General features: G+C 41.4%; 3 protein-coding genes across 21 annotated transcripts in view; 1 reads left to right on the forward strand and 2 right to left on the reverse strand.

Moving 5' to 3' along the window:
• The window catches only part of nktr (natural killer cell triggering receptor), an 18,268-nt gene extending 8,090 nt beyond the window's left edge, over window positions 1–10,178 (reverse strand). For 8 of the 17 annotated variants that reach the window (XR_007196128.1, XR_007196126.1, XR_007196125.1 and 5 more), the window contains exons 1-8: window positions 9,564–9,857; window positions 7,264–7,348; window positions 6,295–6,369; window positions 4,167–4,274; window positions 3,657–3,701; window positions 2,333–2,420; window positions 477–506; window positions 15–160 (exon numbers count right to left, since the gene is read on the reverse strand). Coding sequence is in view for 11 of the 17 variants with exons in the window: in XM_048266304.1 (XP_048122261.1) it covers window positions 15–160; window positions 477–506; window positions 2,333–2,420; window positions 3,657–3,701; window positions 4,167–4,274; window positions 6,295–6,369; window positions 7,264–7,321 (550 nt within the window). In the remaining 6 variants the exon portion in view is untranslated. Of the gene's footprint in view, window positions 1–14; window positions 161–476; window positions 507–1,171; window positions 2,070–2,332; window positions 3,190–3,280; window positions 3,307–3,656; window positions 3,702–4,166; window positions 4,275–6,294; window positions 6,370–7,263; window positions 7,349–8,877; window positions 8,956–9,390; window positions 9,531–9,563; window positions 9,859–10,159 lie in introns of those variants that run through there. The other 9 variants (XM_048266306.1, XM_048266302.1, XM_048266299.1 and 6 more) reach the window with 8 other exon arrangements.
• Window positions 10,179–10,208: 30 nt separating this feature from the next.
• sec22c (SEC22 homolog C, vesicle trafficking protein) lies at window positions 10,209–18,492 on the forward strand. The gene is made up of 7 exons (XM_048266310.1): window positions 10,209–10,472; window positions 11,829–12,040; window positions 12,914–13,077; window positions 14,069–14,248; window positions 14,589–14,707; window positions 14,839–14,904; window positions 15,052–18,492. The coding sequence occupies exons 2-7, from the start codon at window positions 11,859–11,861 to the stop codon at window positions 15,250–15,252; spliced, it is 912 nt and encodes a 303-aa protein (XP_048122267.1). The 5' UTR covers window positions 10,209–10,472; window positions 11,829–11,858; the 3' UTR covers window positions 15,253–18,492.
• Window positions 18,493–39,124: 20,632 nt separating this feature from the next.
• Window positions 39,125–96,883, reverse strand: vipr1b (vasoactive intestinal peptide receptor 1b). 3 transcript variants are annotated; one of them, XM_048266655.1, is made up of 13 exons: window positions 96,639–96,883; window positions 84,740–84,830; window positions 81,827–81,937; window positions 71,089–71,189; window positions 68,397–68,494; window positions 63,561–63,696; window positions 51,996–52,149; window positions 51,642–51,702; window positions 51,419–51,491; window positions 49,806–49,897; window positions 46,295–46,424; window positions 42,839–42,880; window positions 39,125–40,725 (listed from the first exon to the last, which is right to left on the reverse strand). In XM_048266655.1, the coding sequence occupies exons 1-13, from the start codon at window positions 96,693–96,695 to the stop codon at window positions 40,537–40,539; spliced, it is 1,335 nt and encodes a 444-aa protein (XP_048122612.1). In that variant the 5' UTR covers window positions 96,696–96,883; the 3' UTR covers window positions 39,125–40,536. The 3 variants fall into 3 exon arrangements, with proteins under 3 accessions (XP_048122612.1, XP_048122615.1, XP_048122614.1); XM_048266657.1 differs by lacking the exon at window positions 39,125–40,725 and adding an exon at window positions 41,025–42,393; XM_048266658.1 differs by lacking the exon at window positions 84,740–84,830 and having other exon boundaries at window positions 96,639–96,713.
• Window positions 96,884–144,179: the final 47,296 nt, after the last annotated feature.

Consider the following 144,179-nt stretch of genomic DNA (forward strand, 5'->3'; position numbering starts at 1 on the left):
ACCCCCCTTCTCACCGTCGTTTGCGGATTTGGTGATCAGCTGTCCACAGTCAATCACTCTGACGTCAGCATAAGGTCTGCTGGCAGAGTCCGTTTTCAGGCCCTCGATTTTCTTGATCACCTCAAAGCCGGAGATCACCAGCCCGAAGACAACATGGACCCTGAGGGAGAAAGCACAAGCACTGGTCAACATCCCCTGGCACCTGCAGACTCTGAAGCCAATTTTGGAGGAAGAAGACTATATTCACTCGTTTAAACACTTGACCTAAACTTTCTTAATATTCTTTCTCAGGCCTGTGAGTCACATTCTGAGATCTTTCCATTCTTTTAAGTAGTAGCTTCAGCCACTGCACTTCGGTTATAACTAATACATCCAGGACTTCTTTTAGTTCTCTGAATAGTCCGTTAGCATCTGTGCTAACCATGATTCTTCTGATCTGAACACAGCAGGAAACGATGATTAGAGTGTGAACGTACCCATCCAGGTGTGCCGCCATCTTTGTAGTGCTGTAATGACAATGGAGGAGAGCAACCCAGACACGTAGACCGGTAGTCGGGCCAGTTCAGCACACATAGAAGAGAGAGAGAAGATGGAGGAACAATGAGGGTCTGCACTGACTCCTCTAACATAAGTGCAGTAAAATCAACAAGAACATCTGACATTTGCCCGTAAATAAACAACCCGTGCCATATAGTCTTGGGAGACATGAGGAATTGAAAAATGGATCCGCCAAAGATCCACGATCTTTTCCTACATACAAATTAAAGGAGAATAATCGACGTAATGATAAACAATAGTGCATTTCTGGAAAACCGCAAAAGAGATTTAACATAAAAAAAATAAATAAACAATTGTGAATAAAAGGTCTGAGGAAACTTTTATTTATATAAGAAAAAATGAAATCAGACAACGGCTTGATTAACAATCTGTTCTACAACCACATAAATAAATACCGTACTTGTATTCCAATTGCTTTACCATTTTGAAATTTGCATTTACAAATTCAACATGTTTTAATCTCTATAGATTGAAGACTGAATAAACATGAACCATCCCGAGTGCAACATTAAAAAAAAGAAATAAAGAAAGCCTGTGGGTGTAGTGAACACAAACTAATCAATCATAAATACACAAGTCAGGAGAGAAGCACAGCCTTGGAGTAACACATTACCTTGGAGGAGCTGGATGCTAGAGTTTCTGCAATTTTACACAAAAACGGCAAGAGAAAAAATGTAACATTGGTAGGCAAAAAAAGAGTCCAAGTCTTTTGTCATTTTGTATATTTTTCTAAATGCATAGTTTAAGAGGAGGTCAAAGGGGGGGAATGAGTATGTTGAGATTGTCTGTACCACACATACATAAATTAGATTATGTAGTGCTTCCCAGAAACAACAACAACAACAACAACAACAAGACACACAAATGGGGATTGCTACTCTGGTCAAGGAGAGGACAAAGTAGAGTAATCTAGCGGCCAGCAGAACTACAGGGACAAGAAAAAAACAAACATGCCAGACAGAGAAAACAAATAAAAACCAATCAACGGAAGAAACTAGACAAAACTAAAGCACAGTCCCTAGCTGATAGAAGCCTTGTGCAAGGCTTGTTTCTTTTCCAAAATGGTAAGTTCGCAACAAAGTTAATGTGAGCATACATAGTCCACAAATCTACATTAAGATTAAATACATTACATTTAACCTACATATTTTCCCAAACAAAATGACTGCACTCAGTCCTACAATAAGCAAAGACTATTAACACCACATAAATATCAGCACATTACACACTTAATGAGCACCAAAATGCTTGTCTAAACAGTAAAAGGAAGCTCTAAAAGAAGCTGATACACTTCTTTCTAATAAAGCCTCAATGAGGCTCTAGAACAAACTAACAGTCTATGGAGAGGCATTTAAAGGGACAACAACTGCAAAACTGCAGGAAAGCAAGTCTCACATTGTTTTACATATCTTGAGTGAACTATTACTGAAAGTAAAAAGTAAAGTAAAATACATATCTTATATAGGTAAATAGTCAAGTAAAATACATATCTTGTATGGCTAAACTATCAACATTATTATCAACTAATTATCAACATTATTATCAAAAGGGAAACACTGCTTTAGATGGCTGCGTCTTGAAATGTAAATATTTGAGATGGCGGAGACTTCCTTTCTCTGCAATAAAGTGGCAGCGGAATCACTGACTTTTAGCCAATGGAGTCCCTTTAAATGGACTGGGGGGTAAAGTGGGTGCGGTTTGGGGGAATGGCGTGATGACATCTGTGTGCACAGTGCGTCCCAGACCCCCTGGTGACAGAGTGAAGTGTACTCACATGAAGAACTGGGAGCCGTTGGTGTCCTTGCCCCTGTTGGCCATGGACAAGAGGAAGGCTCTGTCGTGTTTGAGAATAAAGTTCTCATCTGTTTGGGGTGGGGGATGGAGAGAGAAAGAGAATTTGAAGAGAGTGAGAGGTGGGCTCTGGAACTATGAAACAGTGTAAGGCCTTTCCTCAAAGAGGTCCTGAGAGAGATATCTGTTCATTTTTATTCAAATTTGGCGGCACTAATTAACACCGTACAATTTTTACCTCCGACAAGGAAGTTAGGTTTTCTGGTACAGTTTGTCCATAAGCAGAATTGTAAAAACAAAAAAAAGCTGTCAGATTTTCACAAAACTTTATGGAAAAGTGTAGCATCTGAAAGAACCCAGTATATTTTTGAGTAGATCCGAATCATGGTTAGGCTAATGTTGCAAGATTTGTCATTTGACTTTGATGGAGGTCTGCACTCTCCACGTGCCTTTCTACTTTTTTACTGATTCAAGGCCTACAGTTTGTGAAATACACAGAAAAATAACAAGAACCTCTGTAAATGCAACAACCATGTGACAGATGTAGCAAAATAAAGTTCTATTCAACTTGCAATAATCTCATCTGAACTATATCTTCTAAATTCTACTTTTTTTGTATGGGGGCAGTGAAACAAAATCAAAATCTCACCAAAACAAAAAAAAAGTGCTCCAAACTTAAAAATAGACATCTGGCAAAAAACATCTTAACCCTAATAAAAGCCTCCGGCCTAAACACATTCAAGTAATTTCAGGAGCTTCTTTACGACACCACAAAAGGAGCCCCGAATCTCAGACATCCATCCATCCATCCTTCAAACCCAAAAGCACTGCAAATAAACGCTGTGAGCCTTCAGTTCACACAGGGAAGATGGACAAGGAGGGGGGAGAATAGATGTTTAGATTGTGTAACTGCACTGTGCACATCTCTTACCTTTTCATTGCAAAAGACCACACTCTCTATAAATAAAAGAATATGTTGAACATTTTAGGCAGGAAGATTGGATCTTTTAATAAAGAGAAAAAATGCCTAGCCCTCATGCTGTCACAGAGAAAGCCACTTTACAAAAAAAGAAAAGAAACAATTCAAGAAGTCACAATCTACAAGTAACGTTTTGCATTAGATGTGTATGCTTCTCTGGAATCCCATGCACAAGTCTAGCTGTCCATGCTACTTTTAACACATGCAAAGGCAGTTAGGACAGAGGAATAGAGAGGAGTAGCTGGTTATTTCGGATATGAGTTGAGTGACATTAGCAATCGAGGTTGTTTCACATCTTGTTTGGCAAGTAGTTAAGGCAGCCTCTTACCTTCAAAATAGCCACCATATATAGACTCTCCTCCTCTTCCATTGCCTACAAATGAAAATGAAAATCATGAGATGTGCACATCTTCCCCCCTTCCAAATTGAATCAGAAGTGACATTTAACAGAAAGCATCATTGTTTAATCTTTTGTTCTTGAGCAGCCGTGGCCCACTGGTTAGCACTCTGGACTTGTAACCGGAGGGTTGCCGGTTTGAGCCCCGACCAGTGGGGCCGCGGCTGAAGTGCCCTTGAGCAAGGCACCTATCCCGAGCGCCGCCGTTGAAGCAGGCAGCTCACTGCGTCGGCATTAGTGTGTGCTTCACCTCACTGTGTGTTCACTGTGTGCTGTTTGTGTTTCACTAATTCACCGATTGGGTTAAATGCAGAGACCAAATTTCCCTCACGGGATCAAAAAAATATATATACTTAATTCATCTCAGTGAGATCCTGACCATAGTCAACCTGCTATTTGTGTACAGCAAGTTTTCAGAACCAAGACTGATGGTCTACCTACCCTCAGTGAAGTCTCCACCCTGGATCATGAAGTTCTTTACTATACGGTGGAAAGTGGAACCTTTATAGCATAGCTTTTTCCCTGTCGTTTTACTGGTTCCTTTTTCACCTGTAAAATAACATAGATAAACACATTAGAGTTTCCACATCTTAGCAAGCATTTACCCAAAGGGCAGACTCTAATGTCCTCAGATATCAATACATTTAACATTCTAATTACCCTAGTAATACTAATATAAAAACACAATGACACAAGATAGACACAAGAATAACAACATAGTATGAGTGTCAAGCATTTCCTGTTGCCAGAGATAGCAAGCATTGCATATTTAATGGTCTCTTCCTTCCGACACTCCTATCTGAACTCCCTGGACAACTCAGACGTCAAACACATGCTTTCCAATCGATTGAAGGTTCTCATACCCGCACACCTGACTGGGACAATGAAGAGTTTTATGACCACATAATAGGTTCAAACAGGTGGGTCAAAGGAAGGACAGACATGAAAAATGCAAAGCAGCAGCAGTTATAATCCACATGACGGATAAACTCTGATTTACTGCTATGTCTCTTAGCGCTGTGAGGAGCAAGCTTCAGCCAACTGTCAGTCTTGCATATTCACCGGGTGATGATTGTGAAACTCTTGTGGGGGATTATTGTGGAGTGGCTGACGAAAACAGCCAGCAATGTGGCCAGGCTGCTCTCGGGTTGCTAACGTGTGGACATGTTGCTGAAGTAACTTGAGATTTTTTTTTTTTTTTTGGCTTCCCGTTCTCAGGAGGAATCAATGAGAATAGCCAGATATGGGGCCAAGGAGAGAAAGAGACACAGAAGTCAACACAGACACACCATATGTCTGTCCTTGCTGAACTCTTGTTACCTAACCTAGCAGGCATGGAGAAAAATGATCAGTCATACTGCAGTTGCCTAGTGCTTTGTAATTTGCTACCATACACCATCAGTTCTTCTCTTGGCCATCTACCTTAGAAGGCCTAGAGAAGAACTGGTGGTGTTTGGAGAACAGACTGTACCTGCTGAGCAGATTGGAAAAAAGAGAGAAAGAGAAAGAGAAAGACAGCAAGAGAGAGAGAGAGAGAGAGAGAGAGAGAGAGAGAGAGAGAGAGAGAGAGAGAGGCTTCACTCAATCCATTTTCCTTTAAAGCTGCCTTCAGATGACCGCGCTCATCTATACAAAAATGTGATATGGGAGCTATTTTGTTACATTCCTCAGAAAGAGCCTGTTAGAGGGATAAGCGTTTCACATTTTAAAAGTGTTGAACCAGCACAATATAGCGTTATATTGCTACATCAATGCAATTTTTTTTTGTTCATGGTAATGGTGAAAAGGTATAGACCCTTTCAACTACATAAACAAACATGCTTTCCCATGGCATTTCTGGTGGTACAGAAAACAACATTGAGCTAATGGTAACTTGGGGATAAATAAAAATAAAATAAAAAAACTCTTAAAGTTGACCTTTTATAGAACACTGCATTAAAGTCTGATACATTTTCATAACTAAATGTATCAGACTTAGGGCCTATAGTAGAAAGGGCCTATAGTTGATGCAACAGTACCTGAGTTTCATTTTAAGCACATTGATGAAAATGTAGCTAAATGTGAGGTCAAATGCCACAGATTGGCCAGCCGGGCGGCACAGAGTACTGGTTACTGGTTAGCGGACTTGTAACCGAGGGTTGCCGGTTCAAACCCCGACCAGTAGGCACGGCTGAAGTGCCCTTGAGCAAGGCACCTAACCCCTCACTGCACCCCGAGCGCCGCTGTTGTTGCAGGCAGCTCACTGCGCCGGGATTAGTGTGTGTGCTTCACCTCACTGTGTGTTCACTGTGTGCTGAGTGTGTAATTCACGGATTGGGATAAATGCTGAGACCAAATTTCCCTCACGGGATCAAAAGAGTATATATACTTATACTTGCTGTGCTGTGCTAATTAAAAAGAACACTCTCCTTATCAAGGTGGGATCCAAATGTAAGGTTGTCAGGGCAACTTTAACAAAGCATCAAGTGACAAGACTATGAAACTTTTGCAGAGAGCAATGAAGATGGGTCATTATATTTGTATTCTAAATCAGTCATTTATCCCAGAGAAATTAAAAACAAATTCTCACCAGTGCACAAACAGAGAAAGTTTTTGCTTGTCTTCGGACAGATATCGGAGAAAAGTTGAAAGACAATACGTCCGACTATAAAACAAAACAGAGGGGAAAAAATGAGACATGACAGGTCACTGTTTAAAATACGCACATTCAAGACATAACACAGCTGCAAGGTTCTCGCGATGCCTCTGGCCCCTCCTTCAACAGTGATGGGATTGTCCATGAATGCAGTTCAAGCACAAATTGTTTTCCCTCATAGAATTTCCTCATACTTTCCCAGCCACATTCTCTCACAGAACGTGTTGCATTTCATGAAGATGCAATAACACAATTAATAGCAGCTCCATGCACACTAAAACATAGTGGTCAGTACGCCAGTCCCTGTTTACCTTGGCCCTACTGGTCTTAACAGCATGTGTTGTAACATGCTAATAACAAGCAAGTAGTGCAAGAAGCACAGCTCAACCCAGTCTGTGGCTGATTAAAATAACACTGCAGGGCATAGGGCCTCAGCAACTCTTCACCCAGAAGTTTACGGCATGGTATTTTAACAGCTTTCCTCCTAAAAACGCCTTAGCACCAGACTGAATTATGTGGAGCTGGAAAAGGTATGCACACCCGAATTGCTACAGAAAACCCTGAAGCCATATTATCTTCACCGCATTTCAGCATTACAATTACCTTTGAAATGTTAACTCTCTAAAACAACTTGTATGATTCAGCATAAAGTAAGGACAATTGGGCCTACAGTCATTTTAAATATAGGCTAATAAATATGGCCTCTCTATACTGTACATGCAAACGTACATTTTGTTTTGTCTTTTTTTGTTGTTCTGAAAAAGATGTCCAAGACCTACAATTGTTCTGTGTACACATTTACTCGTATAGACAGCACACCCCTACAGAGCAAAGGCACTGTGTGAAATATGGCCAATTATAAAACAATATATTTTTTGAATGAACTGAAAAGCCTCTTCTTACCTGGCTCCCGATTGATCTCCACATCAAAGTAGCACTGGGGCCGTTCTTTAACCCCCATGGTGCTACTGAGAACAGTCTAGGCTCCCTGAAACACCAAACATACAAACACATGTAACCACCTTAAAACCTAATTCTCCTCTAGAACAATGTATTGAAGTCACAAGTCTTTCTAACAATAGATTCTTTCTGGGTTTTTGGCAGGTGAATATGTGTACACCGTGCTGAGCTGAGAAGGAAGTGGAATATTTCTTACAGGGTAGAAAGAGAGGGAGAGGGAGAAAGAGAAAGAGAGAGAGAGAAATGGGATAGCCTAACATTCCCCAAGAGGGGAGGAGTGCCTAGCCAGACATGCCAATCCACACTCGTGCCCCTCCAACCAAAGCCCTTTCTCTTATCTTTTACCCACCCCCAACTCAGCCACTCCAACTGTTGCTAAGCCAGAGAGTAGGCATGAGCATCGAGTATCCGCCAAGGCTATTACTTGGCCCTCTAACAGTGTTGTGAATGAGCTGGAGCTGTGGACCAGGGGGATTGGATGGGTTTACTGCTCGCTAGTGTCAGAATTACAGGGCTAAACTGGGAGATAAACTGACAGTGAAGGATGCAGAAGAATATACAGTGGCAGGCTTCCCTCAGCACGCAATGGATACAGTAATGGCTACTGCTTACTCAAGTAGGTTAGAGCCTTAGGTTCTGTAAAATTCCTTGAGAATCTTATAGACCAAAAAAAATAGCTAATTGAATTTCAACTGAACTGGAAAATAAAAGCTCAGAACCAAACATTCTCTGAATGCACAATGGGTGATCACTTTCACTCATGTGACTGCAATTTGTTCGCACATCAAAGCCACAAGAGAAACCACTAGATTTATTTTATTATTTAAAAAAAAAAAAAAACAAAAAACATGTTTAGTTTCACCGCTGAAACACTAAAGAGCTCAAGATAACCTCATTAAGTCTGCTCATTTCCTGTCTTTGGACACACATACCATAGAGAAACACGCATATATATTCTAAAAAGACTTCACACAGAGCCCTACTCCCCAAAGCTGCTCAACCTTCATGTCAAAAATCCACACAGAAACAGATCAGAGAACGTTCTCATTTACACAACTCCATCTTGTTTGACAACTTTACATACATTCCTCTACTTGTTTAGCCACAGTTTTAGCAATAACTAACAGATCAAATGCCTGAAATGTTTAAGCTACACCTTGGGGGTGGGGTTGCCAGCTATAAATAGTACTGTTTTCTCAAGTGCACATTCTTCGGGCTACATGACCTAAATGCTAGCAAATAGCTAAAAGCAGGTAGGCGAAGGTTGTCAGCCTGTCAAGCATTATTAAAATACATTGATGATGATTTCCCCCCCCCATCACTGGTCTGTGAGTAAATAGTACTCGCTAACGTTAGTATGGATACGGGACATTAAAGAAATGACTGATATTAACCAAAACTAGTGCTATAACCTTCCATGTTTAAGGGATTATCAATGAATTTGTTAAATGAGACCTAAACAAAGTAGTTTATCATGTAAAGACGAGATCCCTGACTCCCCATTCGGTGCGACAGACAGCACTTTACTCTAGCAGCTAACGTTAACGTTAACGTTACCTGCTTCATCACATGCAAAAACACATGCAGTGGTCAGCCAACCTGACTAGCACACAAGCAATGGCTCCGTTGTATTTCCTGCAATAGCAACACGTCCATAAAGCATGAGCTGGATATATACTGATACTGTAAATGACAAGATCTTGCCCGTAAAAACACAAAATCAACTATCTGCAACAGCTAACCTTAAGTGTTGAAGGCTTTATGATACCTAACGTTTTTACATAATTCAAAAAGGCTAACGTTACCGTTCTAAAAGAAACCCTTCTGTCTCAGGAAAAGGCAGCCTTTATTTTGTCACTAAGCTAACCGTTGCTCTATAAGTTGCTACAAAATATTGTATTACAGAAATGCAGTTGAATATAACATGCATTGTCAGTAACATCAAGACACCTGAATGTATTACTTTCCAATCTATATAACCTTTCAGCCAATCTTAGCATATAGAAGGCTGCCTAATTTGATAGCATAGTTTGCGACTAGCGAGCTAGCTAGCATCGATTGTGGACTCACAAGAAGATGTCTCGTCGTCGGTGTGGTTATCTTATCTTTTCACCGACAAACAGAAAGGGTCAATCGTGATAATCGTGTTCTGACTAGAACTTTGCTTTGACAGACATTACAACATATGCGGATACGAGGCCTGAGATTACCAAACGAGTTCACTTTGACCGAATCTACCTTACCTGTTCTGTCCTAGCGAAGCTTTGTATTAGACTACGCCGAATGAATTCCCCACCACCAGGCTCAAATGTCCCCAGCTCGGTAGACTAGGAACTTGGAAGGGTCATTTCAGGCAACATGGTCGGCTCGGTGCATATAAAATGAAGAGTCCCCGTTTTTGTCAATTTTGTTAGTATTTTGAGGAATAATTAACTTTCCTTAAAATTGTAAAAAAAAAAAAATCTATCAATGTTATCAAGTTTTAAATATTTGTTGTCGTTGACATTAGAGGGGCGCGCTCAGACCAACAGTCAACAAAAGTGAAACTGCACAAGCCACCGATAATGCGTAGGCGTGTGTGATGATAGGTGATAAGGTTCATCTTGAACAAATGCATGTGGCAGGGAAGTTGACTTGGACCCAGTAGGCTAGTATGAAAATTGTAAATATGAGACATTCTCAATATTGCCCGGTAACCAAAAACTCAACCGAGACAACTGAACTGCTGCTGTTGTCTCTTACATTGGGTTGCTGTGGTGTGGTCAAGAATGCCTACAAATTGAGATGCTTTAGTAGCTCGTCATTCAGGAATGATAAGCATATTACCAGAACCCTTTACCGTAAAATGTATTGCAAAATGCCGTAGAACCAGGTCGACCAAGCTCTCCGCCTGTATCTGTTTCTTTAAGAAGCTTTGACGGAAAGCGGAAGACAGCTTTGTCGTTCCCATGATTCAACGCAAAAACTACAAGATTGGGTCAACACACAGCACAGCACAACAGTGAACTGTCAAAGTCTTACAATAATCAAGGCGTGTAAAGATATCGAGAATATCCAACTGTCTTTACAATGCCCGCGCCAGTTCAAATCAATATATCTTGCATGGTATTTGACGCTTGAAAATTCTGTGATAAAATGAATCTAAAGAAGAGGTAAGGAAAACAATGCGACCCATGTGAAGCGTGGATCAGTTCAAGTTTTTAGAATGCTAGCTAGCAAGCTAATGTTCATTTTTCAGAAATGAAATAAAAGGTCAACCATGTGTCCCACCCAAGACTACGGTTATCTCAGTGTGTGTGAACAATAGATACTTCCAGGTCAAACGCGTGAAATAAGACAATGAAATGTGTTTAATCGTGCGTAGACGTAATTTACCTATCATGCGGCTTTAAGCTAACTGGCTTGTACAAGGTGTTGTGTTTTATCTATGGAAAACCATCTGGCTATTTAGATGCAGCGACACTGATTGTACACCTGTGCACAGTTACTAATATAATGCATTGTGGGAATCTGTGAAAATATAACCATGTTGATTAATTGCTCATGTTTGCATCTTGTCTGTGGGTAGCTTGGAGTCTAACAATGCCATTTCCCCAGTTAACATTAGGATTGATTGCACAGTGAAGCGATTTGACATTTAGTTCTTGAGTCTGGTTCAGCCAGTATTGCAGTGCGAAATGTTTTTTGACAAGTTCTGAAAATAGGCAGCCAGTTCCCAGGGATTCACTATATTTTATCATTTTGTATTATACCATCAGCAACTCCCTCCAAAGGCTAGTCAGTATTTGGAATGAGTTTGACATTTACTGAAAAATGCAAAGCTGGTAAGCCCTTCTATTATGCAACCAGCATGTGCTACAGGTTTCACAGGCCAAGCATAAACATTGTGGAGATCACATTTTTGCATGACAAGTTTATGCTGAGGAACTTACAGTTAAACTGTGTGGAACCATGACGCTACATCTTTATTTCAGAGTTAGTCGAGTGATCAACAACCTAAGCTCATTTGGACACTGACTGTAATCTTGATATCTAGGGATGTGAAGAAATATCCTACTCACTCAGAGATGAAAGAGCCCAGGGCTAGAATCCAAATTGAAGAAGGAGGACATACACATTGTTTAGTGTTGATTTTGGTTATACATGTTTTTCAGAAAGCAATCATAGACAAGCACACAGATAATTGTGGTTAAAACTGTTCCAGAAACAGTAAAACCAGAATATAACCAGAATAACTGATCCTAGGTCTGTAGCATTCTGTTGTTATTCAACCTTGTGGATTGAAAGAGTGTCAATGTAAGAGAATGTCAGAGAACCCCTCAAAATCATAATTTCTGTGTGCTGGCTGATCATTTCAGAGCAGTGCTTTCTTAGGAGGGTAAAATACGCTCTTCGGTGCCTTTCCCCTCAGACCTCCCATGCCTAAGACCCGGATTAACCATAACTATGCAAATAAACTTTAATTACTTACTTACCCACCGACTTAAATGTGCTCTCCGATGCCTCAGACTGTCCATGCCTAAGGGCCAGCCAGGAGCATGCCACTGATCTTTTTCGCCTTCGTGGCGCGGGTCGGAGATGGGCTCCCACTCTCGGCCTCAACAGACTTCCAGCACAACCGGGAGCTGCAGGAGCGCAAGCAGCAGCTGAAGGTCATCTCCAAGTCACTGGCACTCTTCCCAGAGCGAGGGACAGTCAAGGGTCATGACCTCCACATCTAGTGAGTTAACCTTTAATCTCTGCTGCCGACAGACAGACACACAGACATGTGAAAGGTCAAGTTCAACACATAACATTATAGCATTTTTTTGTACTGAGATGGTTGTGGCACAGATTATGTTTATTTTCCAATATGTTAATGGAAGGGTCAACAACCTATGACAATATAAAAAATAAAGGTTCTTTTTTAATTGCCCAGGTGCATTGCACTGCAGTGTACTTGTACCATCAGTGTGGATGGGATTGTTGACATTGAACCCTGAGACATATTGAACACAAATTAATAGCTTTTCATTTGTTTAGCTTCCATTTACTGACTTACCAGAGCTATTGGACCATGAGCCACTCTGTGAGGGGGACTGTGAAGTTGGCAACCATGGGATTGTCTGTGGGTGGGCACATGGTTCATTGGTTAGAGTAATGGTCTGACAACTACTGATAAGTCTCAGGGTCAAGCATGTAGTGAGGTTCTTGGCTTAAGGTATCAAACCATAAATTATGGTGCATATGTGGTGCTTCTAAGAATTAAAACTATGATTCATTTCATCAGGAGCAGTTTGTCCAAATTATGAAGGAAAGATTTATGGTGAAGGAGGAGTTAAATCTCTTGATTTATGCCATTTGGTTTCTTTTCAGTTAGAGATATTTCTATAAACATAATTTGCACATATATTGGAGATAGGTGAGGTTGTTTTCAATTTAAAATCCACTAAAAGCTCCATTAGTGGCATCTGATGGGGAAAAAAAAGATCCATTGTGTCGCACTGCTACTGATAACACTGAAACAGAAGCTCTCTCTTGAGCCAAGTCTTATTTGTCCCCAAGAGGTCAGCTGTTTACTAAATGCCTTCGCCATGTGATTTCCTGGCCACAGCTTCCTGTCAACTGAGGGTGTGTCCTACATGGCGGTGTGCTCCTGCCGGCTCCCTGCCGCCATGGCCTTCTGCTTCCTTGAGGACGTCCGCTGGGAATTCTCAGCCCGCTTCGATGGCTCGGCGGTCGCCCTGGCAAGCAGGCCCTATCCGTTCCTGGAATTCGGTGAGTGCGGTGAAAAACTGACACTTTAGTGAGCAGCATTTGGGATGGTAGAATAATGTCTACACAGTCTACAGACTATACAGTAGACTACATTATGGAGCCATCGGTCAGCCTTCTCTCTTGCATTTGTGGAAGAAATCTGTGCTTTGCTTGCCATGTACCAGTAACACGGTTTTCCACAAGGTGGGGTGCATTTCATGTGGCTGTTGATGTTCTATAGATTACTTTAGTCATCTGGATATTTCAAGGCTCTCCCAATTCTACCACTTTGCCCTACCTGCTCGTTTGCGCATTCGCGTGTGGTGGTATGGTGACACCTTTTTGTTTGGTGATGGAGGGGTAGTGTGATCTAGCCCTGCAAAATAGCTCTCCAAATGGAACGCTGTGAGATGCAGGGTAGATTCTGAGGTATATGTTAAAAAATATAATCCCGTGGCAAATTTGCTGCACCCCCACGCTCATCTGCATCAGTACAGGGGAGGAATTTTAACACTGACTCTGAACACTGATATAGCTAATGTGTAAAATGTTGGAAAGAGAGACACTTTTTTGTAACCTGTTACTAGCCTGTGTATTCATTATTGTGTGTTATGTACGCTAATTGAATTATGAACTTGAGATTAATGGACTGTGTGTGTGTGTGTGTGTGTGTGTGTGTGTGTGTGTGTGTGTGTGTGTGTGTGTGTGTGTGTGTGCGTGCTGCAAACACTAAACAGTAGCCCCTACAGAACCCCTACCCCTTGGGACTCCATCCTGAGTGGGCACTACCCAGTGGAGGGCACTCTAAATGTAGTGGTAGGGCAAATGGAAGATAAATGTGAACATAGCCCAAGAAAAGGCAAATTTTAGCCCATGAACTCCAGGAAGTGCTATAGAGTCCCTCCAATGTGCCATCACTTAACTCTACAAAGTGACTGATTCACAGACATTGTCGTGAACTGTTTTTAATAGGCATCTTGTGTATCTCTCCCTTTGTGTGGATCCCTAACAGACAACATCATTCAGAAGCTGAAGCAGCATTATAACCAGAGTGGTGGGCCCTCGTTAGGGGTGACCCTAGCGGAGGTGCAGGACGAACTGAGGGTCAGCCCTCCCCAAATCGTCAACCTGGAGGACGTACAGCTCGGCAACGGAGCCGCCAATGGCCATGCTGAACAAGTGCCTGGAACTGGTGAGACATCTGCTTTTAATGGAGATATATCTGAGCAATTCTTTTTTGTTTTGTATTTTATTTTGACACTGAGGTATTGCTGTGCATCTGCAAAATATGAGTAGTTACCTGATTTTGCAAACATGTTTTGGTGTGACCTACTAAGGTGAATTCATTTTATGTTGATAGATGGTCTTCCTCACAATTAATGAGAGTTATGTATATGACACAAAATCACATTGCTTATATATGATTCTTGAAGCAAAAACATATTTTAACAAAACATGCATTTGATATTTATGCACTGCACCACCCACCACCGATTGCTAAAAGTAGACTTTGTGCTGTGTGATTCATGCAGGGCCTAACCAGAGACTGGAGCCAGTGTCGGCCCCAGGGATCCTTTCTCTAGTGCTCAACATCATGTGTGCCGCCCTTAACCTTATCAGGGGCGTCCACCTTATTGAGTATACTTTCCAGGCAAGGCATCACACAACAACACCTGGACATTTTTCTGTCAACATCATTTGCTAGTATTGTGCAAATATGATGTGATATTGTATTATTTTGCTGTGCCTTTAGCCTAATATTAAACATTTGTCTGTCCACAGGATGACTATGATGGCATATGGAATGTAGTTGCCTTTCTTTTGGCTTTTCTTTGCTGTGTTTGCCAGGTAATGAACTCTTATCTTAGGTCTGCTATCTAAAAATGGTTATCTTTCCATTCAGCAGTTGCATGAGAAATTCGATATTGCAGTAGGAAGCAGTTGCAAAGTCAGTAATATCCTGCTTGAGGTTTCCTCTTCCAAATTGTCTTTCAGTGTCAGCTTTACCTATTCCACTCCTCTCTGAAGAGGCTCAAGGCCTTCACCCTCCTGACCCTCATCATCTTGTGCAACGGCTTCTTGTTCGGGCTGAGGAACGTTTGGCAACTGACCTTCCATGTGTCTGTGGCCTGCCTCTCCACAGCCCTCACCCTCACCAGGAAACTGCAGGACAGGATGAGTGACTGTGGCGTCTGAGAGCCGTAATGGCCGCCAGCTAACCCAGAGTGCAGGTGGGGAGAAGCACCCATATCAGACATTGGATTTATTGCAATATAAAGGAATGGATGTGTTTTTGCTTTTTTGTTGGAAGAGTTGGTTTTGGTTGTGTGTTGACAGTGCACTGAAATCAACGGTGTTGTCATCAACTGGTGTGCGTGTGTGCGTGCGCGCGTGCATGTGTGTGATGTTTGACCTGAGATGGCACACGTTGCCAAAATGACATGGTTTGGACTTTGTAGTCATGAAAGTTGCCGTTGCCAGTACCAAGGGCTAAGTACCAACACAACTTAGGGCTAGGAGGTGATAAAGGGATTTTGAATGGTATCTTGACAAGTCTAGGCATAGGTGAGCGGTGCCGTTGATGAAGGTTGAACAGTATTCCATCCAAATAATTTCAGTTTTACTGAAACACCAGGCAAGGAGCCTGCTTTTAATTGGTTTACAGGGTTATGAAGCAACGTAGATTGGTAGTATAAGATTTGCACTAGGATTGTGGGTTTTTGTTTTGTTAATTTATTCCATTTCAACTCATCCAATGCAATTTTGTTATTAAAATCTTTATTTGTCTTATAATGATGTGTAAGTAAGTAGCTACATACTTATGTAATTAGTAATTTTGTAATTTTGATAATGTTTCATGTATAACTGTTTGTAGATGAATTTGCAAGAGGTCTTAATACTCCTTTAATGGTATAACTCAGTATGCCTAAGCTGGTGTGTTTGTGGCTGACATAAGCTCGACTAGTTTAGAATAGCTTTTGCACTTAGTCATTGTTTACAATATATCAGTCTCTGATAGCGAGGTTTATAATTTGTTATTGTGATTGAAAGTTTATTTGATAGCCCTGGCCTATACGTCCCCTACTTTACCATGTTTCTGTGGTCAGTACACAATCATGAAAAAAACCTGTGTGATGACCCATAGTACAGTTCTCTGAGGGAAGGCCAGAGAAGCTAGATTACAATGATATGTGGTAAATATTACTGTTGCAGGCAACTGTACATGTATGACCCTGTGTTGTGACAATGGTATTAAGTGGAAACACGGTTAATAATATACAATGTCTGTGCAGTTAACAATGTGTATGGCTTGGCAACAATATTGAGCAGTGAACCGTTTTAATGTCATGTCTTCTCTTTGCTACAAAGATAGATTTTGTTTGCTGAAGATCAGTGCAGCTCAGAACATTGATATCCAGAGGTGGACTAAGTACACAATTCCCTTACTTAAGTGAAAGTATAGATACACCTTGTCAAATATTACTCCAATACAAGTGAAAGTTGCTAAGTCAGATTTTTACTTAAGTTGAAGTACAGAAGTATTTGCTTTTAAAAATACTTAAGTATTCAGAAGTACAAGTTGTCCTTTTTTATGTATTGTAATGTAATGTTTATTTGGTCAGTAATAGGGTATACATCCTTTGGTCAGTCATAGGACTTGAACAGACCTTTAGTTCCTTACATCCAACAAAAACATTTGGCCTATTTTCATAACTTTGCAACTGTTTAAATGGATGCAACAATATAATTTAAATAAAGGTTGAATTCACAAATCTAAAACATTTTCACCACTAAACACAAAACCAGATAACTCAATTATGAGTAGTAGATTATTTATCGTTTAATGATGTACACTAAACATCTAGCTATGTGGTGAATGTCAGGTGATTTCATTCCAATTTCACAATTATCTTGGAGGATAGCCTGGTTAACACCACCACTTATCAAATCTCATTTGCTAACAGGTTTGTCTGGGTTCTCCCAGACTATATGGACAATGTTCTGATGAAGAATCTGTTGTCAACATCATTACCATAGGCAATTCAGCTAAGTTCAAATTGGACTATTGAAAAAAATGAACTTCAAGATTGTTTTTCGCATTATTGCATTCAAAGAATCAAATGTGGTTAAAAGTAACAAGTAGGCTACTCATGCTAATATTTCAAAAATAGTGGAGTCAAAAGTACAGTATTTGCCTTTCAAATGTAGTGGAGTAAAAGTCACAAGTTTCCAAAAAGATTAATACTCAAGTAAAGTACAGATACTCAAACATCATACTTAAGTAATCATGTAAATATTCTTAGTTACTGTCCACCCCTGTTGATATCATTGTGATGTTGAAGGACAGATAGGAGTAAGATAAGAACAAGATAAAAGATTAATCAGGTATAACTGCTAGAATGTACCTTCTGAGAGTTCATCTGAAATGATAGCTGGCCAATCTCTTGCCAGAGAGAGTGAGAGTGACTTATTAGTTGTGGGCAAGGTTAAAAGGACCAAACTTACTTTTCCAATTGACACAAGTTCAATTGATAGAATGAATTCAATTTATACAAAAAAAATGCTGCGCTCAAAGATCATACTTGACTTAATCAGAAGATATCACTTTTCTTTAAGATCTGTGGTTGACAGTTCAATTGACATTGTAATGTTCAATTAACATTATATATTTTCTTCTGTAAATGATGTGAAGTCTGTGGTTCACCAGACCATTTGGACAATTTAACTTTTCAACATTTTATTACCACTGCAAAAGGAGACAATGAGAAAGACTAAAACAAGGTTTAAACTCTCCAATTATAGCACATATTTGCTTACTCTTCAAGCATGGCAAATTGAGTACTACTGTTTGTTTTTACACTGTTATCATGTAATGGCTTATCACACCAATGTTAAATCAGTATACTGAGGGGCTGTTAATATTACAATAATCTGCACCGTCATTTCAGAACAGTTCCTCATGGTATTCTTGCCCAGAGCATGGTTGTATAACAAAAGATAGTAGCAATGCTCGCCATTAAGCTCAAGGTATAGACATGAAAGACACTGGGTTGTGTGACTGGGGGCTTTTTTTATGGGTGCTTAATAGTGAAAGGCTGCATATTTGTTAAACTTTCATTAATAATTTAGCAAAAGACCTCAAGCCAAGCTTAGCCTAGCGATTTCATGATGTGTTTCTAATCAATGAAGGAAATGGTTTTGAAGGAGATGATGGGTCTTTTTTTATATTGCATTAGAAGTATAGTTTCAGCATAGACAAAACTGTAAATTATGATGTCTTAAAGCTACACTCTTCAAATTATTGCATTTCCCAAGATCCCATTCTCAGTAAATCTAATGCTAAATTATACTTGTTATAATAAGTTATATTCTTGCACTGCTCTTTTAAACTGTTTTACACTGCAAAAAATGAATTCTAACCAAGTGTTATTGTTCTTATATTAAGATTAAAAAATCTATTTGGTATTGTTTTTAGTATGAAAAGACTTACCTAGCGCCCTCTCAAAAGATAATTTTGACTTAATTTAAGAAGACTTTAACTTATTTTAAGGAGTCTTATGAAGACAAATTTGCTCAACGCACTGGCAGACAAATTTGCTTGTTTAGGACAAATTTGCTTAACGCACTGGCAGACAAATTTGCTTTTTAATTTTTTTAATTAAGTCAAATGATTTCACAAGAAAGCGCTGGTAAGTCTCTTTATACTGAAAACAATACCAACTAGTTTTTTTTATCTTGATATAAGATTAATAACACTTGGTTAGATTTTGTTAGATAAGCAGTTTTTGCAGTGTAAACTACAAGGACAGGCAATGACGAATTTTAGTGATGCCAAGAACAGCAACAATTTTACTTTCATAAAGATGGGAAGTTGTTTTTACATTGGTCTTTGATCTTTTTTACGTATTATTTTAATAACAGGGTCTTAAAGTGGGGCATTTTGACCAAATGAATGATTGAACATTATGGATACCTGAATTGAAAATGAAGAAACATGAATAGGCATTTTTGAAAGTAAAAACATCAGACAGCGAAAGCTTGAATTGTCAGTTGTGTTAAGTATTTATACAATTTTCTAAAAGGAAAAAGTCAGTAAACCAATGCATATATTTTACAGTATTGTACTGTGTGTGGAAATACTGTAATACTTTTGAATGCAAGAGTTATTTGATTCCCCAACCTTGACATCTCTTTCATTGACAAATCACCAAATGGCATCTTCTAGCATCTCTCCCTCAGTGTATCTGAGGTGTATGATGCAAGTTAATCGATTTGAATTAGGGGTTTCACATGTTTTACTGTGCAATCCCTAAACCAGAATGACAGTAGAGTTGGTCAGGGTTGGTTTTATCTGTTTTGAGAAGCAGGCTCATCCCCTATTTAGAAACATGAACAGTCTAACGGTGTGTCTTTTGATCCTGCAGTAAGCGGAATATCACATTTTATAACTTTATCCAAATGTTATGTCTTGCGCTTTGTTTGGGGAGTGAGACTCTTACTCAGTTCAAAAAACTTGCCAAAACACAGGCTGCTATTCACTGGAGTGTATAGTAATTCATGTGTTGTTTAAACTGACGTCATTAAATGCAGCGCTTTTTGTACATTTTTCTGTGTGTGTTTTCTTTATGATGCTGATGCTATAGGTAAATATGAGTGAACATATATTTTTGGATCATTTGACAATATAAAATTGATGTATTCATTTATTCAGTAATGTATCTTACATTCAGCCCCAATGTCAGCGATATACCTGATCATCTGAGGATTCTTTTAAACAACTACAGTACCTTCAAGGAGACACTAGGGGGCTCTAATACACCACTCAGTTGCATGGCCTCAACTTTAACATACAGTAGTCAAAAGAATAGGATATCCATTATATCCCAGTAGTTGTACTAACTGTATAATTGAGTGGCATAGCAGCCTGATCATTTGTTCTGAGGAAGTTTATTTCCTGACTCCACTGCATTATACAGACTCAAAACCCTCACAGGCATTGTGTGGTCATTAAGTAGGCCTACACTGAAACAAGACTTGCCAGGCCAAATAGCACGGGAAGGAGGATTAAAGTCATTACCACTCATTTTGGAAGAAAGTCTGCTGCTCAAATAAGGGGAATTAACTTTTAACCAAAGCAAAACTTGTCATGAAAGAGAAGTACATTCAGATAGATGCCTCTCCCTGGTCCTAAAGGATTTGTATAACCTCATTTGAATGTGTTGGCAAGAGGTTAAAAACAAGAATATTCCTATTTTGAATATTTTAAGAATCCCAGCAGTTGAAATAGATGTGTCTGACTTTTTGAAAAGGAACACAGTCTTATCGTTGGATGCGCTCAATGTCTAGTTACAGCCGCGCTTGGCCATGAGGTTTTGAAATTTTGAACAAAGGCCCTCTTGCAGTCTTAAACATCCTGAATAACCTGGGAAAGCTATGACGTTAACAGCCACACAAAGCCACACACAAGCGAGGAGGAGAGACAAAAGAAGGCCTTTGCTTAGGAAGTGGTCTAGTGAGGCTTTGCAGCATCACTGTGTGGGTTTTTACCGCCTTGGTCTGAAAACCATCAGTGGTCATTGACATCAACATCAAAACTATATATACATTGACATCAAATATGACAGGGAAAAAAAATGCTTTCAAAAAAGCCCCCTGCTAGCTGAGTATGATTGCCATGTGACACTGAGCTTGACAAGTCAGAACTATCTTGACAAAAATAACCTTAACAGCCTCAGAACATCACTGAGATTGCTTGAAATTGATTTTGACCAAAACATCCTGAATGACTTCAGCCATAACTATTGCCTAGAAGTCTCCTGTCTTTTACTGTGTGATTTAAATGATAAGAGGAAATGTGGTGTTCTCCATCAGCCATTTTTTTGCCACTGTTGCCTGATTATGCAGACATGATTGAATTTGACAAGATAACTCCTCGTTCCGTGATGGCGTCCCTCGTGAGTCACCGGAGCTGCAGTGACACTCTGCGTTTATATGGGTCTGGCTCATCTGATTGGGCGCTATTTGGGCTGTACTTAACACCTTTAGAGTGATGATCCCCTGGGACATTACCACGGTACCCCCTCCACTTACAGCTTGAGATTGGGGCTGTGAAGACTGGGGGTAGAGGTGATAGTTGTGGAAGCAATCGCTTGACGCTAATGCTGCTTACAGACCTACCATCTCTTAGCCATCATGGTCTCCCCTCTCCTCATCTCGGCTCTGCTTTGCTTGTTAAAAAAAAACCCTAAAGGGAAGATTATATTGACTTGAGCTGTAAGCAGCAGAACTTGGTGGTGGTGGTGGTGGTGGGGGGGGAGACGCTCGCTGTGGTACAGACCTCCACAGTCCACTTTATCTCCCCAAACAGAGGCGCAGATGGGCGCTGATCCTCTGCTGGCATAGTGGGATTATGGTCTGCAGGATTGGAGAAGTTTGATCACCTCCCACCTCGCCCATCAAAGACGACTGGCAGATGTCCCCAGGTGTACATTGTGCTTAAACCTCCACCCTAGCGGTTCATCTGGTGAATCCACTTGAACACTTCAAATAATACCTTCATAGACACACACACATTCACATACCACTAATGCAAACACAAACGCGCACACACACACACACATCACTCATGCACACACATGCATATGCTCACACACACAAAGATGCATACACACATTCACACACAAATATGCCTCCATTCAACCACCACTATCACTACAAAAAAGAAAAGAAGACAGAAAATGTTTTTAATGAAATTCACACTGAGGGAAAATCTCCCAGGGCATCTTCAAAGGAGTGAGCTAACTCAATTTGATTTGGCAAGCAATCATGGCCATTAATATTATTAGAGCTGACAGGCTTTTGTCTCCATTCAGATAAACTAAGCCTGTGGGTTATTAGAGGCAAAGGTGAGTGTTGAGAGAGAGAGATTGCACAGCTCTCCCCAGACTACACACTCGGGTCAGACAGTCTTCTCTTCTCATCGCTGTGCTATGTCATTGCATACAATTCCAGCAAGCATTTTCATCCAGAGCGATACAGACCAAGAGCAGTCATTTCATTCATTCGTTTATCTAAAGTCTTTGCGATTTGCCAGTTTTTTGGGACCTGGATGAGGGTCAACCTGCCCCAAGCAGAGCGATGACAACCAAAGGATCGGAGTTCCGTTAACATGGATAAGGGGAGACGGGTCGGGTCACTTGATTGCAGGCAGATTAAGGCAGTCATGGGGAGGTCTTGTGACAATCTGCTAACCTTTGGAGCTTCAACATACAAACAGTAGTTCATGCATGAGTTCAGTGTGAGGTTATTATTATGGTTACAGTTTATGCTTCCCAAATAATAGCATAACTAACTAATAACTGAAAGCTGATAACTTTTTATCTCCTTAATGCCATTTCCCATTCTTATTATCATATTATTTCCATGTTGATGTAGGTACTGTGTGTCAGAGCATAAAAGATTTTGGGCAAGAGAGAGGCAGATGCTGGAACAGCTGAGAGTTGATCTAGAACAGGTCATAGCTTAATCTAACTCAGCAGGTGAATACAGACAGATGCAATCTGCTAGAGTTTGACTAAGCCAGAGGAAGTGTATGTACTTTGGAATACATCTCAAATTCCTCATTTAAACAATTAAAAACTCCTATCATAAGCATATGTTTTAAATCTAGATAGATACCTTTTGCTATAGGCAGAATAGTAAACAGAAGGTGAACCAATGATATCAAATCTATAGTCAAATGTCCTTGATATTAATTGCTGCATCATTTATACACTCAGAAACATTGTCAAATCAACAGGTCTAATTAGCAACTGATCAAGTCTCTCTCTCTCTAACCATTCAACTTCACTGGTGGCTGTTTAAAGGTTAATCAAGATAACAAATAATTAGGAAATAACATCACTTAAATGTCTATTTTAAATAATGATAAAGCTTTAGTAGAACATTGTATCCTCTTGTGCCTTAATTAATTGAGATCCTCCACCGGCACCTGTGAACTTCAGAAATATCTTCTCCTGAAGAGTGGAATAGAGCATTGAGGTCTCTCATTAGCATAAATATGATGGGCTCTGCTCCGAAGCAGCCTGGCATGATGCCTCATTGTTTTTGTTTATTTGTTTGTCTGTTTTTTTTTGTCCTGTTGTTTTGACTGCTGCAAAGGATAATGCCCAGACAGGTCAGTCAAGTAGCTCATGCTGGTTATTCTGTGGAAATCAGACCATTTCAGCTCTCCATCCTATTGTGTGGCTACATTCCAATGGTATATATGTGTATGATATCTTAATATATTATGTCATTTCCCTCAGGATGATTGAAATTTCTCTCTCTCTCTCTCTCTCTCTCTCTCTCTGGTGTGGCCCTTACTTATCTGGCCTGTGGATCAGTTCCAGATCAGCTGGCTCTGATCTGGGAATATTGTGGGAATATTCACTCATGCATGGGGAATTTCATTACCATCATAACACCAGTAAATACACTGATGCAATTGTGATTGTTTATGTACATACATTCCACGTTTAATAAATTAAATGTCAAAAAGTCTCAGTAGTATTTATTTGTTTATTATATAAATGCAGAACACATATTACCAATTCAATGTGATAAATTAACATAGGAATGTTTCAGAAGATCCCGTTCTGCATGAACACACAGCGACTTGTGAAGGAAGGAACGGGCCCAATTTAGCTGCATTATCTTTCAAGCTGTTCCTCTGACTGTATATTGGTGTCAGCTGGAAATAAACACTATTCACAAGAGAAATATAGCGTTCAGCAATTCTTTCTTTCCATCTCTTTCAAAGACAGCTTCCTCTTAAACGTTCCAAACGTCCCCCAAAACAATAATATAATTCCTTCTTGATTAAAACAGATTCGTTTTTTTTTTTCAGTGCCTGATTCGTGCTTTTTGGGTACATTATTTACCAAGATGTGCCCTGTGTTGTTATTTGTGAAACCGTTCCTCGCAACCCATGTGAATACAGCTGTTTTAACTTATTTATATCTAACCTCATTTTACAGTTTCTCCTCCGGCATCAGGTGGTAGTAGTAGGCTAGGCACTCAAACACAAATATTCACAAAGAATTGGAAGATGCCAGGAGCAATGAACACATTCACAGACAAGGACGTAGTTTTATTAATATTGTAAAACAGCTGTAAGATCGTGCGGGTAAAGATGAAAAGGGGGAAACGTTCCGAAAGTCCCCACTGAGGTGTTCCAAGCAGCCTCGCTGCCGGGCTTTGCCGAACGAGCGAGGTGCCATTCTGGCCGCGGCATTGCGTTGTGACTGGATGTGTCCTACTAGTGTTCTCAAGAGCAGCAGTTCCCAAAGGGGCCTCATGCGACGGCATGCGGGCTTTGGCTGATTTAATCAAGGTGACTCACCACACTCCACGCGCGTACTTCAGTTAATCTGTTGCGGTGGTTCGCGGGGCCGAGCGAGCGAGGCAAGCACCAAGCTAGGGCTGGGGTTTGGAGCGGAATTTCAAACACACCATTAATCTTGGTGGGAGCACTCAGGCTGCATACAATGCGCACTCTGATGAGGGAGAAGACTGATGTTGCCAGCCTACACTGCCAGTAATGTAAATGAGAGTGCATGAAGCTCAATCGCTCAGCCTCTGTTAAAGTATGTTATAAATTAGAACAATAAAGGGCCTCTTATTCCAGGCTAACTAGCTTAAGCAGCATATATAAACACTGATCTATTTTTATACACATCGGCATTAGCCTACTGTATGGACAGAATAAGGTTCTTTGAGGTCTTGCAGGTTCATTGGGGGCATGTCCATAGCGTGGGCCAAGGGCACCAAAGGCAACCATGAAATTTGAACGACTCTCTCTCTGCTGAGACTCCCATTCCTTCCTGGAATAGGAAGTGTTTCTGCCCCTCAGCCCCTTCTCCACACTTATTAAAGTCTTAGAAAAACTGGGCACTGGCACTGGCATGTTATTGTACCTGTCCACTACTGAGTCTCTTAGTTTAAAAGTATCTCTTAAATAAATGAATAAAAACACATGCTTGAGGATGGGGATGGAGCAGCAGACCAGGTGTCCCTTTTTAATTTCCCCTTTAATTTAATTTAGTTTAATTAATCTAATCTAATTGAATTTAGTAATTTAGTCCCTTTAAATACATTCAGTTTAATTTAGCCTAATTTAATTTAATTTATTAAAATCATGAAAAATGATATGACGTGACATTTATACGTCCAAAAATCACCAGAATAATTCGTCTGTGCACATCAAAACAGCATATGTCACTATATTCTCAACCAATTAATGGGTAGTAAAAGGTCTTTGGTAAGCTGGATTTGAACCTTCCTTTAAGCATGCCTGCATGGTCAAGAGCAGATAAGCTTCACCGGTGTTTGATGTGAGGGGTCCACCAAATCCCTGAGTAAAATCCACACCTCAGGAGAAATCAAACACATAAACCTTTTTTTCTCCCAAAAACCCCCATCCTTTTCTACTTTTGTTATGGTGGCATGGTTCGCCACTAACTGCACAGTTTGCGGCGTTCTATTCCCCATTGAGCCAATCGAGTGGGTAGAAAGAAGTGGGCCCAGCCATCCTTAAAATGGTGAGGCCATAACGAATCATCCATTATTTAACAGTAACTCTTTCCCCTGATCCCAGTGCACATCTCTTGATGACTTATCCATTTAAATTCCATCTTAAATTAAATCATTGGGGGGGGGGGAGGTTGTTCAAAGCCAGACTGTGTGCGCTGGGTAGTTAGAAGACAATTAAAAGAATTGAAGCCCCCGGCTCATTTTGATAAAAGTTCTTGATAGAGCGTGTTAAACTCATTCCTTTATCTTTGTTATTTTAGCACCCGAGAGGTGAGCTGGATTGCCATCCAGAGAGTTTTGTGTTGGGGGTTAACAGAGTGGTGGGAGTTGTTCCTGTTGGTTGTTTGTCTGTCTATCTGCATCCTTGTCTCTATACTACTTCAAGATCAAACTTAGTTGTGAAGGGCTGATTCTGTGGATTTCATTAGAGGGGACATGTTTTACCAATTTTTCCACAATTTTAAATAATTTCTTGAGGTCTTAAGAAAACATCTATGTCATACTTTGGTCAAAATATCAAAAGGATGTGGTACCACAACACCCTATTCAACCATGTCTGAAGATCATTGTTCAGAATGGCCGTTTGTGTGCCTGTTACAAACAAGACCATTTTAACAAGGGAAAAAAGCTAACTTTTGCAGTTTTGTTCTTCAGTCATGAGTGTAGACTTGATCCAGGTAGGTCTGGATTGGAGTGGTCTAATTCAACAAGCTGGCAGAAATTATGTCACTAGCCAACTAATCTGATTGGTGAAAACATAGATCCAAAGGAGAAATCCTCGGCCATAACATTGACTGCTTATTGTAGGCCTATATGATATGTCTTATGTTATATGTCTCATGAAAGCATAGCAGTGTGATCAGGTTGGCCAATTGGTGGGTAACTTCCTCTCGGGCAAAAACAAAGCGGTGCTCTCCCATATTGCTTGGTAGCCTATACAAGTTGCCCGTCGCTGGTCGAGCATAGGACTGCAGCCTTATCCACCCCAGATTATAATTGTTACAGTACGGTAAGAATTTAATCAGTGCAAGGGTAAATATGGTAGGCTAGCTGTACTGTCATGCCACTCTCATATATCTGTATCAGAACTTAAGTATCGTAACACCTCCATTTATCACCCATTTCGTCCGAAAATTCTTCTTCAAAATAACATCTGATAAATGAACCTTATATTTTCAGTAGCCATAGGTGTGTAGATTTGAACAAAATCTTGTTTGGTTCTTACCGGGGCTTTTACTGCCTGAAATATCCGATTTTGTTTACCGCGCTCGGAGGTTAGTGCTGGCCTGGTGGGTCGTCTACTTCCACCCTTTCATTGGCACATGAACGGCTAGACTGAGAATTCTCGTCGCTACCTCAAAATTCCACTGGAGCTCAGCCTTACAAGACTGTTTATAGCTCTTCGAGTTATGGTAAAATGTAATTTTTTGTAGCTAATTTAGATACACATATGGTGTGGGTGCTTGCGTTTCTTTAGGAATCCGCCGTCTTGGTAAGTATAGAAATTAATAGTAATTGACACATACACTAAAGAGGACGGAAACACGGGCTGGTGCAAAAGGGGGCGATCCGATACAAAGTAAACAGCACCACGTCTCTGTGTGCTGTTATTCATGCACACATGCTACCCAGATGGTCTAGAGCAAAGATTCTAGAGCAGAGCTCTGTACTAGAATCTTTGGGCTAGAGTCAGCTGCTAGGTCACATAAAGTCCAATAGGCAGCTGTAAGGTCACTTGATATTTCAGCACGGTTTACATGGACAGCACCCTCAAAGTACTACTAAAGAGCAGTTAATGCTATATGCGCTTGTTTGGACGCAGCGTTTGTAGGAGTCAACGATCATGCATAGAGATGATTTATGACCGATTTATGAAAAGTTCGGTCTACAACCTAGGATCTGTTTTTAGATGTAAAATAATTGCAGTCACCTTACTATTATTCTGGTCGCCACCTTCTTGTGAGAAGAGAGTCCGTACAAGGTGATTACTGAGCATCTTGTTTCTTGGTGTTTTAAGCTCCCAACGTTGTCTTCAAGGCAGCGCTGCCTGGTAGGCGCTAGGGTTAGACATGGGTTAGGGTTAGGTTAGGGGAACATGATATTTGGTGGAGTGGGTGACTGTGAGTGCACTGGCCGATTGGATCCAACCACACCAACAAGGAGGGGAATAAGGGTAGGAAAAGGTCAACTGTCTATAAATAAAATAATATATATATAAAAAATATTTAATTAAGAAATATGTATATTAGAAAAGGGAAAGAAAGAAAGAAGAAAAATAAATAAATACTTAATGAAGGGTTAAGATAAAGGGTTGGGTTTAGGCCAAGGGGCTGGTTAGGATAAGGGGTGGGGGACTGGAGTCGGCCTTGGGGGTTGAGGTTAGCCTGAGGGTGGGGGCAATGGTTAGCCTTAGGTGGGGTTGCGGTTAGGCTAAGGGGCCGGGGTTGGAATTTAGCCAAGTGGCTGGAGGTTAGGTTAAGGGGTAGGGGTTAGGTAAAGGGGTGGAGGTTGGGGTTAGGCTAAGGGGTTGGGGTTAGGCTAAGGGGTGGGGGCTGGGGTTGGAATTTAGCCAAGTGGCTAGAGGTTAGGTTAAGGGATAGGGGTTGGGGTTAGGCCAAGCAGCTGGGTGGGGTTAGGGTTAGAGTTAGGGTTAGGATAAGTTGCCTTTAAGTCAATGGTGGCAGCGCTGCCTGGAAGACAACGTTGGGGGCTTAAATCACCATCAAGCAAAAATCTCCTCCTTGTGTATCCATTGACCATAACTTATTCTGCATTTGGTAATCAACTTGTAAGGACTTCTGTTAGCAAGATGGTGGCAACTGGAAGAAAAAATCATCTAATGCACTGACTGCACAAACAGTCCTATGGTAAACCCTGTCTGTACACTTACAAAGATTAAAATACTTTGGTTTGTCTGCAGGGACCCTCTTCACAGTATCATAGAAAAGTAATGATACAGTATATTGAGCCTGATCAGTGGCTTAAAGTTCAATGCTATTGGGAAATTGGGCACAGATCTGGTCTAGAGCTCTAGACCTTGTCTGGGGTCAGCTGCTATTGAGATAAGGTTATATAAGATAAGATTTCATTGCCACGCAACAATGTTAGTGGTAATTCTTTGGTACACCAAGATGATGGCTTGAGAAAGAAAAGGTCTAAACCAGTTCAGTCAGTCAACAATGAATCTACTATGTTAAACAGTGCAGTAATAAGTCAGTGATTTCAGCATAGAGATAAAATGTACATCTTCTCTGATCCCAAAGTTGATGTGTATGTTTAATATGGGGCAGACCTTGAACAGCCTCCAAGTAAATTTTTGCAAACTTTTGGAATTGCGTTCTGGCGATCCTTTGATGAGTTTGCTCCCATGTGGTGGTTGCATGGCACAGAGTTTAGTCCTTTCATCATGAGGCCACCCTCCGCTTAAATCCCCAAAATATGCAGATGGTGTGAAACAGGCCTGTCATCTGAGTCCACTGTAGCGTAGAAAGGCATCTTAGTGCGCTTTTCCACACCAAGAGAGATTTTTATGGGGGGACATATCTAAGGGGACCACAGGAGAAACTATTTTCCAAACTCAGTCACACCCATGTGAAGCACACCATACCTGCTACACTGTCGTTCTGAGAGTTTTTACATATTTATGTGTTTATACAAGACACTTTATGTAAGAACATACATACTGATAAAGAATTAGAATAGCTCAAATGTAGTATTTTTTTAACAGTATAAAGACAGTCGCGTCACAGTTCTCCACATGCATTCGGTTGCTTCCCTGAATAGATTATAATGTTTATTGCACCTGCATGATTTGTCTTACCCAGAGCAACACAATGAAGCCTAGTAATAATGGAAAATCTAGTGATGTTTTTGTTTAGTCTGAGTCTGAGTGTGCTGTCTGTATTTGTGATATACAGAGTTTAATCTGTGGCTTGTTTGGCTGTAATCCAATTTGTGGTGCGTCGGCTCCAAATAATTGGACATATACGAACCCAGAGGCTTTCTCTCTGAACGGTGCAAATAATCAGATAAGTTGAGGAACACATTAGAGACATCTGTTGTCTAACAAACTTCAAATGCATAAGTATTATTTAAAATTTAGTGGCGTCTGTAGTTACAGTTTATTCCAGCATAGTTACCTAAACCTAATCCATGTACCAACACCTAGAAAACCAATAAAACACCTTCACAAGAAGTGAGAAAATTCGCATTGCAGATAGTCTGAAAAGCGTGTGTGCGTGAACAGCCTTGCACAGCTTCTGACCCAGCCTGATGTATGTGCTGGAAGGGATGCACAGATGGCCTCTCACACGAGAGATATGCTCTGCATCCAGGGCCATCATCAGGAAAATCACTCCCTGTACTACAGGCCGCCCCTTCATCCTTAAAGCCAAGCACTTTCCGTAGTAAAGGCTGGCAGACTCTAAATGCAAGATGAATTCTGATTTTCCTCGATGGAGATAAACAACAGGAAAGGAGTCTCTTAACTCTCGCTGAATTATGTATTTGCTCAAGAGAGGGGAGACACTTATTATAATTGTTTAAATTTTTCATATCGGAGGCAGGTGGTCAGCAGGGTAACCTTGCTCTTTGTGATCTACATGCTGTTAGGAGAGGTGGAAAAAACTCCAGCGAAGTCCCAGCGGATTGTTGAGAAATAGCTGACTGAATGAGAAGGCAAAACACCTCACCATTTTGCCCTAATGAAATATATTCATGAGCAGATCCTCTGCCTGCCTGCCTTGTGGTGTCATGATTACGGGCCATATCACGTATTTACCTGATCTGGGGAGACCTCGAAGGCCACATTAAATTCAGTATGGCAGATGCTCAAATGACCAGCCTGTTTTCCCCACCAGAAACAAATTTCCTATCAATAATCTTGTGTGAATTGACTTAAATATATATATATGTAAGCCTGAAAAATGAACTATCGTGCATTATGGTGCGAAAATACATTCAGATGTTTTTAACTGAGCAATGTTTCAATCCAGTGGTCCCATCAAGATTAGACAGGTTATGATATAAGTCACGAAGAACACCCAAAACACATTAAGAGTTTGTTAAGAGGTTTTAAAGTCACTTTGAGAGAAGTAAAATAAGAAAGAGAAGAAGAAAAGACACTCCGGCAAAAATAGTTTTTGAGTGCAACTTCACGAGCTCCAACATTTAAAGAAACACTTTCTTTCTCACTGTGCACTTACAGCCACATCAATGTTTGAGGGCTCTTATAAATACTGTAAGCCACTCCAAGGCAAGACATCTGGCATCTTTAGTTGGACAACAACCATTTTTCCTCCCAGCTCATTAAAATGCAGTACCCTGTGTATTTTCTAATTAAGGAACATGATAACTGTATGTAGATGACTTATGCATAGGGACTGATGGGAGCTAAGCGAGGAAATCTAGGAGGGGAACAGGACATTCAAGAACCCTTGTTTCCTACGTACTTCTGGTGTTCTTACAATGAGAGCAGTGTGCATTAATGCAAAACAGATTTGTTATAACAGATTAAAAAAGGAAACCAAATAATTGGGAAAGAAATAACCCAATATTGTTTCATCATAAAGAGAGAAAAAAATGTTGGACTGGCAATTCATTAAAAACAAACCTGAATTTAATTTGCAATAACTGTGAAGAAGGAAATATTATGTATAAAACAGGGCTTGTATTCAGACAGGTGTTAACCAGAAGTCATTTTCATGCATGTGACTTCTATCAGCAGACAAAGACCAAACAGCGGAGAGGTTAGATTACTGAATTAAGACTTTTTCCTAGGGGCATAGGACTTTTTAAATAAGTTCTTTCAAAACGTGTCACACGTTATGCACTGTGTGACACTATCAAGGAACATTCTTGATTGTGCTTTCTCTATGAACATTTGTTCTGGAACTTTAATAAGTAAGAAGCAGAGCAGAGTGGCGACAGCACAAAAGCTTTTTACATCATGAAATATCATCGGCCAGTAGTGATAATCAACTCCCTTTTATACCTTCGGTTGCACACTCACCCTCCTCAAGAGTATATATTATTATGAGCCTTTAACTGAAGGAGAACAAATAAAGTGACGGCATAATGGACTTGTGTGGGTCTGACCTGACATGATTATGCTGGCTGTACATGGTGAGACCCGTCTGAGGGGTGGTCCTGATGCGGCCTGTGGGAAGCGTTCTTATTTAGAGGCCTTGTGTGGGTGTGTGGAGTGGGTGTTGTTGCTAGCTACGAATGGGAGCAACTAAAGGCGTGCTAAACCACTGAATAAGAGAGGTTTGATGGCTCTAAGGCCACCACAGGAGGATAAGCGGGTGGGTGTGTTTTACTCAGGCTAAGCTTGAGCACATAATGAATGGCTTTTGTCAGCGTTCCTTCATGAGGACCCTCTGGCAAATTGCTTTGAGTCTAAGATCATAGTCCACAGTGATACGGGAATATTTGAAATGCGCAACTTCACTTCAAGTGTCCGCTGATTGTAATTAGGCCAGTAAGACTAGCAAGGTGGGATTGAAGGATGAGGAGATTCATTGAAGCAGCCAGGGCACTTCTAACTTTGGTAGTCTTAACCATGTGGAGTTTAATGAAGCAAATCTTGCTCCACTTTGCAGTATAAATGACACCATTAAATGGTGACTGATGGACCCTACATTTTGGAGACAGCAGGTTGGTCAGATGTGTGTGTGTGTGTGTGTGTGTGTGTGTGTGTGTGTGTGTGTGTGTGTGTGTGTGTGTGTGTGTGAGAAGTGTGGGTGTGTGTGGAGTGTGTGGAGTGGCAAAGGTACTGGAAAGCCATTGATGAAACCACCAAGCTGTACAACCTGGTTATAGCCAGGTTTTGGTCCTCAAAATGTGAGAAATGGTACATGACAATTGTTGTAACATTGAAATGACATTAAATGGGTGCATCAAAAATGATGAAAAGGGTCACTTCTCCACCACAGTGAGGTAAGGTAAAAAGCCTGCATTAATATAGTTAAGTTTTCACAGAAATAATCTCGGGTAATGATCCTATATCATATTCCTAAAATATTTACTTAAACGTTTCCTCATTCAATTATATATAAATCCATGTTGAAAACTAAAAAAAAATGACATAAAACATAGTTTAGAAGCAGAGCAGCAACTTGCTTATACTTATAAAAACAAACTTGCTTCAACTTTTGTTATCACTGAATAGCAAAGTACTAAGATATTTTTAGCAATCCAAAGCATACATTTTTACTCTACATAAAACTTCCTTATAGATTATGGAACGTCTCCTCCATTATGGGTGCACCTCTCTACATCCACCTCAATTTGAACCCTGAAAATAAGCCCCATGCTTTCCTTCTCCCAAGTAAATACAGTGTGAAAACAGACCAGGAAAGAAGCAAAAGAACAAAGTACAAAAACAACATTTCTTTGGTTTCTTATCGAGAGCCCCTGGAGGTGACAAAATCTTTAGTAAACGTGTGAATAATCTTAGAGTTTATCTTTAGCATCCCTAGCTGATTAAATAACAGTGCCTGCTCAAGCAGAAGAGCACATGAAATGACAACTACCTAGTAGATGAAAATAATCCTTGAAAGGCAAAGTGTACGAAGATTAAATATAGGCTGTCCTTCTATAATCCATTTGAAAGGCAAGCATTATGATACCATACATGTAATGTTCTAAAGCATGTGTTACTTGATAGTAAATAGATGAACTTTGTCCAATCTACTGAATAAAATTCAATTCTATTTAGTTCTCTTTATACAGTGTCATAACATAAATATGTCTGAGGGCACTCTGCAAAGCCCATCTTGAAATTGATTCCCCTAAAGCGAACAGGTTAACAGGGGCAAAGACAAACTCCCTTAGGAATAAAACCTTGATCAGAACCACAGCTCATAGGAGGGGTGGGGGGACTGGACTGGTGTGCCAATCTGGCACAGATTCATTCCTTACCCACCATGACTCTGGTCCTGATCTCACGTGGAGCTAACAAGTTTAGGTAGAGCTAGGTTTGGGTCTGACCCACTTATTTGATCTCTTTTCTGATTATGGAGAGGCCACTCAGACATATTGAGGGATTTCAATTAAACATAATAGGTTTTTAATTTCAACACGTCTCTTCAAACTCCATTATGCTGTGATATTCAGTTGGTCAGTGTGTGTGTGTGTGTGTGTATGTGTGAGAGAGGGGGGGAGAAAACCTCTGATAAACTGCTGATAAAGAGTCTATTTCTATCCACAATAAAGCATTATTTGGCAGCAGTAACACAAATTTCATTGATATTTAGCAAATGCGTGCTCTTGCAGTCACAATTATATACCGTATATACAACCCCAAAACAGAAAAAGTTGGCACGTTGTGTAAAATGTGAATAAAAAACAGAATGTAATAATCTGCAAATCTCTTAAACTCATATCAAATGTTGAAAATTACAAATTTGACTATTTCATGGAAAATATATTGTAATTTTGAATTTGATACCAGCAACATGTTTCAAAAAAAGTTGGGACAGGGATAACAAAATGCTGGAAAAGGTGTGTAATGATAAAGAAAACAAAAGGAGGAATGTTTCACAACTAATTAGGGTAACTGGCAACATGATTGGGTATGAAAAAGAGCATCCCAGCAGGGTCTCTTAGAAGTAAAGATGTAGTGGTATTCATCACTCTGTGTACACAAATGATGAAACAATAACATTTTAATGCTTCTTAAGATGAAATTGTGAAGTATTTGGGGGGTTCATCATCTACAGGACATAATATTATTAAAACATTCAGAGAATCCAGAGAACAAGGGAAGGAGCGGAAAAACCCATTGGATGGCCTTGGTCTTCTGGACCTCAGATGGCACTGCATCAACACCAGACCTGTTTCCACGCCTGTCATTGTATGGGCTCAGGACAACCTCTGATAACCATTGTCTATGTGCACAGTTTGATACTCAATTCAAAAACTGCAGCCAAAATTTTAACAACCAAAATTGTATTGAGACACGATACAGAAAATACCACCGTCTTACCTGGGCCTGAGCTTGTTTAAAATGGACTGAGGTAACATGGAAAAAGGTCCTGTGGGTAGACCAATCAACATTTGCCATTATTTTTGGAAAACATGGAATCATCTGGGCTAAAGAGGAGAGGGCCTATCCATGTATCCAACCTATCCAACTTGTTTTAGTGCTCAGTTCGAAACCCAACATCTATGACGGTGTGGAGGAGCATTACTGCCTACAGCATGGGCATCTTGCACATTTGGCAAAGCACAATCAATTCTGAAAGATGTATAAAGGTTTTGAGCAACATATACTGCCATCCAGGCAATATCTATTCCAGGGAAGACCTTGAATATTTCAGGAAAACAATGGCCAAATGAATTCTGCATATATTTAAATAGTATTTATCCATAGAGGAAGAGTCCATGTGCTAAAATGGCCTGTCTGCAGACCAGATTTGTCAAATTAGGTGCATAATTGAATGAAAAACATGACTAAGAATACCCCATACTGTTGAGCAACTGAAATCGTGTATTGGGCAGTAATGGGACAACATTTCATTCTCAAAACTCTAGCAAATAGTCTCCTAAGTTCCTAAACATTACAGAATTTTGTTAAATGAAGAGGTGAAGCAGTACAGTGGTAAACATGCTCCCGTCCCAACTTTTTTTGAAACATGTTGCTGGCATCAAATTCAAAATGAACATATATTTTCCATGAAATAGTCATTTCATTTTCAACATTAGATATGTTGTCTTTGTCCTTTTTGCTGCTAAATATGGGTTTACGAGACTTGTATATTATCACATTTAGTTTTTATTTGCATTTTGCACAATGTCCCAACTTTTTCTTTTTTGGGGTTGTATATATATATATATATTATATATATACACACACACACTTATTAACACAAATGTGTTTAACATGTGATAATAATATTTTCCCATTCTGTTTCTTTGATCAACCTCACCATTTCACCAATGAGCATATAGCTTTGAAAATCCAACCCAAAGAAAAATCTCCCAAAGTGAATCCATCTGTAAAGCTGAACAACAGTAAATAGTATTACCATTTATTTCATCCTGCAAGACGAAAGTATGTCAGGAAAAAACAAATACTTCTTAAGGTCATTCTTAGATCTTTTTATGTCTCTAACCAGCTGAAGTAAATATTACATGATTCGATTTGGCTGCTGTTTGTTATTCAGTAAGAAGAATCCCCAAAAACTGGTCAAGAACATCATCTAAATCGACATAGTCAGTCACACATGTGAAGACCCCATCATACATCATGCATTATGCATTTGACAACAGACTTGGAGAGCTTCCTATTCTTAAAAAGAATTTACATGCAAATTTGCATGGCACATTCACTACTCCTATTGATAAATGTTTCATGTGGATTGGGTTTTGAATGATCAGTGAATGGGGGGATTAACAATATATTACCAGCATGCATTCCCTCATTTGATGGCTTGCCTGGTATTTAAATAATACAAAGGAACAAGAAAATCCTCTTAAAAGTGTTTTTTTTTTTTAAATTTAACAATAATTTTAATGTCGATAAGGTGGTACAGTATATATAAACATTGTGTTATTACTAGGCCAATGCCTTTCCACTGTGCAGGTCATGAAAACAAATCCCACAAAAATTGACACGTCTACTGTACATATCTACAGGTCTGCCTCTATGATGTACAAAGTCACTGTTGCCTTGCCAGATCTTCATAAATATTAATTCAAGGGGTGGTTATAATGCTGAGCGTCATGTTAGTAGTGCGTGGGGAATTGGGAAATGGGTCGTTTGTGATATAAGTCCCATTTCTCTTTTGAGCAAGTGCCCATACCTCGCTAGCCCACTTATACGCAGTCCCAGTCCTACATTAGGATTTGGGAAAAGCCTTGAAGCAGAGTTCACAAAAGGAAAGCGTGTGTAGACCATTGCCAGGAGAGTTCATTAGGAAGTAAATCACACTAACAACTAGAACACCGGGTAGCCTGAGACTCGCGGAGCAGAACGAAGCCCAGTTTTTTTCAAGAATCATTGCACCAAGTTCTCTGCTGACAGAAACGTTGTTGAATGCATTTCAAAGTGAGAGGCAGGGAGAGATACAACTGAAGGAAGAGAAGGGAAAATACAGGACAGACAGAGAAAGGAAAGTAACTAATCAACTTTGTTGTTTGCCGAGAGTCATAGCTTGCCTAAGGATGGATATCATTTAAACCGGTAAAATTCTATAAATGAAAGAATTACATCACCTCTCTGCCAAATAAAAAGATTGTGTTTAGGGACTGTTTTTTTATTTATTGAAGGGGCCACCGGAGGAATTTTGAGAGCTTCAGTCAAAAGTTGCATGACCCTCCCTTGCCTTTGCCTCTGCCAAATAAAAAGATTGTGTTAGCTGCAGGGCTAATGAAGTTGCACATCATATCACTAAGCTGATGCTAGGCCCTCCAAAGAGTTGGATTAAACACTGGCATTAAACACATAATACCCTTTATAATGCATTAAACCAGTCTTTAAAAATGTATCAAGGAAATAAAGGCAATTATAAAAAGCATTTAAAAAGACTATAGAGGAGGCAACCAGCACCACTGCAGTGGGACCCTCAGAAGATAAGGATGTGTTGTATTGAATTGGATCAGACGTCAATTCAATTGCTTTTTATTCATGAATGGAAAGTACTACGTCCCTGCTAGGTCTATCCAACAAACGATTGAGAACAACTTTTATGAACAGTTTGGGATGAATTGCCACAAGGCATAAATTCAGCTCTAGACCTCCCCTTCAAAAAAAGGAAAACTCAGGTCTTCCAAGATTAATTAGACTCTACCCTGCTGGCGAAGACAGAACTTTTGTATTCATCTGAGGTTTTGCAGAGACTAACATGTAGACGTCCTCATCCTCTCCTCCCTTCCCCATTTTCACCATTTTTATGTGGCTAAAAGTGGAATGCCTTTTTTATATGACCAGGACTGATAAGCCAGAGTTTAGGGGGACATAAAATCATATCATACCTTAGGCTGGAACTACTTTCAAGTACTTTAATTGCAATGATGTCAATGGTGAACACTTTCAAATGTGAATGGAAAAATGCAGCTAACTGCCAATATTACAAAATATATTTACAAATACATGTCAATAATAAAAAGAGCTTTTGCAGACAGCATACAAAAATAATCCTGATTTTCTGTGTGTATGTAATTGGAGGACAAACATGTATACACGATGAGAGGGTCTTATTGAGAGAGTATATGTCATCATAGATACAACTTCTACTACATACAGTGCAATACAATACTGGGGCCAACAAGTGCAGCATGCAAAAACACTGAACAATACAGCAGCTATCTGGAACACAAAGAGGTACTGCACACAGTCTAACTGCAGGTCCAGTTCAGAAGCTACATGTTGACAAGTGTAACTGTAAACTGTAACTGTCACTAATGAAGGGAATTTCCCCACAGGTCGTGAGGTACAGCTTTGCATGAGAGAAATAGTGGCGACTACATTTCAAAGAACCAGTCACAGAAAAAAAAAAAAAAAAGCAAAACACCAAAAACGTTTGTGCTTTAGAAACAAAATACCCACAGCTGAAGAAAGAAATTGCCAAGTGTGCCTTTGTTGTCATTGTCTGTCTGTCATAACATCCATTTAACAATGAGATAAATATGTGATGGCTGACGCCTGGTCTTGACTTGATTGCCGTTGACATATAACATTATCACATTAACATTTCTCAGAGCATCGCCATGCCAGCAATCCACATGGTAACCAGCTGTCATCATGCCAAACATCATGTTTCCTATGGCATGTCCAATCACCATGTCTGATTTTATCATCAAACATAATCTGTCATGAAACATAATTGTTCCATTTAAAATGGCATTTTATGGCGTGGTTGTGATATCTGACCATGCATGGTCAAAATACAGACCATTTTACAAGCAGTTTTAAATACAAGAATAAAAAGCACTAGTAAGAATACCTTCAGTTGTTTAAGCTTTTTAAGCAATCTCAGAAGCACATCCAAAGTTGATTACACCAATGAACATAACTGAACTGTAAAAAGGAACATCTTCACTATATAATAATTTACATTAATTTACAGAACCATATCTCTGCTTAGAGTGAGATGATTTTCCTCTGAATACCAAGCAGACTATAAATATAATTCAGTATTTCTAAACAATATAAGTGGTGACCATGTGTTCTTCTTGACACTTACAAAAACACAACACAACGTGCCTCTTCAATACACAATGCTCACACACCCGGCATGTTATACATCAATGTCTTTACACAACAAAAGATGGACCACATAGTGAACAGTGAGGTACAATGTGTAGGCCATGATAGAAAGAGAAGAGAGAGAGAGAAGAGAGTGAGGGGGGGTACAGGATAAGGAAGGTGGTACAGCCTGGTGTCTACCTGTGTGACATTTTCAGGATTCAGACATGACATAAAGTAATTTACTAGAACTCTCACGACTGAGCAATAAAAACCACACACTCGATAAACATCAAAAAACAATTAAGAGTGTGACAAAATTAGATTTTTATCATGAGGTTTGTCATCAAGGTGAAGTAATTTCCTACAGAGTTTTAATTAATTTGTCACTTTCTCTGCTCAGTCAGAATTTGGGCATCGGTATTTATCTGACTCAGGCTGGGTACGGTTGAGCATAAATTTCACAGATACATTGCAATACGGTAACCAGAAAGTAGTGACAGAAAAAACACTCACACATGGAACAATTGGATGTGATGGGAGGAGAGTGAGGGAACTAATGGGAAGGATAGTGCAGAAAAGGGCATTGGATTCCCATATCATGGCATCATTTTACTCTTAACACTCACAGCGCCTTTGGATAATGAGCTAAAAATATTCACCATGAGCGAGGTGTTTGGGACAGAGGGTAGGGGAGCTGGCGTTTTATCTCTACAGTATATCTCCAGGTAGATATGGATCTCTTGGATCCTATTTTGGTAGTTTTTTGTTCTTTCTTTTTTTTTTTACAATTGAAGTTACAAAAGCGCAGATGAAAATGAAGTCTGATTGATACGAATATGAACATTCACATGATTTTTTTATCCAACATCCATTTCCTCCTTAGTTTGATGTCTTTTTTCTACATTCCATTTTCAAAAGGTACAGGTGTTCATCGATTGTATTGTCTAGAGAAAGGGACAAATATACACATACAAGTCATACTATTCCACAAATCACTCTCTATGTACCTCTGTAATAAATGGGATGTTGTCCAATATGTGAACTCTATTTGTACATTCAGAGGTATAAAATTTGTCATTTTCAGTTTGATTATGGCACATTTAACGGACATTTCTTTACACTGGCAACCTGGCATGTAGCAGTTTCTCCAATAGTAATAGAATATGACGGAATGTTCCTTTGATATTGTGGTCAGGGCAGCATGGAAAGAATGATGTCAAAATTGTCGAAAAAGGTTTTTCACCAAAGGAAATGGCTCCTTTTGAACAGGACGATGCTGTATGTTTCACATAATAGTTTATGGTGGGGTGGGTGGAGGGAGAGTAATTTGGCTTGTCTGCCAGACAATGGCAACAGAGACAGTTCAAAGCAACACATACATTAATCAGATGGACAATGGAGAGAGCGGACACCTGGATGGATGATGAAAACCGAACTGGCCAAAAACACCAGCCTTCAGTATCTTTGCAACATGAAAATGCAGCACGGAACTCCAGTCAATCGATGGCACGAACAGCACGATGAATGTTTGAATGGAAAACAATCTACCCTTGGGTCCGCGATTCCCTTTTTGGATCCTTCTGTGAGATCTTCCTGAGCTGAGACCTGGCCTTTGGAGGGCCCAAGAGCACATGGAATGAGGCATCAGTGACCGAAGGTTTACAGAAGATGCTGCCTGGGGCTCAGAGGTCACCGGGGTGAGAGGTCGAAGGTCAGATGACGGAGCTGTCCTGGCAGGAGGAGGCGCGCCGCGTTTTGGGGCTGCAGCGGGTCAGCATGGAGATCTGGGTGCTGAAGTTGTTGCCGTTGCTGCCCATGGACGGCTGCTGGTACTTGGTGTCGGAGCCCAGGAAGCGCTCCAGATGCCATCGCCTCCACTTCCTCTTGATCTCCCCCTGCACCTGAACATTCACAGGCCAGATGGAGAGAGAGAGAGAGAGAGAGAGAGAGAGAGAGAGAGAGATGGGGAGAAACAGAGAGAGGGAGAGAAAGGAGTGACAGAGGGAGAGATGGGGAGAAACAGAGAGAGGGAGAGAAAGGAGTGACAGAGGGAGAGATCGGGAGAGGAGTGTGTATGATGGAGAAAGAGAGAGATAGATGGGGAAAGAGATAAAGAGATTAGCGAGAGGTGTGTGTATGAGAGGGGGAGAGAGAGACAGAGACAGATGGGGGGAGACAGAGAGAGGTGAGAAAGCGAGGAGAGTTTTTTTCCCTCACACTAAAAAGTTTAGTGTTTCAGCAGGCACTCCTCTCCTCGTGGCGTTGTGAAGAGTGAAAGATGTTCATTCTCTCAACACACAATTCGGGCTGCACCTGTTGCAGCCCATCTAGAGACAAAGATGAAAGGAAGGATCGAAATAGGCCTGTGGTGGCTGGGGAATAAGAACTGAAGTGTAATACCACACCAGCGATAAACAAATGCAGTCTGGCTGTAAACTTCGCCCAAACAGCCCAAAACTATGTATACATCAATGACCCGCATAATGAAATGTTGAGAATAGACATTTTTTCTCTTGTGAAAGTGAAATAAGTAATTTCACAGCAGCGTTTATCTGAAAGGACTTAGAGCCTTAATTCACTGAAGGTCATGCTTATGTGAAAAAAACAAAAAATGGAAGTAGCTTTTAACAGGGTGGTGAGGATTGCGTTGTACACAGAACATCATGCCTTGCATATTTCTTGGTATATTAAATTTTGTAATGGATATGAATTCTGCATCTAAGATGGTAAGGCATGGGAGGAGGGGAAGAGTATCGACATTGTGTCCTCTGCAGAGGAATTATCTTCAAAAACAATTCCCAGAACTCTAAACATCAATGAAGGGTGTGAATTAATTTGAAACTCACACTGACACACTCACACCAGCTGAGGTCCAGGGAAGACATATTCTACATATGTTACATCCTTAGCTACGCAATAGAAAAATAATGCTTGGTATGCCGGATCCAAACTACACCAGTTGCCTCAGAAGCATGACACATATTGAGTGCTGTCTGACTGGCTCCAGGTCTTACATCTCAAATGTCACTAATCATTAAGTCTCATAGAAAATGTAGAACTTTATGTTTGGCTGCTCCCGTGAATGCTGATGCGGAACTCCAAACTCCAATTGGTCCCAGGGAGTCTCATTGGCGGCCGGAACGATTACAGAGAGCAGTCTGCTGTATGTTAACACAACTCTGACCTAATTAATGTGCTCCAGGGGTCGTGAACGCCGCCACCACAGCCCCGGATGAAACCGAGAACTTATTTAAAGTGGAATACGACTTTGTTCCTCCCTAAATGCTATGGGAGAGGAATTGGCGTCAGTGATTTTTCACATAATCCTCTCAGCTTTTGCATGCACTCCCTTGCTGCACTTGAACGCTGGAGTCCTACCACCACTCCCACTTCCCACCTTGACTCAGTATGCTATTAAAATGGGACTGCAGCCCAGGCAGCTAAAATATATCAGGAGAACCGCAATTCTTTACAATTGAATTGGCACAGACACAGCACACACAAATGCACACACACACACACACATGCAGGGAGGGGGAGAGAGAAAAGTAGACTTTTTGGAGAGGGATCTGAACAACAGGAGATACATCAATGTGAGAGACGGAGGATGTCAACAGACACACTATTTATGGGCCTTTCTACACATTGGGAGTAGGACAGACATGCTAATAAGATGGCGATGGCACTGGTGGTGGTGGTGGTGGTGGTGTGTGTGTGTGTGTGTGTGTGGTGGGTTGGTCTCTGACTCATCCACTGATATGAGTTTGGAGGTAGGGTGCCAGGGATCCCTGGTTTATTGCCACTCCAAGGTCAAGCATACTGATTCAGGCTTGATTCGCTGCCACTGCGGGTGAGGATCGACAGCGTGTGTGCGTGTGTGTGTGTGTGTGTGTGTGTGTGTGTGCGTGTGTGCGTGTGTGTTGCAGCATGCAGTGGGAGTGTTTGCAAAGAAAAGGTGTTGTTTAGACACAGCGTTTACATGTGACTGAAAGGAGGATGAGCCAAGGGTATTACCTCTCCGTTTAGGAAGCAGTAGAGGACGGCAACCACAAAACCCTGGCAGAGAAAGAGGGAGGGTAAAGGGACAAAGAGAGAACAGAAACACTTGTGAGAATGTTGTGGCATACAAGTAACAGAACAAATATACTTTCACCTGAGTCTTCTAAAGATTTTAGTTACGCTACCTCATACAGCACGATAACAGAGTTGTGCCAATATTTTTTTTTTTTTGCTTGAATTTACACATTTCAAGGAAGAATGAAGTGGGTTATGCCAGTTAGCCTAAAGCTCCTTTTTAGCTATAGGCTAGCTATAGGTTACATTACATTACATTACATTACATTTGGCTGACGCTTTTTTAACCAAAGCGACTAACAACATGGTAAACAGTAAGTTTTCAACAATTCTCACAATTTTAGGACAGTTTAAAAAAACATTAGAGTACAGTAAGAATAAGTTTGAGTGCTGTTTTTAACAGTTACTTGTCAGTTTAAAACGGCTGGTGAGTGCTAGGATCAGTAAGACTTGTTGTAAGTGTTGCTATGAGAGTAGATGTTCTCTAAAGAGCTGGGTCTTCAGGAGTTTTTTTTGAAAGTGGAAAAGGATGTCCCTGCCCTTGTAGGAAGTGGCAGTGTGTTCCACCAGCGAGGAACAACAGATGAGAAAAGTTTGATTGGCTTGAGCGTGCACCGGTGGTAGAGCTAGACGTCAGTTCGCCAGAGGAGCGCAGCGGTCTGGAGGTAGTGTAAGTCTGTATGAGGGCATTCAAGTAGGTGGGAGCAGAACCGAGACTACTTTGTAGGCAAGCCGCTAGAGACTTGAATTTGATGCGGGCCGCCATAGGTAGCCAGTGTAGCTGGATGAGCAGCGGGGTAACATGTGCCCTTTTTAGGTTGGTTGTAGACCAGGCGCGCCCGCTGCTCTGGATCATCTGAAGTGGTTTCACTGCGCAGGCTGGGAGACCTGTCAGGAGGGCATTGCAGTAGTCGAGTCGTGAGATGACTATTGCCTGAACCAGAAGTTGGGTAGCATCTTGAGTCAAGTAAGTCCTGATTTTCCGTATGTTGTAGAGTGCTTAAACGGCATGACCGGGCGACTGAGGCAACATGATCTGAGAAGTTTAGTTGGTTGTCGAGAACAACTCCTAGATTTCTTGCAGTTCTGGTTGGTGAAACAGACAGGGAGTCAAATTTGATGTTGATGTCGTGGTGTATGGTAGGTTTAGCTGGGATGACCAGCAGTTCAGTCTTTGAGAGGTTCAGCTGGAGGTGGTGTGCCTTCATCCATGTAGCTATGTCTGAAAGGCCATCCGAGATCCGTGCTGAAACCAGGGGGTCGCCAGGTGGAAAGGACAGATAGAGCTGTGTGTCGCCTGCATAGCAGTGGTATGAGAAGCCGCTTGAACGGATAATCTGTCCCAAGGAGGTGGTGTAGATAGCAAAGAGGAGGGGGGGCCCAGCACTGAGCCCTGGGGGGACCCCTGTGGTGAGATGGTGAGGTGCAGATAGCTGACCAAGCCATGATACGCTAAACGAAAGCGTCCTGTGAGGTAGGATTCAAACCAGGAGAGAGCAGAACCGAGATTCCCATGTCAGCGAAGTATAGAGAGAAGGATACGGTGATTAACCGTGTCAAAGGCAGCCGATAAGTCAAGCAGAATGAGTACTGATGACCGAAAGGGTCGCCTGGCTTCTTTTAAGGCTTCTGTTACAGACAGCAGAGCCGTTTTAAGGTAGAGTGGCCGCTTTTGAACCCAGACTGATTTGGATCCAGAAGGTTGTTCTGTGAAAGGAAGTCAGAGACCTGTTTGGAGACTGCTTCGCTCAATGCCTTTGGATAGGAAAGGCAGTAGTGAGACAGGGCGGTAGTTCTCGACTTGAGCAGGGTTGAGAGAAGCTTTCTTAAATAACGGTGTTACCCGGCCATTTTGAACGCTGTTGGAAATGTGCGGAGGTTAGCGAGGCATTGATCACATGTGTGATAGCTGGAGCGATGGTCGGGCTGATGGACTGAAGTAGGCTCGTAGGTATAGGGTCCAGCGAGCATGTGGTAGGACGGCTGCATGTCAGGAGTCTGGACACTTCACTCGGAGAGAGGCGTGAATGCTGAAAAAGATGTTCCAGCAGTCCCTAGAGGTTGTAGGAGGCGGTATCTGAGTCAGATCGCTGAGTGGGCATGTAGAGAATTGACTGCTGATTGCCGCCACTTTGTTTGTAAAAAAAAAGGCGAGGGTATCTGCAGTAAGGCTGGATGGAGGAGGAGGCAGCTGAGGGTTGAGTAGCGATTTGAAGGTTGAGAAAAGTTTTCGAAAGTGTTTGTAGCTGTTGATTTTGTCATTGTAGAAAGCAGTCTTAGCAGCAGTGATGCTGGCTGAGAAGGAGGTCAGGAGTGTCTGGTAGTTTTGAGGTCGTCAGCTAGTTTGGATTTGTGCCATTTCCTCTCCAGCTCTGAGTTTGGTGCGCCATGATCGGAGGGTATCATTTAGCCATGGATGAGAATGTTTGGATCGAGCTGGCCTTGTGGTAAGAGGGCACAGCTCGTCTAGACACGAGGTCAGTGTGGAGCAGAACGAGTCAGTGGCTTCATTAACCTCCAGAGAGGAGAAGGTGTTGAGTGGAGGTAGACCGGAGGCAACCACAGAGGAGAAGTGCGTTGGAGACAGGTTCCGGACAGGTTAACTGGTGTTATTGCAAGCCCACAAGGTATATCCTCTTATCTAACGTGTTCCTTTAAGGGAGAGAATATAGAAAAGATTCTTCAGAGGTAAGAATTCTAAGAATTTGTCATTGGCTTCCAGAGAGAGAGAGAGAGAGAAGAGAGAGAGAGAGAGAGGAAGAGGAACCATATTGGACATCAAGATTACACATTCAGCCTATGCAGATGCTTTCTCTGAATCAGTCATTACAAGAAGAACTAAATAGCACCAAGAGCTTTTTCCTTTTTTCTTTTTTTTAACAGACCCAGTAGAGTGAAATTAGAATGAACCATGACTCTGGAGAACTGCCAATGTGATCTAAAATAGAAACACTCATGTGTACTTTTAGACAAGTACAATATTTCATTGGAACGAACAAGGGAATGAACTTTCAGCTGTGATGATAAGAGATACAGCACATCCCCGCCTGACCAGAAGAGCTCATTTCAGGAGAATGTCTTACATAAGGCTTACATTTAAGGATAACGGCACACTGTTGTGTGTCAGTATTTGGGCTTTGAAAGACATGGGAGTAAGGAAATTCGGTTTTGATAAAAACACAAAAGGAGATTTATGAGATGGTGGTTTTCTGTGGTCATACATACAGCAAGTTAAGCACAGGCTTTAAAGCTTAATTGTCTGTCTTCCCTGTTTGTCACCCAGGTTCTATATTTTATTTTCAATGGAATTTAGCTTTCAGTGTTTGGATTGTGCTTCAGTCGTTGGATTACAGCTTCTTCCAACAGATCAAATATAAATATACACATCTTGCATACCTGAAATGACCCCAGAATGAGGTCAAACACCAGCCGCAGCTCTGTCTTGATGTGGTCGGGAATGAAGGCGAATATGATGAAGTTAATTCCAAAGAGGGGAATCAGGAGCAGCGTGGACTTGGCCAACCTCCTGAAGAGTGGATGAAGAAAACAAACAAACAATAAAACAAACAAACACGTTTTGATCTTTATATTTGGGTCTAGAATTCAGTAAATAAATAAACATTTGGAAGGGTCTATGAACAATAAATCAATACACACAGGTTTTTTTTTTTTTATTTGGGAGCAGAACTCAAAATACATGCCATTGTCATGCTGTAAACATAACACATTCTCACACAGACACACAGACACACACACACACACACACACACACACACACACACACACACACACACACACACACACACACACACACACACACCTCTTTATGTACTCCTATGCCCATAAAGACAGTGGGCTGCCACTCGTAACCTGCTGCATAAAATGTGTGTGATTTGTCTCGGGTAATGCTGTAGAGGCAGAGCAGTGAAATAACCCTGTCAGACAAGCATGAGGAGCGCATGAGAGGATTGAAGAGAGGAGCGGAGAGGAGAGGTGTGAAGGGGCGAGGAGAGGAGGAGAGGTGAGGAGAGGAGGAGAGGTGAGGAGAGCAGAAAAGAGAAGGGGAGATGAGAGGACATTGGTAAGGAGGGGGGAGAAAGGAGGAGAGAAGTGGAGAGTGGAGAAGAGAGCAGAGGAGGGAGGAGGAGAGGAGAGCAGACAAGAGGGGAGGAGAGGACAGAAGAGAAGAGAGCAAAGAGGAGATGAGAGAACACAGGAAGAGAGTAGATGGTAACAGGACTGAAGAAAAGATGAGACATCAGAGCAGAAAGGACAGAGGAGAAGAGGTGAGGAGAGGAAAGGAGAGAGGAGGAAAAGGGGGGGAGAGGGGAGGAGAGGAGAACAGAGTAGAGAGGTGATGAGAGGAAATTTGCCTGGCACTACAGCAACAGGGCTAGTTTGCCAGTGGCACATCATGGAAAGCCACTTAAGCGCTGAGGCCAATGGATCCCCTAATGTGAGGCCTGTTTGTGGCTGACATTTGTAATAGGGAGAAATGGAGATAGAGAGGTGCGCTCAGCCTCATTCATACATAGGCGTTAGCACTGAGCTCAGGCCACCTTGAAAAAAATATATATAAAGTGAAAATAAAAACTCTAAAACATGAAGAAATGAATAGATGTCATAAATAAATAAAATGTTTGCCCATTGCTTGAACACTATAGACACATGCTTAGACCAAAGTAACAAAACTTGAATCTTTTGTTACTATACACACTTTTTGTGAAAAGCCCGTAAAAGTCCTGGCAGGAAGCATGCATAAGGATGTAGATCCAGGATTGCACTAATATTTTGTTCGTAGTACCAGTTTGCAACAATTTAGTTAACACTAAGTTGTAAACACTTCGAAAAAAAAAATATTAAAAACTGGATATCAAAAAACGTTGATGTAATCGCTTCCTGCCAGGACTTTTACGGGCTTTTCCCAAATCACGAAAGTAACGTCGACGCAGCGGTATAGTAGCAGATAGTAGCATCCATCAGGCAAGTGTTATTTAAATAAACTCGTGTATTTACAAACTTTTCAATGCCTCGTTTTATGAGTAAAGAACATAGTTGTACTACTGTAGAGGTTTCGTACCATTCAGGGCATTATTAGTGGGGTAATTTACGAGATAAAAGTTGGTACCATTATGACTGCAGAAACTCATTCGTTTCTGACAACGCTACTCGACCAGGGTTCAACCAAGGTTCTGGGAGGGTGTTTGGCTTGGGGTCATGGTGCAAAGGACCCTAGGGTGAAATTACTCCGAACCATCGCTTTACAGTTTTTCTCGATCGTTTTGATACCTGTGTCAACTCTGACATCACGTTTTCAAAACAGTTAACACCTGTGTCTGAACAAAATGACACATTTTGCTTGCAAAAGGCTGTTACTCTCTCAAAACACTTAAAACATGCAGCAAAAGCAAATCTTGCCTTCAAACACTACAACTTGTTGCCAATTCAAAAACACTCTTTAATCAATCATTACACACTGGGCAACAAAATGCAAAATCTAGTTCTCAAAATGAGCATTTTTGCTATGTCTGTTTCATTACTTTCTCATTTTTCTGGTATCAGAAAAAAACTCTGAAAAGACAAAATGTACTGAATAAAAAAACAAATTATTCATTCCTCCCAAGATGTAACTGTCATTGACATGTAAGACATACAGCAAACACCTATAGCAAGATACTGTAAATTTCATTGAACTACAACTTTCATCGAAATAGACATACAGTAAACACCTTTTGTACTGTTTTCTCCACCAAATAGGCAATACAGTACTTTGTCTAAATGTGCATTAGATCCATACTTGCAAATAGCAACACAGAACAGACATCTCTTATGTATAATGAATGATTGCTGATTGAAGAATTGTGCAAAGGAGTTTCACACAGGTGTATCAGAGATTCAGACTTATGCAAGGAATCTATACCACCTGTGAAAAGATGTTTTCCTTTTGTTTAGCATGGGAAAACCAATAGAGTTTGGGGCTTTTGAATGACACCTGTGTTAACTGTTTTGCAAAAGGGTGTGATAAATGTGTGAACCCAATGAAAATGTGTGAACACATTCGCAAGAGATGACTTCTGCTGTGCAAAGAAAGTAGTCATGAAGACCAAGTGGGTTCTAGTTTACTTAAGCAGGTAAAAGCAATCGAGAAAAACTGTAAATTCTGCTCACTTTACATTTATTATATTATTATATTATCTGTATTCATTATTGAATGCTTACCTGGATTTATGTTTTTCCCTATCATCCTATTTTTAAAGCAGGCCTCCCTGCAGGCATGTAATTGGGCTACAGGAATAGCATGTTTGAACGGGCACTGCACTAGTGCTAGCTGATAAACTGAATGAAAGCTGTAAAAAGACTGCAGTGTTTTAAATAAAGTACACTAGTGTGTTGCTGCTAATCTGAAAGTCTATTCATATGATGCAAGTGTATATCATTTTGTCATCAGAGTGACATTTTGACAAAGGATTGTTAGGTTTTGATAGCAGTGTTTCAATTCGATATACATTTACGATGTAGATGTGAATGGTTTATTTCCCAGTGTTGTGTCTTATGTGCTGGTGTGTAAAGTTTTGACACAATGAGCCGAGTTTTGCAAAAAGTGTTTAAGCAATGGGCAAAAACTGTAAACAAATAACTCTAGTTCTCTCAGCAGTAGCAAAACATGACCGGGCATTGACCTCTCACAGTGAGAGAGAGAGTCTAATGAATATCCACCCCACAGTCAATGGGTTTGAGAGCACTACACTTGTGAGTGGGCTACCATGCTGCAATTACGGAGAAAGGCAAGCCCCTTTCCAAGTGGGAAAAAAGTGAATGAAGTGATTTTAAGTTTTCCTGATAGCCAACTCCAATCTGTAAAACATAAATTAGTTTGTTTATCAGGTTTTCAGTGAGTACTACTCACAGATACTGGTTGGACTCGTTCCTTCCGATGTCAGGGCAGTTGATCTTCTGTCGCAGTATTCGGATGATATCGATGAATAGGATGAAGTTCATCTGCAGACAGAGAGAAACGTTGACTGATGTTGTATTTCTAAGTCTAACAAAAAAATGATTGACATTTGAACAGGTTTGAAAGGGATATGGCTCAACGCTACAATCCATTTTAATGGCAAATACAGCACATTTACAAAGCTAGACTGAAACAAATGCCAGCTATTTCAATAGTTTGGTTCATCACTCTTGCAGGGATGAAATGTGTTTACTTTGTGACTAGCACTGATAAAATAACTCAGACACTGCCTCTGCTTCAAACAGCCTCTTGTTTACTGTGCAGATAAGTAGAATTCAGTCCTGCCAGAGCTCTTCTCACACTGATGTCCCATGACACCTCGCACTGTCACTGGACCAGGAAATGTCCACACTATCATCAAACGGACACAGTCCAGATAGCACTTGGGAGCAGATATGTTAAGCGCTGGCCAGATATTGGCAAACTCAGAGCCACACATGGGCCGGATCAGGGCCAGTGGTGGGCATATAAGACACAGGCATGGGCCAGATCTGTTCTTGACTCAGCTGCCAATGAGAAAATATTGACCCCCCATCCTCCCCCACCCTTTTGATCAAATAGTCTTTCTCAGATCATTTCGCAGTGGATCTGCTCCCCAACCTGCTGCCTTGACTGCACATTTTACTTTTCTTTATCTTCTCTCTGACCCCACACCACCCCTATCCCTATATCCACCCTGCCACCTCCACTTCCTCAGTTCCATCCACCCATCCTCATTCGCTCTTCCACACCTCCCTCTCTCTATCCCGTCCTCTCTATGGTAAATGACAGGTGGATGGGTGGAGTGAGCGCCTGTGAAAGTCTTATTTCACACTGTCACCCATTATTGATATTTCACACGTGTGCTCAAGCCTGGGTGGTAGACAGAGAGAGAGAGAGAGAGAGAGAGAGAAAGAGAGAGAGAGAGAGAGAGAGGTCTCTAGCAGGGTTGCACTCTCAGCTGATAGTTTTCAGGACCAGTGAGTCTACAGCTATCTGCCAGTCAAGAGGCTCACTAATATACCTGACCCAGGTCAGAATGAATTGGGCTGTATCTTCTGAAAATACGCCATTTTGATGTTCAGTCATATTTAAAAGTGAAGCATTTGAATGTTATAGTATAGTGTCTTTTTAAAGAATTTGAGCACTATCACAAAGTTATTCAATTAGTAAGGTATCAATCTGGCACTGGCATGCTAATGAACTTTCATTGTGACAGAGGATTGAAAAAGCAATCATGCACCTTTAGTCTTTTTGTACTGGTGGTAAAGGAAGCATGAAACTCAATTACAGCGATTCAAATGAAAGCAAACCCCCCATCCTTTGCCACAGGGGGAGTACTGACGACACCTGCATAGGTGAAGGTGATTTGATTTATTCTCCACGGCAACCGTGACAGACAGATTTGTAATGGGCCACGTAAGCTCAGTCTTCCAAAATGTCTACTCTCTTGTCAGCCACATGTTCCATGCAATCCCCCATCAAATGGGTCAATTTCACTCACAGCGGGCGCCGGGTAAGCTCACCAGTATTGATGTTAATATGGGTGTTTTGATTATCCACCAGTAAGGGTCAGTGTTCTCGATGATGTCCCAGCATCTGTTATAAAAAAAAAAGTGCAATGTTACTGCAGGTCCAGAGCACCAAGCAGACTATACTGACATAAGGTGTGTGAGTTTTGATGTGATGTGATGGGTGATATGTCCCCCATGAGCCAGGTGAGAGAGCAATTGCTCTCATTTATCTTACCCTATGTCATCAAAGTAGGCCTTGGCAATGCCCCAGGCTGCGCTGAAAATCATTGGACCACCTATAAATACATAAGATGAAAGGGAGAACACCTTTTGATCAATATCACCACGGGAAACCAAGCTACCAGAGTCTGAGGCTGCATGGAAGGGAATCTAACTTGATCCAAACAGCAAGTTGCATTTCCCACGCTGAGAGAACAGAATCATATCCCACCTACAACTACCCCCCCCCCAACACACACACACACACTCACACACACACTAAAAGCCCCACACACAAAAGCCCACACACAAACACACACACACACATACACACACACACACACACACACAAGCATGCTATGATGCCTACCCCAGCCGATCAGGATGAAACACCAGAAGTACTTCCTCTCGGAGAAGAAGGAGACGGCAAGCAGTGCGTGGAGGTAGAGTCCCTCCACCAACAGCCAGAAGAAGCTGGCCATAATGCAGTACTGGAAGAAGACCATCACCACCTTACATCCCACCTGTGGGATCAATACACGTGATCAAGACCCTTTGATTCGTTTAGTTAGCAACATCATTTCATCCAGTACAGCACATATACACACCATAAATACACTACAACAAAAGTACTGGAATGCCTGTAATTATTACACTCACAGGAACTTCAATTGCATTGCATTCTAAATCCATAGGTATTAATATTGAGTTATTTCTCCCTTTACAACGGCTTCAGCTCTTTTGAGAAGGATTTCCACAAGATTTGTGGAACTCTCTGTGGAACTTTTTGCCCATTCATTCAGAAGAGCATTTGTGAGGTCAGGCACTGGTGTTGGACAATCTCGAGCCTGGCTCGCAATGTCTGCTCTAGTTCTAGTCCTAAAGGTTTTTATATGTAGAAAACTCTGTTCTCTGCAAGCCAGTCAAGCTCTTCCATACTGTCTTTTAGGACCTTGCTTTGTGCACCAAGTACAACCATGCTGGTGGAGGGATAATGGCATAATGGTTGTTTCTCAGGGATTGGGTTTGGGTTAGTGAAGGAAAATCATAATGCTTTAGTAAGAAGACATATTCAAATATTTGGGAATAGCTCGGGGGACCCCTTTTTGGTTCCAGTATGAACCCCGCTGTGCCCCAGTGTATCAAACTCTTGATCTTACTCTAGTGTGGGCGGTAGTATTGTAGTGGTTAAGGAGCTGGGCTAGCGTGCAGTAGCCTGAAAGTGGTCGGTTCAATTCCCGGCTTCCACCGTTGTGCCCTTGAGCAAGGCACTTAACCCCAAGTTGCTCCGGGGACAATGTGATCCCTTGTAATATAGCTGACAAATGTAAGTCACTTTGGTCAAGAAGTGTCTGCTAAATGTAATGTAATGTAATGTAATGTAATGTAGTTGAGCCCCAGGACCACTCAAGAGCAACTGACTGACAGAACAAGTCACAGTCATCTTCCAAAAATTTTCCAACATTTTAATGTAATATTCCACAATATTTGAGCTATCAGAGTTATTGCTTTTGTGTCTGACAGTAGCTTTTACAGGCTGACAGGCAGACATTACTTTCTGTGCTACATAAGAAGATAGAAGGAGAAATGAAATTCTGTATAATATAAATGTGGCTTCATTCATCTCTATGTGATTAAAATATATATTTGAAACAGTGTCAAAAAAATCCACTGATGTTTAAATCTGTCCTCTCAGTTCTACATTGATAGCAAAAAAACAACCATCAAAGACCACTCAGACTTTGAATTTGAGAGAGCAATTAGAGAGGTGCTCATTAACAAAAATCAGAAGTTCATCTCTGAAATGTGTTTGACACTCATGCGCATCAACTCTGTTTGGTTTTAACAGCAGAAAAACTGACCACACCACAAAAAGGGTAGGACTTGCTCCATTACAAGTCCTGTATGTGGATTAAAGGAACACAATGTGTCAGGATCTGGTTAAGTTTGTGCCACCCTGGTGGCCATTTTGTGTATTGGTCTGTGTTTGTTTTTGCCTGTTCCCCATGTGCTTTGTGTTCCCTGCCTGTCACCTGTCTTTGTCTCCGCCCCATCTCCTTATTTGGTCTGTGCTTGCTGTCTTGTTTGTTTTCCCTCCATTTCTGCCTCCTCACCTGTTCCCTGTTATTGTCTCGTTGGTTTCGTCCAGTCGTCTGTCTTTCTGTTAATTGGTATGTGTGTTTCTACCCTCCTGTTTCTCTGTTCTCTGTCGGATCGTCTCTCTGTTTGTCTAGTCAAAGTCTTGTATGGAAGTAAGAAATTCTTTAAATGTAAAGTTCGTGTTTAAAAAAAAATCTGTTTGGTCTGTAAGTAGGGATGGGCAAGGCGAGGCTTTATGAAACACTGAAACGTTCGAAGCAATTGTGCCGAATTGTTCCGAAGCTTTGAAACAATTCCGACACCTCAGAGCTGTTTAGGGTGAAACAAATCTGTCAAATGCTTCGTATTGGAGATGTGGTCTTTAAAGTTCGTAGCTCGCTGTGTTACCTGTGTTCAGTCTTTGTCAAAAGCTAAGCAGCATGCCCTTGGTCAATTACTGGATGGGAGACCACATCACAATAAAGAGAATCTTATTGCTGCCACTATGTGTTCTCTAAATCACTTTCTTATAAAAACTCTCGATTTTTGACCATTCTGAGAGTTCAGTTGAAACTGAGTGGTTAATGGTGAAGTAAGAAAACATAAACAGATACGATATGAAACAATACCTTACAAATCAAACGGGGATCGAACCACATTTGAGCAGCCTGGGCTACCGTGCAAAAAACACCCTCACTAACCACTACACCATCATGGTTATTGCTTAAGAGAAAGCTACACTGTTAATTGAATGCGCGGGCACATGACATGGGGATTTTGAACGATGTTTCGAAGCAGTGGTCACATGACATGGCTGTTTTGAACCACGTTTCGAAGCAGTGTTTCGAAACACTTGTGCTTCGAAGCCTCGACACTGATTCGAGACGTCGGTTTCGAAAGTCACACCCCAATCTGTAAGTCTGCCTGGTTGAGTCTTGCACTTGGGTCCTCCTGCACAATCCTGACACAATGGAGAAATTGATATCTATGTCCCTTGGTGTCAATATCACCATTTAGTGCTAAATCGGTACCCAGTTAGTCATAAACTGATTAAAGGCTCACAATCTCCCAGATCAACGTTACATAGTGTAATATTAAGTGTTCGGGGTATGCAATGACGATGTCAGAGACTTCATTCACCTTATTATAAGTCAGTGTAACATCAGAATGAGTTTGAAGCTGTTTTAAAGTAAAACAACTGCATTGCATTTCTTTAAAGGAGACATAGAATGGAAACCACTTTTGCCCTTGTTTTGATTAATTATAGAGGTTGTGCATAACCAAAGAGCTTAATTGAAGAAATATATTTAATTGAAGAAAATATAATGTCCGCAACACTGCTTTTGACTCCCATATTTAATGCACAACATGCCTGTTGTGCATTAAATATATCGGAGTCAAAAGCAGTGTTGCAGACATTACTGTATATTTTATTCAATTGAGTAAGTTTTTCTTTTGTCCTGCACCTGCCAGAAGGTGGGATGTGCACACAATAACTGTTTGCTGAACGTCATAACCAAAGAGCTGACATGAACATGAGGCATGGGTTGTGGCCTCCTTCATATGGAAATCTTGAACTTAAAAATAGCCATTAAAACATGGGCGAATTAGAACAAAGCCTACATGTGATGTCATATCACAAAGCAAATATAGTTCAATTGTGGTTGCCAAAGAGGGCACCATTTAGTCAAAAGGACCATTTCAATACCCAACCTAAATATATAAGGTTTTATTTGGCCTTGTAAAATTGCAATTGAGTTTATTTTTGATAAATCAAAGTTGAATATACTATTTTAATATCAGAGAACACAGTACAATACTCAGTTCACTGATTCTATGTCCCCTTTAATGAAATCTATATAGTACTGAAAACAAAAAACGGGCATTGAACAGCCATGGTTGCCGCTGGTGACAAATACATGTTAAATTTATACAGCACAGAGAAATGGATGTCTGTAGTCTGTCAACAGATTCTGAAACTTAACTAGATGTACTGCAGAGCGGTACAAAATATGACCGCCGCCCAGTCCAGCACATTTTTTCCACAAAAATAAATCATGCTGAAAGGCCTATATGATTCTAACTGTCTCACTAAATTGCATTATCCACACTCAATTCTCACTGGTATCTGCTAGACAACAAGTACCAAAACATGATTAGTTCATAGATTTCACATGTAAATTTCATTTTATACAACCCCACCCCCATCTTGCCTGTTCATAATTCTGAGAAATTCTTGAATTGTGTGCATGTGTGCGTGTACACATTTATGTTTATGTGTGTGGGTGTGTGTGTGTGTGTATGTGCGGGCTTGTGTGTTTGCCTGCGTATGTGTGTTTGTGCATGTGCATCCATGCGTACATATGTCTACTGTGTGAGTATGTGTCATACGTATGATTACTGTGAATGTATGTGTGTGCGTGTGTATCTGTTTATGCACATGTGTGCACATGGAATGGGTTCACATGACCCCTGGAGGCAAACATACGGAAAAAATTGGTCATCCTAGGCCCTACGGTTCTCAAGATATTCACAAAAAACTGTGTCTGCCCTACCCTCCTTTCAGGGGGTCCAGTACAGCGGGGGGGCTACAGATCAAAACGAAAAACGATGGTTCCATGCTATCCATGTGGGATTACATGCCCACCAAGTTTCGTGTCCCCGGTCTTTCAGTGTCCCGGGAATCCTTGTTGGTGTACGGTCACTAAATGTACACATAAATTATTTTATTGTAAGGCCCCCCATGAACGAAAGTTCACAAAACTTGGCATGCATTTGGAGGGTGTCATAATGATCCTACACTTTCAATTTCGTGCAGTTTTGACCATGTCAGCCAGAGATATTGTGATTAAAACACCTAATTATTTGCTTTTTAATTTTTAACTAGGTGGCGCTATACATGAAATAAGTGGTAATGGGATGGGTTGACATGCCCCCTTAAGACCAACATACAAAAAAAAGGTGGACCTCCTAGGCCCTACGGTTCTCGAGATATTCACAGAAAACTGTCTCCGGCCACCTACAGGCCAGTTGGTGTATAGTAACATAAATTAATTTATTTTGTGGCCCCCCATGAACGGAATTCCATGAAACTTGGCGTGCATTCAGAGGGTGTCATAATGATCCTACACCAACTGCACTCCAATCTTGTGCAGTTTTGACTGTTAGGTCACAGATACCTGCGATTACAACACCTCATTTTTACTTTTTTGTGTTTAACTAGGTGGCGCTATACATGAAATGAGTGGTTATGGAATGGGTTGACATGGCCCCTTGAGATCAACATACAAAAAAAAAAATGGTCCTCCTAAACCTTACGGTTCTTGAGATATTCACAGAAAATGTGAATATCTCAAGAACCTCTGTGTCTGCCCTACCCTCCTTTCGGGGGGTGCAATCCAGCAGGGGGGGCTACAGATCAAAACGAAAAACGATGGTTCCATGTAATCCATATGGGGTTACATGCCCACCAAGTTTCGTCTACCCCGGTCTTTCAGTGTCCCGGGAATCCTTGACGGAAATTTGGACATGCGAAAAAGAAAAGAAAAAAAATCTGACTAAACCTATATGACTGCCGCTTCGCTACGCGGCGGTCATAATTACTGTCTCAGTCTATCTCTCAACTCCTCTTTCTCTTACCATCTCCATCCCTTTCTTCACCCTCCAACACACACAAGGTATGTTGACATATCAAAATGAAGTTTGAGATACCATTTCACCTCAAATGAAAAATCTCATTCTTAATCAGAATCAAACCTCTGGCTGACTGGCCTGCACCACAAATAGGCAAGGCCCCGCACGTGCCAATACACGACCAGAACCAGTCCAGATGTGCACCGGACCCGCCTCACAATGAGCTGCAGGCAAGTATGCAAGCTATAGCCAATCATCAGTCTGCCGTACATGTTACATAACCGATATACTGTCAAGCGTGAGATGAAAGTCACACTCACTCAATTAGCACCCGATTTCACCCAGAGCAACTCACGGTGTAGATAAGATGCTCATTTCCTCAGTATGTGGAACCAAAACTCTAGGACCCTGCTTATGTCAGCTGTGCTTTAGGACAGGAACATGGCCATGACAGACATATTCGCTGAGTTCACACACTTCCACTGAAAAATTACAACTTATTGTTAACATAATATAAAAATAACATTAATATAAACATCCTTTACAGCAGTGGGTTTTAAACTGGGGGAAGGGACCCTTAGAGGGTGGCCAAAATATTGGAGGGGGCAAAATGATTGACTGTTGGAATTAAGGAAAACTTTTTAGAAAACAGTTTTTAGACTAACATGTTTTAAAACTGAGATATAATGTTTCTCTGAAAGTGGATGCTCTGTTTACGCAAACTCAAAACTCTACCTGTGTCTCAAATCACCTGTTGGAGCTCAAAAATGTGGTGCGCAAGCATACCACGGACAGAACACTAGACAGCCCTCTTTCGCCACAGGTGCACCAGTATGAGTGCTAGTTGTAAATTGGAAAATAATAAATCGGATCGTCAAAGGATACCATGGACATTCCGTGCAGTCAGTGATTGTAAGTGATTTCAAGCCCATAACATTTTTTGTCACATTCAGCAACCTTCTCTCACTGTAAAAAACAAACTCTGTAGGCAGCGTAGGCTCTGAAAACTGGAAATATATACTGTAAAGTATGTTGCTTTAGATAAGTGCATCTACAAATAATTTAAAATAAAAACATAAACATAAACAATTAGGGCTTCCTTCGCTATAGCTGACTGTAACATTAACGCCTTTGGCTTTGACATAGCATTATCCCAACTGAAGGTATAATATAATACTGTAAATATGACTATTTTACATGGTTGAAGAGAATGGGGTTGCGAGACTTGGTCAATGTTTTAGGGCGGTCACCAAACAAAACGTTAAAGAACCACTGATTTAAGGATTCATGGCAGCTTAATGAGTTACATTTTTAAAAGTGCAGTCTACTTATACACTCTTTTTTTCCCTCAAATTCAACAGCGCACTCCACGTGGCCTCTGGTTGTCTGTTTTGTGTGTATTCTTACTTAATAAACTCTACTGCCTGCACACAGTCCCGCCTCTGCTAAAGGGAAATGTACAAAAGTGACCCAAACTGAACTATACACCATTCCAGCCAATCAGCATGGAATCAAAGGGAGGCAGTGCGGCCATCTGCTGAGCTCAAATGTCCACCACCTTTTGCCAGAGTCACAGACCGTACCTTTAACATGCTGTAGTGAAAATGATATTCCACCGTACCGTACCAGTATCCGGTCACAGACCGTACCTTTAACATGCTGTGGTGAAAATGACATTCCACCATAGCAGCATGTGAGTTGACAATGGCAACAGAAGATGTTAAAAGATGAAGCATGGACAGCATAGTCCCCAACAGTTAGAGTCCACAGAAGTTAAACAGCACATGAACAGAATAATAAAGGTAAATGGGTGATTTTGGAGTGTTTTGATGTTTTTGTGCTTATGGATGACTGATTTAGTACAGAGCATGAGGGAGGAGAAGATGGCTGAAACCTCAGTACACAAGAATAAACAACTGGGAGTAGTCTGTCTCTCTATCTGTGTGTGTGTGTGTGTGTGTGTGTGTGTGTGTGTGTGTGTGTGTGTGTGTGTGTGTGTGTGTTTGGAGTAGGCGGCGGTGGGTAGGAACAGACACAGTGAAGCAAGATAACAAGATCATGTCCATTCTGCCTGGCTGCATTAGAAAGCTCAGTTTCCACAAAGACGAAAGTCACCAAAATCAAATTTGATGTTTTAGAACAAATTGGTTGATCTTTTTTAGTCTTTTCAGACTCCCTATCTCTCTCTCTCTCTCTCTCTCTCTCTCTCATTTCATGTGGGCATGACAAAAACAAATAAATCTTATTGTTAGTGGTCAGTGACAAGAACAAGCTCTGAGACATAATGAATTCATATGTCATTTGCAATGTCTGCATGTCTGCAGTCTTCCGCATTGACTCACACTTTCCATGATGAGAGGGGGTCTCGAGCTGGACTTTTTTTGGAGGGGATGGGAGGGTCAGGGGCTATTGAGGTGGAGGACACCATTTGGGACATCATTATAGCGATCCCTCAAGGGCAACACAGTGCCTCAGAAGTCAATCCAGCCCTGTCATTAGCTAGTCACTCATCCGGGCCGAAATGAGGTTTCCCTCACAGGGGGGCTGTTAATAGGCCTAAATGCTGACCATTCCCCTTCAGTGGACTGACTGATGCGGGGGCAGTGTTGGAGTGTATGTGTGTGTGTGTGGGGGGGTTACAGTGGGTGGAGGTTTGGGGATGGTGGGGGGGGGGGGGGGGGGCAGAGCTAGGGGACTTGGATGGTCAGACAGCTGGGTGATATGAGTCCAAACAACAAACAAACTCTGAGACAAAGTCACTCAAGTGGAAGATGAGAGCGGAGAGAGAGAGGGGGATGAGAGTATGCTGAATGAACACATGGACACACAGACACACACACACACACACACACACACACACACACATACTATAGATGGGTGATATGATATAATAATTGTATTTCAATATTGAAGGAGAAAAGAAGATATTACAATACAATACAAATCTTAATGTAGTATAACATTTAAACATTTATTTGTGATATTAAGAACAGTATCTAAATAGATGTGTTCAGTTGAAATAAAAAATAAATAAAGTACTGCGATATTGCAATATAAAAAATTCTTACACACGCACACACGCACACACACACACACACACACTCCAGTTGAAATCAACAAGAGGCAACTTAGGCAACTTCCTGTACCTGATGGTACCAAGGAAAAACATGTTTGTGCACTGACATAGGCTATTTCTATACCAGAGAAACTGTGGTTGACACGTGGTTAACACATGGTTAACACAATGTTGACCACATCTCTTGAAATGATTCCAGCTAACACTGCTGACTCTTCCTGTTTCTTTTAAGAAAATGTTTCCCCTGTGATGTGAAAGAAACATGGTGCATGCTGGTGCATGGTGCATCAATAATGACTACAGGTTGACTTCAGCAATGTCTCCCTCTAAACCAGAAGGTCAGGACAGCCAATGAGGGGGTCTCATCCAAAGGGCCACAGGATAGAGTTAGAGTTCCTCCATTATTAATTTAGTCATCAGCAGGTGAGAGAAACTCAATTGGATCCTCAGGTGGGCTGTAAATTGACCATCTCAAATGTCCACTCACAGCACAGTGAGACATGGGGCCATATCTAACATACATTAAGCAGACATGGGGCCATATCTAACATAGATCTAGCTTGTTTAATGTGGACAGTAGGCTGTAGCCAGTAAATGAATGTGCAACATAATGATGGTATACTACATAACATGGAGGGTATAAGCGATGCTACATCGTACTAGTAAGGGTTACATAATAGCCATCACAATTTGGCTGCGCTCAGGGGTCTGTGGGTGACAACTCCTACTTTAACAGAGAACTGCAAAGTGTTACACCTACAGAGATATACACAGAAACAAAAACAATATATATATATATATAACAGTTTAAAAATAGCATGAAACATAAAACACTCACTCACACACACACACACACACACACACACACAGTCACACACACAGAGATAGACAGAGACAGACACACAGATAAACAGACAAAGACACACACACACACACACTTCAAGTTTTAAATGCTATGTCAGGAGCTCTGCAAGCTGCAGCATGAATAATTGATTAAACTGAAAGTTTTTCCTGTCAGAAATAAGACTTGTGACGAAAGGCATCCAGGGAGAAATTATTGATGTTCCTTTAAAAAAATCAAATCATTCAGTTCACTTGAAAAAAGAAATTAACACCTTTCCTGGCTGTTTAAAACACCATTACAAGTCAACACATCCGGACATATGATTTGAAATACTCTGTGTTTGATGGAAGCATTGCATTAGGCCTTTCTGAGCTGTTTTTATTAAGAAATCGTTTCCCATAACCCTGATCAGACAACACCTTTTTTTCTTCACTGCAAAAAAAGAGAAGAACAAAACAGGAAGTGATGTGTTCTTATTTTTCTGCCAAGGGATTGCATAGGGGCTTGGCAGCATCAGAATGGATCTGTCTGTAGTTTTCTAATGTGTACAAATCACACAAAATTGCTCGTGGAGAGCCCAGGCAGAAAAATGCTCCAGGGTGACAGCGAGGCTTGTGAAATGGATTAAAAGCTTTCCGGAAGTGTGTGTGTGTGTGTGTGTGTGTGTGTGTGTGTGTGTGTGTGTATGTGTGTGGGAGGGAATGCAATGCAATGGACAGGGGTCTGACAGACACACACACTCACACACACGCACAAACATACACACACAATGCACACACAGGATAGACAGCGTGCTCAGTGTCACTACATCATATGCTTAATATGTGTAGAGGCTCCAGGCATCTAATGCATTGTTTTATGATGGAGTGCTTTTCTTCTCTGAGTTGTACAACTGAAATGAGTGATCACTGGCTGTCCTTGACTTGGTATAATGTATCCGGTTGGATGCTGAGCTTGTTGTTTTGGTTCAGAAAGGTAATTTCAGTGCATGGAGGTTCATGTGCATGGAGGTATCACATTGGTTTGACTCATTACAAGTCTAAAATGTTAACATCCCATTCACCACGAAAACTAGTTCAGTTCAGATAGTATGACTTACAATAAAACTGCACAAATAAAGTATGTATTGTGGAAATACTAACTCAACTATAACATGCCATGTTAACATGTGTAACGACATTCAGGAGCCTGGGAATGCAATGCCAGTTCTTATCCTGAATATCTTCAGTTCACCTACAACATGACGGAACCCAGACAATGCGCTTGAAGGGGGAGTATACACAATGACAGTTTCATCTATGGTTTATTGCTGCCTCTCTTACACAGTGTGTGTCTGTGTGTGTGTGTGTGTGTGTGTGTGTGTGTGTGTGTGTGTGTGTGTGTGTGTGTGTGTGCGTGCGTGCGTGCGTGCGTCTGTGTGTGTGTGTGTGTGTTGCATGCACAGTCATATGCATGTGTTTGTGTCATATGTATATGTGGATCTTTGTACATTTGTATGAGCATGACTGAGTGATTGTATGGGGCAAGGTATGTACTGTACATGTAGATGTGTGTGCACACATGCAAGCGTTTTGAGTGTGTGTATGTGTGTGTGTGTGTGTGTGTGTGTGTGTGTGTGTGTGTGTGTGTGTGTGTGTGTTGCTACCAGGGTGGTCCATGAGTTCCCATCCCCACAGCTGGTTCTACTCCGTCGGGGACACCTCACCATCAGGAGACATAAACTTTATACCACACACTTCAACACACACACACACACACACACACACTCTCTCTCCTTCTCTCTCTCTCTTTCTCTCTCTCTCTCTCTCTCTCACACACACACACACACACACACACACACACACACACACACACACACACACACACACACACACACACACACACACACATCCCCGGGCCTCTCCTTACGCTTAGATATCATGTGCTCTGGGATGGAATGGGACGTTCTGCTTTTGAGTTGAGGTTAAACTAGCCTCCAAAACATGTAAACTACCGCAACACATTTATTTGGACAATTCTGCTGGAATAATTAAAAGAACATTACAAACAAACTGTCCAATTAACCAAATGTGCAGAAGACTTCTCTCCTTTAGCAGTACAGCTGTTTCCAAGACTTCATTTCATAAATAAGTCTGTTAAGCCATGACAAAGAAGCGATAGCACCAGCATACAATTCCCCCAAGCTCTTAGAATGGCTTATCCTCACATAGTGGAACACATCTCAGTGGAACGCTCCAAAAGGGTATGACCCTCGGCAGTGACAATGCAGTGTATCTCTCCTCCAATCAGGAGTGAGGACTTACAGAGCCGTTGGAGGTGCAGTCATAGTCGTCGTCCGGCGTGTAGAGGACCACGTCCTTGATGAAGACGGAGATGGCCTTGAAGATGAAGGACAGGAAGAGGTGGATGTGGATGTAGTTCCTGGTACAGTGAAGCTTTCTGGGGGGAAAGAACAACACCTTTGAGAGGTCTTACCAGTCATACACAGGGATGGATGACTGACTGAATTTAGCATAATGGACACACACACACACACACACACACACACACACACACAATCTTACATGTGTACACGAGACAGAAGATGAGACAAAGTTCTGTAGCTTATTAAGAAACCTCTTGGATACTAATCACATTCTCCACTCAAAATTAATGAGCAAAATTAAGGATAATTATATAACAAATTACATCCCAGTGTTCTTCAGTTCATAACTGCGTGCCCCAGTGGAGTTACAACAATACATATTGGAGGGATTTCAAAAAATCTAATTTACCCAAGAGTGACTGAAACAAGTTTAATGCTGTTCAAATGCAAGCACTGGTTCAATGCCACTGTTGGGGAGCCTCTACGGATCACAGTGTTATTTGTTTGGAAGCCATTTCTGATTTGTGCACTTGTCGTGCCTGTCCAGACACTGTTCAAATAAGTGGTGCCTAGAACACCACACAGATGCTTGTGTGTGGTGTTTATGAAGCCAAGAGAACATTCTGCGACACCCCCCTCTCCTCTGCCCCCCTCCACCAAGACAAGAAAATGCCAGTAAATGACCCTTGCTCACAAGGGGCTGTTTTTGTTCAAACAGAAGCTTATGGGTGTCCGTGGGTTAAATGGAGCACATAGCGTTCTGAGAGCCTTGACAGAGATACACTTACCCTCTGACAAACTGCCAGAACCTAGCCAGAGTGTAATTCTATTTGGTTAGTGTGAGGACACAGTTGTTTGGTATGGGAGAGGCATTAGAGTCAATGGCAGCAACGCGTCCATGGTCCATTCAAAATGCACAAACACAAAACAAGGTTGACTACATGATTAGTTATTAAAAAGACCATTTGCCTTGGCAAGAAAAGGGCTAATGATAGGGACCTAACAGGATTTCGTATTGAAAAAAACATTGCGTACACTTATTTTTGCACTCATTTCTATCTGAGGTGTGCGAAAAACCACAGGAAGAACATGCTATTACCAGTGCAGACACAAACTAAATCCCTAATAGGCTCCTGAGCCCAGCGTTGATGAAAAGGTCTCTTTGTTGATTTGTATTTTAGGAAACAATCTCAGCGATCTCATTCTGTCTCTCTGCAGCCGTGCTCACTCAGTAAGCCTAGATTTGATCATATCGAATAAAGCAACTGCATCTGATTGAGAGTCAAGCAGTTTGGCGTCCTCATGACACAAAAACTTAAAAAGAAGTCAATGAACCAAGCGGAATTCAAACAACATGTCAAGTGGGATAAATCAGTATTTGGCAACTTCTTTGTGGGAGAGGAGACATGTCACTTTTTTCTCCTAAATAATTATGCATATACGACAATCTTCAACACAGAGAATATTAAAGTAATATAATAATATAAATTAAATAATAATAGCAATGTTAGTTTTGTAATTCTTTCTGAAATGTTTTTTATGCTGTAGGGTAGGGTGGTCATTCAATATATTGTTTTTATTGTTTGATGAATGTTTTCCTGTCCAAAGTTGTACTATTCAAAGAATGATGAATGAGTAAATGGACATAATTGTTTAATAATAATTTATTCAAGTGCTACCCAAAGCATCTGACTTAATTTTCCGCAATGACTCACCACAAGACAGGCTTAATTTCCCTGATGGTTCTGTTTGCAAATAAGATGTGCAGCATGGACTGTGAATATCAGCAGAGATGTTGTTCCAAATCTGCTGAATTCAATTCATCACACACACACACACACACACACACACACACACACACACACACACACACACACACACACACACACACACACACACACACACACACACACACACACACACTTGGCTTTGGCTATTGTCTTGCTTATTATCAGTGTTCCTCTTAACATTAAGGACATGCTGTGAAGCCAAGTGTACCCAGGTGGATATGCGGAAAGCCCTGCCCGGTGACTCCGAAAGTGGACTCTCAAATTGCCTCCATTACCTGCAGATGTCCCAGAAGCTCCATGGAGGAGGGCCAAACATTCTGTTCGTTACCACAAAAAAATACTTCACATCGTGTGCAACCACAGAGCGGTGATTTATGATCTTGAGAGAGAGAGATACACACATAACGTTCCTATTATTCATTTTATTTCATGATAAAAAAAAGCCACGTCTGCTTTCAGCCAAGGTGACTCAGAGAAACTCCACAGAATTTGTTCATAACTATTCAGAGAACCAAACAATTAGTCAGACCGAGAAAAGATGAAAAACAAAACTAATACGGCCTTTGCCTTCCCATGACTAAATGCACACCAAGAGAGTTTCTTTAACTTGTCCTCGCAGATGGAGTTTATAAATATCTCTCTATGTAGACCTTTGATGCTTCAGTGTAGCCACAGAGCCATATTAAACCCTCACTGCAAGCCTCCACTCTGAGTAGCCCTCCTGGATCTTTCATCACAGCTTTCACAGATACTGTATATTTGTCATCATAGAGAACCATTTGTATTAATCAAAGGGCTTCATGTGAGCATGAGGATCTGAACAGAATCTTTAGATCTCGTATGTTTTTGGAGAACCAGTGGAGACTGATTTTCTTTTTCCTGTTGGAGTGGCGAGGCAGCTTTAGGATCGATGTGATCGAGAATCATTATAGCTGTGTAGGATGCTGGAAGGAGATGATAAGTAATCTGTGCTGCTCCGCCTGACGCACAGAGGACGGGAGCTTTTGAGCATTTAGACTCGTCATTGATTTTGCCGTGGCTGCCATCGGCACTTTCGTAGTGGTGTCTGCCTTCGACTTAGAGCCTCCGTTCTTGTCCGAGAATTCCTCCAGAATGGATTGGCAAGGTTATTCTCCTCCGCCTCCTCTCTCTTTCTCTCTCTCTATCTTTTTGAGCGAAGTGGAGGCTGCAGAATAGTCTCGACTCTTAAGGCCCCCTTAGATTACAGATGCTTCACTGAGCACCTGGTGCTTCAGCTCAAGGCTCACGTGGCCGGCTTGTCCGCTCTCAGAGGGAGAAAAGGATAACAGACTGGATTAAGATAACGGCCTTGCTGGACAGAGGTATAGATGAGCTGCCTCTGTCACTCACTCATTCTCTCACTCTCCTCTTTTCGTTTTCACTCTCTCTCTATCATCTCCTCTCTTTCGTCTCTCTTGTCCTCTCTTCTTTTTTCTCTTCCTGTCTCTTTCCTCTACCTCTCTCTTTCTCTCTCTCTCTATTCTACTTCTATTTGTCCTGCGGGACATGCTCAACCCCCTGACTTGCCCCTACAAATATGTCAACATGGCAGGTCCTGTTCCTCTACATCTACCACACTGGCATTCACTCCATACAAAGACAATCCCAGTGGGACATCCCAGCTATTGTGGCTCTGGGGAGTGTGAGTGCTTGAGCGTTGTGAAACGGTCTGTACCATCCTATCTCTGGTAGGCGATGGTCGATTTTTACTGTAAATGTTTGACTTCAGGATGCCCTTCACTGTGTAAATATTTAGAATGTTGAGTAGCTGGTCATTTACAGTGCGGGCTGATTAGATTAGATATGAGAGAGTGTCTATGGAAAGTTCCACCGTGGATGACAACAGGGAGTCTGACAAAACCTAGATTTTGTTATATTTATGGAATAGAATTCAGTCCTATGATAGACCTTTCTGCAGTGAGACTGTTCCAGTGTGTGATCTGGTATTCCCAAATAACCCTTATGCATTTAAAATGAAGACCTTATTGGTAAGGAATCAGCCAGAGATGATGGGAACTCACTCATCTGTGACATTAGCTTGTAATTCAATTGGTGAAGGCTGCCATCAATCACATGTGGTGTCAAGTGCTGACGATTTGTATGATTAAATCTTTATGCAGTCATATTTACATACATTTCCAGGTCAAACACCAGTTAAAACAGCATTTTACTTATTTTTCACCAGTTAAAACAGCATTTTATAGATATAAAATATAATTAATATTTCACACTACTAAAACATAGACAGTCCAAATGGTCAAATTAGCAGAGATCTTTGAGTCTCTGGTTCATCAATGGAACAGAGTCCCCTAGAAGCTGAGATTTGGAGGTCAACTCCCATTACCTTCAATTACCTGATCTAATATATCCTGGGGAAGCCTGTGGATCTGTTTGGCACGTTTTCCATCAAAGGCTTACTCATCCATGTCCCTGACAGCGAAATGTTCAGTAAGATTTATTCATGAGCTAACTCTTTAGAGGCCATCATTATATAAATGTGTAATTGCTGAGGTTCAGTCAGGCACTCAGACTAAAATCTAATGAGGCCATTTTTTTTTGTTGCCAAATGCCACAGACTGTAGGAGTTGATATTTGATATTTAGAACTGTGCTTGAGTGGCAGCCGAGTTGCATGACTCTCTGTAGTACCTAGAGCATGTGTTCCTCGAAATAGCTGCTGTACAACAACCATAGATCTCTCAGTGAGAGAGAGAGAGAGAAATAGAGTTCCAAACGCTTGTCTCTCTGTCATTTAACAATGGCTGTTGTGCTGTGATGCTTTCAGGAAATGCACCCCTCAAGAGCAACAGATTGGATTTGTTTCAGACTGTGCTACACATGACTCTTCGTCACTAATCCACACGTGTCTTTGAATGTTTCAACAACACACTGGCATTTGTCTGTAGCCACAGAAATATGAATGCATTGTTTTCCATCGCTGAATAAAGTAATATGGAGTCTTACCTGAAGATACACAGTATTATTATAGCAGTGGTCAAGGAGACCAAAGACACGCTGTGACCAATGGTGTAGCCAATCTTCACCGACCGGAAGAATGTGCCCTGTGAGGCAAAAAGAAACTAGTATCAAAAAACAAAGTTACATAAATTAACGTAATTCCCAACCAAATAAGATCACATTCACAGGCAATGTTTACACAACTAGGATAAGGCCACTCACATGTCCACAAATGAGTGCCTGAAACTGAGCAATTATCAAAGGATCAAGCAAAAACCCAGTGGGCGGTTAAGAGTTTTCATGTCTCTTCAGCGCAAAATGCAAATCCATTCCGAGCACAGACAGATCCAGGGTAAAGCTAGTCTATTAATTATGCATTTGAATTAACCTCAATATACACTGGCGGCCATTTCATCAATATTTTGAAATGGGGATTGTTTAGCAGCCAGCAAACAAGTCATTAGAAATATAAAAGGTTTCTTTTCCAAAAAGTCCTAAAATGTTTTGAGGGCCTTTTTTGTAGGATTTTGTGGTTAGGGCATTAAACCTCAAAATCGCTGTAAATTCGTCCACCCAACTGAAACATTAGAAATTAAAGTATACTCATTTCCTTGATAAGGTCAAAAAATACACTCAGTCTCAAAAAGCTCAATTATAAAGTTGTACGGCTGCAGTTCTCATCTGAACAATATGAAACTGCGAAATTTGTCTCTCCACAGTGCATACTGAAGCTGGCAATAGTGAAGAATGAAATTAGTGAAAATAAAATAGCTCTCATTCATTAATCACTGCTACGTGGACAGAAGGCCATTTCGAAGCGAATGACCTCTGATGATGACAGGTCACAGCTGAAGGCCTAAAACATGGCTAAACACTCATCAAACTTTTTAGTGACAAGAAACACAAATGTGTACAAATCTATCTTCTTGTCATTGACATGTAGCCACAAATGATTCACTATTACACATCCAAGGTGTAAGTAATGCGTTTAGTGTGTTTGTGTTTCCATTATTACAGATAATCTTAAAGTTCATTCAGCTTGCATGGTGTCGGGTAGAACAGTCCACTGTGTTAGCGTGAATCCACCGTTTGAGTGGTCCTATTTTCTGTGAAAAATCAATCAAACTCTCTCTTTCTCTCCCTCTCTCTCTCTCTCTCTCTCTCTCTCTCTGTATTTCCGTCAGGCACCAGTACAGTACAGCACACACTCCCACACATAAAAACACACACTCCCACACATAAAAACATACAGTATGCACACAAGCCCTTCAAGAAGACAAGTATACGACTTCCCACACACATCGTCTCAGACATGTCTACAATACCAAAGAACAAAAGTTTCGGTCAAAATAACGAGTAGACGGGTCATTTCAATATACCCACCGCCCTGCACACTCCGTGACTAAAAGCCGATGTAAGCCACCCAAATCACTTCCTGAAGGCTTGTCACCCTCAACATCAAATTCCTTTTAAAGACCCCACATCCCAAGGACCCTGTGGATTAACTGGCTGGAATAGAAATGAGCTGCCCACTGTCTCGCAGCAGGAAGCCCATGCTGGAAAGGCTTTTACCACCTTGTAAGCGCTATTCTTTTTTTCTCCCCAGCCCATCACGGGATATTTGACAGTATATTTAAAGATTTCTGCCTCAACTCTGCCTCCGCAAATACATAAATCGGCTTGGATATGAAAGCCTTTGACAAGACACCTATTACTGTGAGGAATGTTGAGGCTAAATATGGCCCACTTGGAGATGCAATTTTGGCTACTTAGTTTAATTGCCAAAGAAGTCCCACTCATTGATTATGTTTCTGTGTGTAATGCATTGTTATGAATCTGAAATGCATTAGCACATATTTACATTTAATTTATTGCTTACTTTTGTTTTCCATTTCCCCATTCTCTTTATTTTATGGCTCTAATCATATTTAGAGTCCTTTTGCTTCCATGGTTTTATTGATTCCTGATTGCTTCACTTCCTTGTGTACTCATTCTTATGCATTTATGCTCATTCCACTGCCTTAATAGGCCACATATGTAGCTAATTTAAAGGAATGCCCTGCCAATTCACTTATAATTTTCTAATACAAATGTTATTTAGCACCATGGACCACTGACAACTTTATGAAATCCCTACTGTCTTTATTAACACAAATAGTGGCCCATTCTGTGGGATGCCACTCAGGTCCTGTGCTTTAATCCCGATGATTGATTTTCTCTTGGAAAAGATATGGAGAGAGTTGCGGTGCCATAGCATTCGGCATTCTGATCAGGCCCTGGAGACTGTTTGGGTGAGTCATTGTGGTGGTGCACGCTGCCCGGCCAGCTAAAATGAGATGGAGAATATTAAAGCACCGACTCTGACAATCACACGGGTGATTTTCAGTCAGAGGTGTCCGGGACGGGGGAAAAAAAATCAAACTCATGCTTTCATTTGGTTCAGGTGCCATTTCTGTTTCATTCTCTTTTTGGGACACAAAACAAATATGAAAGAATGAAAGACACAAAAAAAATGAAAGAATGAAAGAAAGAAAGAAAGAAAGAAAGAAGGCAGGATGTGACAAGAAGAAGGAACAAAAGGGAAGGAAGAATGAAAGAATGTGCAGGAAAAAGGAACAAGGAAAGAAGGAACACAGACAGAGAAAACAATATTAAACTTTAAAATTCAAACAAACAAATAATAACTCCTTATACTTACATCATCATTTGTGCTGTTCATGTTGTAGCCACAGTTCACGGCAATGGCCATGGGTTGCATATCCGACCAGCCATCTGCAGTACAGGTCTTCGAGAGGTTACCTGGGCAACGCGGAAAAACAAGCTAAGGTTAGCCCTCTGCTAACACCCAATGCAAACAAATGGCTCACCACCATAACAAAAACAAAACACCTGTTGATTTCACTTCCAACATCGTACTATAATTGCATGCCAAGGCAGCACCCCATGAGGTGAAGAGGCGAAGGGTGTGCAGATAATTAAATGTGGATTCTTTTGTGGACGTGGACGGTTTGACTTGGAGGACTAGAGCGGGCCCCCCTCCCAGGGCCTCCATTGCTGTGTGTCTAAATGAATCACTGCTGTTCGCAGAGGAGCCATAGGAGAGGGACCCCACAGGCGAGGTGACTCCATGCAGGGACGCTTTTTACTGACGTGACCCTAACAGGCCACCGTCCTGCACAGAAACCCCTAACAGTGAATTATGAAGGGAGGAGCGGCGTCCTGAGAGGTAGACTAATATTTCCCAATGAAGGAAGGAAGTGTGTGTGTGTGTGTGTGTGTGTGTGTGTGTAAATGTGTGGGTCTGTGTGTGTGAATGTGTGTGTGTGGTGGTGGTGGGGGGGCTCGCCCTCTGGGGGGGGGGGGGTCTGTACCGCATTCTAAACTGGGCCAGGCAAGCAGACAGGGAACACAGGCTGCAGGCTCCATCTAGGCACTTTACTAGAGGTTCAGGGATCTTCATAGCAGACAGAATCATGGACTCCCACTACTTTACAAGAGCTTTAGGGACCCTCTTGTCGGCGATGATGATGTGGGGTGACTACAGATATAAGAGACAAAAAAGTGTGTTGTGCCACCATTCTTTTGATGTCACATCAGCACTGATGCTGGTAGACACATGTAGCATGCTATAAAGCTAACACATCAAATTTTGTGAACACTCTTATAACAATTACTGACAAAAGCAATATGATGCTTCGTATTACAAGTAGATAAGAGGATTAGCACACCATGCGCAGCTACTGAAAATGTAAATATCATAGGACATAAAGAATAGTGTGATGCTGCTGTCTTTTTGTAGACTGCTTTCTTCACATGCAGGTCTGACTGACCAAAATGTCAGGTTACAAAACTGTACTATGAGGAGAGAACAGTGTCGGGCTGTTCTTTTTTGCTTTGATTAATATGACACACACCACTGGCATGGCATGGCATGTGTCATGGAAACTTAACATCACATCACATCTACCATGGTGTGTTTACATGCTCAATACTAATGGTATGATAGAGGGCTCCACAAGAATGAACGGTTTTAGTACATTAATGCAATATTCTCATCAGTCCTCGGTCCAGAACGCACCTGGAGAGTATCATCAATTACCCTCAAAGATATATCTTAGATCAGTTTCACACTAATGTATCCTAGGCATCAAAGTCATTAACGAACAAAGGATACATTGTATGCTCTTACATACACGGCATGAATACACAACTAGTCTGGGCACTACAGAGACTGCGGAAAGACAATAATTGAGTCCTCATTAGGTGTGCTATATAAACAATACATTTCAGGGAACAAAGACAACAAAGGCTGTCACAGCAAAAATACTGCATTTGCTGCCTTGATGGGTGCTAAACAATGCATGTCATTGATGACAAACACGGTGTAAAATTGCAGTTAGCTATGCTTTGGGACACTGAGAAAACACCAAATGTCTAGGGCATCCAGGTGCACTGATTTGCTGTTATTGTTGAAACTGGATTAGATTCTGAAATATGCACTAGTTTAGAGTATGACTGAGTGTGAGTCCATTATTTCAATGTTTTTTTTTTTGTTGTGTGTGTGTGCCGTCATTTAGAAAGGGGGAACTGTGTCATTACATATTGTGTAATGTTGATGTGTGCCCTTCACATTGTCGTAACAGCAATCACATCACCATGCACAGATTGTATACAGTGATTGTATACAGATTGTGTACAGTATAATTCCAAAAAACAATCAAGCAACCTAAGAACATGCAACACATTAGCACCACATCAAATGATTGCAATCAGTAAACAATAGAATTCTACTGCTGCATATACAAACTCACGCATGTACAAACACAAACATAGATACATGCTTTTTTGTGTAAAAAAACATAATTTGTGTATGACATAGAGGCATACACAAATACAAATGTATGTGTAAACAAGTCTTGCACACATGCAATGCTAGTCAAACGTACACAAACAATCTGACTCTTGTCTTTGAAGAAGTGCCATCTTATGAGTGAGTGATATTCACATATTCTGTGTCCTGGAGCTACTTTGGTCAATAAGTAAAAACCTCTTTTCGGGATCACATGTCTCAGCGTATCTATTTTTTGATTAGGCTGCCATAACAAAAGCTTGTGTTGTGATTTGAGCCTGTAATCTTTCCCAAGTGAGAACCCAGCTGAAAGCACAAAAACTCCTCAGAAGGCATTAGACCATAAATTATTTTTATCTTCTGATCTAGTAGGGAACACTTACTAAGGCTGGAGATTCATCATGTAGCATCTCATAGCCCGAATCCTGAAGCTGTTAGGGGTGTGTTGCTTTGACACCCACACATGTAAATCAAAATAGTGCTCTCTAAAGTTAGAAATGCCTTTAATGATGAAGGCTCTCTTGAGTTGACAGGCTGCAGAGAGGAATCACAGTGTTTCGTAAAGCATATGGCTCCTATCAGTTACTGTGCACCAAAACACAGCCAGGAGAGATTTCTGTCTGAAAAAAAGTTTTAGTCAAGAACTGTTTCTCAGGGTGGGTGAAGCAGAAACAGTTTGTGGGACAATGGAATTGAAAGCAATTCGAGAACTGTCAAGTGGCACAAACCCAATCAACTCCTGTCGATATGGGAGGTACAGTACATGTCCATATGTCGGCACACTCTATTACGAATTCTCTCAAGGGCCATCCAACAGATGTTTGCTTCAGATGCAGTTTTGTATCTTATTACTACTGGGGTTTATCTTTCCCAACCTGTTATTGCTCAATTATGGAACAAAAGACCTACAGCTCTCTGGAGTTTAAACCAATTACACTACTCATGTAAAGGGCCAGACCAAGCCACAGGAAGTGTAGGGTATCTGCAGAAAGGTGCTAATGGAAATGCTAAAAGGAAAGTTATAACCACAATTTATGGCATCTAGCATCTGTTCTGGATAATATTTAATTTTTTTTATTTGCTGAGAGCATTTTGTTCATGCATGTTTGCCCAAACGCCTTCCTTCATGCTTAACTGTCATGGCCAAATAAACTGTCATATTATTTATATGCCACACCAATCATTTTTCCCAGCCCTTGTTTGCTGTCAAAAGGCTTTTGAGGTCTTTCAGAGCAAGAGCCAGAGGAGGTAATCCTTATGCTGTGAGCTGAATAGCTTTTTGTCACACTTTATGGCATGAGCTTTCCTTTGCCATTCTAAGGTATACATTTAGAGATAGAGAAAACAGCACATGGCAGAAGTAGGTTAGATATCACTGCTGCAGATTATTACAGGAGGACTGAACGCATCCATATGTCCAAACCCATGGTACATAATAAATTAGAGTGCTGTATGAATCCTGTTTGGCATAAGGTTCCTTGACCTACTGAACCACTGAGGTTCAAACAAACAAGCTTGGGTGAGAAGTTCTGGAGCTACTAAAAGCCGAAGCCATTCATGCTCACTAACTACTGTATGTCTGATGTATGGGGAAATTATTTGATATCGTTTGGCATATGGCTCCTTCTTAGAAGCTATTTTTACCACCCCCCCCCCCCCCCACCACCACCACCACTTCCCTCGAGTATGAAAAGAGCAGTGCCGTTGAAGAAGGAGGTTGAGAGGAAAAAACCTGGAGAGACATCTGACTCTTAACAAGTAAAATTATATTTCATTAGAGTCTACAGATGGCAGGTATCTGTTACTGCAGACCTCAAAAAGATTATTAATGTTTTGGTGTACTCTTCAGTTATTATACTAGAAATGATCAGGCAAAGGCTCTAAAGATGCTTATTACAGTAAGAAAGCTGTACTTTATCACATCGAGATGGTGTTATTAGCTACCATTCATTTTAATGTCATACTGTTCTGCCTCATCTGCCACTTTAAAATCTTTGTAACATGAAAAGATCATTAAACCAGGATGTGAGTGGCTAATCACAAAAACACCAAACTTTAAATGGATTTAGAATAACTTCAGACATCAGATGTCAGACTAGTTTCATGACATTCTGAGCCATTCAGATATTGATATCTGATTTTAAAATATCAATTCCCAGTCAATAACTATTCAGAAGCTGCACCTTGCACAGCTCAATAGGTTGTATGTCACTGATGGTATTTCTATTCCTATTTCACAGCCATGCCCCAACCGCTGTATAGCACATTAAAGTCATCACACTTATGCTTTTCCTCAGCACGGTACCCATTTATTTATATAGCTCTCTCATCTGTGACCTCACACAAACTCCTCAGGGATTCTCATAAGTTCTTGGAAAGCCATATTGCTCTAAATAGAGGAAAAGAAAACAGAACAAATTGGGAATTTATTTTCCAATAGTTAGAAGTGTTCTCCAGCTGAATAACCAGGGTACTACTGAGGGTAAATGCTTTATCAATGCTCAAGAACATTTTTTTGTTACAAGATGCTTTTGTGACAAGCCGAAAGATCCTTGGTGGAATCTGTTTTTCCCCTCTGCAAAGCTTTCCTGGCTAACAATCAAACATAGAGCTTGTAGAATGTAGTTTAAGTAACATTAAGCATTGAATGTAACAGCTCTGAAGACAATATCACATCTAGCATAAGCAAACCTGGGAAGTAAAAAGAGTACACAGAGATATTCTAAAAGGGGAAAATCCAATCCCCTTGTAACAGCATTTTATTTTATTTATTTATTTATTTATTTTGCCTTGGGCACATTACTGCTGACAGGTGAGTTCAGAAACCACCACTGTTATGGATAGATGCCTCCATTTAAATCCTCTCCACCACGCCCCTGCCAACCGTCACTCACCCAATGGTCTGGCCTCAGAAAATCACTTGTTCACTCACTGTGAGCCTGTAGGCATGACGCACACTAGTCTTACACTAGTGGCTGTTTTCTGGTAGACTACATATTTGTGGAAATATGAGAAGGTGCTATTTCTTTAGCTCAGGGAGCTACCATCATCCAAGATCAGAGTTTCGCATTCCCAGAAGAATGTATAGCCTACATGACATGAACACACAATACACACTTTATCTGATCGTTAGTCTCTTTGGATAAGCGTGTTTGCTAAATAAATAAATGTAAAGCTCTTGCTGCTCATTCTCATTAGTGTGTGAGATGCATAAAATGATTGTGACACATGATTTTTGGCATTTACGACATGCCGCGGTTTGTGTCTAGCCAATGTCAAATTTATTACAGTAATTGTGGTAAGAACCTAACAAAGTGTTATGACAGGAAGACGGCGTGACGCAGTCTCTTCGTCAGGGGCAATTAACAGGCATGCATTATACATCACTGGGGAAGGGATTACTGCATGGACTCTAGCGCCTGATTTATGATCTGGTTTATGGCCAAGATGCATGTGCATACACCTCGCCTTAATCAACACTGGAAACAGTCTGGCATTATCCAGTTCCAGTGATGCAGGGACATACATGGGAAAGGCTGGGACTAGAGCACAATTACTGTAATGGTTGTGATGACCACACTGTATGACATTTTTATGGTTAAGGTTCTGTCTTGCCACAGCTAGAAGGAGGCTCTGTGGTAGTAAACACTGTGAGAAGCTTGTGCAGTGTGAAGTTATTGTGGCCATATCATAGCCGACCGTATAGGAAACCACAAAATGCAAATCACACACACATTTTTTGGGAAGAAAGGAAAAACATTCCTCTAAATTGTATCTCTGTTTACAATTTACACAAATGAACAGTGCATGGCACGAATTCACAGTGCAATGTTATGTCACATGCGGCATATGTGTGGTTTCACGCCCACAGCAAAGCAATATGCTTTCACCGAATGAGCAATGGAGTGCAATGAAGTGTGTGTGTGTGTGTGTGTGTGTGTGTGTGTGTGTGTGTGTGTGTGTGTGTGTGTGTGTGTGTGTGTGTGTGTGTGTGTGTGTGTGTGTGTGTGTGTGTGTGTGTGTGTGTGTGTGTGTGTGTGCGGATACATGTGTATATTTGCATCTGTGTTCATATATTATTGAGGGTTGTGATGGCCCAATGGGAAGTGACACTGCAGCGGAGGTCCCATCCTGCCTGGAAGCAGCAGAGGGCTGCAGTGGCTGCCACACAGGACCGTGCAGCAGTGCATGTTGAAATGCGTTGCAGGCCGGCAAAGTCCTGCCATGGGCAGAGACAGGCCAGGAGTGGGGGTGGGGGGCAGCGACAGGCGAAAGCACTGGTGTGGAACACGGGCGCCGGAGAGAAGAGAACGCACCCGCAGGCGCACAAAGCAGGCCCTCAGCCCAGAGAGCCCACGCTGCCTCCCAAACCCAGCCAGTGGGATAAAGAGTCCGTCTCTCACCAGTGACAGTGAGAGGAAGGAGGGAGGGAAAGAAGGAAGGAGGGAAAGAGAGAAAGAAGGAAGTGAGGTATAATAAAGGAAGGAAGTGAGGTATAATAAAGGAAGGAAGGGAAACTGCTTTCCTTACTGATTGGGTGTGTACACTTTGAGGAGATAACACTTCCAACACAATAACACAATAGGTGTCACATTATTCATAGTTATTCATCATCAGCAAAAAAAGGATTCATTGTTTACAAGTCGCTACATGAGAAATAGAATTGTAATTATACATGTGGCAACTGGAACGTTCTGGAATTTGAAATTGCAGAGCATTTGAAGAGCAATGACAGAACAACAGAATTGAAGTGAATTAGCACACTTATACGTTCCAGTGGCAGCTGGGTGTGGGGTGATCCTGGCTGTTTCGGCTTTGATGTGCAGTCTGCGGACCTCAGCCAGGTATGGGCCAGAGGCGTACCAGACCGGCGCCAGCCGCTTGAGCGGGGTAGTGACTGCTGGTTATCGTGCGCTGGAATCTAATGACTCGCGTAGCCAAACGCTGACCCGGGATCTGCGCTGGCACTAATCCCCTCAGCTGTACGGCACAGCACAGCACAGCACAGCGCTGGAGGAAGGATTAGCTCTTGGTGTGTGAATCGGCCCTGCTAATTAGCATGTTTTTCCATGTCTGTCTGTCTGTGTGTGTGTGTGTGTGTGTGTGTGTGTGTGTGTGTGTGTGTGTGTGTGTGTGGTGTGTGTGTGTGTGTGTGTGTGTGGGTGGGTGTGCATGTGTGGGTGCGTGTACACATGCATGTGTATGCCAACGTGTGTGCATGTGTGTGTGTGTGTGTGTGTGTGTGTGTATTTGCATTAATGTGTGTGAACGTCCAACAAGAAGAGGGACGGCTGACGGATGAATTTCTTTCATCATGCACAAGTTCCCCTAGAGGTACACAGCATAGACTAGACAAGGCTGGGTTCAGCTGCTGTTTGTTCAGGCACAGTAGGCTACACTTAGTATGAGATAGACACCTTACAGCTAAAGCTGCTTTCTCTTCCCATGTTTCCTTTTTTCATCTCCAGCTGTGTTTCCTTCCCTTTTTTTCCAGGAAGTTTGATGAAAAGAACAGGAAAATGCCCTGGGGGTAACGTTGGTCTCTCCAAAATCACTGTAATTTCAGGCAAGCCGATGAAATACACAGTCCGTAGCTCCTAAACGAGCTAGAGATTGGAACAAAAAATGAACAAAACAAACACACATAAAAAATGCCCCTGCAGATGGTCTCCGGCCATGAACATTCATATCCTGCTCTGAAACAGCTGTGCAGTGGAACACCGTGGCCAGGTAGGATGAAATATGGAGCAGTAAGCCACACCACACACACACACACACACACACACACACACACAGTCACAGTCACATCCTGATTCACAGAATTCTTTATTTTTTAAGCACAGAAAAAAAAGCCCTCCAAAAAAGTAGCCCTCACTCCAAATAGAGAATTACACAGTTTTAATTATTAAGAGTTACCGCGGATCTCATTTCACATGAACTCGGAGCACACAGGCCTTAATTCATTGCTAGGACTTAATTCATTACCGTCACCACTTCAACGTTAATTCACTCCGAGGACTAGTCCATCAAACAACTTGACATGCTCCAACAGCGTTTGTCATACAGTAGCACACAGTCCTCCCCTCACATCTCCCTCTCACTCCAGCCATGATAATGGGTGACATGTCCATTGTCTATCGCCATCACAGAGTTAAAGAGCTCAACCCACGCTAGCCAGCGCTAGTAAAGGCACAGGAGATCTTGGAGCCATGCATAATCCATGTGAATTACCGCAAGTAAATGGCTAATCATAAGGGTCGTATCTGGGATAAACCAAGACCTACCCGATACCATATCTGTTTTAGAAATGACATGGAAAAGACAGGCAGATCCATCATGCAAATGCACAAGGGTTGCAGCTTGAATTTACCATTTGAGTTCTGACACAGGTGCCAAATACTCTCTATACTATGCACTCATCACTAATCTTTATGGAAACCAAATATGATATGTCTGCTCTTTTCCCTAAGCTAAAATATATCCTGTTTTTCTCTTTTTCTACTTACACAATCTTAAAACGAATGTGTTGAAAACTTCAAACGAATGTGATGAAATAATTATTTCATCATTTCTTAGCCAATTGAAACTAATGATGGACAAATTAGAATAAGATCTGTTTCCTGCACTGCATCAGGTAGTGCTGAACTACTTATGAGTAAAAGATGTTCAGCATTTTCTTTATAACAAGCCATGACCAAAGTATTGCCAACTTTATAGACCTCTATTATAATGGAGAGCAGTTAAATTACATATTGCAAAATTTCTGCTGAATGAAAATACCATTTTCACAGTGAGACAGTATATGAATAATGAATATAAAGCGAAGTTAATACTAGGCTCCTGGATATACTATAATGAATCTTTTTTTCTTTCAAATGTGACAATATGAACAGAAATAGTTTTTAGATGAAGTGTGTGTGTGTGTGTGTGTGTGTGTGTGTGTGTGTGTGTGTGTGTGTGTGTGTGTGTGTGTGTGTGTGTGTGTAGTGTGTGTTCCACACTTCTTCCACATTTTGAGGTTCATCCTAACTGCCTGTACCAACTGAGTCTGATTTGCTGCTCAGCTTAACGCCGTCCCATCCAATTATTAGAACTGCCGCTTCTTTGCAGTGACAGCTTGCATGCAATTTGCCATTGCTGGAGGAACTTAAGTAGCTCTGCCTTTAAAACTTGACTGAAAAGCTCAAAGAGGAGCCTTGAATTGGGAAAGAGAAAACATCTTTTTGAATTGGACAGGGCCAGGGGAAAGGTTCTTAACATGCCAGTAGGTCAGTTGTGGTAGACTCACTTGTGGTAGTAAGTGACAGATAACAAAAAGAAAGAACAGAGAGATCCTGAGTGTGTGTGAGTGTGTGTGTGTGTGTGTGTGTGTGTGTGTGTGTGTGTGTGTGTGTGTGTGTGAGAGAGAGAGAGAAGCTAGGTGAGCCTTGAGCAAGTCAATTTTCAGACCCACTTTATTATTTGGTGGGTTACAGAAAATAAAACAGTTTTCACATGTCTATGGATCAATTTTTCATGCTGTTCAGTACAAATATGTACTTGAACTGTAGCGAAATCACCTCGGAGGAAAGAAAGAGACAACATGAACAACACACACACACACACACACACACACACACACACACACACACACACACACACACACACACAGAGAATGTTAAGGTACTGTATTCTGAAGGCCCAGTGAATGTACCATTGCTGAATGGATGGTGGATGGATGACAAACACGTTCCGGATCTTGCCCACAGCAGGAACACACACACAAAGGAAAGTGACGACAAATCATCAAATAACGAGAGCCACCATAATCCCTATGCACATAGTTCTGACCTCACTGCGTCAATATGTCAGCCAATTCACCCTGACAGATCTCCCGTAGGCCCTGCCCACAACATAAACCCACTGTGGTCAATAACTATTTTACCGTATCATCTGTTCCAAGTAACTACCAACCTTTTCATACACCATTTTGTACTGCATAAGCCATACTATATTTCACAAGTATGTCATTCTCGTGTTTCACACAAAATCAGTTGCACACATTTCTTCAACTCCATGAAAGAATTTCCTGTGTCATGTCTGTCAAGACACTGGTTCACTGAAATAATCACTTGAACTTCATACCATATTTATTTCTGCTATTGCCTGTTTATTTCTGTATTTCTGTTTATACCCTGCAAGTTTCTGGAGAGACGAATAGTTTGGATTCACATTCCCATATTGGACTTATTTGGTAACACCACAGACAGCATGGTGTGCTTTTATCATTGGATTACATAACTGTCATTTTTATCAACTGGCAAAGAATGTCACTGACACTGTTCAAGTGCACAAACTGACATAAAAATACCACAATGCTGAGATCATGCATCTTTGTCAAAATATTGCCATTTGTATTCAATCACTTGGAAGGCACTTTCATCCAAAAGTGACTTCCAATACAAGTAAGGTATGCATTTTTTAGTATGACTGCTCCTTTTGCACTATCACTCACATAGACATCTAATGGGCATTTAAGTCAATATTTGCCCACCAGCTTCTTGGTGGTATCTGAATGGACACGTCACACAATGGCCATAACACTTACCTTTGTGTTCATTGTTGAAGTGACTGAAGTAAATTGGACAGGGGATGGTGACAACTTCTCCCAAGCTGGCTGTTGGCCAGCAGGCTAACATTTCCCATGTTCCCTGGCACCCTGACCCAAGGGAGAAAGGCAGATTAATGGGGCAAGTCACATGCTTAAAACATACTATAAAAACCTATAAGAAGCATGTTAAAACCGACACAATAACTATCCACATGACTGACCACATTTTAATCACTTTGTCACAGAAAGTAGTTTTGATCCATGTGACAGTAGCAAAACAATAAATGATAGGCTGTGTTTGCCCTAGCCTATATTTAAGAGTGCATTATGACTTACAAACACTGAATAGCTGAAAATGTAATGGCTTGCCAGTCAGAGGACTAAAAAGATACAACTCAGGAATGCATTACATCTGCCTCTAGACAGTAGGTGACCAGGGACCATACATTAACTTTGATTCCCATTTCAGACTTTTTAAGTGCATTATTTTGGCAACAATCAATATGTCAATTCAAGCACTGAGGGACTAATTTATGTGAACACTACATAATGGCAGGCTTTGAAATTAGATATTAAAGCATATTTGCAGCACATGGGCATCTGGAAGAATCTGTTTCATTCTTTCCCTGTGCGCCAGTCTAAAATTAACATGTGAATTATCCGCCTATAAACAAATGCTATTCAGTCTCTCATCCACTCTTTCCAGTTTTGGGTAAGAACCTGGATGTTGCGTCAAGAATTGGATTTGGTATTTTTTATTTAAATTTTGCCTGCTATTATGGCCAACTTAATAGCTCTGGTTAAATCCATTAATGCCCTGTAAATTCCATCGTCAAAGGATTTATGAAAAAAGAGTGCGGGCACAGGCAGCCACCAGATCCATGAGTCCCCTATTTAGTTTATCTTACTATTCATGCCTTCGGCAGGGGGAGACGTTGGGAGATCTGCATTAGCATAAGGGTCACCGTCCCTTGTGATTGGGACCAGAGGTTATTGACACAGTCGACACGTTCACACTCGTGAACACTGAACACGAGGACCTCTGAATCCTGGCTTAGCAGCCTGTGAACGAGGAAGAGCTCTCGTCAGGAGAGAGGAGAGTGCCAGAGAACGACTCCCTGAGCAGCACAGGGGAGATCTGGGGCTGCACTGTGAACAGATCATACTCGACTGCAGCTAGATGCTGACATTGACCCCTGTGGAAATGAGGATTACCTCCTACCATATCTACCTTTGGCACGGTTTTGTCTGTTTCTTGGGTCTGACTCACCGGGCTACCTGAATGAACTATGTTATATATTATATGTCAACCAAGCCTTGGAAGAAGTCTGCTCTGAGACTTCGTGCCCCTCTATTGATTTCTCTACTTGGGGTTAAGTGCCTTGCTCAAGGGCACAACGGTGGAAGCCAGGAATTTAACCCACAACTTTTCAGGCTACTGCATGCTAGGCCAGCTCCTTAACCACTACGCTACCACAGCCCCATCATCAGTGGAGTTTAACTAAAGGCTGCATTCACAGTGTGACAAAACTTAAGTCTGAGGACTGTAGCTTCTTATCTCATAGCTAAGTCAGATGTGCTAAAGATGCTGGTTACAACTTCACTCTCAAATGTCAGGTTCAACAGATGGGGGGCCACGCTGTCCTGCTGCGCTAGGCGTGATCAGTGAACATAATCCACAGTCTTTTTGATGTGTAGATGGACCCCCAGTAGGCTGCCCTTGAAAGGCGACCCTCGGAGTATGTGGAATGTTTTCCAAATGGCAGACCCCACAATGCTTCAATTGGATCTAATTTGAGATCTCAGATAGAGAGGGAAATGCCGATAGATAGGAGAGATGAGCCTGAAATGTTTCGGCTGATACCCTGGTTCACCACATTTCCTTTGCTCCATAGACATGTATTTCCCCTCTAATTTCAATTTCAGAAGGGAAAACATGACAGTTATACTCGTCTCTGTCTAAGGCTTAGCTGTGGTATTATGTCCTTGAGGCAAAGCTGCTCAATGGATTTGCCTGTTAGAAGTTGTGAGTCATTCAAAGCATTGTCGTGCTGTACATCGGCACAATATGCTGAGGAACCTTTGTGGTCTTCACATCAAACTGGCTAATGGGTCTACCAGTGGACCTCATAAATGCTATTCAGCCCGACTCTTCTTCCATTCGCCCACTGTGACGGACTTGACTTTTAAAGCATCCTTCCACATCAAAAGAATTGCCAGTGCTTCCGTGATGGCCAAAGCAACAGCCTATCAAAAAGATGACTCACCCCGAATGGCCTATTACATGCCCTGGTGGTATTTTTGTGCTATGATTTGTACAAACATTCAACTCTGGGGGCCTCAGGGTTCCGGAGGGGGTATGTGTGCAATAAGATATAGTTCTTTCTGCAACAGCTTTATTGTATTGCAAGGCAAAGGTCAGCAATCCCTTGGCACTAACACTATCGGGTTCCCTTCACTTTTGATTACAGGCCAGGCAATGGATGTGCAATGGATGTGCAATGGATGTTACTGTTTTACATCCAGCAACTCAAACCTTAAGCCATTGGCAACAAACTGTAATACTCAAAGAAGTAATACCCAACGTTGCATCATAGTGGACAAAAGTGGACAGGATGGTGTGGACTGAGTGGAACTGAGTGGAAATAAAGTGGAAAAGTATTGTCCTTACCAATAAAATCTAACAATAAACACTCAAATGTCTAGTGTTTAAGTAGAATTTCTAGAGCCATTCATGTATCTAAACAGATGCTTTACCCTGAACATTTGTTATTAAGAAAAAAAACATTTTATTTGATTTATTGTGGAGTTTGTTTCCCTTCACCATCTGAGAAGCGGAAAGCTGCCTAGTATCTCTAAGATGGATAGGTGAAGCTGGAGAGCATGCATGGTTGCAGTCTGGAATGTTACCTGATGTGACATTTTCAGCCAGTCTGCTCTCACAGCGCTCTCGTTCCTGTGTAATTTCATTTACAATGTCACACATCTGCACACAGAAACCCTGTAGAAATAGAGGCAGATAGAAAGTGGAAATAGAGAAGGAAGAGATGGACAGAGAGAGAGGTAATAGAGAATAGACATATAGAGAGAGAAAGTGAGCGACAAAGGAAGAGATGATAAGGAAGAAGAAAAAAAGGAGAGAAGAGAGAAGAAAGGAAAGAGCACATAAAGAGAGTGGTTCAGTAACATCACGGCCAGAAAATGACTCTCCATCTGAGCATCTTGACCTTTACGGCAGTCATGATTCCTTACACTGTTATGGCATTCTTTACATAACATTACATTTCACATCACTTACTCAATCCGGCCCAACATTCTCTCTAAGACGCTTGAGCAGCGAGTACAACCAGGCAAAAAAAAGAGGCCAATTTCCTCTGCCGGCAAAGGACGACAAAGCCCACCCATGCCTCGAGTCTTGTAGGGTGGGAGAGAGGAGTGGGGTGGGGGCTGGGGTGGGGGAGGAGGGGGGCGGCGGGGCTGTAAGGGACATGGAGATGGGAGGGAGGGTGGGGGGCTGAGTAAGAGTGGGGGAGAGGGAGGGGGGGCTGGGAGGGTGGGGGGGCGGGGGACATGGGAGGAGGGGTGGGGGGGGGGGACATGGAGATGGGGGAGGGGGGCGCGTAAGGGAGGGAGGGGGGGGGCGGTGATGGGAGGAGTGGGGGCGTAAAGGAGAGGGGGGGGGGGAGTAAGAGTGGGGAGAGGAGTGGGGGGGGCGCGTGTAAGGGACATGGAGATGGGGGGGGGGGGCTGAGTAAGAGTGGGGAGAGAGGAGGGGGTGGGGGCGATGGCGGGACATGGAGATGGGGGAGGAGGGGGGGCGCTGAGTAAGAGTGGGGAGAGAGGAGTGGGGTGGGGGGCGCGTGTAAGGGACATGGAGATGGGGGAGGAGGGGGCGCTGAGTAAGAGTGGCGATTGCTCAGCATGGCCGTCAACCAGCTACGACAAACCCAAGCTGACAGTCACCGGCAGAGAAGCCGTGGGTCAGTGAGAACAGTATGCGGTGGTTGGGGACGAGCGGCACGAGAAGGTCAGGAGAGATGCGCCGCACGCAGGGGGGGGGAAGGTGGGGTTGGAGAGGTGTGGGTATGCGTGTTTGGGGGAGGGGGGGTACAGAGGGTGCGTTCAGTGGGGAGCCGATTCAGCTTTTTTGTATATACATGGCAAAGGGAGGATGTCGATCACCACCCCCATTTCCCGAGTTATTTTGTTCGGAAATGTAGGGGGTTGTGGGGGGACAGTGAAAACACGCTCGGTTCCAGTTTGACGCTCCAAAGGCTGTCTAAGGACATCTTTGAGTCCCTTGCCCTTATCTACACATGTCAGGATAGTACTGATGACTTGAGCTGGACTGATAACAAATGGATCCCATAAGAGTTCATTTTTAAAAATCTACAGTGTAGTTTTGTTTTTCCTGCACTGCAGCAACCCTACCCTGAGGCGGGTTTAACCTTTCACGATGACACTTACGGTAAAACATGCCTCACAACGAAAGAGGGATAAATAGTTCACTAACAGACTAAACAAAATAAATGGTTCAAAAACAGACTTAAAAACAAAACATCAACAGACAAATTAAGACAAATTATTTCTGGAGGTCTTTGCCAAAGTGATAAAAAAATCTCACGCAAGGAGCTCTGAGAAAATCACAAGGGGATGTCCAAATATCTCACAATTTATTTTTTGTTCTTTGATGTATAATCTCTCGTATAATTTGATGTATAATCTCTCCAAATGTTACTGTAAGGGTGTTTTGACAGAAAGTAGAACTTGATATCAGTCCCCTTAAGAATAGTTCTGTGAAAAGAGTGGGAGGTGAAAACCATCTGGGAAAGAAAGCAGAAGACACAGCCCCCATTAGGTCCAGAGGTGACTCCAGACCGTGACAGTTTATGAGGGACAATAAGGATGAGCACAGACACACAAAAAAACAAGTGTCCACCCGAAACATCCCGGTGCCTCGTCGTCCGTGCTCCCAGCCTTTATTTACATAGCTTACTTTACGGCGGCATTTAGAGAGAGGATTCACAGCTGCTGCCAGCTGTGTGCTGTGTGAGTGTGTGTGTGTGTGTGTGTGTGTGTGTGTGTGAGAGAGTGTTATTTTTTCAAACTGTGTCATAAACACTTAGGGCTCGTCTCAGTACATTAGGCTGCCACTCTCCAGCCTTGCCTTGCCTCTGTATGTGCGGGCTGCTGAGCCTATCTGTGGAGTCGTAGAGGAAGAGGAGGAAAAGAACGGAGAGGAGGAAAATAAAGATGAAGAGGAGATCTTCATCTAGAATGAGGAGCACTCATGCTTCCAATGAGATGTGGTGACGATGGAGGAGTGCAAAAATGTCTCGTTATAAGCAAATAATATATTTAAGGTTATTTAACATACTTAGATTTTATTTTTGTAGTGAGGAGGAGGAGGAGAAGGAGGGGAAGAAAAAGGTAAAACAGGAAGGGAGAGGTCTTCCCGCACTCAAGGCCACATTAATCAAGCTGGAGGTAAGAATGCTCCACAACCTTGCTGAGCTGCGGAGGCAGTCACAACATCACTATGGATGCGACCAGAGCCACATCTCTCTCTCTCTCTCTCTCTCTCTGGCTCCGGATACTACCAGGCACTTGGAAGTAAGAGATCACCTGACTTAGTATGCTGTGCAATGTGCTGTAATACCTCCTGTGGTGTTTCATATCAACGTGGCTTATATGTTGATGATGTCTTGTTAACATACTGTCTATTATGCAAGTGCCTATCTCCCACTAGCGTATGTAAATGATGCTTTAATGAATGCAGCCAGTGATGGCATGATGACCTGTCATGTCCTATAACAAATGATGACATACTGTTGTGGTCAGGCAGCTATTAGGCAAAGATCCCTATCTCTCTAAGATGTTTAGTCTATTCATAGCACACACAGAGCGAGGCTAGGAGCAAACGTTGCTCTTGGGATTGATTGAGCGCCCTGTTAAATGGACTGGAAGAAGAGGGTCGGAATTATGAATACTGGAATACAATGTGAACTGGACCAGGTCAACACCTAACTCAGAACCAGAACTGGGCCAAAACTGAGGCAGATCTGGGCCAGAGCGTACTTTTATCTGGGCCGTGAACACAGACCGCACCTGCATGGTTATTCAAGTGCTTGAACACCCCCAGTATTTCACTTCCTAACATTACACAAGGGAGACTCAACTGAGACAGAATTTTCTAACTGAAGTCATGAGTGGAAGACCCACTTTCACAGTACAGTTTCACAGAGTAGCACCATAGTGTAATTCACTGAGCTGGTTTCTATGTTTGTTGATGATGTAAGGACAAGGATAGAATACATTAGTCCTACCCATTTGTATTCATGCGGTCAAATCATCCGCAAGCATGCACAAACACAACCGCATACTCACACACACAGACACACACACACACACACACACATGCACACACACAGACACACACATACAGAGAGAGAGAGAGATGGGGGAAACAGTCGCATCATGCCATTTTATTTTACTTGTCCCTCATTGAAATGCAGATTCAGAATTTAATTACTCAAATTTCCTCAAACTTTGACTTTAAAACTGCAGTAGCATAGCAAAAACATAAAAACATCAGGTAACTCTCCGGAAATATCCAAATTTGCTTTTGCCCAGAATAGGTAATAGGATTTGTTCCACATCATCTTATTTAGATGTCATTCAGAGACGGATAATACTTATGTAAGCACTGGCTTGATGTCTAAAAGCTTAGCATAGCTATTGTGCACTGTTTATTTCCTTTAATAATATTACGGAGCTAAAATCTGGCTCAGACCGTACACTAAAAAAAATCACTAAAAAATCTTCTCATCTGATGACCTTTCATGTGGCTTTGAACAAAAGCAGAACCAGAATCATAACCTTTGATACTGCACCAAAACAGTCTGGAGAGATCGAAACCTCATGATTTCATTGCTACATCCAATTTGTTTGTCAGACATCCAATTCATATCTATGTTAACAAAAATGTTGCCCACAGAATACTCTCAAAATCATGAACACAGTAAATAGCTTGAGGATGTCACTAGATACCTGAATATCAGGTTTCCTTATACAAATAACAAATTACTAGAGTCTTACACTTCTATTTGGTTTTCACTATTTAGTTCCAGGACCCATTACTCATTCCAAATCCCACTTGTCCAAAGGATTTGCACAGGAATTCAGGGACCTAATTTATGGCACAAAATGTGTTCATCGACAACACAACGCTGCTGCTTCCACACAACGTACACTTGAGGTATTGTATTGACACTGCAAATGAAGCATCGACCCACACACAAGGTGATCAATCTATGAATACACAAAGGGGGTGGGAACGCCTTTCTTGCCGTAATCATTAAGGGACATTGGGCTAACTGCTCACCTTTAAATACAAAAGCTTCCATGTTATGCTGGGATTAAATTCCCCTTAGTGTTTCACATGAGCCTCTTCACTCAAAAACAAAAACAAAAAATGAAGGAATACCCTTTGGGCCCAGGCTGAGATAAAGGGGAGCAGACACAACACACTTGTTGGGCTGGCTGCACATCTGAAGGATGGGGCAGACAGATGAGCCGGTGATTACCCCATCCAGTTGACTCTCACAAGTGAACTACAAAGCCCCCTGGGATAGCCTGCACTATGAGAGGGGGACTGAATTAAGCCCTGGTACACCAAAAGTCAGCCACCAATAGTAGACAGAAAAAAATAAATATGTGAATGAAATAAACTAGTAAATATATATATATATATATATATATATATATATATATATATATATATATATATATATATATATATATATATATATATGTATATGTATATATATATATATATATATATATATATATATATATATTGAATGTATATATAGTCTGTTTAAAATCAGATAAGTTGTCTGTCGGGTTTCGGATTCACCTAATACGCACCAGTGGTGACGAATGGTTACCCGCAGGGCAGAGGGCTTTCTTGTGAGAGCCTGCGATTGAGCTGAAGTGATGGAGCAGAAGTGTGAGAGCCCTTGTTTTAGGAGACGTTTTTTTTTTTTTTTTCCCACCCACCTCCCCCTCTGACAGGCGCGAAAGTGGTGAAACGTAAAGCAGGCCTGCCCGCAGGAGTGAACGTTGCTTTGGGGCATCCTTAAGAAGTCTCAGAACTGTCTGGAGAAAAGCACCCGTCTTGAGCCGCCGGCACTGCGTTAGCTACAGAACTCTCACTATCCCACTTAGAGACGGCTGACAACACGTGTTCGTTAATAACCAAGGCTCCTGCGGGGGCGGTGCCAAAAGCAGACTTGGGGAAATAACAACAGCAAAGCTTCGTTTTTAATTACACCTCATCCCCAATCGTGGCCAAGGCCTTCTCTTTACCTTAGCAGTGACCAGAGGGATGAGACGGAGAGATAGGAGGGTCAAACACTTTCAGACTTTCATTTGGTTATCTGTTGATTTATTTTGTCTGTTTTGTTTACTATTTTATATGCTCCATCTAGTGCACTTGTCCTCAATACATTTTAGACTATGAGAGGGCCCTGCTTGTAGCCTGACGTTGTCTGCTCAAATTCTAGTCAGAATATGACCTCAAATGTTGTGGGTGGGACTAAGTTCAACTGGCACCCAGTGTTAGTTACACTATTTCATGTAAACATAGCTACATATGTAGAAGCTATATATGTAGATGTGGCTATTTATGTGACTGTGTTGTATGTACCATGATTACTAATCTCATGTGTAAACATAAAAACAACCCACTGTACAAATCTGAAATTAATCAGTGGACTAATTATGCTAAGAAAAAAGAAAACTGCTAATAAAAAGAAAATGTCAGACTGTGAGTAGCTCACCACCCTCGCAAAGATACCAAAATGTGTTCAGCAAGTGAAAAACATCATTAAAAAAACATAATGAGGGGGAGTTCAGTTCAGCTCTATCCAGGCCAGTCGGAAGATGGGGCAAAAGGTTATCCAAAATGACAGCACACGGCCGGAGGGGGATTAATAGCTGTTGGAAAAAAGGCGCTTCAGATTTGGTCGCAATGTGATATTGGGGGAGATGGGGGTTTGGGGGTGTCATGTGTCGTGATGGAGCTATATCTCTTAGTGACGTGATGAATGCTGAAATGATCTTGTCATAGGTAAAGCCAGCATCCAGAGTTGGCAGATGAGTGGGGGACGGCTGTCAGAGAGAAAACCAGCCACAGACATCATGTTGATCAGCGGTTATCAGCGGACACACGCCTGGCCCTGGACTCACCTCTCTTGCCTCACAGAGAGGAGAGTTACAGTACGGTCACTCCAGACCAAGGTCCTTTCAGTGAAATCAGAAGCTCAACACGAGTGCTGATGTGGTGACGGCCTTTTAACTGTTCAGACACAGTGGGGTGGGAAGGGGTGCGGAGGACTACAGTAGGTGATATCAGGCCTGGTGGAGCAGTGGTAACATCACCACCTGACAATCGATTGACAATTTGATTCCTGAGCCTCTGTTGCAAGTCCATGTCACTTTGGATAAAGGCATCTGCAAAATACCAGTCAACTTTAACTTTTAACATGTAGTCACTGAAAAGCAAATTCAGTCTTTATCCTCCGACTCTCCACTCCATTGCCTTGCCGAGTGCTTCCTCTGAGGCTGCTTGCTGGACTGATCTCCTCCTGCTCTCTATGTTACCCAAGGCCCACCTATCCTCCTGACTTCATTTGTCCTCATTACGCATTATTAAGCCCTCCAGATGTTGTGAAGCTGTCAACTCAAACTGGAGGAGTAAAAAACCTGTTGAAGGCTGATGAGTTTCCTGTCTTTTTTGGAGGGGTTTGGTGACTGGGGAGTGTGGAGCACTGAGAGCTGACCAACTGTCTGGACTAATTACGGCACCTCATATTTCATAAAAGAAAGGCTCGGAGATACTGTAACTACCTCACCCAGGAGGTGCAGAGCAACGATGCTGCATGTAAACACACACACACACACACACACACACACACACACACACACACACACACACACACACACAGTTGGGGGAGCCATTTGACTGCCTCTACCCCCCCTAGAAAAGGTTTCAGTGCCACACGTTCCCCCAGAGAGGATCTTAGAGGGTGGGTCATGTTTCAGTGTTATTATTTGCTGAGAGAAATCGCCCTGTGGGTTACGATGACTCATGGAACCTGATTCTGCCAGTGCCACCCACCAGTGGTACACCTGTGCTGTGGATGCAGGGCAGACCTGGCCACAGTCAACTTCTCCCACAGAGAGAAACAGCCAACTTGATGCAAAAAAGATAGATCCAAGGCACTCCTCTTCATATTAAAAACAGTTAATTTGCGAACAAATAAAATAATGGCAACAGAACAGAAAAATGAGGTGCCCAGATCTTTATGGAAGGTTCTCCTGGCAAAAGGTACACCGTTAATGTCAACTGACCCATTCACACTTCCGGTAACCACCAGGACATCGCAGATGTTGTCTTAGTTGGGGGATGTGGGTTGGTTTTTGTGTTTGACAGCATCAAACTGCTAAATGGAGTCAAGGTCAACTGTTACGACAGTAGTACAAAAACACTGCTAACTCCCTCTCTGTTTCCTCCACCACTGCCCTACCCCTCCCTCTTTCCCCCAACTAAAACATCTGGGAAGGCGGGATGTGGATGTTTAGAGAATGTGTCAATGTATCACTTGACATCAACTGACACCACCAACACCCAACCCGCCCCACATGTTTACAGGAAGTGTCAGTGCATCAGTTGGCATCAAATGAAACCCACAACACACAAACACCCTGGTGACTATGTGCTAGAAAGGAGGAGTTCCGGATTCTTGTGGCTTTGTTATTATATTGTTTTTTTTTAAAGTTGACAACATGATGGCATAGAACATAAAATGCACCGATCAGTTGCCGCAAACAAATGCATTATGGAAGCGTATTAATGAATGCAAAATTATGGAAGCCTATTAATGAATGGAAGCCAACTGCAGACAACATTTTACAGGACTGCAGTTAGCAGGGCGAGAGTGAAAACGCTTAAACATCCATGGCATGTAAAACATGTTCTCGTTTTTAGATGAGCCTGGAGAGCCACATTTCACTGGCTCCGTTGCAACAGTTGGTAAATAATGACTACCTCTTACAAACGCCACCACTTCCCATGTCTTCTGTCTGCTCTTTGTCAGGCGGATTCCTCTGACATCTTACGTGTGGTTTGCACATTTGAGCACCTCGGCAGGCCCCAGCAGCACCCGAGAACACGCGGCCGCATCCCGCGATACATCACAAAACATGTCAGAGTTTGTTATGGTAAAACAGACCGTGCACACTGGGAGCACGCTGCAGATGTTTGAACGTTCGAGAGGCAGCTGTTTCGAAGTCTTTCACACAAATGCCTCTGATAGCCACGGAGAACATGGGAAAAAAGGGTGAGGATTGGGTGCCTCTGTGTTGCGCCAGCTAGCTTGCTGAGAGAGATGGTCTGAACATCCATTCACCCCAACACAGACACAAACACACACACAAACACACACACACACACACACACACACAGACATACACACCAACACCATCATTGCCACCATTACACATGGCTCGCTTTAGCAACAATCCGGTTAACATTTGCTGATCACTCCTGAAGACCCCTCTGGGCATGCTCTCACTGCGCACTCATCACTCAGGTAATCACCACCACAAAGGGCAAGTTTGTTTTCGGTGTTCAGAGCAAATCGACCACCTCTAGCCAACACTATCAACATACATTTCCAGACAACAGCCCCTGTTCAGAGAATGGAATTTTCCAGAAATAAGGGTAAATCAGGAGATAACGACAGCGAGAGCTCCTGTTGTCCTGCTTGGTTTTGTTCTACTTTATGTAACAATTCACATGGTCCACATACATTTTTCATTTTATGGAGATTTTGTATATGTGTTGTCTATGGCTTAGCCTCCTCTGGAATGCAAATAGGGAACATTTCGAGGAGAGGAGGTTGCTGGCCCTACTTCACACTGTACTTACACAATTAGAAAGCTCCACTGTATCAAATGCAGCCTTTCAAAAGGGTGGATTTTGTTTTTTATCTTTAACTGCAGCAGGGCAATATTAGCATTGCCACTGACTAGAGGCAAAGATTCCTTCAAGATGGTCCTTCAATTATCGAAGGCCATGACATAATTATTTCATTTCACTTTATTCTGTCCAAGGAAGTAAGAATTATTTTTAAGATTATTTCAATATAGAGGCCTCTCGTGTCCCTCAACCCTGAGGAAGTTAAAAAGGTTATTGATATCTGACGTGTCAACAAAGGATTACATGCCATACCATAGTATATCTCATATGGAAAAAATAATAATAATGCAATGCGCTTGAAATTGAACAAACTATTATGTTTTCTGTTATGGCAAAAGTTCAAACAAAAGCACTAAGGGTGAGACTTGTAGGAACAATTGTGTTTCAATACAGCCTTATCTAATATTTTAGGTGACATAAAATACATAAAGTATGCATCATAAGATAAGCCCCAAACTAGCTATAAAAACATGGTATAAATCATGGAAAAATACATCTGTAGCCCAAGGTCTTGGCCATGGTTATCTAAAATTAGGAATACCGGATTCCAGTCACATCCATGCCCCGTTGAATCCTGGATCACCTTAAATGGACAACCCTTACTGAGCAAAACTCTCACTTGATTTCAAGTAAACACTCTTGAGATGTGTCTATGAATGAAACATATGCATACACCCAGGAAGGTCAACACACATCCTCTTTGCAATCATGGGAATATTTCCTTTAAAACGGAAATGTTGGCAGTGGCAAGACAAACTATCCTCCTGTCTTGGAAGGCAGCATATGCCCACATATCTCTGACAAATTGAGACACAGTGAGCGCAGTATCAATCATTCTCTCACTGATGAAGTCCTCCCGGGCCCCATGCCACAGATGTCAAGAACGATTTGAACTCGAGCAGAAATAACACACGCCTGACAGGGGGGAGAGGGACATCATTCCACTGCTGGCTGCTTTTATTGGTCTACCGTTCACTGCTTCATTTGTTGTCATTGTCTCAAACTCAGCTGGGTATCATTGTCACAGCATGTGTGTGTGTGTGTGTGTGTGTGTGTGTGTGTGTGTTTGTGTATGTGTGTGTGTGTGAGAGAGAGAGACGCTCTCGTAAGACACCCAAACAACAAGTAGTAACGCACTCTAAATACTCGGCTCGAATCACCCAAGCCCATCTAGTCTCATCATTGCCCTTGATTGTAAATGATGCCTGGGATTGGTAGCATTTGTGCGTCTGAGGAAAGATGGCTTCAATCAAGTGAATTTCAGAAAATAGTCCCGCTGTCTCGCCAAACTGGGAATAGCCTGCTCAGCCTCCTCCAGAGGGACAGAGACTAATGTTTCTTTTGTCATGTCTCAAAAATATAGGGAGGTGTGAAATACGCAAGGCATTATCTGCTTCCAAGAGGACATTGCATGCAGGGTGATGGATGGGGTTTAGACAGTGCACGAAGAGTAAGACTGAAGAAATGAAGAAAAATACTAGCAAAGGACAGAAAACACTCCATGGTGCAACAGGTCATAAGCAAGGCTGACACTTTAGGTGATTCACCTCAATGCGTTTCCATCCATCAGACCCAACTGAGCTCATGGATATCATTTGTATGCAAGTTTTTTCTGATTTTTAAGGGGCTGATATATTGAACACTTGGCTCTTGGTGAAGTGATATTTTTCCTATCACAGTGTTTGCCAGGGGAACCCCAGTATGTGTAACATGGTGATCATCTCACACCATCTTTTAATGTCACCTGGACTGACAGATTATGCGATTTTCATTTCCCTTTTTCACAACAACAAAATTAATGTGCAGGGGGAGGACAACATAACCCATGACTTGGTGGACTGACTTAGTCAACAGCCGCATTACAGGAACATTTTACAACGGTATATTTCACACGAAAGTAACAATCACGGGGACCTGTGAGCGCATTTACAGATAATGTTCAAGTCGAAGTAGTTGTAATCAAATACACAACACCTCTCAATAACGACGAGTCGTTGAGGAGGGTCAAATTGCAGTCGGTTACTTTATGGAGACATGTGCTACTGGCCCTCAGGCACACTCTTGTTAAGGTCAAACGTTAGGGTCAGAAATCCTTAACCTCATCTACTGCCACGCGATCAATTGTTATTACATCAAATGACAATCTGACGATTTAAACCATTTGGAAACAAATGCCACCTCCTAGAACCCCATGATGTGACACACCACATGACGCATCCCCTTGACGCAGGTATCCCTATGGACAATAAAAAAACAACTTACGTAAACTAAAAGTGAACTGTTTTATGTGTGCATCCTTGGAAGCTGACGCAGACACACCTAGGCTATTGAAAGGCTTGCTTAATGCTCCAGCGTTGTTACGAACAACGTGATTCTCTACTACTGGTGTAAAGGAAGAACAATACAAAATTATACTGAAAACTACGAAAAAATGTTTTTCAAAAGTAACAAATCAAACCATCATTAACGCCATTATATTTGGGATACTCTAAAATATTAATATCGAAGGACATGCAGCAGGGTGAGTTACTTCCAAAACATTTTAAAACACCACATAGGCTGCAATAACATTTAGACACATCATACATATACTTCTATTCACCGCCATCCATTTCGTTTTTAAATACAAAGGTCACGCTGCATCTATCAAAAAACACAGCTACTGCGCTGTCTGATTTAATACAAAGGTGCTGGGCGATAAACGTCCATCAGATATTGAAAAGCAGACCAGACAAAAAAATCACAGAACAACATTGTACTTACAACAGAAATCATGCAGCTCAAGGTGGCAAGAGTTATCACCAGTTTTGAAGCACCCATATCACCGTGATTTTAGGATAAGAGCGCCGCCAAATGTAAATGACCACGAAATACTGTGGCCAAAGTTTCGAGCAACGGTCTGTTGTCGAGTAAGTACTTTTTAAAGATTACTAGTAGCCTGTTTTTTTTCCTCGTGAAAATCTACTTCACACCTTCGAGGGCGTCAGAAGTTGTGCTCCGAGCGCGTCTCTAACGCGAACTGTGTATGTACCATACCCTCCCCATTCAGAAATTCAGTGGGCATGTTCATCATGACAGCTTGCTAACCAATCAGTTCGCTCCATGCATAGTGGATACTCATGTCCACATTAGTTCGAAGAGTTCGAAATATATAACATATTATTAAGCTTATGTATTGTATTGTATTTTCTCAGTTTGTTTCACACTTTTACGCACAGATTATGTTTAAGGCGAGACACTACAGGTGAATAGGGTAACATTTTTAACAAGCAGATATCACTATGAAACTTACCCAGTTGATTACTTACATTAATATGAGAAAAAAACGTATTACAAGTTTTCTGTAATTTAATGTTTACATATGCAAATTAGGCATTATCTAATTAAATATGCGCTAATTTGCATACATTTTAAAGCAAGAAACCTGAGCATTGGATACAGACAGGTTCAAAATTATGTTTTCATTGTGTTCAGATATTAGATGGGGAAACATTTACAGAGGGATTTATGAATATCTACTTTAGTTATCCTGTAAATCAGAATATGATGTCAACAGCCCTAAAAAATCGATTTTTGCCATGTTTTTAGGCATAAAATGTCGTGTAAGTCAGGCTAGGAATAATATATCAACAAACCCCTCTGTAAAAATCTTATATATATAAAATATCTAAATATCTTAAATATAGTTAGGCATAAGTCTAGAAAGTCTGGTGTAGGCCTATGTACGTGCTTCTGAAGTGAAGTTTCTTTGCTCAGAGTGGGAGAGGAAACTCGTTTTGAGAAAACAGCCTTAGACTCGTCTTTGAACTTTCGCGATTGGTTGCTGATACAAAGGAAGTGTCCATATATGGATCACAAAGCGTGATACAGGAAAAACAGAGCTTTCCAACGATACTACACCTATTACTGTCTATGTACTACACACGACATGTTTTGGGTGACAGTCGCGGGAGTGCATGCAAGGTTAGAATGCTAACTTTCGCTGAATTTAGGATAAATATACAGGCGCGAGTAGACACAATATAATTAAATAAACACCTAAATGTGTAAATCGGACTTTTTTGTTGTAGTAGTGTGATAGAATGCATGCTAAGGTAACAGACTAGCTCAAAATCTCGAAATTGACCAGTGCATGAAAAAAGATGTTTTCACCTGCCGTGTCTCGCCTTAACATTTCGAATACATTAGAATAGTTATTCACTTTTTTGTGTGCTTCATTTGGGCTTTTAGGACTTCTACATAGACACTGAGTTAAATGAGGCAAGCAGTGAGATAAGATAACCTTGCGTAACATAAACACATTAAAATGTTTTACGTGGATAGATGTGACGATGGATCGTGTTTGTTGTGTGATGTCCTCATCTTGGTCCTTATACGTAGCCAACTGCATCCCAAATATAGCCTAAAGGCATGAATCTCAGGGGCGGTTTCTCATACGGGCAGTTGTCGGGTAACAACATAGGCTACTCAATATACTCATTGTATATGGCATTCATTTCAGAAGCGTACGAGGATTTCTATGGGTTTTTTCTTTCTGGGCGGTGTGTGAGGCTCAGAAGAAACGAATGTATTCTTTTACTCCTCTGCTTCGCCTATCTTGAAATTCTCACGAGCGTTGCAAAACAGAACAGATCACTGTAATAGTCCAGTGGACAAAAAAGGAGAACCCGGAAATGTTGAGTACACCAACGTTTTATGATGGAAATATATAGAATGGGTTCCCAGCATGTAGAAACTGACGGATGCTAATTTGCATATGTTGGGCAATTTGTGTAATTGAGCTAATTAGCATAATCACCTATATTGATCATATTATAAGAGCTGCTTGGCCAAAATGGACAATGTTAGTATGTGTTTAGGGGTTACTAGAGACTATTTAAACTTGGTTTGGTCAAGTTTTTACTCTCATTAAGCTGATTTTGCTGAGTTTTTGGGGGCGATTTAGACGGATTTTTGGAGGATAAAAATGTTCAGTGTTTAGGAATAATTTGGATCCTCAAGTTATTTCTGAATTCCACAATAATTTTGGAAATAGCTATTCACTGGCCCTCTGCTGTGACTCACAATTGAGTAACAAAGGGAAGAACTAGCCTCTACTACTCCTCACTGTACTCATCCGTTGTCCTGTCGCCATCTTCTCCAGACTCTTCATCCCTGTCCTTCTGCTGTTTTTGCTGTGTAAATATATTGCCACATGTAACATCACTGCCTTTGCAGAAACAATAATTAGTACAGGCCAGGTCTGCAGCTGCACAGCTGCACTTTCCAGATACATGTATACACAGTTTTAACCCAGCTTTGCAGTTACATCTGATAACATCTAACAAATCAGGAGGAGCAACAGGACTTGAATCGAGGGTGGGCAAGTTCCTCTCCTTTCTTCATACCTGTCTTCTAACTCCCTCCAAACGCGGTGATATCCACAGCCGGTGGATCAGAACGGTCTGCTGCTTTCCAAAGGAGATGGGCACGTTTTCCATGGAGGAGCAAGTTGCGTTCTGTGGGAGACAGTGTCTTCAGTGCTGGAGGAGCCGGGAGTGGGAGACCTCACCGCCAGGGGCCCAAGGGGTCAGGGGGCCCTGAAGCCCAAGCCTTTGCATGAAATCATTGCCTCAATATCAACACATCAGGATGCTATAAATCTGAGTGAATTTAGTATTGGCCATCCCCAAAATGCACCAGAATACAGGAAATCACATCAAACAAATTAAAACATTTCTGAGGAAGGACCCCCAAACCCCCCTTCCACATATGCGACAATTAATGGGGGGCCCTTAATACATCTGGACCCAGGGGCCCAAAAGTATAATCCATAATCCATCCATGCTCACCGCTAGGTGGAGGCCCAAGCAAAAGGATCCGAAGAGAACCCTTGTAAGGGGTACTAAAAAGCTTACAGAGGCCTTCAGTAGAGACCAGCCGTCGCCTGGGCCTAGCTACGGGAGAAGTGCTTGCCTGAAGAGGGTTTTGATGCAGTGGTCACAGCGGAGAAGGACTTCACGCGACTGGGAGAGTGGCCTAAGGAAGCGGCCTTAGAAAATAAGGTAGTGACGCCGGCCTGGGCGCTGACTTCACCGAGAGAAGACTTTGAGCCCCTGCCCCCGCCGGGCGGCTTTAGGCTGGAGTTGGCGGTGGCCCTGGCTACGGAGCAGAGCAGAGGTGGAGCGGCAAGGAGGTGGTGCCTTGAGGACGGACGGTTGGCGGAGCCTGTTCGAGTCGGCCTGTTCGCCGGTGCTCTTTAGAAAAATAAGGGGGGAAAAAAGTTTGTTGTGTGAAATCCGATGCGATCCAGAGAGAAGGTCTAGGCCTTTGGCGCGACTGTGGCGGAGTGGAGTGGCCGGAACAGCGGAGGACAGCTCTGCGACAAGGTAGCAGAGGAGGGACACCAACGTCGGTAGCTGTACTGTAGCCTGATTGCGCAGCGTGGTCCGGCTGCGATGGAACTGGAGTCTGCTGCCCCGACTGGCGAGACGATGGAGCGGAGCGTATAATCTGCATAAAGTGTGCTGTCATAAATATCAGACATTCAGTATTCTCTCTTTTTATATCAGGATATAAAATAATACAGATATATTACATTGTAATCCTCTGGTGTTCTAAGGTATAGGCTATTGAAATGTCTAGCCCCCCCTCCAAAAAAAGAAAAATCGAGGTTTGTATCAAACCGTGGGTCAAAAATCGTGACACGAATCGAATTGTTAGGTTGGTGTATCGTTACAGCCCTACTGTATATCGCTACAGCCCTATCCTACAAAAAGTCTGTCTAAATTGTACCAAAAAACTCAGCGAAATCAGCTTAATGAGAGTAAAATGTGACCAAACCAAGTTTAAATAGTGATTTTGAATCTTGAAAATGTCAGATATGGACTCAGCATCTCCAGTAACCCCTAAAAACATACTAACATTGTCCATTTTGGCCAAGCAGCTCTTATAATATGATCAATATAGGCTCAATTACATAGCAATATAGCTCAATTACACAAATTGCCCAACATATGCAAATTAGCATCTGGCAGTTTCTGCATGCTGGGAACCCATACTTTATATTTCCATCATAAAACTTTGGTGTACTCAACATTTCCGGGTCCACAATGGGGCTCTATGGGCTGTCCACCGGACTATAAAGGAAGTATAGTAGTGTAATTCAATAATAGATGTCGTGCTATTAGCGATGCACCTGCACCCCCAACTCTATACTCCACCCGTATCAGGTTAAGGCCGATTACGGTTTGGACAGGGGCAGGGGTTAATCACAGCTTGAACCCTCTGTCTGAGAGAGGGAGAGATAAAGTTGTTATATACTAGTTTGCAGTCCCTGGCTTTCCACACATGCACATCCACTCTGACCTTTCCTCTCTCCTGTTCAAGATAGACATTGAAAAGGACATTTTTGCCAACAGAAGATAGAAATGCAAGGCTGGCCAACCGGGTTGAGACAAGGGCAATGGGAGACAGTGGACTGTTACTTTCTTTCTTCATTCAGCTTGTCTTCATGCAGGCCATCTGCTTTAGGAGATGAAGTTTTTAAAACTTCATCAGTGAGACAAGACATGCATTCAAACCATCCTCAGAGAGACAAGGTATGCAGAATCACCAAGCTGCTGCTGCAAAAGAATGTTTCAGTTAAATGACAACAAAATTGCCAGCTTCATGACATAGCATTAGCATTTCACAAAAGCCAATTTTTTAAAAAATATTTTAAACCTGTCTTTCTTTCCTCTCTCTCTCTTTCTCCTCCTGCTATCCTCCTCCATCATTGAATTTTATCAAGAAGACAGGAAAAGGAAAAGGACTCAAAAGTTGAACACAGCAATAATAGGCTTTGAGATGAGCTTCTGCTGTATCTGTTGTAGGTGGAGTGCATTTACAAAGCAAATCAAAAAGATCTTCACACAAATCCAGTTCTTGTTAGAAGGCGTTGTAAAACAGGGATGTATTAGCCTACCACACAGCTTTCTTGGATATTCAGGTTTAAACCCTCATTGTGATTTTAATGCCAGAGAGGTATGAGGAACTCACAGAATAAAGTTGGTGATCTAGCTATCTCTGGAATGGATGTGCTAAACCCACTCCAGCTCAGGACCACATAGGGAGTCAAGTCAAGTTTATTTATATATCGCATTTCATGCACAAGGGTCATTTAATGTGCGTAAAATTAACAAAAGCAAAGCGTAATGGTATATAAAAGCATAAAGGGGCAATAGTTCAAAAGTAAAGTACATAATATACAAAAGACACAAGGTAGAATAATTAAAAGATAGGTATAGAATTTGTAACTCAGTGATAACAAGAAGTGCATTTGATCAGATAGCAGAGGACATCTGAGAACAATTTGTTCTTAGGACTAGATTTAAAACTGACCTTTGAACATGAACCAATTTTTAATGGCCTTTATGTCATTCAAAAATTGGTTCAATTTCAATTCAATTCAATTTTATTTGTAAGGGACAGTGTGCAATTAAAACACAAGTGTAACCATTTGATGCATTGCACCAGAGTTAGCCTTGGGCTAATTTACATCTGCAGTCCAACAGGAAGCACAAATACAAGCACATTTTAAAAATCAAAATATCGCTTAATAAGTAAGAAAAAGCATAACAATAACAAATACCAAAAAATTACAAAAAGGGGAGATCCAAGGTCTAACCAGAGCCAAGGAGCAGGACCGGAGCACTCAATGCTTAAAGTGTTTTTTTCGTGCAAACTGACTAACGTTTCAACACATGCGTCTTCTTCAGGGTGAATTACATTTGTTTCACAGGTACACTCACTTATATGCACCACATGATCAAGGGGTGTAGCAGCATGCGCAGCACACAACTCAACAGCCCCCATTCACACACACACACACACACACACACACACACACCCTATCAGCCCCATTGGAAAGAAGAGTGAGACTAAAAGTTATGAGGAGTGATTAACTAACATTTTAACTAACAACAGCATGTTATACTGTCTGGAATGGTATTCCATTGGGTAATGGCTTTGAGAGAGAAAGCTGCCTGTCCAAAGGCTGAAGAATGAAAGGGTACAGTGCAATTGTGTATGGAAGCTATAGTGGACCTTACAGAGTCAGCAGCACGGTAGGAGACAAACTGGCGCAAACAGGTAGGGGCCAAGCCTTTTAAAATTTTGTAAGCTATACACAGATTTGAAAATACTCAAATTCATGTTCAAAGGTGAGTAGATTGTGTTTGAATAGTATTTCACAATGATGATGCCTTAATGGCTTTTGTCAAATACTTTCAGAGACTGTTTGTACAAAGATTCTAATGGCCTGATTGTTGTTGGACTGGCCTGCCCCCAACAGGTAATACAGATGTGTGAGAAAATGCCTCAGTGGACAGAGAGGATCTAATCGGTCTAAAATTTGCCATGTTGTATATAATAGTTTTTGTCATTTTCTTAATGTGTTTTTTGAAGTTAAGGTTTGAGTCTAATACAACACCAAGATATTTAAATTCAGTGACAGTCAATTCATGAATGTCAATTTGTTCACCCTTAATGTTGTTTACTTCTGGGGTGTGCAGCCTGGTTTTGGAAAAGAACATGCCTTTTGTTTTGCTTACATTTAAAGTAAGGCAAGATTGGTCTAGCCACTCAACCACTCCATCCAGGGCACTGTCTAGTTTCTCAGCTGCTAGCTGAGCTGATGTAGCATGTGTATAGAGAACAGTGTCATCGGCGTATAGTGGTACCTCTGTTCCATCAAAGTACTGTTCCAGAGCTGAACCGCATTGCAGCCAAAAGCTGCTTCACCATGTTTAGTATCCAGTAATCCACCCTGCTGGAGATAAATGCATGAATGAGTTTTTCTAAATCAAGTTTGGCAATGTTTTTGAGGTGGTAAAAAGCTGATTTTGTCATTGTTTTCATGTGTGATGTACTTTATAATCGCCAGGCAACAATATTGGTGGTAATTGTTTGGAACACTCCTCCAAAAACACCTGAATCTGAAAATCCATTCCAGATTCACATTCCCTTTCTAGACTCCTCACAGACATCCATGACCACAACCCAGTGGCTCGCTTCCTTTCTTGGCCTGCACTTAGTGTCGCTTGGTCACTCAGAAGCATCCTAATCACTTTGGAACCTTTGGTTGATATATCAGTATATCCTTTCTCGAAGTCAGATATTGGTCAAGTCAGGTTGAGGTCATCTACTAACTCCTTCAAAATGTCTCTGGAGAGAAAAAAGGAAAATATGGAGCACTGAGCCACACTGGAAACAGCCTCTCACTTTCTAGTTTACTGCACCTCATTCGAACCCTATGGTGCCACTTTGAAATATGTCAAAACAGAAATACGCTTAATGTCTAAGTGACTGTGGAAACTTTTGATGAGTTCTCTGCTCGACTGGCCTTTGGAGTGCAAAGAACAGCTCTTTTCTAACTGTCTGGAGGGTTAGAACATCACTGTACTGACAGAACAATCCGTAACAGACTAAATTTCTCTGACAGCACTTGAGACATTTCTTTTTGTTCTCAACTGTCTTAAACTTTGGAGCAACTAGAAAGAAGCAGAAATCGAACATTAAATTACACTGACAGATGATATCTGTCTAATCTCCTCAACTCCGAGCCATTGCTATTGTACAAAATTATTTAAATGTAAAACTATTTAATTTATTTAATCTTAATTGAATGTTACTGCTTTAAAAACAAATGTGCTCTTTTCTGTTGTTTTCAGCCAATCAGTTTCTGGAGAATATTATCAGTAATACAAAGGTTATGGGCTCAATTCTTTTGTTTGTTTCAGTGAAAAAGAGTTAATTCATTTAAATATTTTAAGTAAACAGTATGGATCCTCACATGATGACAGAAGTGCCATATTTATTGCAGAATGGAGCTGAAATATCCAGCCATTTAAAGTCAACATACCCAGATATGCTGCTGGAGTTCAACTAGTCTTTCCTCTACATTGAAAATCAGCTTTGACTGCAGCTGGAAGGCATGACTTTTCAACCTGGTGATGGGGAAATTGTAACCTCATTAGGTTAATTAAGTATAAAAGGCAAACTGTAAGTTTGGCATGGTTCTCTCAGTGGAACAGATTAGGTTTTGGCTATGATATTCATCCGCATGGTGTTCAGAGAGGAACCGGGACCTACACTTTCCCAAGCAGTGTAAATATTGTTGATTGACCTCGTCAAGGGAATATTCTCTTTATGAACGGCCTTCTGAATAAAAAGGCCATTCATTGTGTTTTCTTAAAAGGTCAGAGAAGCAAAAGCTCTTTCTCTAAAGGAACTAAAAAAGGAATGTCAAAGCAGATCCCTCTAGTGGAAGGTAAAACAGTTGTGATAGCCAGTTGATAAACAAACTGAGAGGAAGCTGTTTGCATAATACTGAATCATCATCAGACTCTGTTATTGTCTATAATGCACTGGAACAATTTCCTGAGCTTGCAGAGGCACAGATCCACCATGACTAAATGGTGCCGTGTAGGCCTGGGCCCCAAACATTTGTCCCTTGACGTTCATGTGGACTAGACAATGAATCACCAATTTCAAACCCAGCAACCCTCAAAAATGTGGTGTCAGTAAACAAATTCGACCACTAGAAAAGGAGCTCGGATAACGTGTCGGTGATTACAACATGGAGCGTTGAGCTGCTAGACACAGAGGGGATGGGGGGGGGGGGGGGGTTGTTCACTTACATGGAACATCATGTAACCCTCCCTATGCCAGGCAGTTTTCAGAAACAGGCTGTTCTCAGTGTGGAAAAATATAGATGTGGAGCACCAGGAGACCCCCCAGCGACTCTGGCGTCAATTATCCAGCAGGCTGCCTCTCGGCCGTGACAGTGGACATGCCTGTGCCGATTTACCTCCGTCAGCCTTTTTGGCTGTCTCTCACGATGCACTTCATTCACAGTTCGCACGGCAGTCGCCTGGATGTTTAACCATCAAAACGGCGTGCGCATGCTGCCCTGTGAAGAAGAAAAACGTTGGCAGTGCTTTTTCTCCCAACATGGCGGGGACAACGGCTTGCTACCTACAGAGGGACCTTTCATCAGATACATTTTGTTGCAGTTGGCGCACATCATGTGGCGTCCACATAAATGCTGGCAATCAAGTAGCCATAAGTAGGGATGTTTATAGAAACAATCGGGGGTGTAGCAGACATATGTGGATGTACACACACACACACACACACACACAAAACACACACAAATTGTTTTAAAACTCAAAGAGGGGGACAGTTTGATAAAAAAAAAAAACTATGATTGTTTATTGAGCCAGACAAAAGAAGAGGTGATTGTCAGGAGCCTGTGAACTGTGAACATGTTGTTGTCTGAAGTTTGGTCTACACACAACCTACCTATCTGAAATCATACTTTTCTACAGTGAAAGTCTGGTATTTATTGATTACCGATTGCACAGGCAACTGTCCACCAGTCCTATTTTCTAGGTTTAACATCTACAACACGTCTTCCTCAGCCCTTTATTTGTGTGCTGTGCTCTCCATAGTGTAGTTGGTATACAAAACCTACATCCTCCATTATGTATGAGGCTATGAGGTCCTCCATCTCCTCAAGGATATATGCTCTACATGTTGTTGTTATTGTGTTTTTTCATTTGTTTTATTCATATCCACAACGGTCTCTGTTGAGCAGCAAACATGTATGTGTAACGGGAATATTCACTTGTAAAATATTAACTTGGCTTTCCCTTAATGTACTCTGCATTGTGTTTTGGTTTAAAAAATAAATTATGTGATGTGACGTTATTAGTAAGCGTGATCTCACTGATCACACATGTATGGATCTTCTCCTGTTGGACAGTAATGGTACCACAAAGACAGAGCCAGGCAGAGATGTGGCATCCCAAGTTAAAGTTCCGTTTCTCTAGCATGAGCCCACGCCACACACACTATACCCCCCCTACCCGCCTGTAAGAAAATAAAGAAAATACAGAAATGTATAAAGTGAAGCACATCTTGTGGGAAATACACCATTGACCTGGCATATGCCTATGTTCAAAAAACCTGCTTCTCCCAAAAGAGATCTTTCTCTGCACTTAAACAGATTCAGGTTCTGCATAAAAGTATGCGCAAACACGCGCCATTTTCTTTGTTTCATTGACAGGAGCTGTACAGAGGTTGCACTGACGTGATAAGGGGAAAGTTTGAAGACGAAGCGATTCCTCATACCCGAGGCAAAGGAGCCAAATCTCCCGCGGAGACTGGGCAGGGATGAAGCGCAGCGAGAAATCAAAGCACTGATCCCCACCTGCCGTGCATGCGAGCGCATTGATAGTCAACACCTTTACTGCGCACACACCCACTTTCCCACCTCACACTTTTTCCTTGAAGTGTACTATATCCTGCGCTATTTTTTAAAACTCTATTTTGGTTAAGCTGACACCATCTGTGTTGATTTCATAGCATGGAGACTGTATACAGCTAGGGATGCTGAAGAGGCGCAGCGCAGGTGGTAGTGATGGCGGAGGAGGGGGGTCTCTAATGGTGATGGAAAACAGACATGATCATTGAATTATTTATAGGGGACTGACCCAGGTTGGCTCTCGCTGTTTCATGCCAGCTTCACTACTCCCATATGTTCTCTAAATCACATGTTGCCAGATAAATGCCAGAGCTAGGCCAGATATGAGTGAGAACAGTTCCCAGAGCCAGCCGCCCTTCTGGGTAACGAAGACCGCAAGGTCACACAGATCACACATAAACACCTGACTTGGCAGCAGAGATGCTGGGGAGAAAATGGCAGGTGAGGCGTGAGCGCCCTGCAAGAGCTGTCAGCATGTGCCACCTCATGCTCGGGAATTTCCAAGAATTGGCAGGTGAAGTGTTAACACTTGCTTGACAGAGGGGTATAGGTGGTGTGATGTCTTGCCGTGCCGAACTCCACACCATGCTAAGGTGGCCATGTTTGACCAGCATGCAAAGGGACTGTTGCTTTCTGAGTCTTTATCACTTGTCTTTCATGTTTTTGATTTAAGATGTTTTACTTGGCAGCCAGTGACCGTTTTTATAATTAGTTTGTCCAGGAAACACATCAAAAAATCAGACATCAAGGACATCCGGTATTTATTTGCCTTTGAATATGTGCACAAAAAAAAACTAAAATAGTCAATGTAATTGTGACAAGATGAAGATTGCCTTCAGAAAAGGCACCGGCGCCTGCCTCCAAGCAACGCACAGTGCTGGCGGAATGAAGCCCCTGGCCGACTAGCCGTCCTGCTGGGCCATATCAGTGCTGGGAAAGGTCCAGGGACATCAGGGTTTTAGTCACAGCCCTCCTCCCCGTACTCCCTCCCCGATTATCGGCCTCCTCAGTCTGTGTGCACGAGGTGCCAATTACTGGCCTTTCCATGCCCCACCTGCTAACCCAGGTCTCTGTCTCCCTCCTCGTCTGGGTGGGGTGCTTGCCTCCTGCCTCGTTAGAGTTGTCTCCTGTACCGGACGGAGGTGTGGAAGGGAAGGGAGGTGTATGTATGTGTGGGTGCGCGCGTGTGTGTGTTTGAGGGAGAGGGCGGTTGGGAGGGGTGGGCATAGAGAGCGTCCTCGAGCAAGACACACAGCTGACAGACTAATCCGTCCACCTGGGGTTTTTGGCAGCTTGTGCAGCTGGAGTCTGTTGTAAACAGTGAAAGTCAGATTGCATTCAATGCATGCACAGAGGTAGCACTTCGTGTGCGCACTGTAGATCAATGTATTCATGTACCTTGCATTGTTCAGCCGAACTGTTTATAAAAAAAAAAGTAAATGGAAAACACATGCGAGATATAGTCATTCCGTCATTCAGTTTAACTCAATTCAGTTTTTCATTTTACCATGGCATGAAAATAAACATTGCATGAACATTGCAACATAAACAAAATTCCACAGACCTTTTCCACAGACTCAACACCTTTTCTGAATTATGTTGTATGACAATAAATAAAAATTAAAATGAGGTATTGTTATTTTTCAGTGTATTGAGTGTTAAATTGTGTGCTAAATCGAGTGAGTGTAACAAAAATGTAATTAAAATATGAGAGACCTTACATTTTGGCTACTGTAGAGTTGTTGACATGGTGATATGGTATCAGTGGTGTCAGAAATATCCCATAGAGGAAACAAATTGGCCAAGCCTGCCAGAATAAAATGCCTTTGTGGTCGAAACTAAAGTACTTCAACCGAGACAATAAATCATGAAATCCTCAATCCTCACAAGCTCTGATCTTGCATAATAGGCTTCTCTGAAAGCATAGCAGAGATTGAGTACATGTCTGGCTTGTGTTTCTGCAATCACAATCAATCAGGCTATCTTTAGACATCAGAGAAAATACAGCAGTGCTGTTCTGCTGCATAGTGGAGAGGGGCAAATCATTATAAATTTCACAAGCTTGAGGACATTAGAGAGGATTTGGGAAATGCTCGCTATCTGTTTACAAATACCGAGACTAAACATTGATTCCAGTTTAAATAGGCCCATTAAGTGGAAAAGAGGTGGCTATGGTGAAAGTTCCTTGTGGCTATATCAGAGCTGTTTTATAGCATATAGTCTATTATGACATGCCGTAATTATGACAGAAATTGGTCATCCCTCAAAACATCCTGAATTGTTTTGTTAACTGTGACTGTGCAATAATTAATGTGCTCTAAACATTACTGAACCTGCTTCATGGCAGTAGTCCCACAATCTCTTCCAAATGTTTATAAAAACAGGAACAGATGATTAGTGCCAAATGGTCAATTTCAAGCTTTTTTTTACCCTCTGTTTGCTGGACTTCAGTCATCAAACAGCTTGTGGACACCACACAGTTTACCATTGGTGTTTAAATCTCCTGCATTTATCCCCTTCCAGCACTACACAGACAGCTAATCACCGCTAAACATGCACACCAGGACTGCTAATGAGTTTGGCGGGAATCAGTATTCAGATAGAGAGTCACTCATTAACTATAGGGTCTAATAAAAAAAAGGGTTGAGGAGATGGGGTGAGGGGTTAAACAAGAACAAGAACACTTGCTTTGCTTGGAGTTTCTCCATAAAAAGACACACCTGTAAGAGGAAACTGTAAAAGCAAATCATCCATAGCTGCCTTGCGTCCTAAATGTTGTTTTTCCAGGATGAGGAGTAGGAGGTGTTTCCATCAAGCAATCAGAGTTTGTATCATTGTCTAGCCGAGCTCAGTGGACCACTGTTCTTGCTCATTTACGTGAATACTAAATTCTCTGCTGGCGGAAATAGCAGCACTTTAGGGCCCGAAAGATCGTAAAGGTTGCATATAAAGTCGTAAAAAAATAAGTCTTTGCAAACAATTTGAATGACAAGAAGATTCCAGGTCTCACTAGGGAATATTTGATATTACCCAAGCAGGAGGCACAGAGTGTTCGACAGCCATCTGGCATAAAAAGTTCTGACATGCGTAAAAGTTTTAAAAAACACTTTCAGCTGATGCTGAACAGACGTCTTACTATAACTACCCCCTAAAGTCAGTATGTGTCAGTCAGTAACATGGGGGCACATGATGGCTGTATACCACAAAGGGGAAATTAGTCACTTAGACACTTGGAGCAATTTTGTCAAATCAAAGGACATTAAGGACAGCAGCCTTAACAAAGGGATTGTTTGCAACTCAGAATCCCCAGATTGGCTATCAAGGGGCTGAGTTATCTAATGCAGACACAAGCAGACAGTTGAGAGAGGAGGGGAAAGGAGAGAGAGCAACAAAGGAAAGATAGAGAGAGAGAGAGTGTGTGTGTGTGTGTGTGTGTGTGTGTGTGTGTTTCACAGAGTGATACGGCAGAAAAGAGCGTTTGTGTGTCTGTGTGTGTGTGTATTTGCGTGTGTGAGAGAGAGAGAAAGAAAAAAATGTGTTTTTGTGTCTGTGTGTGAGAAGGAGAGAGAGAGAGAGAGAGAAAGAGGAAGAAAGATAAAGAGATATTTTGACGTTGCCACATGCAGCGCCGAAAGGGACCCAGATCAGTGGCGGAGCTGTGAGGCCTCAGAGGAGAGATGCGCTCGATAGTAGATGTCCGCTCCTCTGAACTCCCTCTGAACCCCCGCGCAACACGACGGCCTGGAACCACAAATGCCCCATCCGGGCAGGAACCACAAATGCCCCATCCGGGCAGGCAGTCCCACCCGACTCTCTGCCGCTTTTTGCCATTTTTTGTCCCTGAAGCTAACCCAGCAGACCTGACCCATATGGGACCTTGTGTCATCAAGCAAGAAAAGTCGAACTCTGTTTCGCTTTAAAGCTTCGTCGAGGAAATGCTTTAACAAACACATTTGTTGTCACTGACACACAAAGCATGAGAGTATGAAGAGCTAGGGCAATTGAATATTTAATTTATCATGAAACTTTGTCTCAAATTTATTTGTGGAGAGCCTGCCAGACCTCCTTTCATCCTTGTTGTTTTACTGGTGTAAAGCCATGAAATGCTTAATGAAGGCTGCAGTACTCACTGGGAGACAAATGCCTTCGCTGCACGGTAACTGTACAGATGCTGTCATGTCCTGATATGTTGGGATTTTTAAATATAAAACTAGAAATATTGCAATGGATGAGAAGGTCTCTCCTCTTGTCTATTTGATTGTAGCCTGATGGGTAGCAGGATGACATGAAAAGAAATGCAACTGTGCAGAAAAGAAAAGGGATTATACATAACACAAGTATTTCACACTGTGTTGAGTGCTGTAATTACAATATAATAAAGGCTTTTACCCAGAAGTACTCACTAGTCCTCTGTGCCACAATCACATTTTATTAGTATGCATGTTATCATTAAGAATTAACATTTTATTAGCAGCTGTGGCTCACTGAGGTGAGATAATACATGTTGTTTTTAGTGCATTGCTCTGTATGGCACTCAAGTCCGATTGACTGGAATTAGAATGCTTGCACTTACACTCAATTGGTCCTCCTACCCTATAATCCTCACCAAAAGGTTTTCGTGTGTGTGTGTTTGTGATTGTAGGGTTGTGTAGCACAGTTGTATTTCACTACTGTATTTTCACTATTTTGGTATGTTTTTTTTGTATGTGTTGTATCATCTATTGGATACCTACATTTTGTTAGGTGTCAATGGAGTATCTATCTATCTATCTATCTATCTATCTATCTATCAATCACTTACCAAATGAATAATGAATACTCATGTTACTCAGTAACACTTTACGGTAAGGGTACATGCATTATCATGAATTCATGCATTAATTAATTATTGATTTATGCATTACTTCATTCCTTAATATCTTATTAATAATCAGATATTGACATGAGTTTATAATCTCTTTGTGACCTCATGCATGAACAACACATCAACTATAAGCATTATGTACAGTGGCTACATCATTATGATTTATTAAAGGGATGGTTTGCAGTAATTTCACCCTAGGGTCCTTTGCACCATGACCTCAAGCCAAACACCCCCAGAAGCTTTTTGTCCCTTGGTCGAACATTGGTCGAGTTAGCACTATCAGTCGAATGGCTTAGTGCAGGCGCTAATGGAACCAACGGTGTGTCTCGTAAATTACCACTAATAATGCCCAGAATGGTACCAAACTTCTACAGTAGTACAAATATGTTCTGTACTCGAGGCATCGGAAAGTTGGTAAGTACACCAGGAGTTTATGTAAATAACACTTGCCTGATGGCTTCTACTCTCTGCTGCTACCGCTACTACTACCGCTGCGGAAGCTCCTCCACCTAACAAATACTTATGAGGGCTTTATCTGAAACTAGCACCTTTTGAAATGAAAGAGGAATGAAAGTTAAGATGAGGCTAATAAAATATAAATCTTGTGAGTTTACCCATAAGTAATACAAAGTGCATTATGTTGTCACAAAAACATGCATTAGCATAACAAGGTCATGGGAGGGGGGTGTGGCAGCATAACTTCCAGTTGCACTTTACGCACATTCATGTCCTCCAACTCTAGCTGAAGGTGCATCTCATGAGCAATTTGAATTCAATTAAAATTTATCTCAGGACACAGCATTTAAATGAAACACCATTTGAAGTTGTGTGGTGCAGAGCCTGAGATGACAACTACATGAGCGTGCCTTAAATTGCATGAAATTAAGCGTTATGTGTTATTTGAAGGGGTATTCACAGGGTATCACAGAAATACAGACACAGGCACATGCACATACGCACACGTTGCGTCATCATGCAAGACAAACAGATGAAATCCAAACTTCAGGTAGTCTCCATTTTAAAATGAAATGTCATGTTTACTGTTCTTTATTTTCATTTACTTTACTTTATCAGGTCAAGTTAACCTGAAAAACACTTTCTGTTCTGACGAAATGGAAACGTAGTCTAGGGACCTGAGGCTTGAGATTCACATCATGTGAATTATTTCTATGTCAAGCCAAGGAAAGCTTTTATAGAAATTGTTCTTAGGAGCTGAACTCCATCAAACTGTCAAGAGGTACTTCCCGACACAACTTTTGCATATTATTGGTTCAGCGGGCAGGTGATTTATACTCGGAAAGCTGATTTGCTGTCCTGTGTCAATCCAAATTAAGACTAGAGCATTTGGCAGTGCGCTTCAGAACAGAGTATCAGTACAAAAAAGGTTTCTGGAAAGGGTCTCCAGTCTAATGGCTAAGCAGTATGCCGCACTGCCTTTCACTTTCAGCTCCCTTGCGAGCATGTGTCTTTGCTTGACATACTGAATAACGTGCCAAGTATCCACCCTAGCTCCTGTGAGAATGACTCATTCGCCATAACCTTCCCAGGCAGTATGCGGAGATCCAGAGCGACACGGTTGGTCACAGCAGAGCTTCCTTGTTACATTTAGTATAATTCTGATCATAAAAAAAAGGAGAGCAGTCTAATATTAGCATAATGCAGCCATTGGGTGTAAATATTGTGGCAGCGGAAGAGCAAACATATCTCTGACCCAATGCACACAATTTGACTTGGTGGGGGGTCTATCCACCACCAGCTGTGCTGAGGAATTTAGCCGAATGTACTATGTGTACATCACGCAAAGGAAAGGATACCATTATGAATGACATGAATGACCTAGGACTTACTGCTTGAAATGAAAAACATTACATTGAAACATTACATTTATATCAGGATAACTATTTGAGAGCTCTCTGTAAACAGAGGCCTGTTTCTGTGCAGTGTACAAGTGTAATTTAGAACAACAGGCTTTAGTGTGTTTCTATACAGATATCTGTTTCCTGAACACCGCACATTTATGTATGTTTTGGAAAGTGGATGTTGAGAGCACCGGATACTTCACCACATGCTTCCTCCAAGACTCTTCAAAGAGTCACACAGATTGACTATGAGGTCTGTAGATAAACATATAGGCAGACCCTTGAATGAATTTGTTTACCAGCAATTACACAGGGGTGTGCACTCTCAGCCCTCCAAGAAGAGTTACAGGTTGATAGCGGTATGGATGCCCAGAGGTGGAAAGTAACGAAATACATAGGCTACAAATACGGTATTTTAAATTTTACTTAATTACATTTTGAGTGAAGTATTGTACTTCGCTACATCAAAAATCCCATCCGTTACTTGAGTAAAAAAAAAAAGTTAACACTAACGAAAACACACAAAAAAATCGCGCCCTAAACGACTAGCCTAGTGATAATGGCATGTAGGCTGGCGCCATGTAGTCTTTCTGAAAGTGATGGAGATGGAGCTGGATCACAAGATGCAGATTACATGTGTATGTAGCCTACACTGTTAAATGTGGCTGTAGGTTTTGCAGTACAGTACAGCTAAATTCTACAGTATGATACAATATCATGTCTTTACAGCACAGTGTTGTAGTTAATGTTGCATTCTGTGTAATATTATTGACGCGGAATATATTACAGTACATTTTCCAAGATACTGTAACTTTGCTGCCACCTTGCTGTAATATCGAGAACGAAGTTCTTCCAACCGACGACTTTACTCCTCTTCTGAAGACATGACCCATAGTGGAATGAGCGCAAGTCATTGACATTTGGTGAGTTTGGTTTTCGCATTCATTAAGTAGTTTTACCCCAGCATTGTGTAGATTTTTGTTTAGTAAAAAGACGAGCATAGCTTGTTTGCTGGTATCAAAGCTGGTGTCGATAGCAAAGTATTGTCTCTGGCTTAGCAGCTAAGCATAGCTAGCTTTAACAACAAGGTAGGCATAGCCTATTTGTTTAAATTAATCATCTAGTCCTCATCGAGATCATTTATAATCATTTAGTCCTCTTTATGCCCTCCTTTTAACTTGTGTAAGTTTACAGTTAAAAATATCGACTTGTCGTTGAAAAGTATTGTCTGTTGTTATTACCAGCTAACTTCAAGGACTAGAAGCTAGCCTAACGTTAAGTAAATTGAAAACGATGTCGGCGACTCGTCCCCACTTAGAGCAGACATTGACGATTCTCGTCAGATATTTTAGCACTTCAAAACTAATAGTAAATGTATTTGCCCATTTTTAATAGTTGTCTTATATTATTTATTTTTCCATTTTACTATCCTGGCGACATACGTCTTTATATTGTGAAGTCTGTCATATAGCCCGTTGACTCTCGTCTAAGCACAGCTAACCCTAGTTTGAATTAACAGCAAGGTAGGCCTATTTGTTTAAACTAAGATCATCTAGCCTTCTTTATGCCGTCATTTTAATCTGTACAAATGTAGTATCGGCGTATTGTCTGCTATTTCATGGACTATCTGAAAACGATGATAATCTTGTCCACAAAGCCAGCATACACTGACTTTCGAAAATTATTTTAGCACTTCAAAACAGACGGCACATGTATTTGGCCCTGTTTAACAGTTGTCTGATATAATTTATTTTTCCATGCTACTATCCTGGTGACATTACTAGCGATATTGTGAAGTTAGGTCATGTATTTGTATATATTTTTTTCTGGGTTAGAAATGGTCTAATCCCTGCAAGGTAGCATCTGCTAACGTTAGGCTAGAAAATGTAGGCTATTAGGATTGTGACATTTCCCTCTAAAAAAAATAAAATATATACATTTTCTTTTTTAAAACCTTTTTGTAAACCTAGCTTTTGGAAATAATTGAAGAAAGTCTACAAGTGAGGTTGTGAACAGGGTTTTAACTTTTGCCTTTTTCTGTCTTTGTCTACAGTGGTTGGAGTAGAGTGAGAAGAATTGACGGGTTTGAGCACAGTGCCAGACATCCAAGTATGTCCGTCCTTAACTGCAAGGCCTGCAGTTATTCGACCACTTTCTTACACACCTACATTAGACATGCAAGGTTACACGAAATTTGGCTAATTACTGGTATGCATGTGGTGTTTCTCAGTGCTCATGCAGTTTTAAGAAATTTCAGTCATTTAGATGCATTACATGTATAGACATCACCATGACAAAGCACAAACTCAAGCTCAAGTTCAAAGGCAGGATGTTATAATGTCATGCCAAATTGAAGGTTGCACATTTCATGGCATAGATTTTGCAAATCTGTGTGCACACTTGAGATGGCATATTGGAGATGGAAAAAAGGTGTGAATTGTCCCTACTCAGGTTGCACCAAATACTTCAGGGTTAGGTCAAGCTTTTCCTCTCATTTGAGTAGGTATCATAAATTAGTTCAGTGTGAAACAGCAAGTCACACTACTCCAGCTACACAGCAACAGGAGCTGTTCAACTTGTCTGATGACATTGCCACTGATGTTCCTGTGGACAGAGTACATGTGGAGGATGATATGGTGCTTGATGACACACAGTTTCTGAACAATCTGGCACTTTTTTTATTTAAAAAATGCAAGCTAAAATGCTCATTCCAGCAAGCACGGTCCAGACCATCATAGAGGAATACCAAGAGGTTCATAATTCTGGTATGAGATGTCTCCTGTCAAAACTTAAAAATAAACTAACCAAATTGAACCTGCCTGATAGTGAGGTCAATGAGATTCTGAATGATTTGACTGAAGCAGATATCTTTAAAGGATGCCATGAAGGGCCCTTGCGATCTGACCAAACTCGCAAAACATTTTTCAAGAAGACTTTTAATTATGTTGAACCAACTCAGATCTATTTAGGTGCAGATGCAGCAGGCATTGAACGCTCCTTTCAGTACATTCCAGTCAAGGGGACCCTAAAGTCTCTTCTAAGTCAGGCAATAGTGAAAGACCAGTACACAGAGACAAAGATGAATCTGATGTCAGACTCTCAGAGAGATGTTTTAAAAGACTTGATGGATGGGGAATCCATCAGAAAGAATGCTCTTTTGAAAGAATCCCCTTCATCTCTCACTGTAATTCTTTATCAGGATTCATTTGAGGTTGCCAACCCTCTTGGGTCTGGTAAAAAGAAGCATAAAATATTGGCTGTGTACTTGACCCTGGGTGAAATATTACCCCACAACCGCTCTTGCACAGATCCAATGCAGTTGGTGTTGCTGTGTAGGGAGAATGACTTCCGTTACTTTGGGCAAGAAAAGATTTTTACGCCTCTTATATCGGATTTGAAAGACATTGAGGAATTTGGAATTGAAACTGAAATTAGCAACAGTCTAAAAGGATCATTAATGGCAATATCGGGGGACAATCTTGGATCACATTGTGTGGGGGGATTCACAGAAAATTTTAGCAGGAGTAAGAACTTCTGTCGCTACTGCCTAATAGATAGGGCAACATTTGAGGAACAACCAGGACAAGTAGGACCCAACAGGACTCGGGAGAATTACAGGGAAAGTGTTCTGGAACTCAGAGATGGACACCCTCTTGTTAATGGAATTAAATTTGATTCCATGTTCAACAGCCTGAAACACTTTCATGTGTGTGATCCAGGTCTACCTCCTTGTTTGGGGCATGATTTGTTTGAGGGTGTTGTCTCATATGATTTGGCAGTTTACATTAGGCATCTGGTGAAAATTGAGAGACAATTTACATATGTGCAGTTGAACAGGTGCATTTCACAATTCTCTCATTCTGGAAGTGATTTAAACAACAGGCCATGTGATGTTAAAGAAGATGGTGAGAAGCTTGGTGGCCATGCCGCACAGAATTGGTGTTTTTTACGCTTGCTTCCTCTTTACATTGGAGACCGTATTAAGAATCCAGTAGACAACCAAGTGTGGCAGCTTTGTCTAAAATTGAGGGAAATTGTAGAGCTGATTTGTGCAGCAAAAATTAGTCATGGCCAGATTGGTTACCTAAAGGTTCTCATTGAAGAATACATTCACCTGAGACACACCATGTTCCCTGATTGTCCGTTAAAAGCCAAACATCATTATTTGTTGCACTATCCATATCTTATTCTCCATTTTGGGCCTCTTATTCGATTGTGGACCCTACGCTTTGAAAGCAAACATTGCTATTTCAAACGCTGTGCAAGGAGCGTACACAATTTCAAAAACTTGTGCAGCTCATTGGCAGAACGACATCAATTGTTGCAGGCATACTTAAGCACTGGGCAGCTGTTTTCTCCCAATATTCAAGTGGTAGGCCCAACAACCAACTTTGAGGAGAAGCTCTACAGTCCCTTGATTCAACAGGCATTTTGCAGAAAATTCGTTTTCAGAAAAGACACAACAGAATTGTCGGCTGTAGTGTACAAGAACACAAAATACTGCAAGGGACTAATTGTGGCAGTTGCACATGACAGTGGGGGAATTGTGTTTGGCAAGACTGTGTTGATTTTGCTTCATCAGAACAGAGTGTTTTTGCTGTTGGAGAAACATGTGTCCGTTTTGCTCATTGATGTTGGGGTTCACAGCTTGACTGCTCAGGAGGAATACATGTGTATGGACATAGACAGTCTCGCTGACTACTATCCATTACCACTCTATCACTTATGTGACATTCCAGTCGTTGCACTTCATCACTATATTTGTGTTTAATTTTGCAGATGGCAGGATGTCACAAACCATCCTTGATGTTGTGACCTCTGTACTTCCAAAATTAGATGAGGAGCTGACTGCGAGAAGTCTTCTTGAACGGCTTCTACTAGTTGTTTGCATAGAAGAAGTCCAAGATCTCTGTTACGTGACAGAAGACGATATTAAGGACATCCTTACACCATGTCAATACCGCAAATTTTTGGATGCCTTTCGAAGGAGAGGTTTGTATAAAGTTCTGATATTTCAATTAGTTGAATGCACTTGTCATTGTGCCATTTCTGTCTTACGCTGTATTGTACTCTGTTCTATGCCCCCAAATTCCACACCCCAGTACGCACACACACACATATGCATTGTATATTTGAGTCCACCAATTATATTTTGTACAGAAAGGATTCAAATATTTCAGAGATAGCAAGCCCACTGTGTAAGCCCACTGCCTGTGAATTTGTGGACATGCCCCAAACTCCCGAAGATAAACACAATCAGTTTTCATTTACAACCTAGGCCTCTGAGACCCCATCAAACACATCCTATCACACACACACCTTACAAACCTCATACAAGCACCATACAAGCAAAAGGCTACTTTCTGTTCTTCTGTTTCTCTCCCAAGACTCTGCTGTGCTGATGAATCCAGGCGTTTCTTCTGTAATGCCACCAACGACTTCTTCTCCGCCACTGCCTGCACCATCTCCTCCCTCAGCTGCCTCCTCTTCATCTTCACTCTCTGCCATCTCTACATCTTCCCAATGGATCCAGGAATTTCAGGTTCCATGGGGAAAAATGCCAGTTTCACTTAGAAATGCCATGTCTCAGGAACAAAGGGCAGCCCAGCCTGACCGACTTCAAATGATTAGGGTTATCATAGATGCTGTCAGATTGCATTGTGTTAACCCAACCAGAGCTCAGTGTGCTGAGATAGCCAGGACTGTGGTAGCACAGCACCCCAAAACCTTTGGGGATGTGACTGATGAAGGAGAACTCTTGGGATGTGGCTACACATCCCTTCTAAATCAATTAAAACCAGAGTTGAGCATGTGAACAGAAACAACACCCTTGCCAGAATTGTGTAAAACCAAAGAGAGCAAATCTCAAAGCATTCCCCAAAAAGAACTCATTTAATAAATTGGACAGTTATGGTTGTGTTGATTGGCAACCTCAGGACCTTCCTGAAGGTGAAACCTCAGATTCCCTGGAAGTCAAAAAGGCAGATGTTAGTGACTCTATACAAAACTGAGGGACCTAGACGGGTGGACATGGTTAGGGTTGATGACCTTATGCAGTTGACATAATGTTAAACAACGTGATCTTATCAACTCCAGCCCCCTCCTCAAGTTTCTACAATACTGGAGGAGTGGCCCTTTCTATCCCAGAAGAGATGGCTTTGTTTACATTTTGAAAAATTGACAGGGATCGACCTTCTTTCAAGGCTGACAGAGGCTTTTCTGAGTAAGGGCAGGCGAATTGTCAACTTCTTCTTGCAACAGAGGTTGAAATGGAAAGGGGATATCCAGTCCCTGTTAATAGAGATCGGAAATGACACTAGGACATTAGATGACACCAACCTCATGGCAATCTCAGCGATCCTGCTGTTAATGGCATTCTTCAGAGAGCAGACAGATTCTCTCTTCATTCTGGCTGATGTAAGTATTGCTCTACAAAGACATCTAACATTTAATTTTTTGTAAGTAATAGCATGACAAATTAACAAACTGTAATGCCCATGTTTTTTTGTTTTGTTTTGTTTTATACAGGTCACTGAAACCGTGGCAGACATAGAGGGGCACGAGAGATTGCCTGACACACTCAGACTCATTATGCTTGGTAAGTATGTTTTTCCTCTTCATTTGTATGTAAACTTTATTATTTAGCAATGGAATGGTTTTATAAAAGCCATATAACACTTGTGGTTGTGAGGTTGTTCTTGGATCTCCTTATGTGTGTGGTTACCTTTGTCTGAACTACAACCGAGAGGATATCCACGAACAACCTCACTCCCACTTGTGTTACATTGCATAAATATTATTAATCTTCATTAATCTGAATTTGATAGAATATGGGTATGGGTATTCCACTGCTTTTTTTTAAGGATCCCTGGTTAGCAGAATCTTGGTCCTATCTTTTTGCAGTCTCTTCCACAGTTTGGCAGCTATAGTTGGGTTTTGAAACCATCTCTGTACCTCTGTTCTTTGAGTCTGGTGAGTGCCGCTGGTAGGTAAAAGAACCACAGCATTTGGGACAACAGTGACCAAATTTGCTAATGCTAACAGATGAAAATGAAACTTCTTTGCCCTTATCAGTTAGTGCTGGCTGATGTTTCACCATTTGGTCTATGTTGTACCAAGTCTTGTAGTTTTCATACCTTCTGACAGCACTTAGTAATGTGAAACAACAGGGTTATGGGTTGGTTGACTCCAGATAATACCTTAAACCACTGCTTTGTCATCAAGGATTTTCAGATATTCTCTATAGGGTGTACATCTGAACTCGGTCTGTTATTGCATTGTTTCAGTTTTCAGTATTTTTGAAGTTCGTATTCAAAATAAAGTACATTGTTTTGTTTTAGGACCCTCGCTCATGACAGCAAAAAGATGGATGGTGTCCATTGAAGGAACAGTTGCTATTACATTCACTGGATCAGACAGTTTTCCTGCTGCCTTCGCCACTCTTTTTGCATCGTATTACGTCTTAAACATGGAATACCAAGAGTCAGCTGCATGCACTTTGGACCTTGTTCAGAGGTTAGTTATATTCTGTATGTTTTATTTTTATCAATTATAAAATTATAGACTGGAAGTTAAAATGTAATCTCACATTATAGATTTCTGGTGAGAATTAATCCGGAAGATGGAAAGAAATGCACAGCCCGACAGGGAGTGAGCAAGAAGACCGGACTAATTGTCCAGAAAAAAGCACCACCCATCAACTCCCACGTTAATAACTTCATTCGCGAGGGACTTCCGGTTGAGTGATGGAGGAGTGAGACGTGATTGCGATAGCTCTGACATATTTGTCTTTACTATAACACAAAACTCATGTAAATCCGCTCTAAACATCCTCGAACGGCAAAAAGAAACACACACAAGAGTAATATTTAGACCGACAGAGGAAAAGATGTCAAAAAAGGGAAAACCCAAGAAAAACGAGGAACAAGAACTAGGCCCTGCTCAGTCCTCGGACTCGAGTGACACAACCCAGCCACCCGGTGATATGAACGACGACGCAGACCCTCCAAACCGTACAGTGCTAGCCGCTATTGCTGCCTTACGAAGCGAAGTTGCCCAGAGTAAGGGTGATATCAAAGTCAAAGTCAGCTTTATTGTCAATTTCTTCACATGTTCCAGACATACAAAGAGATCGAAATTACGTTTCTCACTATCCCACGGTGAAGACAAGACATATTTTACCAATTTTAAGTCCACAGATAAACATAACATTCAAGTAAACAAAAAAGTAAGTAAATAAGTAAATAAGAGGGCACATATAATAATGAAAAAATAAGAGCAGCAATATGCTCGTCCATAGATGCACGAATACAAACTGTTTGCACCGAACTAAGAGGCGAACTTGCCACAACTAAAAAAGAGATTCAAACTTCCATTACAGCACTTGAGGGGAACACATCCTCGCACGAGAAAACTATTAAAGACCTAGAGAGATCAGCCTCACTCCAGTCCGACGATATTACTGCTCTCCAAAGTCAAGTAACGCGGTTGAATTCTGAGGTGGATAAATTAGTCACTAAATGTGAGGCGACACAACATTAGAATCATCGGAATCCCAGAAGGAGCAGAAGGATCCGCTCCACGCGACTTTGTCGCTGACCTACTGCAAGAAGTGCTATCTCTAGAGGCGAAGCCACTTATTGATCGAGCGCACCGGACCCTCCGTAGAAGACCTGATCCGCAAGAGCCCCCAAGACCCATCGTCCTGAGACTTCATTACTATCATGTGCTAGAGGGCATACTACGGAAAGCCATCGCGGCGAGACAACTCTTCTACGAAGGCAAGAGAATCCAAATCTTTCCCAACTACCCTCCGGCCGTAGCTAAGCGTAGGGCGTTATTCAATCGCGCCAGGGAGCTGTTACGAGACAGGCCCGGTGTGAAGTATGGTCTGCTATACCCCGCAAGACTACTGGTTACATTCAACGGAACACAAACTTCCTTCACAGACGCCAAAAAAGCCGAAGAATACACCGAAGGACTGTTTGCTCCAAAACCGTCGACTTCGACAAATGACATGGAATCTCAGGAATAGTTTTTGCTCGCTGGCTGATAAGCTTGATGACTAACGCATAACACAGCCTGCCAGAGTAGCCGTGCCTGTCTACTAACCTTAGCCTACATAATGGTAAGACTGTACATTTTCTAAATGGTAGGATACCGGGATTCTCCAAAGGGAGGTTTGTGCCATTTGTAGCCTAAACCTACGGGAAGACTGTATTTTTTTTTAGTCTGGTGGGCACCTTTATGTTAATACAAACGTTAAGATGCTACTTTTAAATGTGCTTAAACGATTGAGTGCAGCCTATCTTGTTCTGTTTTGGGTTATTGATCAGTAGGCCTAGTCTAGGCTAGGCTATAGCCTATTTTCCATCTCAATACAGTTTACTAAAAATGTTTTATGTTATCCATTGTTCCCTTGTTTGACACAAATGTGATAAGGGGGATATGTTTGAAATGTACCTATATCTGATTGTTCCTAAATCAGATATTATCTGAATCAGAATGTTTAAATTATGATTGCAATTAATGTTTTGAGTATACAGCATACAAATATGTGCTGTTTGAATCTGAATTCAGGGTGTTGCAGAGCAAATAGATTAATAGACCTAAAAGTGTATATCTGTAACCTCCAATAGTTTACTGTTCCTCCTATAGATTTGCTAATTGGGTGTAGGCAGGTGTGAAATACATCTGCCTTAATGTTCGTTTGTTTCCCTTTTCTCCAATCAAGTTCTTTGGAATTAAGTTTCAGAGCTGTTAGAACTTAGAAGCAGGCCATGTGCACGGAAGTAAGCATAGTATACAGTATTTGTTCTTTTTTCTTCTTTTCTTTTCTATCTGCATTTTACTATTATTATTTGTTTGCACTAAGAGGACTCGCGCCTATCACTTTGACCTGGCTAGAGTAATTTGGTTTGTCTTCTTTTATTTTATTAATGTGTGGTTCTGGTTGACATGGGAAAAGAGGTATGGGTTGGGGGAGGTAGTGGCCATTGGGTGGCTTACTATGAGGGGGTGGGAGGGATATGAAGACTCTACAAAAAGATTGCACAGAATAGCAATGCTGCTATATATTCAAATTCAAACAAACAGTGCTTATGCAGGATACTATAAATGACAACACCAGGGCAATAGGGAACCTTAGATTTTCTAGCTGGAATGTGCGTGGATTGAATCACCCTGTCAAAAGAGGGAAAGTCTTATCTCATCTCAGGACGCTCACCTCAGATATTATGTTTTTGCAAGAAACGCATTTGAATAATAACTCACACAATAGGCTTAGGACAAAGTGGATAGGAGAGGTTTTTCATTCTGCTTTCTCATGTAAAGCAAGAGGTGCTGCCATTTTAATTAGAAAGGGTGTACCCTTCTTACATAGCAAAACAATGTCTGATAGAGAGGGTCGCTACATCATAGTGATTGGAGAAATTTACAACATCTCACTCACCCTTGTCAACATATATGCTCCTAACATAGACAACCCAGCATTTTTCCAGAAAGTCTTCTCACTAATACCGGATGTTTCACAAACTAATTTGATTATTGGAGGGGATTTTAATACTGTTCTAGATGTACATCTTGATAGATCCTCTACAAGGAATCCCCCCAAAAACGCCTCAAGTGAATTTTTAAATTCTTATATAAACAATGCAAATATATTAGACATATGGAGAATAATGAATCCCTTAGGTAGAGACTACTCCTTCACCAGTGCATAACTCATACAGTAGAATTGACTTCTTTCTAGTGGATGGTAGACTTGCACCCTTTATACTGGACCTTTCGATATCACAGTATTTTGATTTCAGACCATGCCCTGTTTCCTTTTCTTGCATTTAGACCACATGGATAAACCGCATTCCTCTTGGAGGCTAAATCCCCAACTTTTTACAGATCAAATCTTTCGCCAATATTTAAAAGAACAAATTTCCTTGTATTTTCAGATGAATGACATCTCTGGGACCTCTCCTTCCATTCTCTGGGAAGCATTTAAAGCTTTTATTAGGGGTAGTATTATCTCATTTGAAGCATCAAGGAGGAAACAAAACATGACCAAATTAAAGGAGCTGGAAGAGCAGATCAAAACTGTGGATAACAAAAATGCTCAGTCGCCATCTATGGTTCTTCATAGAGAAATAGCAACACTAAAATACAAATACAACCAAATTATGTCTGAGAAAGTAAGTCGGGCTTTTCTGTATACCAGACAGAGGTTCTTTGAGTTTGGCGACAAACCGCATAAACTTTTAGCTCGACAGCTCAGAAAAATGGAAAATGATAGGACTATACACAAAATAAAAGCCAAAGACAACACAATGCTCACAAAACCTAAAGATGTTAATAACAGGTTCCTTGAATTTTACTCTGATCTGTACACTTCCAAATCCGCCCCAAACCCTAGAATAATTAATGATTTTTTGGACAAGTGCAAACTCCCCAGATTAGACGGGGAAGATTGTGAATTGCTGAACATTGAGCTTACACTTGTAGAGATTCAGGTAGCCATCTCCTCGCTTAAGGGCTCTAAATCTCCAGGCCCTGATGGACTCTCTGGGGGAGTTGTACAAAGTTTAGTGAAGAATTGTCTCCTTATCTATTAAGAGTATTTGAGCACGCCCAGACAACAGGTGTTCTGCCCCCAACTCTAACTGAGGCGGTAATAACAGTAATTCATAAAAAAGGGAAAGATCCAGAGGAAGTTGGTGCGTATCGCCCTATCTCACTCCTCAATGTTGATGGGAAATTATTTGCTAAAATACTAGCTAACAGACTCAATCCCTTGCTAGAGAGACTAATTCATCCAGATCAGACAGGTTTTGTACCTAAAGGAAACTCCACCTTCAATCTTAGGCGTCTCTTTAATATTCTCTACACAAAGAGAGGATTGACCTCTGATCTTGTTATACTTGCACTTGATGCTGAAAAAGCATTTGACCAGATAGAATGGCATTACTTATTTGAAGTCCTTAGTAGATTCAATCTTGGGACAAAATTCCTGTCATTAATTAAACTCCTTTATAAAAACCCCACTGCCAGAATCCTAACCAATCGAACTTTATCTTCCCCACTTAAATTGGACAGGGGGACAAGGCAAGGATGCCCCCTTTCACCTTTAATTTTTGCCCTTGCTATTGAGCCGTTGGCTCAAAGTATTAGACTAGACCCCCAAATACATGGTTACACAACTAGAGGAACAACTAGTAAAATATCCCTGTATGCAGATGATATTCTGCTCCACATAACACGTCCACAAATCACTATACCCCTACTTCTGGACAAAATCAGTTTCTTCGGAACCTTTTCGGGCTACCGAATTAACTGGACTAAGAGTGTTTTAATGCCAGTCAGCATGAATGATCAGACACCCCTAAGCAATTTCCCCTTTAAAATCGCCTCAGAAAAATTCACTTACCTGGGGATAGAAGTAACTAAACAATATACCTCTCTCTTTCAAGAAAATTTTCTCCCTCTCATAGAAAAACTACGGTCCAAATTACTTTTCTGGAATTCTCTTCCAATCTCTCTGATAGGAAGAATTAATGCTATAAAGATGGTGTTTCTCCCTCAATTGTTATATCTTCTCCAAAATATTCCAATCTTTCTTAAGAAGTCATTTTTTAAACGTCTGGATTCTTTAATCAGTCCTTTTCTGTGGGAGCATAAAACCCCTAGAATAGGCAAGAAATATCTTTGCAAGCCTAAACATGTAGGAGGATTAGCACTCCCAAATTTCTTGTTTTACTACTGGGCCTCAGCAATTAAGACGTTCACTTTTTGTTTTAATACACCACAACACATCCACCTAAATGGCTACTGATGGAACAGGAGGACTGTCATCCTTATTCAATGTCTGCAGTCCTGCTTGCCCCAACTCAAATAAGTAAATTATTATATAATAACAATCCTATTATTCACAACATGATCTGTATCTGGAAACAAATTCGATCCCATTTTAAGCTGAAACGTATTTCTCCTGCATTATCTATAGATAAGAATCCCACTTTTACCCCTTCCAGAATGGGTGGAGCATTCTCTGTCTGGAGTCAGAAAGGTATTAAATGTGTTGGGGATTTATATATACAAGGTATTTTTGCCTCATTTTTACAATTACAGCATAAATTTGAGTTGGGAAATAATATTTTTTTTCAGTATTTGCAAATCAGGGATTACATACGAAAACATGTGAAGGAGTTTGAGACTGAATCAAGTACATCTATAGATGATTGTCTGAAACTACCACCAAGACTACCAAAATTGATTACACACATTTATCACACTCTCTTATCATTAAGCTCTCCATCTCCCAACATACATAGATGCAAATGGGAAAAAGAACTTGGTGAATCAATCACAAACGAGTTATGGGACAGTGCCCTGGAAAAGATTAATACCTGTTCTTTCAGTGCAAGACACTGTCTTATTCAATTTAAAGTTATCTATATGCTGCACTTCTCAAAGGAAAAATTACATAACATTTATCCTGAAGTTTCGCCCATGTGTGATAAATGCAACTCCTCTGTGGCAACTCATTTTCATAGTTATGCCTTGTGCCCAAAAATGTATTCTTTTTGGTGCAATGTTTTTGGCATAATGTCTGAGGTCATGGGAACAGTGATCGACCCAGATCCTGTACTCATCATTCTTGGTGTATCTGAAACCTTCAAGACATTCTCCAAAGCACAACAGCGTTTCATTTCATACAGCCTCATAATAGCAAAAAAACTGATCCTCACATTATGGAAGAGTGTAAACTCACCAACATCTAAGATGTGGCTTGACAGTCTTACTAATACACTCCATCTTGAAAGAATAAGGCACATTCTAAAAGACAGACTTCAGCATTTTGATAATACCTGGCAACCATTTACATCATATCTTGCAAATACAAACTCAATGCAACATCCCGTCTCTTAATATGTAGTAAGCAGCACTGATATAGTTAAGAGTAGGGTCTTCAGGGGTGGGGAAGAGGGAGAAGGGTCCTAGTCAACCTAGTATGTTCTTTGTGGTACATTGTCTGTTTTGTCTGTTTGTTTTTTTTTTTTTTTTTTTTGTCAAAATACAATATCCTTTTACATTTCATGAACACACTTGTAAACAAAAAAGAGCCTGAAATGTATTAATGAATGTATCTGTATTATAAATGCTCAATAAAATACATCAGATAAAAAAAAAAAATAACTTCATTCGCTCCTTGCTGGACTTTGAATGCAGACCTCTAACTTAGCAGTTACATCTAACAGGTTTTGTGTGTGTGTGTGTGAAAGAGAGAGAGAGGGAGGGGGGTTAAATGTTTGTGTGTGCATGTATGTATGTGATACCACTTGTGTGAGCAGCTCAGAGAAGAAAGGGGAAAAAAAGCAGGGGAGAGAGGTGTCTTTGAGTGATGTTTGTATCAGTGGGTGGGGGTGGGGACTGATTTACTTGTTTCAGACTTTTGAGTTAAAATAGTTCTGCTTTAAACATTACACTAGATTGTGTGTGACGTCACAGTGCCAGATGAAAAACAAAATGAAAAAAGATAAGAAGAGAACGAAGGTTGTGTGTGTGTGTGTACGTAGAGGAGAACCTGTTTCAAACTTTTGTTTGTTTAAATACTTGAAGTAATACTAGTTCTGTTTGAAACTTGACAGTCTGCTCTGTACTTTTTAAAATGTAAAATTATTGAAGCAACAACTGTTCAAAATGTTGCCTTTGCATGAGTAAGAAGAGTGACTCTCATTAATGGTTTTAATGCAATATGAGTGTGTATGTGTGTGTGTGTGTGTGTGTGGGGCTATAGGTAGAGGAGGACCTGTGTTTCAAACTAATGTAATTAGTTGTTTAAATACTTGATTGAATACTAGCTCTGCTTTAAACTAAAATAATTGAAGCAACACCTTAATGTTGAAATCGTTGCCTTTGCAGAGAGTCTCGGTCGGTCTCTCTCTGTGTAGCAAAAGTTAATGATATTGTAATGTGTGTCAGTGTTTTTAATGTGTTTCAGTGTTTCAGCTTGTGTAAAATGAATGAAATATCTTCAAGAATGATAAATAAAAGTGTTTCATGTAAGATTGTTCTGTGTGACTTAACATTTCACTTGTTTAAATACTTAAACTGAATATTGTTGTCATAATATGTAAGTGTTGGTTGATAGATAAATACATTGATTAATAAATAAATGCAATTGAGGAATACTAAATTAAATTAAAAAAAAAAAACAGTAACAGTAACAAAAAACAGTACTGTACTGTTGTTTCCCCTCATTTTAATGTCTAGCATAATTTCTTTAAAAACATATTCAATAGACACTAATGCACAGTAATAGTGTAAATTATTGGCCTTTTGTTTTTGGCCTTAGTTGTTTGTGTGTTTTTTTTTTTTTTTTGGGGGGGGTGGCGCTAATATTGTTGTTGCATACCCCTCAAAAATGGGTAGCTGCGCCCCTGAACAGATTCCAGGGGTTCCTCTTGTGAATCCTGATCTTTAGTTACTTCCAGAACTGTTTAATTGAATTTAATTGAATTGGCTGCCTTCAAGTCTTTCTGGAGCTTTATCCAAGTGGTCCTTGGCTCTTGGAATTGACTATCCTTCTGACTCCCTGGTCAGAAATATGGCCGGTTGATTATTCCTTCCACTTGCAGATAATGGCTCCATCATGAAATGTCTCTTGTGTGACACCTTGGTAATGAAAAACCTTTTTATAGCCCATCAATATGTAGGCTACTAACCAAGCTTATATTAAATTGCACAGATAGAAAGGAAAACTACTCTCTAACTACTTACAGATTCCAGCTCGTTCCTTCCCTTTCCTTGCCTTAGTGCTTTTTCTTAACATGTTCAATACTTTTTCCCTGTGTTATTCCACTTCATTACTCTACTTATGGAGTTGTTTGGATTTTTTATGTGTAGATTACCTGCGTTATTACTAATGCCTGGTGAAAATGTTGTGCCCCCCCGTATTCCACTTTTCAAGGGCCCTCTCCTCCATTGGGGCCCTATACTTCCCACTCCCCCCCCTTGGGGGTGGAGGGCAGTGGGCTCCTTGAGAAGACACCATCTGCACTCCCACGTGCTGACGACAAGGATCCATACAAGGATGTGTCCATTATGTCGCCCCCAGTAAAGATCCTCTTCAAGGACACGTGAGTGTATTCTGAGAGGCACTCCCTCACAATGCCAAATGACTCAAACTCAAATCCATGACGCGATCAACACTGTGAGCGGCTAGGCTTGATTTGTGAAAAAGCAGTGACACATCAAGTTAATGGCAAGAACTTTTTTATCCCTATAAGTAAGACCACTGTTTCAGAGAGATGCGACCTTCCCTGACTTCCCGTTCTTATGATAAAGAAGCTTTCAATTACTATGGACGTAAGCTAGGCAATTGAGAAATTGAGATCTTTGGCATAATAAGCCATGTAAAAGTAATTCTGTAAGGCATGACATGTTAACGCCCTGCAATTTGGCTCCTTCTAGGCACTATGCATGTCAAGATAGCACATGAAGTTATAAAATATTGACAAATTTCCATAAATCATGGATGAAAATATCTCCATTTTATCACATTCATTCCACAGCTTTTTTAGCTGTGACAAATCTATTCTACATATGTTTTCTCATCGAGCCCTCTTGGAGGGTTGATAACCCTCCATTAATACATGTTACTTCCAAGGTATACATGCCTATCTCTCTTCTGTTTCTGAAGAGGCCCACTCTTTGGGAGGTGGTCATTATGTTGTAGGTGTGTGTGTGAGGCTGGTGGAGTGGCGAAAGAGCGGCACGCTTTGCCAGTGGTCATGCCGACTTCATCATCATATGCTTGTCTGTCACAGCAGCATGAGCGAGCGAGCGAGCGAATGCTGAGATGGAGTGAGCGGTCCCAGGGCTTGGCCGCTGGGTCGCGAGATTGCTCATGCTGCCTGTCAGCTTGATGAAGGGGGCAGTGGATGATGCGGTGCACTTCTGGTGGTCGTCGTCTATATCATCTTCTGATGATATGGCAAGCAGCGCATCAGCCTCGCTCACGTCGAAGGATTTTGTCGAAGAAAGAGGCTGTGATCATCTTTGGGTGTTTATGTTGCAGCCACATCAGTGATTTAGTGCTGGAATGTCATCTTATTATTTGGGCTATGATAGATTTATTATTTTAGATCATAGGGATTATCATAAATATACTGTACAAATAATAGTTATATCATTTTGATAGTCACTTTTTTGCAACAGAAACAATACTTAAACATGGTTGGATAACAGACCTATAAGATTACTGAGTTTGACTGCTCCATGACAGTAACCCATTGTGGAAGAAATCTTTTTTTTTTGCTTAGCTGGTAGTTAAGTAACAAAGAACAAAGTGAAGGGTTTGATTCCCAGGGGTTTGAAAACACACACACACACACACACTGTTAAATAGGCTATATGTAAAGGAAGAGTTTGCCAAATGCATTTTTCAAGTGGCTGCATGGATGTCATGTCATCCTCACAATGTATGATAACAACAGTGTTGTGATGATGACTCTTAAAACTGCAGGCTGCAGTGAAACCGACATCCATCTTCAAAGCGGCGTTTATCAGTGTGGGTATATATATAGCCTCGCTCTCCTAATCCTCTGCTGTCTCAGCAGATGATCCGATCTGCAGCATATCTGTTGCAGCTTTCTGTGCATCTTGGCTAATATAATGGCACGGCAAAGCAGGCGTTAAATCTCTGTGGCCGCCCAGGTGTAATTTAGGGTTGCCGTTAGTCAGTGTTGGTCAGTCGGTGTCTGGAGGGTAGTGTTAATTTCGTCAGACGAGACTAGAGAAAAAATGTTCGTCAACAACCTTTTTTTCCATGACTAAGACGAGACGATGACAAGACTGCACTAATGTCCTGAAACACTGACTAAGACTATCTTAAGATGCATTATTGTTGACGAAAAAAGACGAGACTAAATTGTTTTGCATGAAATAAAAACTAAGATAAAATCTCTCTTCATTTTCGTCTAAAAAATGAGAAGCCAGAATAGCTGTTACGTTTTCAAAATATTCCGAATGAGTTCAGGTTCATGCGCAGCAGCTTTCCTGTAGGCTAGTCTACGTGCTGTTGCTGCAACTAGACAGTCTCTGCTGAAACCCTGTACGAAACTACATGGAACAAGAACACCGGAGATTTCTGCCAGAGTTAGCAAGCTAACTACCTAGGCATTAGGCCACAATGCTACAGACCCAGAAGTTGAAGCTTCTCTCATACATATACAGATTAACATCCCCAGAATGTCCATACGAAAATTTTCAGCAAGTAATGTCAACTATTTAACTAGTTACACTGATGATGCAAAAGTTTGCTAGCAAGTAAGCTAATATGGAAAGTTCAGCTAGCAAGTTAGCTAAGATAGAGAGTTTGTGTTATGCTTAAGCATATTGCCATCTAGCGTGACGGAGTAAACATTCATACTTGAGTCTAAGACAGTGCTTCTCAAACTTTTTCAGATGAAGGACCACTTAACTAATCAATAAAAAAGAAACGCACGGACTACCTAGCTAAAAACAATTAAAATAGACCTAGCAGTATATTAGCCTACACAATACTCACTGAACCACCTTGCTTATTGTCTTTGCACTTTGCTTAATTGTGTCAGAGGATTCATATGATTTAAACTGGCATATCTGACATAGACAGTGTTGTAGAACTGTTTGAATTTACATACAAGTTGGTTCAATATTGCAAACAACTCATCTATATTATATTTTACCAGGTCTGCTCGTGGACCACTTGGGATAGCTTGCGGACCACCAGTGGTCCCCGGACCACACTTTGTGAAACACTGGTCTACGAAGATCATGACAGTGGTGCAGTCAAATCTTTTACTGTCTATGGTCAAATCCCAGCCGAGCTATAACTGTAGCTCGACTTACCTGTGCATGTAAACATACTGACTGACTGAAATAATTTGTTATAAAAAAAGACTGAAATGTTTTGACTAAAACTGACTAAGATAGCTTTAGTTTTCTTTTGACTAAAACTAGACTGAAATTACGAGACTTTTAGTTGACTAAAACTTGACTAACAAAAATGATATTTGAATGACTAAATATGACAAAGACTAAAAAGGACATTTCGTCACAAGACTAAGACTAAGACTAAATTAAAAATAGGTGACAAAATTAACACTACTGGAGGGCTTGGTAATGGCAGTGCGACACCGGGGTCGGGTGGACGGCCCGAGCTGAATGACAAGAAGAACTCGACGACACAGTCAGCAAAAACACCTGAGGTGACAAGAAGTTAGTGTCCAAGCTCACCCTCAGGAAAAAAAAATGGCTCGGCTGGGCAGGGAGCCACCTGAGGTGAGCTGAGCGCACAGATGCTGGGGGGCAGTGGCCGGCCATTTTCATCCATGCTGTTTTTAGTTTTAGAGGCCCCTGGCCGCAGTCCAGCCCCATTGCGCTCCTTGTTTGATGGGTGGTATCCTGAGCTTTTAACGGAACTGCCTTGCTTTATGAGCTCACTTGAGTTCCGCTGGACATTCTGCTCAGAGCTCAGCAAAGCCCCCAGAATCCAAGTTATTTTAAAAGGTGGCTACATGCCAGGCCCAATTTAGCTCCCAAGCCTGCCTTATTTGTATGCCTTTCTTTGAATGCTAATAGCACTATATGAAAGACAGACATGGGGTGTGGACTACAATAATTAATGTGATTTTTACTGTGACTATTTACAATGCATATTAAATCCACCAGAGACAATTATCGTGATAGACACACATGTCCTGACAGCACGTGACTCCATGGAGTTTAGAAGTCTAAAGCTCCTCTGAAGCATTCTCAAACATTATGTTTTCCCAGTTTCTTTGGGGGGGTTTTTTGCAAAAGAGTAGTCTTCGCTTCCACAAAATACTTCCATAAGTCATAAATTAGCATGTGAATAATTGTAAATGCTTCCAAAGGTACGTGCCAGAGAAGAGAAATCTTGAACACTCCCTGTGCAGCAAACTACAGGCATCATTCAAAAACCTTCCATGATGAATGAATCTTCTGTAAATGTGCACTTCTTCTTTCAGCTCAATGTGGTTTTTGTCAGACTGATTAGAATTAATACCGGTCTCCTTCCTGTAGCCTGATTGTGAATTCTGAAGTGCAGGTTCATTTGGATTAAAGTATCTGCCAAATGGATACACAAGGTAATAATGCTGTCGTCAGTATCCTCAAGTGAATCTACATAAAGGTCCGTTGAGATGGCAACATTTTCACAAATCAACACAGAAAGCAGGTTCTCGCTAAGGATTTCACTCTGTGACTGTCAGTCTGGATAATAATTACTCTTCCAAAAAAAACTGTTATATAAGCATACCTTTGGCTTCTTGAATTGACCTTAAAAGTGAGTACAGACTGAATGGGATTGTGTGCATCAGTCAGCGACAGCTCCTTTCGCATGCAAAACCCACCAGCTTGTAGCCTCTCTGGCTGATACTAGACAGGGCAGAAATGAAAAGAATGGTGATACCTTTGGGAAAATTCAAAATGAATCACATCGCTTCCAAACGATGAAAGAAGGACTTGTAAGAGGAAAAAAAGTTTGACTTGAGGCTGTGGGTGTGTGCATGTGTGTGTTTGTGAGAAAATGTCTCCACCTCGCAGTAATAGCAGCAGCAGCCAAAGACTGACGTGAACTGCGAGAAAGTCTGACAAGTCACCTGTGTAAAGACAGGCTTGTTCAAAGCTGACAGGGTGGTGTTAGCGGCCCCTCGCGTTCCCAGCAACACAATTAACCACGGAACACTTCACATCCTGGATCAAACTTTGAAGGGCCGCCACCCTTTCATTCCATCAGCACATTACTGCAAAGTCATCTGGAAGTTCATGTCACAGTAGCAATTTCCATAACCTATTGCATTATTATTCTAAAATGTCTAGTGTGTACCACGGTTTTGCTGGCACTGCAGAAACATGGTAATGGGCTGTGTGTGTATGATGAAGTTTGGCACTGTGTGAGTGTGTGTGTGTGTATCCTTTTGCTGTAGGCTAACATACTAAACCTTGTTCTGAAGATTAAGAATGTCACATGCGCACGCACGCATAATGACATTGTTTGTAATGTGAATCATATGTATGTAATGTAATGTGGAATTTATCCCCCCCCCCCCAACCCCTCCCCACCCACACACACACATACATACTCACAAACCCCCCCATGGGGAGCCTGTTTATGCTAAATCCCTCTCCCCCCCCCCATCAGTTTATCCTACAGGTGGTTGGTATGCATCAGATCAGATGGCTCCACTGACAGGTGCATTGAAGCGAGAAAGTGGCCTACCAAATCTGCCAGGCTCATTCCCCACCTGCACTGCTCACTCGCCACATTCCGAGAGATGAAAACGGCATCCTGGCCCTGCGCACTTCCACTCTGCGAGCGCCGATTAGAGCTCGTAAGAAAAGCGCAGCCGCCGGAGAAGAGGACCCCTCCACCACTTCCACTGCCTTCCTTAATCTCACCCTTTCCAGGAAGGCCACCCCCAACCAGACACCTACCCCTTCTCTCACTCCGTGTCTGAATGGGTCGGAGTTGATTGGCAACCACTTGTTTGTTTACCAGGAGGGGGGTAGTCGCGGAGCGAATCCAACAGATTCAGCACACGGGGCTGTTGTGTGAAACAACGCCAGAGGACACAGGATATTGTGATATATACACAGCAGCAAAGAAGGCCTGTCATGGTGGGTGGCGGGTTTGCCTTTGTTGGGAAAATTTGGCTCACGCTTTGGTTGGTTTTGCTGTGTGTTAATAGGAGCAATGTTTTTAGTGTTACAGCAGCCGGGCTAAAAGAAATCAATTGTTTTATGGCCTTTGGAGGAAATTTTAAAGGATAGGAAAATGCCTGTTATAGAAGAGGGAGGCTTAAAAAGGTTTGAAAGCATTCAAATCACTCCAATTAAATCTGGAATTCATGACATCCAAGCAATTAGCTCATGTGTGAACTGATAGTGATAGAGACAAAATAAAAATACTGCTGACACAAATCATTAAAGATATTACTGTCCATGAACACAGACATTATGGGGACATTATCAGTATGAAGGATCATATCCCTTACTCTAATAGGCTGTGTGTGTGTGTGTGTGTGTGTGTGTGTGTGTGTGTGTGTGTGTGTGTGTGTGTGTGTGTGTGTGTGTGTGTGTGTTTGCACAGGGACAGACTGGGACTTTTTACATAAATGTTTATAAATGACAGAGTTGTGCCATTGTTAAGGCATCAAGCAGCATATCTTCACTAAAAATGTAGTAAGTACCTCCTCAATTAATATAAAAACTGAGTGATTATGATCACTTGCTACACTTACTGCAAAATGTTATTGTATGGCTATGTAAATATAAGCAGCAATGCAAAGGCAAAACGCAGTATAGCCTATAAAACTACCAAATTTTGCCTTAATGTCAAAAAACTAAATGTTTAATATTCACCTCACTTTGATCTATCTAATTATACCCCTTGTTGTTGAATATAATTTCATGCTTATACTTGGTGTAAGGAAAACACAAAAAGTTGTTTTTTTCAGTTTGGCATTTTTGCAGATACTGCTCTTTGGCTTTGTACACCCTAATGTGTTATAATACAGTCTTACGTTAATGGGTTGATTGCTTACATTTACTTACATATGTCAAGAGGTTTGGCCTCTGCGGAACGTCTCCAACGAATAGTGCAAGGAATTTCACCTCTTGCCCTTTGTCTGACTGAAATTGCCAATTACAGAGGCACACACATAATAGGTGGGAAAGGTCATGGAGCCATGCAAGTCATGGTGGCAAGGTCGAGTAGAGGTCAGCTGATCACACTGGACCAGACATGTAAAATAGATAATCACACGGAAAGCAACTGAAAAAGAGACCAAGCCACGAGACCAGAGAAACAGAACTGAAGACAAGAGGGAAGGGATTACTGTTAGTATGGTATATGTGGATCAAACATCGTTAATGTAAACAATATATGTTACAATATATATAGGCCTACACTAAATTAATTGTGCAGTGTTCATTTCCTCACCTTTGTCATTGTATTAGTCCTGTATTAGGCCTAATGCTATTTGGACTACCTTGTAAGGCTTAAAGGGTGTTGTTTTTTGTGTGTTGTAACAAAGCACATTCAGGGCCATTTCTTCCATGACTCAGCAAGGCATTCTACATGAGCAATTTAAACATGGATTAAAAAATATATAAAATGGCATGAACGAATGACTATCATTTTACACATTCATAGCTCTCTCATAAGTCTCTCGAATATACATTTGTTTGTTGAGTTTTATAACACATGTGGATATTTGTTGAGTTTGTAATACGTCAGTGTTTGTGCCACATGTTAACATCAACATGATGCAACTATATCCTGCAATTAGCCATGCCTATCTCTCACTGAATCTATTGAAGAGAATTTGCGAAGAGCTTGCAATACATTCATCAAAAAGGCAGGATTTGGATTGGGTCATTAGGTTCAGAACACATAATTGATTTCATTTTGTGGAGCTGAATAGCTTTGGTTTTGGTTCATAATTGTATGATGCATCTGTACAGAGAAGTCCAAAACAAGTGTTTCTACTTCTCATGGAAATACTAGCGATGAGTTCAGAGTGTCTGAAAACAAGCATAAGACATTTTGACCCTCATTGTTATTGCTTACTGTTAGACTTCAATGCTTTGGAATATGATAAATCTTTCATATTTTCCTGTGCATTGTTCAACCATAATTATTTTAAATTGACTCAACTGTTTTATCATTTGCAAACCTTTCCTCTCTGTTATGAATGTCAAATGCTTTCAAATTGCAGGCATTGGGGTTGAATTGAATAATAAAAAAAATTAGGCCGCTCTCAGTTTATCTGATGTGAGTATCCTCATTCGTCACCTCATACTTATTCCTTTTGCTTGAGGACAACTTCAAGGGTTCAGCTGAATTGACTTATAGAGTCTGTGTCTTATCAACACATACACAGAGGATAGGCTGGCAATTGTACCTGAGGAGGAAGGTGATTAATCTCTAACTTCTGACGCTGTTTTCCATTTCGTCTGACTTGAGAAGCTTGTGAACAAAAACTTATAGTAGGGTAGTACAAAAAGGCAATTTTCTCTCAGAAAGACTCAGAAGGCAAGAATGAAAGTTAACTATTTTAATCCTGTGTATAGGATTTAAAAGAAAAGATAATTTCCCCTTGGGAACAATAAAGTATTTATCTATCTATCTAATAAAGAATATTAAAAATACATAAAAGCCTTTCTTGTCCAGGTCCAGCCCCTTGGCCCAGGTCTAGGAGGGTTGGGACTGGGATCAGGGTGGCAGGGACCAAGTTTACCCCCTGGACATTAAGACGGGGACTAAATCCCCTGGACATTTAGACAGGGACTACAACGCCTGGACATTAAGACGGGGAGTAAAACCCCTGAACATTAAGACAGGGACTAAACTGGTGGTGGTAGGAGTGAGGATAAGGTTAGAATACTGGCATCTGAAAGCAGCAAAAAAGGTACACATGTAAGCTGAGTCATTGCAGGACCATGACTGGCCGAAATCGATGAAGGAATATGATGTAGGATTTCCTAGCAGAACAGCACCCATCACAGGTAAAAGCAATACTATGGAAGTGGGATTTGTTACTTGGCTAATTGGCTGGTAGCCATCACAGAGGAACAATCAGTAACAGAGCTGCCAACTCTCACACAATTACCGTAAGACTCACTCATTCGATTGGCTTCACACACTCTCACGCCACACCCAGGATTTCACATGCTGAAGTCAACCAGGTCAATCAAATAATGCCAGGTGACCAGAAGTCCTCTTTCCCCCGGCATGTGCTCCATTTGAACAGAGCTGCCAACTTTTCCAAAAAATTTGGTGGGGCCAACCAAAATGTTGCCGTGTACACAGCTGTTTGGCTCATTCAGCATCACTAAAATCTTGGTTGGCCCCATCAAAATCACTAAATTTTGGTTGGCCCCACCAAATCTCACAAGGTTTTTTTGGCTGCTCTGCAGTAATCAAATTTCAAAACAGAAGAAACAAAGTTATCAAGAAACAAAAGAGACCAGCATGCCTTCCTGAAAATAATTGTGTTTCTATCCAGGTGGACTCCAGTGGCTAAAAGGGCTAGCTAAAGTTTGCTCTTAAAAATGTTAACTACATGATAAGGGCAAACAAACTTCTGTGTTTCTCTCCTGTGTTTAACAAAAAGGATAAATGTTTGCTTTGTGCTCTTTTACTTGCAAATGTTCAACTGAAGAAAGTTCCATCCCACTTTTGAGGTTAAATTAATTAAGTATGGGAATAGGGTTTGGGGCATGATGGAGAAGATGAACCACTTTCATTTGAACTGCATTAGACTGCAGTCAATCAGACTGGACAGGGATAGGCTACTGCATTTGTGATCTTTTTCTTATAACCAGAATTCTGTTGATAATCTTGTGGAAATCTAAGATGGAAATTAATGTTTCTCAAAGAAAATTCATGTTCTGACTCACCAAAAGTAGATACCTACACCAAAGTGAAGATTGACAGGAAGTGAGTGGGAGAGAGAGATGGAATGGGATCAGGATATGACCGCAGGTAGGATTCGAACCTGGGTCCCCGTGGGCACTCCAACCCGTTTGTGGTATGGACTCTGTAGCCTGTTGCGCCACAGTGCCCCCCAGACCTCAATTTATAGCATGAGATGCCAACAGGCCAGGTAAATGTCAGAGTTGTTGAATCTCAAATAGGCTTTCATAGGTGGAACAAGGATAATCACCAATGAAGATGTTGGACTCATAAGAGCATGATAGAATATATAACACAGTTTTAGCACAGCTGGAAACCAATCATCACATCAAGAGCTTGATTGGCAATCACAATCAGCCTGTTCACTCCACTGAATGAGTGAGGTGGGAAAGAGCTCTTTCTTTCTCGGCTCTTAACACAAAGCTATTTAACATGTATTTCTGGAAATCTAGTCACTTTTCCTTTTTCATCTCAAAGGTCATGGAAATCCATTAAATTATAAAGACAGATATTTAATGTGATAACCACCCTCAATCTCAGTCCCTACATTTTTATTAGTTATGTCCTTGTGCTTTCCAATCGAGGTTCTCAGGTTTTACGTTATGACGATAAAAATGAAACAGAGGGAGCATCCCAAATCGATATACGTTTGGAGTTGTATTGCAAGGCTCACTGACAACAATTATAAATTACAAAGGCCATGTTAAGCTTCAAATGTGTTCTTTTTGCCTCTGATATTGTTTCAGAGGTAAAATATTAAATCATGATTGTACTGCAAGGCAACCCTTCATTTGCAGTACAGAGGAGCCAAAGTGACACAAAGCATTTCTGTGATGTGTGATCCATGTAGCATCGTCTGTGCTTTCTAATAAATGCAAGCTTAACTTTAGGTGTTTGATGAAGTGGAGATATCACAGAATACTGAATAGGAACCAAATCACCACAAAGTCTTTCTTTGAGAGGAACATTTGAAAGGTGTACAGCATGTACATTACACTTCCACTGTGCTCCTTCAAACAGGCTTAAACAGATACTCTGTGGCCTTTTAGTGAAGGGCTATATATATTACAAGAAGGATATTGAGACAGAAATGCTACCATGGATCCAAGAATATGTCAATAATTTGAAACAATTACAATGTGGCCACCGTAACTGGTGCTATTAAATAACTTGTTATGGTAGTTCAAAAATGACCACTGCTGTCAGCTTTGGGAGTCACACAGAGGCTTCATAAATAGATACACAGATATCTTCATAAAAGTTATTTGGTTATAAACTGTATTAACCTGAACTGTTGTGTAGAATGTCGGCTTTTGGAGTAAACAAGTGACCTGTAACATCCACTCATTCAGTGGGCATTTCCTGTTCTTATCCATGGAAAATCATCAGCAGCACAGTCTGACAGCAGTACAAGAAGGTAGCACACCACAGCAATAGCAGCAGCAGTAGCAGAACAGAGCTCATTGTGTAGCTAATTAGATTTTAATGGCATCACTTCAGACTGATAGATGCTGCTTGCCAAGAAGAAATAGGTCCAGAATGAGAAGTAACAATGCAGGGAAATAACACAAACTCAAGAGGGTCACTCCTAGAGGCCCAGACCTGTAATCACCACTCTCAGCAATGCTGGTGCCTCACATCACGTCATATCTAGACTATGCACAGTAGGTTACCTTCACACACCCAAATTACACAGTCACGCTATATACGGACAGGAGCGAGACCCGGAGCTATACTATATGCGGTAGCCAAGACAAGGGCCCTGCCAAATTCTGTTTGGACTGACCAACATGAATACGTGTTCCTGGAATGTGCACCGACTGTGTTGTTAGATTACCAAATGTATTAAAACGACAATCGTGATATGAAAGAGCAAACGTTTATTTGACAATCTAGATATGACATTTGCAATGAGCCTGTTATAAACCTAAGGTATTCTCCATACATACACACAATATGCTGCTTCCCATTACATCTTGGGTGTTTGCCATACATTTGCTGCACATCTTTGTGTACACCTTCAAAAAAATCAGTCAGGGATTGACATTTTCATTTCCAGCTCAAAGTTTGAACAGAAGCACCGGAAAAACACAACTCCATCTGCATTCTGGGCATCTGTGTTTTAATGGGAAAGGGGATTAACCCCAGTACACGGCGTAACCGTACAGCATGGAAGGTAATCAGCATACACAGCCCTGTCATCAGTCACAATGACACAGGAAAGATTTTACATTCAAATCACACCCCTGTAAACAGACTTTAGAATAGACATCAACACTCTTAACTAGTGTGTTGAATATTTGTTTATGTATGTTTTAATGGGAAATCTTTTGAAAATTAACACAATCTCAACAAGGTAATATTTCCACGATCCCTCATTGTTATTATTATTAAGCTGTTTCTCCATTATGGCAAAGACCTTTATAGAGTTAAAAACAGTGCTGCCACTTTTGGGGTGAAAGCTGGTGAAGATGAAGTGGGGCCAGCAAAGCTTCCATTAAGACATATAAGTTAATTACGGCTTGCTGCACCCCATGTAAAAGCTACTGACACTTTAGACCTATTTTTTACAGTCTATGCTTTAGACACATTCTAGGTTCAGGAGGCAGAGAGAGGCAGGGAGGTGCAAAGCTTGAACTTGTCATTGGTGACAGACTCTGTCATAATTCATGTTGCCTGTGGTTTAACAACCTTCACACCACTCACACAGCCACTTTTCACATCTTTTCCCAGCTGAACCGCAGTGTTAACCTGGAGCAGAGAAGGAAGCGGAGTGTTTTTCTTTCCCAGACAGAACTTTCCCTCTGAAATATTCTAGTGGCAGACTGACAGTGTGGTGGGTCTTTATTACTCGTAGAGAAGTGAGGAAGAGAGAGAGAGAGAGAGAGAGAGAGAGAGAGACTCTAACTTTTGCATTTCGGAGTCATCCCATTGAATTGTGTGTGTGAATTGACTGAAATGTCAAGAAAAATGCCTACTTGTACAACGTTTTTGCATGTATAGGCTTACACACTGGGCTTGTCAACCAGATAGCCGTATGTCGAGCTAATGAATCTCTGGCCACTTGCTAATGTCGTCTACTCATTCTGTTATCAGCTCAGGATCAAACAATTGGCATTAGCTAAGACTAAATTATTAAGGTACGGTTCACAGTCCTTGCGTGACAATAATGGTGCATACCTTTCAGCTCAACATGCCGGTCTATAGCTGCGCCATTTTTCTGACCCTGTGTTGCGTGTGCACCCAACATAGGCTCTGGATGATTACAAACATTGAAGGGGTCTATATACTTTACAGGAAGACAAACCAGACGCCTGTTTGTCAGTCAAGTTGGGCAAGGCTGCTGTTGCTGGGTGAAGATACTTTTATCTGTTGATGTTCCCCTGTGGTAGATTCTTGTCATTGGGTATGTTTCCGTATATGCATCGATCTACGACGTGATTGGAGGAGGCCACTGACCCGCAGCATCCTCTTATCTCTCATGCTTTTGCTCTGATAGAAACGCTCTCTGAAACACACCCCACCCTTATCTCCTGCTGTGCTGCAGGAGTGCTTAAGTAAAGGATTAAAGCTCAGCCATCGCCTTCTTGAACTTTTTTTGGGTGAACTTTAAATTTCCATGGTAAATTAGCTATGATGTTTAATACTGATATTACACAAGCTCTTTTAGACTGAGATATGCTGGGCAGGCAGATAAGCTATGATCTGAAGTGAAAGATCTGCACCCTCAGATGTATAATTTCGTAGCAGACCCAGCCCCATGATCGAAGCGTTTTCAAATAGAGATGTGAATACTTTATGATTCATAAATGATGAATCATGGGCACTTTTAAAGCCTCAGTGTTGTAATCAGCACCTGATATATCTGTGGTATAATTATGACCGCCGCGCAGCATAATTTTTTTAATTTTTTTTATTTTTCGCATGCCCAAATTTCCGTCAATGATTCCCGGGACACTGAAAGACCGGGGTACACGAAACTTGGTTGGCATGTAACCCCACATGGATAGCATGGAACCATCGTTTTTCGTTTTGATCTGTAGCCCCCCCGCTGGACTGGACCCCCCGAAAGGAGGGTAGGGCAGACACAGTTTTCTGTGAATATCTCGAAAACCGTAGGGTTTAGGAGGACCATTTTTTTTTGTATGTTGATCTCAAGGGGCCATGTCAACCCATTCCATAACCACTCATTTCATGTATAGCGCCACCTAGTTAAAAACAAAAAAGTAAAAATGAGGTGTTGTAATTGAAGGTATCTGTGACCTAACATAGTCAAAACTGCACGAAATTGGAAGTGTAGGATCATTATGACACCCTCTGTATGCACGCCAAGTTTTGTGGAATTCCATTCATGGGGGGCCACACAATAAATTAATTTATGTTACTACACACCAACTGGCCTGTAGGTGGCCGGAGACAGTTTTCTGTGAATATCTCGAGAACTGTAGGGCCTAGGAGGTCCACCTTTTTATGTATGTTGGTCTTAAGGGGCATGTCAACCCATCCCATTACCGCTTATTTCATGTATAGCGCCACCTAGTTAAAAATTAAAAAGCAAAAAATTACGTGTTTTCATCACAATATCTCTGGCTGACAAGGTCAAAACTGCACGAAATTAAAAGTGTAGGATCATTATGACACCCTCCGAATGCATGCCAAGTTTTGTGTACTTTCGTTCATGGGGGCCTTACAATAAAATAATTTATGTGTACATTTAGTGACATTTAAGGATTCCCAGGACACTGAAAGACCGATACACAAAACTTGGTGGGCATGCACCCCACATGGATAGCATGGAACCGCCGCTTTTGATCTG

Source organism: Alosa alosa, chromosome 16 (assembly GCF_017589495.1).
Source record: "Alosa alosa isolate M-15738 ecotype Scorff River chromosome 16, AALO_Geno_1.1, whole genome shotgun sequence".
Taxonomy (NCBI): domain Eukaryota; kingdom Metazoa; phylum Chordata; class Actinopteri; order Clupeiformes; family Clupeidae; genus Alosa; species Alosa alosa.

What these genes read in the sequence shown, in the direction of transcription:
- sec22c (XM_048266310.1), top strand. Translation starts at nt 11,859, where the DNA reads ATGCCACTGATCTTTTTCGCCTTCGTGGCGCGGGTCGGAGATGGGCTC. An exon ending in CTATCCGTTCCTGGAATTCG is followed by an intron (nt 13,078 to 14,068) that starts GTGAGTGCGGTG and finishes GATCCCTAACAG; the next exon opens with ACAACATCATTCAGAAGCTG. An exon ending in TTCTTTGCTGTGTTTGCCAG is followed by an intron (nt 14,905 to 15,051) that starts GTAATGAACTCT and finishes ATTGTCTTTCAG; the next exon opens with TGTCAGCTTTACCTATTCCA.
- vipr1b (XM_048266655.1), bottom strand. Translation starts at nt 96,695, where the DNA reads ATGGGTGCTTCAAAACTGGTGATAACTCTTGCCACCTTGAGCTGCATG. An exon ending in AACGAGTCCAACCAGTATCT is followed by an intron (nt 46,425 to 49,805) that starts GTGAGTAGTACT and finishes TCCACTCTTCAG; the next exon opens with GAGGTTGGCCAAGTCCACGC. An exon ending in TCATTCTGGGGTCATTTCAG is followed by an intron (nt 42,881 to 46,294) that starts GTATGCAAGATG and finishes TTTCTCTGCCAG; the next exon opens with GGTTTTGTGGTTGCCGTCCT.